The following is a 144,179-nucleotide window of genomic DNA, read 5'->3' on the forward strand; positions in this document are numbered from 1 at the left end:
TTCTCGTCTCGAGACTGTGTTTGGAGTCTCTGACACTGCCCTCAAATGGTTTAAGTCTTACCTCACTGATCGCTGTCACTTTGTCTCTCTCAATGGGTACAGGTCTGAAATTAGTCTTGTCAAGTCTGGTGTCCCCCAGGGCTCAATACTGGGCCCCTTGCTCTTCAGCATTTACATGTTCCCACTTGGTCAGCTTTTAAGATCACATGGCCTCAGCTTTCATTTTTACGCTGACGATACTCAAATATAAATCCATACCAAACCCTTCATGCTTATTGGTACCCACCATCAACTTCGTAAAGCCAGTCCTGTAACCCTGTCTGTAGATGGCTCTGTACTTGAGCTTCAATCAAAATTGAAAAACCTTGGGTTATATTCGATTCTGGCTTAACATTCGACCCACATGTACAGCATACTGTCAAAACATATTTTTTTCACCTTAGAAATATCGCAAGACTACGCCCTATGCTATCATTAACTGTGGCTGAAAAGCTGATCAACATATTTGTATTCTCTCTAATTGACTACTGCAATGCTCTACTCCCTGGGGTATCTAAATCTACTCTGAACAAACTGCAGTATGTCCAAAATTCAGCAGCCAGAATCCTGACCAGATCTAGTGCAAGTGTTCACATTACTCCTATCCTGGAGTCCTTGCACTGGCTTCCGGTCAAATTCCGCTTAGACTTTAAAATCCTCATGCTCACCTATAAGGCTTTACATGGCTTGGCACCTCAATACCTGTCTGAACTTTTATCACCCTACTCCCCACCTCGCAACCTCCGCTCTTCAAATTCTGCCCTCCTTACTGTCCCCCAAGCCCGTCTACATTGTATGGGCGACAGGGCCTTCTCCTGCTATGCCCCCAAGCTCTGGAACTCTTTGCCCAAGGATATTAAAGAGTCACCTTCTCTAAACTCCTTCAAATCTAGACTCAAAACCTTCTTCTTCAGAAAAGCCTTTACTTAACTGGTTCCATTCTTCACCCCTCTGCTCTTCTTAATACCACCTTCCACAGTCTCCTCTATTGTTATTGTTGTATTGTTGTAATTATAATTGTGTCCTATCTTGTGAAATCTTCTTATTTATTGTTGTAGTCTTCTTATTTATTGTTATTGTCATCCTGTAAAGCGCTTTGAGAAGCCACCTTTAAAGGCGCTATATAAAATAAAGTTTGTTATTATTATTATTATTATTATTATTATTATTATTATTATTATTGTTGTTGTTATTATTATTAAATCACCCCCTAAAGTCTTTTGCTCTTCCAACAGCTGATACAACACAAATTTCAGATATATTGATATTCCTCTACCACCATACTGGAGTAAAATAACCTGGTGATTGTCTGATTTCTACTAGATCTTATCTTGGTTATGTTGACTGATTCTGGTCTTGTGACTACTGTATGTGTGATTAGTACCCACATACTGTATATAATATACAGTATATGTTACAGGACTACAGCCCCACTGGGCAGCCTAGGTATCCACTTCACACTAGGGGACCAGATTTGGCTTCCTTTACTAGAACAAACTGTCTCTTCAGAGAAGCCTAAGAATCCACCTGGAGTTCCTGCGTCTGTTCTGTTTCAATTAGGAAGACAAAAGAACAAAGTACTTACCCTAACAGGAACCACAGAATTCACCCTTGCTTCACCACCACCAATTATAGTACTACACTTCATACAATAGAATCACTTTGGGGCCACCAAGAACGAAAGAAAACAAAACCATCTGGAAGGTGGAGTTATTAATTTATTTTTCATAGAGTATTATGAATTATAGAAAACACAATTAATTTAAGCCATAGTGTTATGTCTACCCCACTGTGAAGCTGCTGGGCATGTTCATCTATAATGGCCGAAAGCCATGCCCACCCTCTCCTGCCTGTCCTGCACTGGATGCTGAGGAGACAAAATACTTGCCTCACTGATTGTAATGAGAAATCTTTCTGTACTAGGTGTTATGAGTTACCTAAGCCTAGTTTGGTTTGTTCTCAGCAAACACTCCATTGTCAGTCTCTCTTTTGCCCTGATCTTTTGGACCAGACAGCAGTTTCTCAGCAGAGTTCTTCCTGCCTTCCAACTGTTTTTCATCCACTCGTGTTTCTCTGTCTGTACCTTCCCTGTTGCCTACTCATAGCTGCACCTGCCAGGACTCTGTCCTTTGCTGACCTCTTCTCCAGTGCTCCAGCCTGCTAAGTGTCAAGGGCAACTGACTCTTTGGCTGTTAGCAACGCCACATGGGGCTGTGGGTTCGGTGTGGTGGCTGCCTGCTGTCAACACACACACATTTCTGTTCCCCTCGCACTCACGTCATACTGGAATTGTTCAGTAGGTGCCTACATAACAATTCATTTCGTCACGACGTGGCAATTCACCTTTTGTTTGTGTGCCCTGGCGGTGAAGATGGCTTCATTCATCAGCCCACTTCCTAAAGCACCTCCCCAGTCCTCACTTGACCCAGTCTTGAGAGGAGTCCCCAGTGAAGAATTTGCTCTTGGCTCAGCTCAGTATCTGGCATGCCACACATGGTAGATCACCCCGAGGCCTTGTGCCCTGTTCTGCCCGGCTCCATATGCAGAATGACCAGCACTGCCTTTTCCCTCATTCCTTTGCTGCACATGTCTATATGGAGCAGAACGACCATGACTCCTGGACAGTGACACCCTTGCACTTGTGTCTAGAACACCTCCCAGCCTACCCCTGCCATCCTGGTGAGCGGTGTGGCGCAAACCATAGCATACAGGCTACAGCACCAGGAGATTTGTCTTAGCAAATCTCTAACATGCTTTCTTTTATTACTTTTTACATACAATTCCAACTAAGAATGCACAACAACATACCAGAACCAGGTTGGACAATTTATTCAGACCAAAAGAACATTTTAATCCTGTATATCTTGTACCAACTACATATCTTCACATTACATACTTTGTTTCTATTCCAAATAAACCTCAGCAGCTACGTTCCTAAGTTTTTCTGCATCTTCTTGAGAGACAAGAGGTGGTTTTTAAGATCCAACCATGGTGAAGCACAACACATTCACATGTTTATTTCATTACACAACTCCTGCTAAACTCTGAGGTCCAGAGTGATACACTGAGGTGAGGATGGAAAAGTAGAGAGTAAATAAATTGATCTTATGAAAATTCCTCCTCACATCTCAGGTCTGCTGGAAAGTGTCTAGTGAATGTACAGTAAGAGTCTTTCCATGTCTGGTGTCTCCATGGATATGGGCACTAACAGTACTTTGTTAGTGAATAAAACTTAAATATAAATATACAAAAACTAACACAAATCTATCACGGGAGCTGGTCCTGACTGCCGCAAAGTGCGTTGTTTAGGACCCTATGTGGACGCTATAATAGATATGACTGGAGAAAGACAACAGGGTAACACAGCAGGTACAGACAGGGGAGCGGTGATGGCAGTGGTCCGGTGCTCAGGGGGAATGGTCAAGGCAAACGAGTCCGAAACAGTCCAAAGGAGAAATCAGAACGCAGTCCAAAATCCAATACCGGGAGGTCCATCCAAGACAACACTCGGAACAGGGAACTTGGAACTCGGAACACAGAAGTTAAAATCATAACAGAGCCAGGCACTCTAAGTACCGGACTCAGATGGTCAGGACACCGTTCTGAAGCCTATGCCGTCGGCTCTCTCCTGGACCTGCTGGTAGGCGGGCTTCCAGGCATTCGTCTTCTAGTGCTGAGCCCTGAGCTTTGGAGGCATGGGGTTCAAATAATAAAGGGGAAACTAGGGGGAGGTGTAAGTAATAACGAAATTAAAATACAAAAGGTTCGGGGCGCCCTCTAGAAGAGGGATGACGATCGTGACAAAATCTATATTTAGATGTCTTTATTCTGACAGGAAATACAAGAAACTTTTTTCATTGTGTGATTCTACAAAACGATGTACATAGAATGAATGTATATAAGAAATATAACTCAATTTTCAGTGAATGCTGAATTTGATATAATAGAAAACAACAAAAAAATTGTAGCAAGATGTAAGGAAATCATTCCATATTTGTGTTTTCATTTAATAGAAAATAGTGTTTCTTTTAGATAGGTTTCAGTTTAAAAAAAATTGTAATGATGAGAAACCAAATCATATATTGCCAAAATGACAAATAGACTATTCATAGACTAGTAATGTTTTGTAAATTAAAAGTGCATCTAATGTGAAATAATGAAGCTTAAACTAATTTGGGATGATACAAACTCTAATACTCTATAACACCAAAATGAAAACCAATAGGTGGAGTTCTAGGGGAGAAACTGGGGGTGCTCTGCCCCTTCCTCTAACATTCAATTATCTTTCCTATTTAAACCCTAACCCTGCTAACACACACATCAAGAGTTTTTTCAACTTACTTGAATTCTGAGCACTAGACCTATGGCTCACAGGCCCAACTCTCCATCCTTTCCAAACAGCCTTCCTTTCCTCAAAGCACCTTGAAGATTCTCCACGCTGTTTGTGTTCCTCTGTTTCGCCACCTCGACCTTCTAATTTTCAACCTTATCCTCCTCTTCCCCATCGCCAATGCTCCTGCTTCTTCCATCCAGCCTCCCGCTTTACGCAGTCCAACCGATGCCACACCAAGCCTCTTCCAAGGCTTCACAAATCACTGTTTGACAGATGTATTCCTTTTCCTCCTCACTCTGACCGTTAAGCCCCTTTTTTTTACTTTTATGCGATTCCGTTTCAGCTCAACCAGTCCTTAACATTAACATGGTACAGTCTGCTGTATAGTGGAGAGAGATAAGCACACCTCCCTGAACCTGATGTGCATTATTATATGAAACTGAGCAACTCTTCTGGGTGCCTATTGCCTCACTGTGCTGTGCTGAGTTCCAGCATACATTTAAATTTGATGGGGAGCTTTTCAGTAACCCAGGAAGTCAAAAAACATAAAAACATTATGAAGTCCTATTAGACTCAGCAACTTGCATGTGTCATTGTTATCAAATGTGCCCAGTCCTTGGATAGTGCAGATGTAAAATGTGCTCCACAGGTTGTACAGTAATTCTGCCGGGTTGCTCTCCTTCTGTTCACAATGCCAGTGGAATGCAGGAAGAACCCTGAAGGGCAGTGCTTCAATAACAGCACCTTCTGGGAAAAGCCTAGGTTGCAACAGCTTCTAGGTCACCTTGAGCCTCTGCCTAATAGTGCCTTTTTCTCTCTACAGCAGTACCTGCAGCTCCGCCCTCTGCAAATCAGACAGCCTCTCCTCCTTCTCTCAACTCTCCACTTCTGCATTCTCACCCTCCACAGCTACTCAGCTCTCTGGCAGTTTCTCTTTCTGTGCAGATTTCCCAGCAACTTTCTCAAACTCAAACCACTTTCTCGCTATGTAAACAATATTAACTCCCATCTGCTCAAGCGTGAAATTTCCCTTCATTCAGCTCCGCCTCCCTTAGCCCCGCCCATCTTCAGTCCTTTTTTATCCCATCCTCAGTACAGCTATAGCCTCAGACTCTATGCTGCTCTCAGGCCACTCTCATTTTCACTGCTAGATCCTTGAAGGTAAATATGACAATTCGGTTTCTCTCATATTAGATGGCTCTGATCACAAGTAGTGGAATCTGGAGATCTCCAGTTGCTCTAAATCAGTGGTTCTCAAACTGTGGTACGCGTATCAGTTGTGGTACGCGGAGCGCCGCCAGGAACTTTGTTGTGTGCACTGAAAAATTGGGACGGGTTTTCATATTTTCTATTTTAATAAAATTAGTTTGTGTCAAATATGCAGCCTATGTACTATGATACATTGCGCGCTAATACTTGAGTGGACACAAGAGCTACAATGTAATTCTATACCATTGTATAAGAATGCATGATATGAACACAAGCGACCAATTATATTTTAAAAAAGTTATCTCCAGCAAATAGGGAGGTAGGAGAATGTGTGTGATTTTGGAACAATCCCAATGTTGTAAGCACAGGAAAGCATAGAAATGCGTACAACGAACGCTGGCAATCATGTGAGTACAGGAAAGCGTGATAGATAACAGAAAAATATTTAAGAACTGTTCTAGGTTAATTTCAGAAAAATACACAGAGCGTCTCCGTGTTTCGCTCCCATGCGCATGAAATAAAAACTTCTTTTAACTTCTGAGACAAACTCCTGAAATGGAAACAGAGTAAAATGCAAGCTTGCAGATTGCAAAAGCAGGTAAGCCCCACACTACTTGTGAAGAACTTTGTTTACCATTGGCAAAAGTGCTGACACTTTATGTGTGTATTATGTGTGGAGAAAAAGCTGCTGAACAGCTCGACCTGCTGCCCTCTCCGAAACATACAGTCACTCATAGAATTATTGATATGGGGGATGATGATGAGCAGATGCTTTTCACTGCAATTAGATGAGTCTATAAATGTAGTTGATTTGGCAAATTTGCACGTTTACGTTCTATACGAGTTTGAGGCCATGTCCCACAAGTACTTTCTGTTCTGTAAGCCGCTACCAACAAGAACGACAGAAGAGCACATATTTCACCTTCTGAATTAATTTATCGAATGAATGAGAATGGGATCGACTGGATAAAACGTGTCGGAGTTTGTACAGATGGTGCTAGAGCGATGACAAGCCGAAACAAAGGTGTAGTTGCAGGAATTAAAGAGGTTGCTCCAGATATGAACTGCAGCATCCACCGCGAGGCCTTGGCCATCAAGAAAATGCCTAATGATTTTAAATCTGTTAGACTCTGTTGTGAATTGTATCAAGGCTCGACCAATGAATTCACATCTGCTTTTCTCGACTAAACAGGTTCACCCCTCTCACTGACATGGTGCTTTTTTATTGTTTATTTTTAATTGTTGTTGTTCCTTTTGTCATTTTGAAAAAAGCTTTGAGAAGCCACTTTTAAAGGCGCTATATCAAATAAAGTTTATTATAATATTATATGTTTATGTGAGTGTTTGCATGCAATTTAAGATTTTCTGGGGTTCCTATGAGAAGATGACTTGTAGGTGGTACTTGGATGCTTTGGTTTGATCAGGGGTGGTGCTTAGTCAAAAAAGTTTGAGAACTACTGCTCTAAATCTTAGGACCCATGTCTTCTTAAGTTTCACTCTCAACTAATTTATTTTAAATTTCTCTATTTTCAGGGATGCTATCTGTTCTTTCCACCCTCTGCGGTGGCAGGAGTGGATTATTACTGCTTATTTTTGTTTGTTAAGGTTAAACAAGGTTTCTGAAATTTTCAGTTTGAACCGATTTATAATTTATCCACTCTTCTTGTTCTAAGGCACGTCCCAATTTGAATATTCATTACCTAGCTGTCTCACCCTCTCTAGACTGATCCGTCCCATTGATCCAAAATGATTCTCTTCTTTCTTCTAACAGCTGAGCTCCGAAAGGTTTTCTAGTTGGCTCCTTCCTAGAGTCTCCTCTTGGACATTTTGGATCACCCCCTTTTGGTATTGCTTTCTAGCAGAAAAGCCCTGTCACTTTAGATACGGTTACATTTGCAGCTCACCTTTCTCACAGCTGTCTCTATTTTCATTTCAGTTTTTGAAATTATTGCTAATGTGACTTGCTACTATCCTAGTCGGCATATTAAAATGATGATATCCGCATTATACCTCATGCCAAATTTTACTCCCATCTTCTCGCTTTCTACAACCATTGTCTCTCAATGCCCACGTTACTATATCAGCTGATGCTCGGAAGGATATCAGTCTGTGGATCTCTACTCCATCTTCAGACCTGCCTCTCTCTTCTACAAGAATTGGTGTTCTACTTTGCATGACCTCCTCCCTTCCTCTAATGCTTCCATCAGTCTTTCAGTAATATTCAATGCTCAGTGTTTTTCTCTCTCTCCTTGTATAATCATCAGCCCTTCTAGAGCTCTTCGCTATTGTTGCTGCTGTAGCGGCGAGGCTTATTAATAAGAAAGAATTAAGTGTTCTGAGCTTTCCCAAATGAGGCCTCATCTCTCTGTTCATCTCTGTGGTGCAGCCACAGAGAAACCATTCATGCAGGCTGATTTAAAGATGTTTTCTTTTGATAAGGGACAGCTCCCAAAGGGGGATGCACTTAGCTAAGCCTGGCTATCATGATCAATGGTCATCCATTGGCGCCTATCTGTCTAGGGAGTGCCAGATGGACATCTGGACTGCATTCCTAAGTGTCAGGAGTAAGTGACTCATATCTCACCTTGATCAACCAATCAGGGACTGGTAGGGCCGAGTAACCCACGTGGGACTCTGATGCCCATGGAACTTTCAGCCAATCAACGAGCTGAAGTTCCTCCAGGTAAAAACAGGCAACATAGAGGGCCTGGGAGAATTCTGTGGACTTTTCTAAAGGGAATTCAAAGGAGAATTCCAGGGCAGGACGGCCCAGGAGCAGAAGGCTCCCAAGGGCAGGACATTCTCGCAGCGCGCCTCCTGACCATCCTGAGACTCCGCCCGGACAACCACAGAACGGCCAGTGTGTCCGAGTGCCAGAATTTTCCTCTATTCTAAGAGTCTAGAGCGGAGGTTGCCAGAGAGTAACCAGAGGATCCACCCGAGGTTAGCACCAGCAGCAGGCCTCGTGAACAGGTCAGAACTGTGGAAAGCTGAATCACTATTCAGAACTAGCTCTTCATCAGGAACGAACCGGTCCTCTTCCTGACTTGCTGGGACCCACAGTCATCTTTTCTCCTGTGCGCAAACTTTGCTAGTTAAAGCCAACACTAACTAGCCGGTCAGTGAGCATCAGCAGCACACCGTCGCAAGCTGCAAGGCACAGCCTGGCACCGAGCCAGAGAGCACGGATTGGACAGCAACAGCCTGCAACTGTTTCTTTGAGTCCGCAGGAGATCTGAATCCCCAGAGATTGGATGAGTATTCAACTTCAATGCATTACTGCTCGAGAATTCAATTGTTATCCCAACCAGGTGATATCAATTTAATTCCTAAGAGTTATGTACTTGTTTTGAGTATCTAATGTAGAAGTTGTAACCAAGTTCATTTACGAAACGGTCTAAATGAATGATATACTGAACGTATGTCCTCTTGATATATGCAACTTTTCGTAACTGACTGAATATATACCTTTTGTATTCTGATAACCCTCTCGATAAGATCTGTTAGGTTTATATGCATAATCTATGTATTAATAAATGTATCCTCGTGTATTAGTACTTGTGTGTGTGCGTTGTTTGAGTTATATCGCATGGTTGGATTCTAAGGCCATCAAAAGAATCATTTTGTGATTTACTGCTACAATTAATAATTGTCCCAGTAAATGCACAAACCCTACAGAACTGGTGCCTTCAGAGAGCACACTACACTGCCATCTATGTCTGTGATACAGTACTTCATGACCAGTGATCAATCTTATTTCTGATATTGGGTGCTTCTATTACCAATAAAGGAAGATCCTCTCCCCCTAGTTTCAAGTTTCCTTCACCATCTCACCTGGATTTCCTTCAGCTCTAGCGAGGATCGCCCCCCTGACTTTTTCAATGCTCAATCAATGCTTTTTACCATTCACAGTTACCCAAATCCGGCAGTTTATTCTCCTTATTCCTTCACAATTGTAGCTGCCATCTCCACTGCCCAAGCTATCCTGGATATTCAACTTATTTAAACAACAGGCCAGTTGTCCACCTCTGCACTCCACCACTCTCTCAGGCATTTCAGCTACTCATTATCTATGGCTAATATGCCTGGAGTGGGGGTGTCTGTTCTGCCGGGGCCACCAGAGGTTTTCCCCTGAATTGGCATGTAGGGTTTTTTCCTCCCCACTTAGTTGTCAGGCTCACACATAGTCTCTTCACCTACCTCTTCTGTTCTTTTCTCGTTTGTTTTAATTATGCATTGGCACACACTTTGTTTGTCCTCAGGGGTGTTGGGAGGGAAAGTGTTGGTCCGGGGTCCATCTTTGGGGGGTAAGTGAAGCTCACTTCCCCAACCTCATAATGGCAGCCCAACCTTGACCCTTTCTGGAGAGGTTCTCAAGTGCAAGCCAGAGGGGACCCCCAGCCACATTGGGAACATAATTCTTGTTTCCTCGGTCCCCTGACGGTTTATCCCAGTTGCGAGGCCATGCCTCATAGTGACCATCAGAGAGTCAGAGGACTTCTTTCAGTTCCTTCTCGAGCAGTTTTCTCTTCATTCTCAACCCCTCGAGCAGCACCTCTTAATTGATTCCTCCATTCAGGGGTTCTTTCTCTTCCCCCTTGAGGGATTCATTCCCAGTCGTGAGGCAGCGCCTCTCATGCAACTCTCAGCGAGTCAAGGGTTGTTCATGCTTTCACGCCTGCTTCTCCCCTTGAAATTGAATGAAAGTGTTGGGGTTTTCTTACATGGAATTTAACACAACAAACTGAAATATCTTGATTTTATAAGGATTTACCCACCAACTTTTGCTATGACATTCCAAATTGAGCCCATCTACAGTAATTTCCGTGAGACATCACTTTAAAACTTGATTTCAACTGTATTTAGTTTAATTGGTTACAATTAATTCAGAATAAATACACTTTTCTTTAAAAAGTTCCTCATTTGACAGCACATGTCAGAGCAGAAATTCTATTATAAAGATCATGGAGCTGTCCATACAAACTCATCATAGAATTATGAGAATGCACAAATCTGAAAAGGGATATAAAATATATTTAGACTATTTAAAGTTCCAGGCACAGTCAGGTGCACCACAGAGACTCTAGACTGTCTTCCAAAACTCAGCAACTGGTCAAAATGGACCTTGGTTACAGAAGTGACTGATAACTAAATGACCACCCTGACAGAACTACAGAGTTCCATGACTGAGACTGGAGAACCAGTCCAAGGACATCAGTCTCTACAGCACTATACAGATTTAGCCTCTATGGGAGTATGGCTAGATGGAAGCTTATAGCTTGCTTAGAATTTTCATGAAGGCATGCTGCAGATACTTAGACCTTGTGACAAAGATTATCTGGTCTGATAAAACAAAAACGGAACTCTTTGGCATGAATGCAAAGCATTATGGCTGGCGCAAACCATACACATCTTATCACCCATGTACCTTTAACACCATCCCCACTGTAGTGGTTTTGTGAATTTACTTGCACAATGTTCAGGTGTAACAGTAAATTGTTTGAGTTTACATTGGCTACTAGGAATCAATTGGCAGAGCAACAAGGAGTCTTCACAAGGATTCACAACACATGGAATAAATTTAATGATACATCAAATAATGTGTACATAAAAGCACTTAAAATATCAAGCTTATAGAGAGTATACAGAAGAGATACATAAACACAAGGATAATACATTTAGTATACCCTTGGTTACACTAACTTCCTAATCAGCCTCATTAACCTAATCAACATTAAAGTGGTCACAAGTAACTACTAACAAGTGTGGCAGGCACGTGGTTCTGTTATTCTGTGTTCTGTCATTCAGCCATTTTGTTGGGTAAATGTATTAGTTAATGCTCTGCCCCTGTTTTACTCCTTATTTTCTTGCTTCCATGCAGTTTATCAATCAATAAAAAACTTTTTTTTTTTGGTAAATACTGTATCTAGTAGTATTTTTTACAAATTGTACTTTGCCTGCTGATTGACTTTCTTTGATCGAAATTTAAACCCATAATGTCTAAATGTCAGCTAACGTAGACTTCTAAAAGTTGTTTACATGGATTTGCCCTACTCTGCTCTACTTTGTTCTACTTACTACCCTGGTAGTGTTGAATTCATGGTAGAATCAATGGTGTCCGTGTTTTTAGGCAGCAAAGCAGGGCCAAGACATCACCCTCACCACTGTGCATGATGGTTGGTACGATGTTCGTCTGTTCAAAGGCAATATTTTGTTTTCACCAAACATGATATTGTTCATCATAGCCAAACAATTCCACTTATGATTCATTATTTCCATTTTAGTAGCTTTGTTTTCATTCAAGAGCTGGTTTTCAAATATCAGCCATACAACAGTGTTCTATTTGGGCAGCAAGGGCTTTCTCTTGGCTATCCTTCCATGAAAACCATTCTTATACAATCCTTTCCTTATTGGTTATTATTGTATTTTTATTGCATTACCCTTCCCACACCCATCAACAATTCTTTCTCAAAGACTGTCACATATTTTTTGTTTAATCTGGGCATGATGTGTTACCACACAACTGGGTGCACTTTTTCACCACACTGTGGTATTATGAAACCTCTGACATAACTCTCTAATAGGCAAATTATTGTAAAAATGCACAGTTCACATCACTGTTAAACATTTTTTTTTATTTTGAACTCATTTGTAAAAAGCGTCTTCCAGGAACATTTTTCTATAAACAACCATCTTCTTTTACTTGGATATTTTTTATCAACAAAGGTTTTCAGGATGAATATGCACAATTAACACCTCATTTGTAGTTACACTAGGTTGTTAGCAAGAATTCTACTGAATCATCTTCGGTAATATAGAGAACATAATAACACTTGTGGATAATTTGGGTTTTCTGCTTCATCTGGTACTGGATGTGCATGCTTTCCTTAGAATCATACATCATCTCTCTGTGTACATTATAAATGAATGACTATATTATTGTGTATTCTACACAATTTAACACAAGTGATGGAATTATGTTATGTGTAATCTGCATTTTTCTCTATTTCCAAATACTCAGTTGTTTATGAGATATACTGTTAAATGTCCAGTAAAAAAATGTTTCTGATGTCAAATGAATATGTAAATAATTATCTATGAAAATATCCTATGAGATTGATTTTAATAACCACAGCATATGTTCTAAATTATGCTTTCTCCATAATAGTCCATAATCTCTCCAAAATCACACTACATTACTAGCCATGGTAGCAGCTTTTAGAGAGAAAAAGGTTTCTGTCTCACATTGTAGTAGCTGCCAAATTTAAAATAATAATAATGAAATTAACAAGATATGTCTCATTTACAGTGATGACCTGACCAGTAGGGTTATCTTAATGTAACATATATATATATATTAAAAAAAAAAACAGGAAATGTCAGAGTTAACAATTGCAAATGTCAGGCAGAAAAGATTTAATCATTCCACAGAAAACACCCTTACAAAACAAAGATGTAACTTGCACATCATTATTTTATGCCATTTTTTTATCTGAGCAGCACATATTAAGCCCAAATAAGATATGAGTCAATGTGCATACAATTGAAAAAAAAGGGGGACTTGAATAATTGTTGTGAACAACAGATGCATGAAAAGATGCTTGTTTGTAGTTCTGACATAATATGAGTGTAGGCAACAGTTTCATGGATTTTCGTTAAAGAAACAGTTATCTTGTTAACCAGTCTAAGCTAAGGTTACCTATTATTTAAAATTTTATTCCAGGTAATGCTGCACAGAAAAACATTAACCATCATTAAACATCAACAAGAATTGCAAGCTTTGTAAGGCCACTACTATCTTTAGTTCAAGGTTAGCAGAATCCTTTTAAAACCTACATATTCCTTTTATACTACAGATAGCCAAGTGATCACTAATTAAGTCATCATGTATCAGGAAAAGTTAAACTCCTCTTGCAGACCACCAGTATGGGATACTGTACATATAGAGAGACTACTGTATTTTATTACTGTTTGTGAAAGGTTGTGAAAATTAAAAATTTATATGGAGGATCAAAATGCAAAATTAGTAATAATCACATTCTTAAAGACAAGAGATCAGGGTACAATTACGGTACTGTTATGTAATTTACCTTTCACCCTATCCCTTGGATGAACAGTTATCCCTTTCCATCTCTTTCCAGCCTGCATTCCCACTCGTTTTCCTCCCTTGCCCCCCAGTGGTGGGACCAGCTGTCAGTGTATATCAGACTTGCTCTGTATCAGTTAATATCTGAATAGCCCTTTTAAAGTGAAAATTATAACTGCCCTATTTTAGTGAACTCAAAATTGCTCTGTTTTAGTAAAAAAACATTGCCCTGTTTCATACCACAGTCAGAAGCATTCTCAAAACTCACCAGTTCACACTGCAATTCTAAAAATGTATTTCTACCTTGTGTCTGTTGAACCTGTGTACTGGTATCCGATTTTCTGCTCCTATGTATGCCATTATTTTCTATACAAAATAATAAAAAAAAACTTTTTATCACCATTATTATTATTTTTTTACCGATTTTTTGCTTGCATGTTCTGAAACATGTGCACCCTTTTGCTAAGGTTTGGCTTTAATGTCCCTCTTTATAAAATAAAATACTGTGGACATTCAGGGCAAGTGAAAATTGTTATTTTGTACCATCTTTTGTACCACTTTGTACCACTTTCATTGGCTCACCATTATTATTAGCAAACATGCCATAAGAGAACAGCTATGCAACCGTGTTCATAAACATTAGGGCACACTAAACACCTTAAGTGGCATTACCATTTGATCACTGAAGCTTCCTCTTACTGTACCTTTTCTGTTTCAGTGTGGTACACATATGTCCTTATCATGTGAATGGAGTTGTCTTTTTGAATGTTTATGTGCTGTATGTCAGAACTCATTTACATTCTACAGTACATATTGTTATAAACAGTGCTTACATAATATTGAAAAATGTAACTTTTTGAACATTTTTTCAATTTGTGTTAAATGCTTTGATTAAAGAATTATATTTCATTAAAATTATTATTTTCTGTATATTTTCAATATTCAATGAATGTTGACATAGTTTATAAAGCACATAGTATGAAAGCCTAGTATATGTAAAATATGTTTATATAAGTGTCTGAGTAATCTCATCGAATCCAATGCTGTCATGCATGCAGTTTTAGACGATTTGTGGCATTGCTTCCATCAATAGATTGACAGATAATCAAAATAAGCAAAGAAAATCTTAACGGTAATTTAAAGGTTAATTGCTTCCCAACGTAAATACAGTTTTCACCTTCTGTCATTCTAAAATGAATTCCATTTTGATGTGGTAGAGACGTTTTTGGACGTCTGATGCGTATTAAATGGTGCAAGTGTCTGTAATTGCGATATTCTCCTTATTCGAAATGAAATTCGACTGACCTTGAATTGTAGGTAAACAAATGGTGCTAGATACATTGAAATTACCGATAAACAATTGCTAAGTGTAACTTAAATACACGTGAAATGTGTAACCCATGATCAATGCATATTTGTGAACGATGATGAATTTTATTACTGACGGTCCAAAGATCGGATTTTTTTTGTGCTACGGAGGCAAAACCTAGTTTTAAAATAAAACAGAGCATATGCTTGTGTCACCTCCAGTCTGTTGATCATTCAAGTAATACGATCATGTGAAAAAGATGGTTATTTTTGGGTATTCGCCACCAACAGAGTTACGGGCTGGGGCACATTTGTCTGGCGACAACAAGCAAGATAACAGTAAGTAGGATCTTCAGCACAAGCGAGCTTTTTTTTCCTTTCCAAAAGAGATTGCGGGAAATGCAGGCGTTCGATTCATACAGTTCTGTTGATTTCTTCTCGGCTATAATCTTTCCTCGGGACAAGACATTTGGTGAGGGGAAATGTGAACAGGCTTAAAGTATGGCATGCAAAGATGGTTTCTGCCAAGAAGGAGATGGTGATTGCGATGTCCTCCAGTTACATTTCCACTCTGATTTACTTTCTCTGCGTGACAGCATGGTGAGTGCTGAAAAGCTATCTGATTCACTGGTCAATTTCACCTTTTATTTACTAGATCACTATGATTTATGCTTTAGTATATCAGATTACTACCTTGACTGTAAAAGTAGTAATAATAGTACTATTAGTAGAGATGATAACATGCTTAGTAATAATGTAGGAATCGTTTGTTGTCAACGGCTATATATTTATGGCACAATTTATATCTGTTTTGCAGTATAAAGAAAAGCTCTGGACAGATCAGAAAGGATGAGAAATTATATCCTGAAAATTTCACTCGCATATTAGATCGACTTCTGGATGGCTATGACAACAGGCTGCGACCTGGATTTGGGGGTATGTTCCGAAACCTTAATGAGTAGTTTCTTTTCCCAAGTCGATCCACTTTGTGTGAAGAAAGCACAGAGCTAAAAAAAAAAAGAGTAAATGATTTGTCAGACCAAAGTAAAAGACAACTTCTCGAGCTGGATTTGAGAGTAGGCATTTGGATAAAGTCGTATGCATCAATAATAATAATAATAATAATAATAATAATAATAATAATAATAATAATAATAATAAGGTAAGGGCGTTTAGCTTAGGAAGCTGCATCAAGAAGACTGAGATCTGTTTATATACAAAATTTGCAAATGGCATGGAAGGGTATAAACTTTCGGGGAGGCGACTTTGGATTTTGATACAAAGGCTGTTTTCTTTATTCGTATATTTATTTAAGAAGAATCTCTACAGTCAAAAATCGAAATATAAATGTTATATAATCGGAAATAAACCGCTTAATGCTCAATTTAAGTAGAGTGAGTGCAGATCTTCTTTTTTGTTTAAACCGTGCACGACGGCAGCAGTAGCGTGAAGTATTAGCCTCAGAAACGTGTTGTATTCGAGCACTATGTGATTATAGATGAATAATGTGATCATTTGAATAAAACAGCTACAAACAATTAATAATGAGGGATGTTTTTTCCTTCTGTATTGTCTTCAACTTCTAATAACAATTACACGTACACGTATCTCCTTTGGAAACTAAACATTGCATTATAGCTGGAAATCTGCTTATGTCCCGGAAGGTTTTACAGTTTAAACGGTTTTATCTGATTTTTTTTAATTCGGTTATATAAAGCGTAGTGGTACAGAAGTAATCTAGAATTCTTCGTGGAAATGTTGTCTATTTCGTGGACACATGCAGTTTGCATAACAATTCATCTTCCGTTACCAGTTAGTGTTAGAGATTGCTTGTCCTGTTGGTTGCCAAGATAAGCAATGTGGCAGTGCCTACCTGCAGCAATACCAGCTGCTGTTGTTTTTCTACATTTAGAAAAAAAAACTCATAAAGTGCTTATTGTCCTAGATATCATCATTATAGTAGCAGAAGCATTAAGCAGATGAAACCTGCGAATTGGCTGTAAAGAGTTAATGCTACTAATGATACAGTCGATTAACGTTTCATTTCCGAGCCCTTTTTCTAGTTTCATAGTTCAGCTGTTGCATCCCATCAAGGGAAGAAATAAATAAATTTGGTTGCCTAGGAAACTATAAGAAATTAAAAAGTCCCAAACTCAAAACTTGATAAAGATGTGTTTACCAATTTATCACAGTATGGACTCATCACACAGCACATTTTGAAATTGTCACAAGAATAAACAGAATCTGAAAGTGCAGAAGGTACAGTAATATAGCACTGTCACAATTCACAAGATTCTGTTTTGTCAAACAACAGCAAATGTTACTCTTTATAAGGCTGTCTAGTCATGGAGATGGATGAAAACTGATTACCATAATACTGGTAGCCTACTACATCAGTATGTGTATACTGAAAGAAGCAATAAATTGACTGTTGATGTTCAATTGCAGAAAGAAAAGGTAGTACAGTATGTATGTTTATGTGTATGCAGACATTTGATATAAAAATGTTAAGACTCAGAAAAAATATTCTAAATATTAGTAACAGTAGGGTTTGTAGTTTGTTTATAATTTGTGTTATCCAGGACTAAAAGATGTTTACACTTTGTGTGTACAAGATCAGTGATCCTAGTCAGCAGGGTGTCTTTCTGTTCCTGACACAGGGTCTCTTTAAGCTAGACTTGGGAAGCAAGTTTAAAGGGGTGCTTTTGTGGGATTCGACTGAAGATTACACAAACATGCTTGCCATTCAAGAGTTGTGTTTCATATGTAGTAAGAACCTGGACAACAACTTTCTTTAAAATCATTTCATATGCAAATTGCAGTTGATCCCCTTGAAAGACCTCTAATAAAGCCACTTAACAGGTATCCCATATACAGTAGGTTCTGTGACAGGGATGATCTACTGTATAATCCCCACGATAAAGTTGTTGAGCTTTTCCATTTTAAATAAGCATGGTGTTGTTTTGTATCAGCTGTTACAAAGTATTCAGTTTACTTAGCATTTGCCAGGAACAAACTAGAACAAACTGTGCTGTACAAACGTTGGTATATATTCATGGTTATCCATGTTTAATTTATCTCAATTTGATTTTAAGATATGCAATTGAATTGCAATTATACATATAAAATAATCTGTAATTTTCACTGATTAAACTATTTTAAAAGAATCTAGCTCATCACCATGTTAGTCAAGAGCCAAAGGTAGCCTCATGGATAAAGTATTTTATTTTGATAACTGCATTAAAGAGAACATTTTCTTGAGTTAAAATTTTAGTTTTTAACTTAAAAAAAAGAAATGTATCTAAGTTTATTTAAGATTTTGTTCCACAGTATATGGCAGGAGATGAAGGCTGTAGTCTTATTATTTGAGACAGTATCTTTGGAGAGGAATAAATTAGAACAATCAAACTAGTAATTATTTCAATTAATAAATTATGAATAACAAAAGTATGAATGGCCACAGTTAATGGCCACTGTATTTATTGGACTAAACTGTAAAGTGTTGATATTTAGCTTGAACCTGCTCCATTCCATAGTTTTGACAGACCCACCTCATTCCAATATTGATGCTGCTGATGATCAGTTAAAATATAAGGAGTTGATTATAGCAAAATTGTCAAATTAAGCAAACTGTAAGGACTAAAAGCTGTAAAGTATTGTTATAATGCTTTCAAAGCATGTACTTTGAGAAAACAGGAATATTCGTTTTTAATACTTTTCTGGCTGATTAATAAATCATTTTGTAGTCACTAAAGTTTTACATATACTCATCATGTTAACTTAAAGAAGTAAAACCAATTCAGGTTACATAGTAGAATAAGTTCAGTAAGGTTATACTGCTAAGTCTAGATCTAAAAATTTGAGAGATTTTTATTACTTAAATGTTTTTAAATGATAACAAGTGATTTGCAAAAGTATTTACCTTAATCCATTGACTACAAATTTTATATATGTATTTTTACAAAGTGAATTAATCAAAATGTTAATGTTCAATTTGACCAATTTTCTGGATGAAATAATTTGAATGTCCGCAGAAACTGCAAAGAAAAATCTAAAATTAAAATATGTTTATTGCATAAGTATTGACCTCTCTGAGTCAATACCTGGTAGAAGTAAGTATGGCAGAGATTAAAGTTGTGATCTTTTTGGCATCTACCAACTTTGCAACCTGGGATGGTGCAAGTTTCACCTATTCTCCTTTGCAAACTTGTACAAGTGCAGCCAAGTAGTTTAAGGAACTTTGATGTACAGTAAATTTAAAGTCTTGCTATAGACTTTCAATGGGATTCAAGTGAGGACTTTGATGGGACCACTGAAGGGCATTCATGTTATTTTTGTTATTACGCTTCAGTGTAGTTTGGCCTTGTACTTTGGTTCATTATCCTGCTGAAAGGTGAATTTTCAACCTCATTTTAGGTCTTTAGCAGGATCAACCAACAATTAAACTTTCCTCTAAAATTTTCCTGTACTTTTCTCCATCCATTTTCCCCTGTCTTGACAAGCTTTCCAGTCCCTCCTGATGAAAAGCAGTCCCATAACATGATACTTCAACACCATGACAGTAGGAATGGTGTTAATTGAGTGCTGTGCACTCTAATGAGTTTGCAGTAGATATGATGCTTTACATTTAGACCAAAAGGTTCCAGTTTTTGTCTTGACCACAAACATTTAGCCACATGTTTGCCTTACCTTATTACATTCTTTGTCTTACCTTCCTGAATGCCATACTGGAGCAACCAGGATATGATAGACTCATCTTTTCCCATTTTGTTCTGAAGCTCTTTTCAAGTTGCTGTTGACCTTACAATGGCATCCCTAAACTGTCTTTATGTTGTCTGTCTGCTCAGTTTGGAGGGACAGTCTCTAGGCTAAGCTCAGTGCTATGGTTTAATTTTCTTGAAATCAATTTCACTTTGCTCAAAATAACATTCAGTTTTTGAAATATTGTATCCCTTTCTCCTGATCTGTGTTTTTTCACAATCTTCAGTGAAAGCCTTTTGGTCTTCACTGCTGAACCTTTTCTTGAAATTCCCTATCTTATTGAGAGAGTATACAGACAGATGTATTCAGTAAAATCACATGACCCACTATTATTTGAGACAGACAAGACCCAATCAAAGGATTGTGTAACTTGCCAAAGCAATGTTGCACACCTGAAATCAGTTTTACATTAATCTGAAAACTATTTTTTTTCACAATGGCAAAACAGCCTATATGTATATGTTAAATATACATTATAATTCACAAATTTTTGTTTTATTTTTTTTAATTAATAGGCTTGAGGACATTTCCATTTTTAAAAGTAGCACAATAAAGTTTGTAAATGGCAAAACAGCTTATTACTGAACAACTGTTTTGCGATTTACAAAACAATGGCAACAGAACATACATGTACATTGATTCTAGTCAATCAAGTTTTGACTTTTGATTCAAGTAGTAGCTTCTACTTTCACTGATACTACACATTGTTTTTTTTCTCAAGATTTACATACATTATGTAATTAATGTTTTAGGTCCAGTTACAGAAGTTAAAACAGATATTTATGTAACAAGCTTTGGACCAGTTTCTGATGTTGAAATGGTAAGTTACTTTACATTTATTTTTCCAATACTAATTTGTTTGCAAATTTAAGTTATAAATTTGATAAAAATAGATGATTAGTAATGAGTCTGAAGATAATGCAAAGATCTTGCAGTTTAAAAATTGCATCATTATCTTCATGTTGTGCTGTCATGCTATTTAAAAATATTCTGTTTGTATGACATAATAGGGATTTATGAAAAATAAATTATTTACATTGTATTTCTTTTTTGTAAAATTTCATAGAAGCACTGAATTATATCATTGAAAAATTATGTTTATGTAATAAACTTTAAATTAATTTAAAATGATCTATTAATGTAACCAGAAAACAATTTCAGTTATTTTGTGAGCAGTCAAAACGGAAATAGTAAGAGTTTTATAATCAGTGTACTGTAAACATTTTATAATTTTTTTTCTGTTTTCCTAACGCAGGAATATACAATGGATGTTTTTTTTCGCCAAACATGGGTAGACAAAAGATTAAAATATGACGGCCCCATTGAAATCCTAAGGCTAAACAACTTAATGGTCACAAAAGTGTGGACACCTGATACTTTCTTTAGAAATGGAAAAAAATCTGTCTCTCATAACATGACAGCTCCAAACAAATTATTCAGAATCATGAGAAATGGTACTATTCTGTACACTATGAGGTATGTTTCTTTCTTATCATTTGTTCATTTTACAGATTAGAAAATAAGCTTTTTACCATTCAAGGCATTTATGTCAGCTGTGTCAAACAGATACATTAAAATCATGTTTTTGATTCCAGGCTTACAATAAGTGCAGAGTGCCCAATGAGACTTGTGGATTTCCCAATGGATGGACATGCTTGCCCTCTTAAGTTTGGAAGCTGTGAGTTGAATGTCAACATGATTTAAAAACACTGAAAAATATTGTGAATATTGTGAATTACTTCTTATGCTTTTTGGTTGATTGCAGTTGACAAGCATGCTGTCTGTAGGGATCTGCTTTACTGATAGCAAAGCAGTTTATTTGAAAATAAGTCACTATGAATAATAAAATAAAGGATAAAAAGTATAATGCTACTTAATATCCTAGCACTTATTTCTATATAGTTATCATGTTTTAGTTACTGGAACCAATAAAATTAAGACTTTCACCACAAGCATTTTAGCATACTCTTTCAGGCAATTACGTCAATGTGGGTAAAAAGGAAAATAGGCTGAATGTTCCCTGGGGATAGGGGGTGTAGAGATACACACACATTTGTTCTCTCTGTAGTGTCCATTGGTCAGATGTATACTGTATGCACCTCATTACAAAAACAATGAATGATTAAATTTTTTTTGATATGTTTGACATTTTTCTTAAGCATATTTGATTTAAGGACAGGAAAGGGAAAAAAGGATTGTCAACAAATGTTATAGTTGCACAACAAACAGAAATAAGGAAGTCAGAATGTTTTGAATTTTTGCTGATGTATCTTACTGTTTCTGTTTTTTATGTAGTAATTACAATTAAAATTCTCTTTGTGTTAAGCATCCTTCCTACAATTCTGCCAGTCCTTAGAATACAAATAAAGAAGCACAGAAGCTTATTGTGTTATTGTGTCTCAATAAGGTTAGAATTTAATGTGCTTCCCAGGGTTAATGTGGACCTATTGAGCTTTCAAGTATCACTGCATTACTTGTGATGAAAGTACAGTAGTAGCATTTTGAACATATATATTTCTGCTTTTATTAATCTTATCCAGAATTCCAGAGGAGGAATACTTAACAGAATTAACTTAATCTAGTATTGTTCCGCAAATCTAATTTAAAAATTAGAAATGTTTAGAACATATAAAATTAGTTTTCATACTTTATGCATCTACAGATGCAGCCATTCAAAATGCATGGTACAAACCCGTACCGCACGCAACTACCCACAAGCCACTGCAGTCTACCGCGGTAAGTGATTGGCTAGCCAAAATTACCGACAGGGGCACTCATGGTGCATTGGTCGGTAGTAAAAAAAAAAAATTAATCATTCAATCTCTTTACTGTGCACATTTTAATCCACTTAGTATTAAATATTTTTATGGATTTTACCACTAAAGGGACATTTTAGTAGCTGAGCATAAAAAGAAGAGGAGCATAATGCATCTGAAGGTCATAAACGATATTAATTTAGGAACATAAACATTACTGTATGTACGTAAACTGTACTGTGTATGGCTGGTCTTGGTAATTTAAAGAAAAAATACACACCAGTCTTCCATTTCTCCCTAAACATTTTAAGCATGAAAGTTTTATGAAACGGTACCCAAATATGCGATTGCTGTATAGAATGAATGTTAATTTTAAAAAATTATTTAACACGAAAATTAAGCTGTTTACATCTTCCGCCTGAGAACAGTCACCCATCGATTGTACAAGCACTTGGAAACTGTCCAATCCCTAGTTCATCAGGCATTTTCTTTTACGCTGCCGGCATTCTCCTGGTCTGTCGCCGGTCTGTGTCTTCTAGGATATAATGCCAGTGATTTTTTGTTCAATTTGTGTTTCCAATAACGCCGCAGCAAACTCTTGTTTTTATGTCCACTATAACAGACAATCTCCCTTGCTTTTAACCAAGCGTTTCATAATTTCCTAAAATGAAAATGATTGACTTTATTTCCCTCACGGGATCAATAAAGTATCTATCATCTATCTATCAAAACTATGGGACAGAATTCTGGTGTCTCCCTATACCAGAGATTACGGTAGGGCTTCAGAATGGTGATTGGCTGACACCATCTGACACCCCTCTGATTGGGGAAAAAAAACGTGCTGATCTGCTCTACACACCAGGAAGTCAACAACATATGTTGTTTCTATTCCAAAAGTGTATTTTAAAAGTTTAATTAAGTAAAAACCTTATAGCGTACACAGATTTCTAAGCTGAATAGGAGGAAGAAAAATCACCTGTGTTTCGTGCATAAAAAGTGGTTATTAACTATCGAAACCTGTTTTTTTTTATTTAGATTAAGAGTTCCCGTCACCCCCATTTCCATTTAAATCGCAAACCCATGTTTAATTAAATGTCTTTTAGCGTAAATCGTTATCTTTGTCTTCTGCATAATAATGTTCACCACTCTGTCCAGCAAATTAATAATAAACTTTATTTTATATAGCGTTTTAAACGAATAAGTAATTAGATTGCTCATAAACCTAATCACTTATTCTACATAAACACAGCGGAATTGCTCCCTGAAAATGCTTTTTTCCCAACTGAGCAATCTTGCTTTCATAAAATATACCAACTTTTTAATGACTGATGATTAACATGCTGTAATACACAGTTTAAATTTAAAAGCTCAAAGGCTGTACATGAGAGGTAAAGCTTTATAGGCTCCTCCTGGCAGTTTTACAAGGTGATTCCGGATACTTTCCGGTATGATGTCAAATGACGCGATACACCTCGTGATACTGCGTTTTGATGCGACATGGCCACCGCGGTTTATCGCGAAATACCCCACCCGTTTTGAATGGCTGCATCTGTATAGTGCATACCAAGATATTGTTTCCTTTTGTATAAGAACAACAAATGAGTTCTTAAGACTTACATTGATTTAAATTTTTCAGTGTTATTTAGCCATTCGTCAGTCTAGAGAAAAATATTTGTTCTAAAAGGGGTTACCTTTAAAACAGTTAAAAGTATTTGAAAAGTACTAGGGAGTTGGAGTGCATTTTTGTGGATTTATTTTCTTTAGTAAAGCATTGATCCATTAACTCATGTTTAAAAATGTACTGCAGATGCATATCCCAAAACTGAAATGATCTATACCTGGACCAAAGGACCACAAAATTCAGTGGAAGTTCCTGAAGAATCATCAAGCTTAGTACAATATGATCTGATTGGACAGACTGTTTCTAGTGAAACTGTGAAATCAATTACAGGTAATGTCTTATTTATGTGCTTTCAGGGAGTGCTACAGTATGCTAGAAATAATCAGGTTCTTGAAACATTTAATTAAAAATGATAAATTGTTTTAAAAAGGTACTAAACGTTTATTTTCTATAACAATTGAAAATATAATCAATGTTAATTTATTTCCTGTATTCTATGCAAAATATCCTTTCATTGTAACAGAAATGTTTGTATGATTAAAGAAAATGTAGTTTTGAAGTATTTGTTTATACTTGCAATTTAAGACATGTATCTGCTTAAGTGCTTGGCTATTGCTTTTTTATTTATGGAAGTAATCAAGCTTTTATCTTATAGGTGAATATATTGTGATGACAGTTTATTTTCATCTGAGACGGAAAATGGGCTACTTTATGATTCAGACATATATTCCATGCATTATGACAGTAATCCTTTCTCAAGTGTCATTTTGGATAAATAAAGAATCCGTCCCTGCAAGAACCGTATTTGGTATGTATTATTCATAAAGCTCTATACATTTTATTGAGGGCAATGTTGTCTATTATAATGCAAATTGTAAGTCTTCTGTGAAATTGAATTTAATATATTTTTTAAAGAATTTATATTGCCTCAGCATTTAGTTTTGTCTATAGAAATTTTGAACCTGATTAAACAAATATGAACAGTAACAAAACAATAATAGTGTATACACTATAAATGTCATAATGGAGAATGCTGTTAAAAGCAGTCCTGGAATAGTTGTTTATTTTAAATAATTAATTTGAAATGTCACCAAAGAATCTTGATATATTTGACTAATTCATCTTATTTAAAGAAACAAACTATTTATTCATATAACTTAAAACAGTATGTTGTAGTTACAAGTACACTACTATATCACCAAGAGTTTTGTAAAAAAAATCCTTGTCAGTAATAGCTTCCAACAGATATCATGTATGGCATTATAAATCCAGCTTTTCAAAGTCGCATTCTATCTCTGTTGCATGCTTCATTGTTGAACTGTAATTTGTGTCACTGATGTTGGTGGTGAGACCGAGGAGCTTTTACAGTTTTTCATGGCCTACTGTTGAAAATATTGTATAAACATGCATAGGAAGTGCCAGAGTAGAAACCAGAGCAAAAGCCCAAAAATATGATGGTCCAGGCAAGGCAAATAATGAAATGAGTCATAGTGGCAAACCAGATGATCATTAAGTATTAAGTGTACAGATGCAGCCATTCAAAGATCACGGTACAAACCCGTACCACACGCATCTACACACAAACCACCGCGGCGTACGTGGTTGACTGGCCAAAATGACAGACGGGCACTCGTGGTGCATTGGTCGGTAGTGAAAAGATTTAATCATTTAATGTCTTTACTGTGCACATTTTAATCCGCTTAGTTTTGAATATTTATATGGAATTTTACCACTAAAGGGAAATATTAGTAGCTAAGCATAAAAAGAATAGGAGGATAACGCATCTGAAGGTCATAAACTATATTAATTTAGGAACAGAAACATATTATGTAAACTGTATATTGCTGGTATTGGTATTTTAAAGAACAAATACACACCAATATTCTATTTCTGCCTAAACAATTTAAGCTCCAAAGTCTTACATGTGGTTATTTCGGGAACATTTTTATGTGATCCTTCTGCCCATGTTACTGAACGTTTATATACAGTACTTTGTGAGAAAATCTTTTCTGTGAATACGCTCGATATCAGAGTAAACAAAAGCATACTTTTAGAATTTTATTAATAGGGAATATAATAGGGAATCGCGTATCTAAAGAAATTAATAATTATAAAATTATATTCATGTACTGTAACACAAACAGTAGTATATACACATTTCTATTGATATGTATACGGCTGTTTCACTGTTTCTCATGTGCCTGCGTCAGTGGCGTGATGGTTTAAATGACTGACTTACAGATGCAGCCATTCAAAATGCGCGGTACAAACCCGCGGTATGGTAAACTACCCACAAGCCACCGCAGGACACCGTGGTAAGTGATTGGCTAGCCAAAATGACCGACAGGGGCACCCGTGGTGCATTGGTTGGTAGTGAAAAGATTTAATCATTTAATGTCATTACTGTGCACATTTTAATCCGCTTAGTTTTGAATATTTATATGGAATTTTACCACTAAAGGGAAATTTTAGTAGCTGAGCATAAAAAGAAGAGGAGCATAACGCATCTGAAGGTCATAAACGATATTAATTTAGGAACATAAACATTACTGTATGTACGTAAACTGTACTGTGTATGGCTGGTCTTGGTAGTTTAAAGAAAAAATACACACCAGTCTTCCATTTCTCCCTAAACATTTTAAGCATGAAAGTTTTATGAAACGGTACCCAAATATGTGATTGCTGTATAGAATGAATTTTAATTTAAAAAATTAACACGAAAATTAAGCTGTTTACATCTTCCGCCTGAGAACAGTCACCCGTTGCTACCCAACGCAGAAACACAGCCACTAACTAGCATAGAGAGGACATTAGCTACCCAATATGATAAAGAAATAAATGATTATTTTGTTTATTTCTTTTGCACATTTATTTGAACATTTCCATCGATTGTACAAGCACTTGGAAACTGTCCAATCCCTAGTTCATCAGGCATTTTCTTTTACGCTGCGGGCATTCTCCCGGTCTGGCGCCGGTCTGTGTCTTCTAGGATATAATGCCAGCGAACTCTTGTTTTTATGTCCACTATAACAGACAATCTCCTTTGCTTTTAACCGAGCGTCTAACCCCTCTGATTGGAGAAAAAAGACGTGCTGGTTTGCTATACATACTGTACCAGGAAGATGATTTCTTTCTATTCGAAACCTGTATTTTAAAAGTAAAAACCTTACAGCGTACAGAGATTTCTAAACTGATCAGGATCGTTATCTTTGTCTTATCCATAATAATGTTCACCGCTCTGTCCAGCAAATTAATAATAAACTTTATTTTATATAGCGTTTTAAACGAATAAGTAATTAGATTGCTCATAAACCTAATCACTTTTTCTACATAATCACAGCGTGATTGCTCTCTGAAAATGCTTTTTCTTTTTATTTAGGCTCAGATTTCGACTATAGATCGTATTATTATAAACTTTCTTGGAAAAATGTATTTTATGTAAACCATGTTTGCTATTAATTCATTTAGGGCTAGAATATGTTCATTGTCTTCCAATCGAGTCGAGTTGACATTAGAAACTTGCCACGCCCGGACTGTTACACCAACGCATTAGCATGTTAAAGCGATTTCATTGAGGAACCTAGCTTTCTTAACTAGTAAGTACTGTACTTCCTTGGCTTTGGAGGGGGGAGGTGTCTTTCGCTGGAAATCTCGCCCCCTTCTACTTTGAAAATACCTGTGAAACTGGTTTAATTCGTCACAGCCAGCACTCCCACAGAGAGGGGGGTTGTACTCGTTAATTTCTTAGCCGGAACACATCATTATATCTCATTTTGTATTTCTATAAAAAACTCGTTTGCCCAGCTTAACACTATTGCTTTTATTGTTTTTATCCTGTAAAGCGCTTTGAGGAGCACATCTTTCTCACCACTTAGATTACTTTTTGATACCATCCTTACACAAAGCAGAAACTTATTGTATTTTCCGATGACATACAAGTGGAAAGATTACAGATTTTAATCGTCTTTTTTCTGAACCAGGGAAAATCTGATCATGTTTCTCTATAACAATAATAAAAAACTTTATTTTACATATCACCTTTAAAATTGGCATCTCAAAGCAATACAGTAGATGTAAACCACAGATTACAAAGTAAATACCAAGACAAACGCAAACACGTTTTTAATAAAATGCTTTTATTCATTCAGCAGAGTGAGAGCGTAAAACCTGGGCGTAACAGCTGTTCCTTTTTCTGATCACCCGCTCTCTGGATAAACGTCTCACCTGTCCTGTTCTTTGTTTTCCTAATTTGCTGATTATGCCTTCTGCGATCCACTCCTGCCCTCACACCTAAAGAAGACTATTTTTAATTTCCTTGCGCGGTCCATTGTGCAATTAACCCTTGTATGTGCTGTCCTTAAGGTGATATCACATAAAGGTGATATGTAAAATAATGTTTTTTATTATTGTTATAGAGAAACATGATCAGATTTTCCCCGGTTCAGCAAAAAAGATCTAAAGTATACTAGTTTGTCACTAGTATACTTTTAATACAGTCTTTGCTGTGCTCTAGAGGATCCTTGTGATATTTCGAGCTCTGGTTGAATGATAAGTGTCGCAGTTTAAATAATTTTCGTAGTTGGAAATTATGAAACGCTCTGTTAAAAGCAAGGGAGTTTTTGTGTCCGTTACAGTAAAAGAAAATGCCTGACAGAGTAGGGCTTGGACAGATTCCAAGTGCATTTTTGCAATTTACGTTGCATTGTCCATTGTGCTGCTGTAATACAGTTTAAAATAATGAAATCTCTAAACAGTATCAGCTTTATTTATGGGTTGCAATTTAAAAAAAGTAAAAAAGTAAAAAAAAATGCAATTTAGAGCTTTCTGGCAAGAGGAGACACCCAAATTAATAGTATACCATGCCACTGTTTGTGCATGAACAAGGTTATACTGCTATTTCCTTAGATACGCGATAAAAAAAAATTGAATCCCCGGCGGAACACATTCCATAAGAATCAGCACTTTTATATATCGCCTTTAAAGGTGTCTTCTCAAAACGCCTTACAGGATAAAAGCAGCAATAACAGCAACAACAACAATATTGTATTTCATTGCACTTTGAAAACCAAGTAATAACTATATGTGCAAACGTTTTATGATATGTCGCTGTTGTGAATGTCTGTATCTTATTTGCCTGTCTGTCCTGGCTCTCTTGCTCGCCCTCCCCCCCTCTCTCCCTCAATTCAATTCAATTCAAGGTGCTTTATTAGCATGACAGATGGGTACAATCAGTGTTGGGTATTTACTTTGCTTTGAGATGCCACTTTTAAAGGTGATATATAAAATCAAGGCTTTAACTTGCTTTAACTCCGCAAGTCTGAGTTCTCGTGTCTGTCCTATCCAAACTCGAAAGTATTACAATATGTATCTTTATAGCAGGTGGTGTATAGATTACACTTTTCTAAAATTTATTTTAAAAATAAAAACGATTACAATCTAATCTTTACACGCTTGATCCCAAGATCCCAAGAAAAATAAATCTAAACGGGGAGAAAGCTATGCTGAAAGTTTATTAAGGTACTTAGAAGACAAAGATATCAATTTATGTTGCATTTGTCTGATTGTGAATAAAAAAACACATATATTTCAATCCGCGTTTGCGATTTAAATCAAAACGCGATTTAAATCAATATAAATGTTTATATTGTAACGTCTAGGTGACTATTCATTGTTATTAAAATGACTTAAATTCGATCATGTTGTGATATTTAGAAATATAAATTTGTTTGGTGCGAGTGAGGTTTTATTTAATCTCTGACTCAGGGAAACATTTCATTTTTTCAAAGAAATGTTTGTTAAAGGAAATTTATGGCTCCAGCAGGATTCAATCACAGACCTTGTGACGTGGGAGTTAGGAACCTAACCCACTGCGCCACCAGCAAGGTCACATACAGAGTGATGAAAAAGAACTACAGAAACATTATCAACAGACAATGTACAGCGTGTTCTATTCTTGTGTTGCAGTACATGAATATAATTATATCGTTATTAATTTCTTTAGATAATGCGATTCCATATTATATTCCCTTTTAATCAAATTCTAAAAGTATGCTTGTTGACTCCGGTATCACGTTAGTTAAAGACTTCGATGCTTAAAATGTTTAGGGAGCAATGGAATACTGGTGTGTATGTTTTCTTTAAAGTACCGAGACCAGCCATATACTGTATGTTTAAGTTCCAAAATTAATATCGTTTATGGCCTTCACACGCGTTACAGTATGCTCCTATTCTTTTTATGCTCAGGTACTAAGATTTCCCTTCAGTGGTAAAATTCCATATAAATATTCAATACTTAAACGGGCACGGTTAAGACATTAAATATACATATACATACTGTATACAGTACAGTTTGCATATGGTAATATGTTTATGTTCCTAAATCAATCTCTTTTATGAGCATGTGAAAGGCATGGTGAATTGATTCTCAAAAATTACTGTACTTTGCATGATTGGAAACAAATGCGTGATTGCGAAATGCTGTGGTGTTACTTTTACAAAGACGGTCAATGAAAAAAATAATGTGGACCAGGGCAATACTTTGAGTTTACAGCTTGGCCAAGGTCATTCATTATTAATACTATTAGTAATATCTTCGTTAAAGACTTTGATGGCGACAGCTCAAACATGAGAGGTTGAGCTTTATTAGCTCCACCTTGCGGAAATTCCGGATACTATTATTTTGCTTGCGGTATTATAGGAGAATTGACGGTAACTCATGGTAGACTGCGTAAAGTGCACCGCAAAATAATGCGGTATCGCCCGCGCATTTTGAATGGCTGCATCTGTATGCGGGTGAGGTCGGGTGTTCAAATTCAGCTATCACCACGAGTTTTCTTTTAACAAATAAACATTTCTTTGAAAACTAAAAAAGCAATAGCAAAATAGCAATATTATGGACACTCTGTTGATTTTTTTGTATTTCTAAATATCACAACATGTTTGAATCTAAGTCATTTATTAATAACAATTAATAGTTTCAAACTGCTACTGTTATCACTATCATCAATATGTGAAAAAAGTGAATCCTGTTTTTTTATGGTTTGTAGCTCAAATCCTGCTTAACTAAAAATTAGACACAAGAAGAGTATTATTGGACAATGTTGTGAGGCTAAAGAAGTCAATAACGATATTAATTCAAAGATCTAAATATATTTGACGCATACGCCTGACATTAGAGGGTGTGTCTGCATGCCTGCGTGGTGACATCACCGTTTTTCCCTCTGAATATCTAGCAGAAACCTGGTCCTTGTGGATCCCTTTAGATCTCTCTTCGGATTTAAAAGGTTATTAATAATATCTTCAGTGTCGCATTAACATTGGAATATTCTTCCAAGTGTAAAAAGAGGCGATACTCAACGGGTCTCCTTCATACATTTTCAGTTTACAGACCGTACAAGATCATTTTTTAGGAATAATGTCTTCCGTATCGCATTAAAATTGGAACACTTTTCACAGGTGTAAATCCACCTATTTTCTAACCACTTTATCCAGGACAGGTAACAGTTTCACAACTCACCCTCCCCCCGCCTGTCTGACTTTCTTTTTAACCCTTCTGTGCTCAAATCGAAGCGGGTAAGAAAGCCATTTTTCTAAGAAAGATCTGATAATGAGAAAGAAAAATCACCCGTTTTTCGTGCACAAAAACTGGTTATTAACTACTTAAACCTGTTTTTATCACTTTTAAAGTCATGCAATTTCTAAGTTAAGCAGGAACACATCATTACATCTCATTTTTTATTTTTTTTAAATTCGATTTCCCAGCCTAAGGGGCGTTTATAATATTGTGGCATTATTATATAGGATGGACACAGTGACTCAGGCACTTGTTGAAAAACAGTGCTTTATTTTTCAGTACAGCTGAGTACAGAGACACACACACACACTTTTTCATTGACAAAACGTAACACCACACTCTCTTGTTTAACACGCGCAAGCAGCTGAAGCACCACGTCTCTTCCCATAAAAAGTCATTGTCTCCATACTATATACTCGTGGATTTTTTTGTAATGTGAACTCAGCCCAATCCCTTGGTGTATTTATGTTAGATTCTCATGTACGAGTAGAATAGGTTTTCTTAGTCTTCCAATGAAAGACAGGTTCCTTTCAGCCAAGACAGTCAGGGGACAGTAGAAACTCGCCACATCCGGACTTTACAGTAACTCAGTTAACCTTAATAGCTTGCAAATGAGCTCGCACTGTTGAATATATACTTGACGTTCCAGAGATGTCACATTTTACTGTACATGTCAAACCGGTTGCTTTCTATTGCGGATGTTCTCCCACTGAGACTTTTTTTCCTCATAGCACTTAGCACTTAGTTTAAACTATTGAGTGAAGTAGGTTTAATACAGGTTGGTAGCCGCATGCGTAGGCTGCAAAGGAACAAGTAATAGGTTTATTCCATGCTGAAAAGAGAAGAAAGACAACACAACGTTTTGGCTGTTTCAGGCTGCGCTGTTCTGATTCCTATGGTTCCTACGGGTTTTTCACACGAAGCCGTATTGAGCAGTATTTCTCGCGTTGTGAACATGTGTACACAGCGGTCCCCCTGGGTTCCAGTTAGTGCATAATTACGCATCGATGAAAACCAAGAGGTTTAAAAAAAGAGAAATAGTTCAACGATAGTTTTATGTGGAGGCTGTGAAGATTTTCACATGTCGTGGTCTTTAAAATGCATTTGGTTTGAAGGCTTTCTGTGTTTCCCTTCCAAAGATATGGACAGAAGAATATTTGAGCGTGGTAAAAAAAATGGCTTAAAAATGACATAGTAAAGGCTGTGAAAACAGCCACATGTACTTTGTACACACAGCAAGTGTTTTCATAACTCTAGGAGGCTTCATGAAAAAGCTACAGTTGTGCCAATTGTAATCGTTTTTATTTTTAAATACATTTTAGAAAAGTGTCATCTATACAAAAAAGTTGCATTTAATACCCCTCGATATTAATATATTAATAGAGATAAGCTCTCTATTAAAGCTCAGATCAAAGATCAAGCACAGATCAAACAGCAAGATCTCACACACTGGGACTGATCTGTGATCTGTGATGTGGTTGAGTGTGAATTGTGGTGCTCTAGCAGGGCTGGCTTTGTTGAAAAAAAAAACGGTTTAACAACTCTTAAGCATACTGTAGTTTTTGTTAACACAAGTTTATCAGTTAAAAGACCACATGCATATTTCCTCCCCCCTACATTCTCAGAGTAGAATAGAATTTATTAATAGCACAATTTATTACAGTGCTAAATTTAATATTATTGAATACTGATAGTTTATGCTAACACCTAACTTTCTTAATAAGATGTATTTAAAACAGTGAACTAAGTGTAACATAGCATTCAGAAATATTATCGAGAATAGTTTTGTGGTGTATGTTTAGATTAAAATCTGTAAGCTTTCCACCTGTAACGTCATTAGAAAGTACAATAAGTTCCTGGTTTGTCTAACATTGGTATCAAAAAGTAGTCTGAGTGCTGAGAAACCTGTGCTTAATGATAATCAAGGGACTTAGGAGTCAAAGAAAATGATCTACGTTGTTTAATTTGAAACACTAAGTTATGAATGCAGATGCATTTGGTGCTTTACGGCCATTGTGCAATACTGAGTTTAGTGCTTCCTTCCTCTCTGCATATAAAACTATATACACAATACTGCTGACAGCAGGAGTATTCCTATTCTTTACTCAGCACCTTATTAAAAACAGCACCCATGGTGTTCATGGTGTTCAAACCGATTTTTTTTACACAGAAGACTGACACAGCTTTGCGTTCGGAATCTGTTTTTCCGTGTTTACAAAGAAAGTGGAATACAGTAATCTGGCAATGAAAGGTACTCAGTAAGCCAAAATGGTAACTGACAGCATAGTAATTGAGTAGAGCTGTCAGGATAATTAGAGACCAGCTTGGAATATAAGCTCACTTCAACAGAACAGGGTTGTCTTTCTTGGGAAGAGAATAGGACAAAGAGGGACAGAAAGGTAAAATATGACTCAAGTTAAAGTGGTATCCAAACCAAACCTGTATTTTCAGTTATTAGGAATTAGTCCTGCTTCAGTTGAGAAGTTAAAGTGAAGTTAAGACTCTGCCAAGGAGTTAGGTTTTTTAGGGGGGGTTGAGTGGTGCCTAAAGAATTCTTTGGCCTGTAAACAGTAAAACTATGATTGTGTTCTAAATAAGAGAGATTATTTGTTATTTGTTGGCTATCCAACACCCAATAATACATTTGCAAATTAAAGGTAGCCACATCACATCCTTGCGGACTTAAATCAATTACATGCTATGAATTCAATTTGGTCTCAATGTATTTTTGTGTTGCAATATTTAAATTAGCATCTCAACAGAAACACAAAATCACTAAATATATCACATACATATTATACAAAATATGACATAAAGATCATTACCAAGTGATCACAGCACATTTTAATGTACTCAACATTATTTATATAACATCAGATTATTTTAATGCAGTACTATATACATATTTATTGGAGCCTCTTAATATTTGTCATTTGAGTTATAAACACAAAATAAATGTTTAATTTCTACAGACATAATATTTTACCTTCAACTAATCCAAAACAAAAAAAAAATGGGCTTATTTCTTAAAGGTGTACATATAAAATTTCAATTTTTAATGTTATATTTAATCAAGAGCTGTTTTCCACTTCTGTTGTTCTACCTTGTTAAGATTTTCGACACCAAAAAGTCCCCCACATTGTACCAATTGTAGTCTTTCCCTGTTTATACTGATTTAAATAAATTTAAGAAAATTGTAAATTTGCTTTTTGGAAAATTTCCAGTATTTCTATTTACAAAGGCAACAAATGAAAACAACAAAAGCAATTGTATATTTTAGTTTCACCCAGCTGTAATGAGAAATGTATTGGTAACTCAGTTAAAATCATATACAGATGCAGCCATTCAAAATGGGTGAGGTATTTCGCGGCATACCCCGGTGGGCGTGTCACAGTATCACGCGGTATCACGCATTTCACGTGTGTCACGTGACTAACTATCCGGCGTCGCCTTGTAAAACCGCCAGGGGGAGCTTAACCTCTCATGTACAGCATTTGAGCCTTTAATTTTGAACTGTGTATTACAGCATGTTAATCATCAGTCATTAAAATGTTGGTATATATTATGAAAGCAAGATTGCTCAGTTGGACAGAAGTACACAACCTACCTTTATCAGAAATATTTATGCATCAAAGCCTTTACTGAAGATATTACTAATAGTATTAATAATGGATGACTTTGGACAAGCTGTATACTCAAAGTATAATTTCTTTAGCACATTTGTACAAGCACTTGGAATCTGTCCAAGCCATACTTTGTCAGGCATTTTGTTTTACTTCAACGGGGCATAAAAACTTCCTTGCTTTTAACAGGGCGTTTCATAATTTCTAGCTACGAAAATGATTTAAAATGCGACACCTATCATTCAACTAGAGCTTAAAATATCACAAGGAAAAATACACACCGGTATTCCATTTCTCCCTAAACATTGTAAGCTTCGAAGTCTTTAACTAACGTGATACCGGAGTCAACAAGCATACTTTTAGAATTTGATTAAAAGGGAATATAATATGGAATCGCGTATCTAAAGAATTTAATAACGGTATGATTATATCCGTGTACTGCGGCAGGACTGTGTAAGGCTGTTTCGCCTACCTGAACATGCGAGCTGTCTTGTAGCCTACTGGTCTAGGTGCGTGACTTCCAACTGGTAGGTTGTGTGTTCGAATCCAGCTGGTGCTGGACTTTTATTTTAACAAACATTTCTTCGAAAAAATAGGTAAGCGATATTATGGACAATCAATTGACTTTTATATTTCAAAATATCGCAACATGATCGATATTTGCGATATTTTGAATATATCTTCCCTTCTGACAGTGGTTCCTGCTTCTATTGTGTGTGTGTGTGCAACAGTAAATTTTTATAGAGAAATGGAGGCGGGACAGTATGCGTTACAATATAAACATTTATATTGATTTAAATCGTGTTCTGATTTAAATCGCAAACGCGTGTTTAATTATGTGTTTTTTAATCATGATCAGGCTAATGCATTTCTACATTTTCTGTATGAACCAGCTTAGAGGTTCATACAGAAAGACAGCTTGTGTTTAAATTGAGTGTAAGGTAATTTATGCTTCTAAAGTCATGGTCAGTATTGTTGTACTGTGCTGTACTGTGTCACATTATTTTATAGCGTTTTTATTGCGTTATTAAATCCGGTGGCGCTGTGTTAGTTTCCTGACTCACATTATTTAAACTGCGACACTGATCATTCATCTCTAAATAAACTTTATTTTATATAGCATTTTAAGCGAATAGGTAATTAGATTGCTCATAAACCTAATCACTTTTTCTTCATAAACACAGCGTGATTGCTCTCTGAAAATGCTTTTCCTTTATTTTTAAAGTAGGCTCAGATTTCAACTATAGATCGTATTATTATAAACTTTCTTGGAAAAATGTATTTTATGTAAACCATGTTTGCTATTAATTCATTTAGGGCTAAAATACGTTCATTGTCTTCTAATCGAGTCGAGTTGACATTGGAAGCCTGCCACACCCGGACCGTTAACGCATTAGCACGTCAAAGCCCATTGAGCCAGTATTGGCTTTAGTATCCCCCCCTTCTCCCCTCAATTCAATTCAATTCAAGGTGTTTTATTTACATGACAGATGGGTACAAGCAGTGTTGGGTACTGTATGTATATTGTAACGCTTACGGCAGACAGGCACTGTGTAGGAGCCGACGCACCAGAGCAGCGCCTGCAATTTTTATATTTATAACTTAGTTTTTAAAATTAGTCAAGCAATACGAAGCATCTCCTTTTACTTAGTGCCTGAGCATACTGCAACGCGTGTGAAGCCCATAAACGATATTAATTTTGGAACTTAAACATACAGTATATGGCTGGTCTCGGTACTTTAAAGAAAACATACACACCAGTATTCCATTTCTCCCTAAACATTTTAAGCATCGAAGTCTTTAACTAACGCGATACCGGAGTCAACAAGCATACTTTTAGAATTTGATTAAAAGGGAATATAATATGGAATCGCGTATCTACAGAATTTAAAGACCAGACAATCGCAAACTCGTTTTCAATAAAATTATTTTATTCATTCAGCAGTTTGTGAGAGGGACATCCAGCAGGGAGAGACACACACACCGGTTTTCATTGACAACATTGTTTTTTTTTCAATTCCTCTTGTCTAACAGGAATGTTTTGTTTGTGGACAGACTGTTAGACAAGAGGAAAAGACTGCCTCCTCCTACGAAGCATTTCGTTGATCCGATCACGAATTCTTTTCCAGTCGTACGCAGCAAGGGTTGAGAATCTCCGATTCACCATCGTACTAATGGTTTCCCGGAGATTGGGTTAAAAAAAAACAAAAAACATACTAACAACTGTGCCATCCTACTCCTTAGTTAATACATTTTATTATTCATAAACAGTTAACATTGTTAGCAAAATATTTTGAATTATATTTAACCCTATTTTTTCTTTAGTTTTGTATTTAACTTATTATATGATAGTCAGACTTAATGTATATTTGAACAATGAAAATATATTTTTACAAGATTTTACATTAAGCACTTAAAATTAATATGGTTAATAATAGTAAACTGTAACATGCTGTAACAAGATCGGTTACAAGAAGAAAATGCTTTCAGAGAAAATGTTTCAACCAAACTTATTCCCACACACCCCGCCCCCACTACCATTAGAATATACACAAACATTTTAGCGTTTCATTCTGAGCAGAAGACCCTCACACCTGAAGAGTGCTGGCTGTGACGAATTAAACCGGTTTTACAGGTTTCAATCACAGACCATGTGACATGGGACTCAGTAAACTACAGTAACACCGTATTTGATAACGCTTTAAAAACGCTATAAAATAATGTGACTTGGCACAGAACAAGTTTACAACACAGTACAAAGATAAATGCTGACCATGACTTTAGAAGCATAAATTGCCTTACACTCAATTTAAACACAAGCTGTCTTTAGCCCTCTAAGCTGGTTCATACAGAAATGTAGAGATCTAGGCTCAGAACACACAGCTTCATTAGCGAATACATATGCAGGACAACTAGAGAAGACGTTTTACAGAGGGTGGATTTTTAGAAACATCCCATCAGACATCCCATCATATTCACAACGTGAAATCTAGAAAATAATATTACGTAACCAAAATCCGCAATATGGAAACAGAACCTGTGTAATTGTTGATAGATGATGTACTCGTAACATTTTTTCAAGACGAACTACAACATTTAAAAAATGACTTGTATGTACTTGATATCTCTAATCAATCCACGGGTCCCAGCACAAAACGAAAGTAAAACGCATACCGTTTCTCGCTTCTTATTGCTCAAAAGTAATTTGACCGTATGAAATGCATAATATAAACCTAGAAACATATACGTGAGCAGTACTTAAGCACTGTAGTATCGGTGTTAAGACATACCTCTCAAATACTGTAAATCAAGTTAAAAATATCTCAAGACCGATTCTGGTCGTAATGAAACCATGCAAGGGAGTTTTTATGTCCGTTGCAGTTCTTTTGCAACATGAATATAATTATATCGTTATTAATTTCTTGAGATACGCGATTCCATATTATATTCCCTTTTAATCAAATTCTAAAAGTATGCTTGTTGACTCCGGTATCACGTTAGTTAAAGACTTCGAAGCTTACAATGTTTAGGGAGAAATGGAATACCGGTGTGTATTTTTTTCTTTAAAGTACCGAGACCAGCCATATACTGTATGTTTATGTTAAGATTTCCCTTCAGTGGTAAAATTAGATATGAATATTCAATACTTAAACGGGCACAGTTAAGACATTAAATATACATGTACATATTGTATACAGTACAGTTTGCATACGGTAATATGTTTATGTTACGCGATTAAAAAATAAATAAATAAAACTGGAAGGTCCAGCACCACCATTATGTTTATATGGTTGTTTTTTGTTGGTTGGTTGTTATTATGGTTATTAATAATTCGATCTATAGTTGTAATCTGAGCCTAAATAAAAAGAAAAAGCAAGTGATTAGGTTTATGAGCAATCTAATTACTTATTCGTTTAAAACGCTATATAAAATAAAGTTTATTATTAATTTGCTGGACAGAGCGGTGAACATTATTATGCATAAGACAAAGATAACGATCCTGATCAGTTTAGAAATCTGTGTACGCTGTAAGGTTTTTACTTCTTAAACTTTTAAAATACACGTTTAGAATTGAAAGAAATTCTCTTCCTGGTATAGCAAACCAGCACGTCTTTTTTCTCCAATCAGAGGGGTGTCAGATGGTGTCAATCAATCACCATTCTGCGTTGGGTAGCAACGGGTGACTGTTCTCAGGCGGAAGATGTAAACAGCTTAATGTTCGTGTTAAATATTTTTTTTTAATTAAAATTCATTCTATACAGCAATCGCATATTTGGGTACCGTTTCATAAAACTTTCATGCTTAAAATGTTTAGGGAGAAATGGAAGACTGGTGTGTATTTTTTCTTTAAACTACCAAGACCAGCCATACACAGTACAGTTTACATACATACAGTAATGTTTTAAATTAATATCGTTTATGACCTTCAGATGCGTTATGCTCCTCTTCTTTTTATGCTCAGCTACTAAAATTTCCCTTTAGTGGTAAAATCCATATAAATATTCAAAACTAAGCGGATTAAAATGTGCACAGTAAAGACATTAAATGATTCAATCTTTGCACTACCAACCAATGCACCACGAGTGCCCCTGTCGGTCATTTTGGCCAGCCAATCACTTGCCCTGCGGTATGCTCCGGTAGCCCGCGGTGGCTTGTGGGTAGGTTACCGTACCGCGGGTTTTTACCGCGCATTTTGAATGGCTGCATCTGTACAGGTTACAGTAGCACAAATCATCAGGTATGCCTTGGCAGTTGTGAATTACTCTTACGTTTTGTTGCCAAGTAATGTTGTGCAAAAACTAAGACTTATAGTAATTGCCTATGACTGCTGTTTGTAATTATTTTAAGTGTATTCATGTTGATGAAGCTGTAGCGAATAGTGATATTAAAATAAAGTTTTAACTGAGATGTATTACTATTACTCAACAATACAGTATATTAACCAATATATTGTTATGAACTACAGTGTTGCTTGAAAGTATGTGAACCCTTATCTTTCATACAGTATGTCTTAGACAAATAGTCTTAAAAAACCTTTATGTCAGCTCCAATATTTAATGAAGATGACCTGAATAATAGACACAAAAATATTTTGTTTCATTATTTAATAAAACATGTTAATTTAACAGAAATTAAATGATCCTTGTGTGCAAATGAAAAAGTGGTGGCACATTCTTTAGCAGCTATGACAGCACCTGACATTTTATAAAGCTGCTAATCAGTCTTTCAAAATCTGCTTTGAGAACCTTTTTGCCCATTTTTCCTTACAAAACTGCTTTGACTTCTCCAGATTTGTTGGTTGTCTTGCATGAATAGCCTACTTTAGGTCTTGCCACAACATTTTTATTGGGTTGAGATATGGAATTCGACTTGGCCGTTACAAAACATGACATTTCTTCCATTTAATCCATTATGTAGTAGATTTGCCGGAATTTCAAATTGTAGGATCTATTTTTGGCTTAATTTCAACTCACAACGCAAGATGTTCTCCTTATTCAATTTTGGTACAGTATGACTGAATTTATAGTCCCCTCAATATATTTCAGTCATCCAGGTCCATGGGCAGAAAAACAGCCAGAAACCATGATATGCCCACCACCATGTTTGACAGTAGGGATAAGATTACTTTGGTAATAGGTTTTAACTAAAAGTGGCTTTTTTTTTCTTATGGTCAAAAAGATTAATACAATTTTATACTCACCTCTCCAGAGAACTGTTAAAGATAAATTTAACAGAGAAATCAGTTAAAGTATATCCAAAACGCAGTCCAAAATCATAGCAAAGAAACCAAAGCCAAGAGTCCCAGTAACCACAGAACATATAAAGCCAAGTCCAAGCCGTAATCCAAGGATCGAAGTCAGTAAAGGAAATACAAAATGTGCCAGGAAAACAGTGGCGGATTAAGTTGATCAGAGGTCCCTAGGCTACACGTTGTCTACCCCCCCACAAATACTGTAATAATTCAGTGACGCGTTTGGAGTAAGAGCCTGCTGCCGCCTCAAATGGAATGTAACACCTCACACGCAGGGAACACACACGTACACAGGGAGCCCAAATACACACACTTCAATAGCCTGTAATATAAGTACAGCATTGCAACCAATAAATCAGACCAGCGAGCTGACAACAGAAATCATGCGGACACTTACTTTGAAACCGACAATGCACAACAAGATCAGCACAGCAGAGACCAGTGACCACCCTGTTTGAGCGCATTATTTCAAGAACAGCAGGACACTCCCCACTCGTGCAAGTCCAATGCAGTCAATAGACTCAAATCAGTCAATACACTGCATAGACGATTAGATATTTCTCTATATGGGCTTTCAAGAAGGGATCAAACTCGCTGATAACTTCGAGGACACCCATGAAGTTCCTGTTGTCGGGGTGCTCGAACATTTTGCTGCGCCCCTAAAAGGCAGCCCTCACTCTGCTAAAAACTTCAACACTGCAACCACCCTTTTTAAGACGTTACTCCAATACTCATTCATTGTCAAGCTGTCTTTTTAGTTTTTAATCTATTAGACCATTATCAGCACAGCGCATAACGTATGCAACCATACCCTTTGGCACTATAGCCTATGATCAGTCCGGACTGATAATCTCTGTCCCCAAATAATTTACATGGGAAACAAAACACTGCACCTTTCGAAGGGGAATACAGCAGCCATTCTCTTGACACACACTCGCCATTTCCGAGTTTTCTTTTGAAGAGGGTTTTACAGAAATACCTCTTTTGGCGTTTCTGTTGTCTTTCCAATGCCCCGATAACACTCTCCAGACTGATAAACACAGACCTCTTCCTTAGGTTATCTGAGGTCTCTTTTAATCACGGCATGTTGTAATTACAGATGCAGCCATTCAAAATGCGCGGTAAAAACCCGCGGTACAGTAACCTACCCACAAGCCACTGCGGGGCACCGGAGGGCACCGCAGGGCAAGTGATTGGCTGGCCAAAATGACCGACAGGGGCACTCGTGGTGCATTGGTTGGTAGTGCAAAGATTTAATCATTTAATGTCTTTACTGTGCACATTTTAATCCGCTTAGTTTTGAATATTTATATGGATTTTACCACTAAAGGGAAATTTTAGTAGCTGAGCATAAAAAGAAGAGGAGCATAACGCATCTGAAGGTCATAAACGATATTAATTTAGGAACATAAACATTACTGTATGTATGGCTGGTCTTGGTAGTTTAAAGAAAAAATACACACCAGTCTTCCATTTCTCCCTAAACATTTTAAGCATGAAAGTTTTATGAAACGGTACCCAAATATGTGATTGCTGTATAGAATGAATTTTAATTTAAAATAATTATTTAACACGAACATTAAGCTGTTTACATCTTCGGCCTGAGAACAGTCACCCGTTGCTACCCAACGCAGAAACACAGCCACTAACTAGCAAAGAGAGGACATTAGCTACCCAATATGATAAAGAAATAAATGATTATTTTGTTTATTTCTTTTGCACATTTATTTGAACATTTCCATCGATTGTACAAGCACTTGGAAACTGTCCAATCCCTAGTTCATCAGGCATTTTCTTTTACGCTGCGGGCATTCTCCCGGTCTGTGTCTTCTAGGATATAATGCCAGCGCTTTTTTATTAAATTTGTGTTTCCAATAACGCCACAGCAAACTCTTGTTTTTATGTCCACTATAACAGATCTCCTTTGCTTTTAACCGAGCATTTAATAATTTCCTAAAATGAAAATGATTTACTTTATTTCCCTCACGGGATCAATAAAAGTATCTATCATCTGTCTAAACTATGGGACAGAATTCTGGGGTCTCCCCATACCAGAGATTATGGTAGGGCTTCAGAATGGTGATTGGCTGACACCATCTGACACCCCTCTGATTGGAGAAAAAAGACGTGCTGGTTTGCTATACATACTGTACCAGGAAGAGGATTTCTTTCTATTCAAAACGTGTATTTTAAAAGTTTAAGAAGTAAAAACCTTACAGCGTACACAGATTTCTAAACTGATCAGGATCGTTATCTTTGTCTTATGCATAATAATGTTCACCGCTCTGTCCAGCAAATTAATAATAAACTTTATTTTATATAGCGTTTTAAACAAATAAGTAATTAGATTGCTCATAAACCTAATCACTTGCTTTTTCTTTTTATTTAGGCTCAGATTTCAACTATAGATCGTATTATTAATAACCATAATAACAACCAACCAACAAAAACAACCATATAAACATAATACCAACAAAAAACATAGATAACAACCACAATACAGAATCAAATAATCAAACCATTTTACTCTCGCAAAGTCCTCCAATTATCATAATCCCGCCCCTTATGCAAAACCAAACCTTCCTCCCATCCCAGTTTATCCTGTTTATCATAAACAAAATCCACCTCAATTTTCAACATAAAGCATTACACAAAATCAATACCTCAACACTCCATACTCAACAGCGATAATTCACAAACAGCCAGAACATGTAACTACAGATTCCCAAACAGACCTAATTTCCATAGCCCCGCCCCTTATGCAAAACCAACATCCCTCCCCTGTTCTCTCTCTCCCCTGGCGGTTGTAATTGTTTTTATTTTCAAATAAATTTTAGCAAAGTCATGTATTTTAAAAATCTTAAGATTTTTATATTTATGTCTTTATTTAGTGGTTTCATTAATGACAAAGGCTAAACGTTCTTGGAAAAATGTCTTTTATGTAAACCATGTTTGCTATTAATTCATTCAGGGCTAAATTATGTTCATTGTCTTCTAATGAAAGAAGGGTTCCTTTCGCCATAGTCGGGAGCCTAGCCTTTAACTAGTAAGTACTGTATTTACTGGGTTTTTGAGGGGGGGGGGTGTCTTTCGCTGGAAATATTGTCTCCTACTTTGAAAATACCCGTGAAACCGGTTCAGTTCGTCACAGCCAGCACTCCTGCAGAGAGGGGGGTTGTACTTGCAGTGTATACAGTACACGCGTTATGCTCTTCGTTAATGTCTGTGAAGTTTTATTTAATCTCTGAGCCATACTGATTCTTCTGGAAGCCAGTTTCCGCCAGGGAGTAAAAAAAAAAAACACACTATAGTATTCTCTCCAATGCAGTGCAGTTAAAAACATACCTCTGATGCTGCTCCTAAATGAATATCGTTAATGACCATCAGAAGCTTTATGCTCCTTTTCTTTTTTCCAGTGGATTGAACAGGGAGAGGCATTTCATGATGTACTTTTCACTGATGAAACAACAGTGGCTCTGGAACAGTTTTCAACCAAGTCGTTTTATAAAAAGGGGAGATATGTTACTGAAGCTAAAAGTTTAGCCTTTGTCACTAATGTAACCACTAAATAAAGACATATAGAAATCCCTACGTTACAGACTGTATATGGCTGGTATAGGTAGTTTAAAGAAAAAATACACACCAGTATTCCACTTTCTCCCTAAACATTTTAAGCATCAGAGTCTTACATGTGGTTATTTCGAAAACGTTTGTACGTGCTCCTTCTGACCATGTTACTGTTTACTGTTACTGACCATATTAAGTTTAAGTGCCTGTGGGCACTTTTCCTGTCCGTGGGGGGTGGACCGTCTTTCATTAGAAGGTTAGTCTGTTCTACTCTGAGAATGTAGAAGGGGTGGAAAGTGCCCGCGGTCATTTAATTAGTATTAAAATTCACACTGATTCCCTTGCGAAGATACGGACATAGGAATATTCGTGTGTGGTCAAAAAATGGCATAAAAACGACAAAGTGAAGGCTGTGAAAACATTCACAATGTACTTTATACACAAAGCAAATATACCCCCCCCCCCTCTCAATTCAATTCAAGCTGCTTTATTAGCATGACAGATGGGTACAATCAGTGTTGGGTATTTACTTTGCTTTGAGATGCCACTTTTAAAGGTGATATATAAAATCAAGGCTTTAACTTGCTTTAACTCCGCAAGTCTGAGTTCTTGTGTCTGTCCTATCCGAACCCGAAAGTATTACAATATGTATCTTTATAGCAGGTGGTGTACAGCTTTTTAGTATAGATTACACTTTTCTAAAATGTATTTAAAAAATAAAAACGATTACAATCTAATCTTTGCACGTTTGATCCCAAAATAAATCTAAACGAGGAGAAAGCTATGCTGAAAGTTTATTAAGATACTTAGAAGACAAAGATATCAATTTATGTTGCATTTGTCTGATTGTGAATCAAAAAACACATATATTTAAACCCGCATTTGCGATTTAAATCAAAATGTTATTTAAATCAATATAAATGTTTATAATGTAACGCCTAGGTGACTATTCATTGTTATTAAAATTACTTAAATTCGATCATGTTGTGATATTTAGAAATATAAATTTGTTTGGTGCGAGTGAGGTTTTATTTAATCTCTGACTCAGTGATGGCCTGGCATGGTGAGGTGCGCTGGCAGCTATGTGGTGTTACGCAGTGGTGGCCTGACACGGTGAGGTGCCCTGGCAGCTGTATGATGCAGTGGTGGCCTGGCACGGTGAGGTGCGCTTGCAGCTATGTGACGCAGTGGTGGCCTGGCACGGTGAGGTACGCTGGCAGCTGTGTGATGCAGTGGTGGTCGGGTATGTAGAGGTGCACTGGCAGCTGTGTGTTGTGACGCAGTGGTGGCCTTGCACGGTGAGGTGCGCTGGCAGCTGTGTGATGCAGTGGTGGCCTGGCACGGTGAGGTGTGCTGACAGCTGTGTGGTGTGGCGGAGTTGTGGCCTGGCACGGTGAAGTGCGCTGGCAGCTGTGTGATGCAGTGGTGGTCGGGTATGTAGAGGTGCACTGGCAGCTGTGTGTTGTGACGCAGTGGTGGCCTTGCACGGTGAGGTGCGCTGGCAGCTGTGTGATGCAGTGGTGGCCTGGCACGGTGAGGTGCGCTGACAGCTGTGTGGTGTGGCGGAGTTGTGGCCTGGCACGGTGAGGTGCGCTGGCAGGTGGGTGATGCAGTGGTGGCCTGGCACGGTGAGGTGCGCTGGCAGCTGTGTGATGCAGTGGTGGCCGGGCACGGTGAGTTGCGCTGGCAGCTGTGTGGTGTGACGCAGTGGTGGCCTGGCACGGTGAGGTGCGCTGGCAGCTGTGTGATGCAGTGGTGGTCGGGTATGTAGAGGTGCACTGGCAGCTGTGTGTTGTGACACAGTGGTGGCCTGGCACGGTGAGGTGCGCTGGGATATAATGAATATATTCATGTGCATCCAACACACAGTTCAACGCTAGCAACTACACAAAATCTAAAATATGAGGTCAACTTGCCACTTACAATACCAACAGTACCAGCTAACTTTAGTTGTGACATTTTCATGGATCTTTTTAACAATAAAATTTACAACATCAGACTTCAGACACAATTAAACAGGCCTCAAAAAAGTCTGGTACAAACATTTTCAGCATGGTGAAACATGGTGAACATTTCCACCACTGCGTCACACCACACAGCTGCCAGTGCACCTCACCGTGCCAGGCCACCACTGCATCACACAGATGCCAGCGCACCTCACCGTGCCATGCCACCAGCTGCGTCAAACCACACAGCTGCCAGCGCACCTCACCGTGCCAGGCCACCACAGCGTCACACCACACAGCTGCCAGCGCACCTCACCGTACCAGGCCACCACTGCGTCACACCACACAGCTGCCAGCGCACCTCACCGTGCCAGGCCACCACTGCATCACCCAGCTGCCAGCGCACCTCACCGTGCCAGGCCACCACTGCATCACACAGCTGCCAGCGCACCTCACCGTGCCAGGCCACCACTGCGTCACAACACACAGCTGCCAGTGCACCTCTACATACCCGACCACCACTGCATCACACAGCTGCCAGCGCACCTCACCGTGCCAGGCCGCCACTGCGTCACCCAGCTGCCAGCGCACCTCACCATGCCAGGCCACCACTGCATCACACAGCTGCCAGCGCACCTCACCGTGCCAGGCCACCACTGCATCACCCAGCTGCCAGCGCACCTCACCGTGCCAGGCCACCACTGCATCACACAGCTGCCAGCGCACCTCACCGTGCCAGGCCACCACTGCGTCACAACACACAGCTGCCAGTGCACCTCTACATACCCGACCACCACTGCATCACACAGCTGCCAGCGCACCTCACCGTGCCAGGCCACCACTGCGTCACATAGCTGCAAGCGCACCTCACCGTGCCAGGCCACCACTGCGTCACAACACACAGCTGCCAGTGCACCTCTACATACCCGACCACCACTGCATCACACAGCTGCCAGCGCACCTCTCCGTGCCAGGCCACCACTGCGTCACATAGCTGCAAGCGCACCTCACCGTGCCAGGCCACCACTGCATCATACAGCTGCCAGGGCACCTCACCGTGTCAGGCCACCACTGCGTCACACATATTTCAGCGCCATATATTTCATGGATATTATGGAATATAATGGATGGATATCTTAGTTATCTTTCTAGTTCACAGGTTTGCATGCATAATTTAATTTTGAAAGCCACTGAGACATCAGGTACTACTGTTGTATTTATGAAAAAGAAACAAAACAAAAAACATACTAACAACTGTGCCATCCTACTCCTTAGTTAATACATTTTATTATTCATAAACAGTTAACATTGTTAGCAAAATATTTTGAATTATATTTAACCCTATTTTTTCTTTAGTTTGGTATTTAACTTATTATATGATAGTCAGACTTAATGTATATTTGAACAATGAAAATATATTTTTACAAGATTTTACATTAAGCACTTAAAATGAATATGGTTAATAATAGTAAACTGTAACATGCTGTAACAAGATCGGTTAAACTGCGAAGAAAATGCTTTCAGAGAAAATAATTCAGGTGTGAAGAACATAGATCTCCAATGCAATTTCAACCAAACCTGTTCCCACACACCCTGCCCCCACTACCATTAGAATATACACAAACATTTTAGCGTTTCATTCTGAGCAGAAGACCCTCACACCTGAAGAGTGCTGGCTGTGACGAATTAAACCGGTTTTACAGGTTTCAATCACAGACCATGTGACATGGGAGTCAGGAAACTACAGTAACACCGTATTTGATAACGCTATAAAAACGCTATAAAATAATGTGACTTGGCACAGAACAAGTTTACAGCACAGTACAAAAATAAATGCTGACCATGACTTTAGCAGCATAAATTGCCTTACACTCAATTTAAACACAAGCTGTCTTTAGCCCTCTAAGCTGGTTCATACAGAAATGTAGAGATCCAGGCTCAGAACACACAGCTTCATTAGCGAATACATATGCAGGACAACTAGAGAAGACGTTTTACAGAGGATGGATTTTTAGAAACATCCCATCAGACATCCCATCATATTCACAACGTGAAATCTAGAAAATAATATTACGTAACCAAAATCCGCAATATGGAAACAGAACCTGTGTAATTGTTGATAGATGATGTACTCGTAACATTTTTTCAAGACGAACTACAACATTTAAAAAATGACTTGTATGTACTTGATATCTCTAATCAATCCACGGGTCCAAGCACAAAACGAAACTAAAACGCATACCGTTTCGCGCTTCTTATTAGTTGCTCAAAAGTAATTTGACCGTATGAAATGCATAATATAAACCTAGAAACATATACGTGAGCAGTACTTAAGCACTGTAGTATCGGTGTTAAGACATACCTCTCAAATACTGTAAATCAAGTTAAAAATATCTCAAGACCGATTCTGGTCATAATGAAACCATGTTTCGTGTATGTTTTCCTTAAAGTACCGAGACCAGCCATATACTGTATGTTTATTTTCCAAAATTAATATCGTTTATGGCCTTCACACGCGTTACAGTATGCTCCTATTTTTTTATGCTCAGCTACTAAGATTTCCCTTCAGTGGTAAAATTAGATATGAATATTCAATACTTAAACGGGCACAGTTAAGACATTAAATATACATATACATACTGTATACAGTACAGTTTGCATACGGTAATATGTTTATGTTATGCGATTAAAAAATAAATAAATAAAAATGAAAAGTCCAGCACCAGCTGGATTCGAACACACAACCTGCCAGTTGGTAGTCACGCACCTAGACCAGTAGGCTACAAGACAGCTCGCATGAACAGGCAGGCGAAACAGCCCTACACAGCCCTGCCGCAGTACACGGATATAATCATACCGTTATTAAATTCTTGAGATACGCGATTCCATATTATATTCCCTTTTAATCAAATTCTAAAAGTATGCTTGTTGAGCTTACAATGTTTAGGGAGAAATGGAATACTGGTGTGAAATTTTTTTCTTTAAAGTGCCGATTCCTGGAACACCCCTCTGAAGTGGTTCCATAAGAAAAGAAAGCGTTGATAAATACAAGTGTCTTTTAATACACTCTTTGCTGTGCTCTTGAGGATCCTTGTGATATTTTAAGCTCTAGTTGAATGATAGGTGTCGCATTTTAAATCATTTTCGTAGTTAGAAATTATGAAACGCCCTGTTAAAAGCAAGGAAGTTTTTATGCCCGTTGAAGTAAAACAAAATGCCTGACAAAGTATGGCTTGGACAGATTCCAAGTGCTTGTACAAATGTGCTAAAGAAATTATACTTTGAGTATACAGCTTGTCCAAAGTCATCCATTATTAATACTATTAGTAATATCTTCAGTAAAGGCTTTGATGCATAAATATTTCTGATAAAGGTAGGTTGTGTACTTTTGTCCAACTGAGCAATCTTGCTTTCATAAAATATACCAACATTTTAATGACTGATGATTAACATGCTGTAATACACAGTTCAAAATTAAAGGCTCAAATGCTGTACATGAGAGGTTAAGCTCCCCCTGGCGGTTTTACAAGGCGACGCCGGATAGTTAGTCACGTGACACACGTGAACCGCGTGATACCCCGGTGGGCGTGTCGCGGTATGCCGCGAAATACCTCACCCATTTTGAATGGCTGCATCTGTACACTAACCTAAATGGGTAAGACCAAATTGAACTAGGCTGTCCTTGTAATCAGAGTGGCTCTTGATTAGTTAACCCGGTACCCAATTATTTTAGCACTTAACCTTGTTGACTGAGCTATTGAATCTTGTGGTTTACTTAGTTGTGCACATGCACTAATTATTATGTACTATTTATTTTTCTATAGCATGCATCAGTTCCTCTAAACAAAAAATATAATGTGTGTATATGAATCCTTTCTTTTAGAAAAGTAAGGACTAGTTTTGATTAAGCAATGAAGTCATAGTAAACATTGAAACATTAACATTAACATTGAAAAAACTACAACCGAGGTTCACAAACTTTCAAGCAGCACTGTAATCATATTATTAATAAGAATAGTGAGTGATGAAGGGAAATAGACTTTTTTATAATTCTGACTTGTGTTTGATCATTTTTGCAATTCTGATCATGCAAGTGTTAAAATATAGTAATGTAATATACGAATATGACCAAATGAACAGATGGTTTAAGTAATATTTCCTAGAGTGACACAACTGACATGATTCTGCATATTTGATGTCATTAGGGCAAGTTAAAAAGGGAAAGAGCGATTAATTATTGTAAAATTTAGATTTGAGCGAAAATGGGATCTCATATGTAAAAGAATGAAAGATATGGGGAAATAGTTTTTGTTTTTACAAAATTTTTGAACTAAATAAAATTTCATGCATCTTTGAATAAATGCTAATATAACGTACTTTAAATACAAACTCATAAAAAAAGAACAATATATATCTTCTAAAGTAATAGTGCTGGTGCTTTAGGCTTAACTCTGGAACATATCTACTAAGATGTTCTCCCCATGTCCACACGAGTTTCCTCCGGATGCTCCAGTTTCCTCCCACAGTCCAAAGACATCCTGATAGTTTAATTGGCTTCTGGGAACATTGGCCCTGGTGTGAGTGTGTGCATGTTTGTGTCTGAGCGTACCCTGCAGTGGACTGGTATCCTGTCCTGGGTGCATCCCTTCTTGTTCACAAGCTTGGTGGGATAGGCTTTGACTCCCATATAGTACTATTTAGGATAAAGAAGTTAAAAAACAGATGGATGGCTAGATAGATCCATGATAAATATCTTAATTAATAGAGAAAATGATCTCTATTTCGACTGATTTTGATAGATGACTTTGCTAAAATGTATTTAAAAATAAAAAGGATTACAATTGGTACGCCTGTAGCTTTTACACGAAAATAATTATCTTTTTTTAAACCTCCGTTTTTTCATTGATGCGTAATCACGCACTAACTGGTACCCGGGGGGGCACCATGTGTTAAGAAAGTTAGGTGTTTGCATAAACTATTAGTGAGTGGCTCTGGTGAAATTTCGCTGTGAACTGAAGAGTTAAAGTGTAAAGTGTTTCCTCTTTTTAACGAGAAGAGACGTGGTGCTTGAAACACGAGAGTGTGTTTTTTTTTTAATCCCTGGCGGAACCGGGCTTCCATAAGAATCAAGTAATAGGTTTATTTCATGCTGAAAAAAAGAAGAAAGAAAACACATTCCATAAGAATCAGCACCTTTATATAGTGCTTTTATATAGTGCCTGTAAAGGTGGCTTCTCAAAGCGCTTTACAGGATAAAAACAACAATAACAACAACAATATTGTATTTCATTGCACTTTGACAGATCGTCTTTAAATCAATTGTTGATTAAAAGTTTTGACAGTTAATGTTTATATTGTAACGCATACAGCCTCTATTTCTTTATGAAAATTTTTTAAATTGTTTGCGCAGCCTTAGAAGGGGGGGTCTGCTCTCATTGACAGCTGACACTCCTCCATACACTCAAGTGAAAAATTAATAACGCCAATGTAAACGTCGTATTTACAATTTGTTGATAATAAAAATGTTAAGTTCTCTAAAGCTTTCTCAGTCAAGTATGATCGTTTACCCAGGGAGCTGTGTAAGCATGCGTAGGCAGCAAAAGATCAGCTAAACTGGGAAGATGCGACACCGAAGATATTATTAATAACCTTTTAAATCTGAAGGGAGATCTAAAGGGATTCCCACATGATACTGGTTCCTGCTTCTGGAGCGATTCAGAGGGAAAGACGGTGATAAGTATTCGTTGTTATTAAAAAATGAGTTAGATTCGAACATGTTGTGATATTTAGAAATATAAAAAGTCAATTAATTGTGCATAATATTGCTATTTTATTTTTTCAAAAAAATGTTAAGAAAATTCATGGCCCTAGCTGGATTTGAACAGCCAACCTCTCGCTTAGAAGTCAGGCACTTAGACCATCACACCACTCGCACGGTCACATGATGAGTGGTGAAACAGCTGTTTTGCAGTACATGAATGTAAGAAAAACTTAAAACTACCACTTTTTATACACGTTATTTCACATGTTAGTTAAAGACTTTGATGCTTAAAATGTTTAGGGACAAATGGAATACTGGTGTGTATTTTTTCTTTAAAGTACTGAGACCAGCCTTAGTTTACATAATACTGTATGTTTATGTTCCAAAATTAATATCATTTATGGCCTTCACACGTGTTATGCTCCTATTCTTTTTATACTCAGCTACTAAAATTTCCCTTCAATGGTAAAATTCCATATACATATTCAATACTAAAACATGCACAATAAGGCGCTATATAAAAAATAAAATATTTTCGTTTACAAAGATGGTTACAAAGAATGTGGACCAGGGCAATACTTTGAGTTTACAGCTTGTCCAAGGTCATTCATTATTAATACTATTAGTAATATCTTCGGTAAAGACTTTGATGGTGACAGCTCAAACATGAGAGGTTGAGCTTTATTAGCTCCACCTTGCGGAAATTCTGGATACTATTATTTTACTTGCGGTACCATGTGGTATTATGCGAGAATATACGGTATTAATACGGTCATCCATTGGCGCCTATCTGTCTAGGGAGTGCCAGATGGACATCTGGACTGCATTCCTAAGTGTCAGGAGTAAGTGACTCATATCTCACCTTGATCAACCAATCAGGGACTGGTAGGGCCGAGTAACCCACGTGGATTTCTGATGCCCATGAAACTTTCAGCCAATGAATGAGCTGAAGTTCCTCCAGGTAAAAACAGGCAACACAGAGCTCCAAGACTTTTTCGGACTTTTCTGGAAGGGAGAATCTCAAAGGAGAATTCCAGGGCAGGACGGCCCAGGAGCAGAAAGGCTCCCAAGGGCAGGACATTCTCGCAGCGCGCCTCCTGACCATCCCGAGACTCAGCCCGGACAACCACGGAACGTCCAGTGTGTCCGAGTGCCAGAACTTTCCTCTGTTCTAAGAGTCTAGAGCGGAGGTTGCCAGAGAGTAACCAGAGGATCCACCCGAGGTTAGCATCAGCAGCAAGCCTCATGAACAGGTCGGAACTGAGGACAGCTGAATCACTATTCAGAACTAGCGCTTCATCAGGAACGAACTGGTCCTCTTCCTGACCTGCTGGGACCCACAGTCATCTTTTCTCCTGTGCACAAACTCTTGCTAGTTTCAGCCAACACTAACTAGCGAGTCTTCACAGAGCATCAGCAGCGCACCGTCGCAAGCCACACAGCACAGCCTGGCACCGAGCCAGAGAGTGCGGATTGGACAGCAACAGCTTGCAACTGTTTCTTTGTGCCCGCAGGAGATCTGAATCCCCAGAGATTGGATGAGTATTCAACTTCACTGCATTACAGCTCGAGAATTCAATTGTTATCCCAACCAGTTGATATCAATTTAATTCCTAAGAGTTATGTACTTGTTTTGAGTATCTAATGTAGAAGTTGTAACCAAGTTCAATTACAAAATGGTCTAAATGAATGATATACTGAACGTATGTCCTCTTGATATATGTAACTCTTCGTAACTGATTGAATATATACCTTTTGTATTCTGATAACCCTCTCGATAAGATCTGTTAGGTTTACATGCATATTCTATATATTAATAAATGTATCCTCATGTATTAGTACCTGTGTGTGCGTTGTTTGAGTTATATTGCATGGTTGGATTCTAAAGCCATTAAAAGAATCATTTTGTGATTTACTGCTACAATTAATAATTGTCCCAGTAAATGCCCAAACCCTACAGAACTGGTGCCTCGTGAGAGCACACTACAGATGTATACAGCAAAAAATAGCAAGAGAGAAAAAGGAAAGCCTTGTATGAAATGACAGTGTATTTCCTCCTTTCAGACAGCTGTTCACCACCATTCACCAAAACCTTACTCGCAATGGACCTGTATAGTATAGCATACTCACTCTACTCAGAAATTCCAATTTCCCCAGTGTGAGACCACAGCATATGTTTTTTCTAAATCTAAATTTACTAATGCCAAACAGATACTTTTGTCTTTTGCAAAACAGATAGGATAGTTTACAAATATCTGTCTGTTGCCCTTCACTCTGGCACTGCACAAGTTTGATCTACAGATGCAATATTCCCCTAAAACTTTTTTTTTTAAACTTAAAGATAAGACTTTATTTAAAATGTGTTAAAATTAATCAATTTTTCCAATGTATCCTCTTCATTTTTCTTGTAAATTGGGGACACTGTTCCTAGTTGTAACCTATTGTGCTGGACACCTTCCTTGTCACTGTCCTTAAAAAGTCTGACTAGCTCTAACCCCACCAATGTCATGCTTTCTCCTGCTGGAGAGCTACAGTTAGCATTGCCATGGCAGTTAGACACATTTCAACTCACTTATCAGTCGGTGCCGGCTGCCGTGGATATGCAATACCCATACCCATACCTCCTTGGGTTTATTTAGGCCCACCTCAGGTGGTTCAGGCTACTCTGATTTGCCTTGATAAACAACATATAGTGCTTTGTTAGGAGCCTCTTAACAGGTCCTGTATTCCTGATTTTGTGCTGCTCGGATTTCTATCAGCACTATGTTTGCCTTTATGTATGCCTGCTATTGAGTTTATCTCTTGAACAATGGAGCCCTGCTTAGATCTACCACAAGGGACGGTTATGACAATTTAATCCCAAAATTTCCTCCACTGCAATTCTCCAGTGACAAACCATCACCTCCTAGAGTTTCCCCGCAAACTTAAAAGTTCTGGATGCTTTTTAGATTCACAACCCTTTTTTACCCTTGCTATCAATGTCCTCAGCTATTTTTCCATCAGAGTCTAAAAGCTTAGCATACAAATCTACATAAAAAGTCTCCTACTGCATAATTTCTTCCACTATATTCACTATCTGCTCACTTTTCCCTAAAATCTTAAAGAAGTGAGAGCAATGCCCCTTCCTGTTAGGGTTAATGTCTTTTCTCTTCTTAAAATGTTTATTCTTTTCTCTCTTGATATATTTTCCTTATGCTTTTTTCACTTCTCCAATTTTTGCAGAATCCCATTCCAAGTCTTGTAGTATACAATGTAATTCTTAACCTTCATTGCTCCTCTGCTTTCTGCTACTTTCCCATTTCTTGGAAAAACCCTGTTTGATTATTTTACCCATACACCATACACTGTGTGATGCAAAGAAAGTCTTTGTATTTCTTTCTAAAACAATCATTTATTTCAACCTGTAGAAATGCAGTATATAACTTCCAGCATCCACACCCAATCTTTAATTTAAGCCATGAATGATCTGAATCAAATTACTTCTAGTACATTCCAATAATCTGCTAAAGATGTAATTTATTCTTGTAGCTTATTTCCCAATATTCCTTATCCAGGTAAACATTGATTCTATCAGTCACACCATTCTAAAAGAATCCTCTTAACCTAAAATCCTCTCAAATATTTTTAAAAGTGCCATAGACTCATCTCATCTATTGTTCTCCAATGCATGTTTCTTTATCAGAAAGTTACAGGAGAATTAAAATCAACTCCTAAAATTACTATTTTCCTGCCATTCTTTCTTTTCTTTCTACTCCTCAAACATTTTACTTGTCTTTGTGATATTTATAGCACTGTAGAAAATTAAGAAAATTAATATCCTTACCAAAATAAGTCCCTTTCAGTTGTAATATTATTCCACATTTTATCACCATAGTTTGTTTCAATGCAGCTGTTGCACCAATCCGCTGGTCAATCCCTATACTCTCACTCAAGAACAAGGTCCCTAGCTACTGAAACTCCTCTACTTCAGATATCCGTTCCCTCCTCACTTGAAAAGAGCTATGGTATGCTGTGGCATAGTTTCAAATGTTTAATGGTGGACATAATTTGTATATGCAGATAGAGCATTATTAAAGGTATTTAAAACTAGCTTTTGCTACTCACTGATGAATATTGTAAAGTAATTTCTAAGGCTTTACTACTGTAAATATTATTCTACTGTGCAACCTGATGATATACGTGATATATAGAATGAGAGTATGCAGTAGTATATACAGTAGCAGTTTTGAAAAAAAAACTGTATAGCTAGATTGGAAATTAAAGTATGGATTAATACTGTAATATTTCATGCCCCTTCCATATTTTTATTAAAGAAGCGAGGCCTGCAGAAACAATGTATCTTAGACATAATGTAATTGTTAAATAAATTATTATTAAAATAACTTAATTCTAATTTTAATAACTTATACACAAGTGCTTACAGCAATAATTCATTAGCCTCCTGGGTGGCAAAAGTTACTTTCAATCAGCTTCACTACTTTCCATATTTTTACCTGGAAGTAACATTTGGTTTTTCTAAAAAAATAAGATATTCTAATGTTTGAAGATACGGATTTGTGTGTTAGAATGGATTTTCACAGTGCCTTGCTTTTTTGGTGGTAAGAGTAGTGCTTACCAATGTGGCTGATGATGCACACATGTCTGAGTGTGACAGATAAGATATGGGCCTCTCTTGTTTTTTAGCACATAAGCTTTGTTGTTTGTATTTGATATCAGGAGAATATAAAATGAATGACTTGGTAATCTGTATGACTCACAAGAGGCCTTTACTTTAAGCCACTGTTGTTATCTTCATTTCTTGCTAGCTGGGGTGAGGTGGCAGCAGTGAGTCATAGTGAATTTACCATTTTCAAAATTGAGGATTATACAAATGGCACTCTACAATCCTTTATGAAAAGAAGGAAACAAAAAAGGGATATGAATGCAAGTCTGAGGCAAAAATATCTAAGCCTATAATGTAAGTAAAGAAAGTGAGCTTTAAGATGTGAGTAAAGCAAATTCTTGTTCTTTATTAAATTAGTAGTTGCACTGAGCTTGGATATAATTTCTTTAACAGGTGTTGTGCTGTAGCTCAACTTCTTTCTCCCCATCTGTGTGCCTGTGTGTCTCATGGAGAGCTAGCTGGAGTATGCGAAAAGACAAATTCCTAATGCAAGAAATTGTATATGGCTAATAAAGAAACCTTATCTTGTCTAGCAGCATTAGAAAGAATAGCAATGAGGTTCATTTACAAAAGTATTAGAATTATAGTATGCCATTGTGGGAAATTCTTCATCAGAGGAGCAGGCCTTGTGCAGATTCAGTTTTATTGAGCTCAGCAATGCGCTCTGGGTCTGCCCCACAGAGCAGACTCATTGCAAGGGGTTCCTAGCGCTTATATAGAGTTAGGAAGAAGTTTGTTTCACAATCTGAGTGTGTCCTGTTCTTTGATATGTAATTACTTGTCCTGCTCTGTCGTGCTCTAGGTTCTATCCTTTGATATGCAGGAGACATTGATCTGCTTTATCCTGTATAAGTATGTTTGTGGGTGTTGGTCCTGTCTTGTTATGTAGTGTTAAGTCGCTGGGGCTGCTAAAGCAAGTCAGCTTTATTGCATCTTAGCATAACTTTTGATGAAGGCTAAATTAACAGACCCCAGCAACACCTTCCACAATGTGGTTAAGTGCAATTGCAATAATGTGGTTATTGCAATGCTGGATATGTGAGATATTTACATGTCCCACTTCAATGCAAATGCAAGTACATCCTTTTGTTTTATATTTATTATTTTTACTATACTTGAACACCCTGTTAAATTGTGAGTTAAGTAGTGTAACTTGGTTTGAGCTGCATAGTCAGTTCTCTAAAATGATCCATTCCATTCAGACACTGCAGGAGAGCAACTGCTGTTCAACATACAGCCAAAGTAAAAGGTGCAGAATGCCCAATATAATATGATAAAGGATAAAAATGCAATCTGCCAACCAAAATGAGAAGTGCAGTACATGTTCACAAAAATAGAAAAGAATGACTGTTGTCAAAACTGTCAAGAAACATGTAACTGTTTAAAATAACAATCTTTTACTTACTCTAACACTCTTTTACTTATTAATTCTAAATATTTCTAAATCAAAATGTATGAGGTGTGCATAATGAAAAGCAACACTGTATCATAATGTACAGTAACAATAAGTAACATTTTATATTTAATTACAGGATTTAAATACATTTATTAGTATTATTAGTAATTGTGTATAAATAGTAGTTAGAAGTCAGATAAATATATTTTAGATTTTGAATATTAAAAATATATTATACATAGTGCTTTCAAATAATATAGAATTTAAAAACAAATAAGCTGGAAAGCTGGCTAGTAGTGACTTGAATGACTTTCAAAGAATGACTTCCGATTGCGTACTGCAAGTTACATTGGAGCTGATACGAGCCAGAGTAAAGTGTATTTACTCTGGGAGTATGGCTGTGTTATGCAATATTAATATAATAAAGTAAAGTCTTCATTCTATACTTTATTTCCACAATAATATTCTTAGAATAACTTTTTAAGATCTCAGCAGTTATTTTTTTTCAAATTACAATGACAGTTTTATGTTGAATACAGGCATGTTGCATGATTACATTCAAAGCAATATTTCAATAGATGAAATGATATAAAGCATGTTAATATAATAGTTACATTAAAGGTCATAAATACAAGGAATATGTATTTGACAACTGGCTCCAGTGGTCTGAAAAATCTGCAAGAATGATTTCCTACTGCAAAGTAGGTTCTTTTTTCTATTAATCATTCACATACTGTATGTAAAAATAATTCTTGTTTTTGTTAATTGTTTTATTAAGTTCCAATAGCTATAATTCAGGATGTCTTTGCTTTTTGTTGCATAGAAAGACTTATACCAGACAGTTGTCCCATAATTCACAACGCTTTGTATCACAGAACTGAAAAACATGGACAGAATCTAACTACTGATACCAAAAACCTATAACCTGTGAAAAAAAGTAAATTTGCTGTTGTACTTTGTCTCAAAACTGCAGCTGTTGCTCTCCTTGATTCAGTGGTTTTCTTGCAGAATACTTACTGTCTTACATTATACTGTAAATGTGATTTGTTCTAAATAAATGTTAGTACTGTTAGGAATAAGTGGACTACACATACATTTTAACATATGCTTGTACCTGTCTTAACCTTTTGTTTGATATTAATTTCCAAAGGCCTCCACTCCATGGATGCTGGAAGCCACATCTCTCCTTGTTAATGTCATATTAATCTGATTTACCTTGTAAAATAATGTATATTTCTTAGTCTCCTGTATGTAAAATACATAAAATTGATTCCCTGTGCTTTCAATAGATAAGCTGTAATAGCAAAAACTTGTTAAATATACAGTAATAGATAAAAATACTACTTAATCTGCCCTGCTATATTTGCAACTATAAACTTTTAAAATTATATAAAAATAATTACATTTTGCTCTGGGGGAAAACCTACTTTTCCCCCAGAGCAAAATTATACTGTGCATAGCCATTTGAAAAAGAAAGTGTGAATGCCATGTGAAAGTTTGGGTAAACAGAACTAAAAATGCAATGTTTAAACAGTAAATCAAAACAACTTTCTTGTAGAATGAAAATCAAATGTTGACTATTCCAGAGCTATTAAGTTGTTATCACACACCACTCCCATTAATTCAAACCTACACAATATTTCACAAATGACCAATGCAAGAAACAAAAGGGACAGATAGATGTCATATAAGCAACACCTTTCAGGTTTATGGTGTGCTGTAAGAGCCTACAATTGTTCTGAATAAACAATGGGAATTAAAATAATTAGATATTATGGTTTCACACTTTGTACTGTATATGAAAGAGGTGGAATAAGAACTCTTTAAATGGTTCTGTCCTGATTACAACTGTGAAATTAAGAGTTAATCAATATTAATTTCCATTATAGATAGATGCTGGTACTAGAAATATTGAAAAGCTTTAGATACACTGACTTGCCAGGTATAACTTTGTTGATTTATTATAATAGATATATTGTAATAGGCCAATACAGAAGCTTTTATTACAATTTTACATTTTAAGTACAGTAACTTTTAAGATTTACCACAAAGAGATCTGCAGTTCTCTTTGTACTTTTCTGTGGAAAGAAGGCACCAAATATATCAACTTCAGTTTTATAAGGTCAATCATATTTTGTTGTACCACATATAGCACAATCACACACTGGTCACTGGGGCCCATTATGTGTTTGTGTCCCATGCAGGGTGCATCATGCCTTGCTCCCGTTGTCTGTCGAGATCTGTCATATCTATTCAACTTAACAATTAACGATGCAAAAAGCAAAATCACATGTTGATTTATAGATCTTACAGATTTACAGATCTTTTTACAGAATCACATGGGAGCCAGAGCCCATCTCAGCAACGAACAAACACAAGGCATCACGAACTCATCATTAACATCATCGCAGGGCACACAGAGACACAAACATGCACATGCTCATACTGTGGCCACTTTTTCCAAAAATTAGGTAATCTACAAGTATGTCTTTGGACTGTGGGAGGATACCAGAACACCCAGAGAAAACCCTCAAAACACAGGGAGAACATACAATCTCTATGCGGATAAGACTCCTGGTCCAGAATTGAACCCAGGACCCCAGGGTGGCTTGATGGCTCACCACTGTGCCACTGTGATGCCCCATTCAAACCGTTTTATACTCAACTGTATCTTAGTGCTCTTGAAGAAATTATAGTACCTTTATTAATGTCAAGCTTAACCTGAAGATCACAATTGGATCATTGGAATATTGCCTATCATGTAAATAATCACAGATGCGTAACTTGACAATAGTTTTTGATATATTTCCATGCTCATATTCTTTGGCATCTTAAAAGACCATTTGAAACATTTGAAGGTTTTGCAATTCTTTCCACTTCTTTCTTGATAACCAATGAAATACAGTATAATACTGCATTCAATTCCTGTTCAAAATCCCCTATATAATAGTATGCCATTTGTCCTGAGATTTCTGTTGAGAAATAAGATTCTGAAGTGGCCCTTTTAAGATCACTTTATTTGCAATATACAATTTCTTGCATTAGGAATTTGTCTTTTCATATGGGGAGAAACAAGCTTGTGGTCAGAGCACAGGGGTCAGCCATTTATATGGCACCCCTGGAGCAGCTGGGGTTGAGGGCCTTGCTCAGGGGCCCACCAGAGTAGGATTCTTCGGCTGGCTATGGGATTTGAACCGGCAACCTTCCAGTCAAAGGTGCAGATCCTTAGTGTCACTGCTCTACCCTAGTGTTAGCCTTTTTTCCAAATATCCAAAAAGTTTGTGTTTGATTTATAACATATCGCTATACACTTATAAGTGTAAAAAAATTATTAACAGTTTAAAAATGTACTCATTTATTTTGTTACAATTCATAACTTATTGATTATTATTTCATTGTGTAATGTTTAGATTACATGTGATTTAGATGGATCTTTCAGTGTTCCATATGGCCAATTACGATTCAGTTCTGATTTATTCTATCTGTGCTATTTAGATAGTACTGTATGTACAATTGAAAGAGTATAGTGATTAAATGCTGCTTAATTGCAGTCACACAGTGTATCAAGTATTAAATCAGAAATCTAATTATTTGGTTTTTACTAAATTATTTATTGGACTATAAAATGTCTTGTATTTGCTTCCATACAACACTGAATAAAAGTGGTTATCATCCACAGTAAAAAATATGCATATATTTTTTCATAAAATGTATTATCAGATAAATGACCAAATTTAACTTCCATCTTATGTGTGTTGCCTGCAAAGAAGCAAGTACAGGGTTAATCCAGGGTGAAATAAGGAAATATCTATTTTTTCCCCAAACTCACCTATCATCTCATGCTGTTGACCACTTAATTGCAACCCAATTTACCTCTCCCAGCTGACTTTTTGGCTTCATCATTTTATAAGTATTTCAGGACTTCTTTATTCCAGAAAAACATCAGTCACTTTATAATAAATAATTTCAAAATCTGTGTATGCATGCTCTTGGTGGCTCAGTGGTAGGATTCCACTACAGATGCAGCCATTCAAAATGGGTGAGGTATTTCGCGGCATACCGCGACACGCCCACCGGGGTATCACACGGTATCACGTGTGTCACGTGACTAACTATCCGGTGTCGCCTTGTAAAACTGCCAGGGGGAGCTTAACCTCTCATGTACAGCATTCGAGCCTTTAATTTTGAACTGTGTATTACAGCATGTTAATCATCAGTCATTCAAATGTATATTGGTATATTTTATGAAAGCAAGATTGCTCAGTTGGACAAAAGTACACAACCTACCTTTATCAGAAATATTTATGCATCAAAGCCTTTACTGAAGATATTACTAATAGTATTAATAATGGATGACTTTGGACAAGCTGTATACTCAAAGTATAATTTCTTTAGCACATTTGTACAAGCACTTGGAATCTGTCCAAGCCATACTTTGTCAGGCATTTTGTTTTACTTCAACGGGCATAAAAACTTCCTTGCTTTTAACAGGGCGTTTCATAATTTCTAACTACGAAACTGATTTAAAATGCGACACCTATCATGAAAAGAAAAAAATACACACCAGTATTCCATTTCTCCCTAAACATTGTAAGCTTCGAAGTCTTTAACTAACGTGATACCGGAGTCAACAAGCATACTTTTAGAATTTGATTAAAAGGGAATATAATATGGAATCGCGTATCTCAAGAATTTAATAACGGCATGATTATATCCGTGTACTGCGGCAGGGCTGTGTAGGGCTGTTTCGCCTGCCTGCTTATGCGAGCTGTCTTGTAGCCTACTGGTCTAGGTGCGTGACTACCACCTGGCAGGTTGTGTGTTCGAATCCAGCTGGTGCTGGACCTTTCAGTTTTATTTATTTATTTTTTAATCGCGTAACATAAACATATTACCGTATGCAAACTGTACTGTATACAATATGTATATGTATATTTAATGTCTTAACTGTGCCAGTTTAAGTATTGAATATTCATATCTAATTTTACCACTGAAGGGAAATCTTAACATAAACATACAGTATATGGCTGGTCTCGGTACTTTAAAGAAAAAAATACACACCAGTATTCCATTTCTCCCTAAACATTGTAAGCTTCGAATGAAACCACTAAATAAAGACATAAATATAGAAATCTTAAGATTTGTTTTATTTAATGTTGGTAGCAGGATGAACTGTCAGAGTGTATATTTTGTCGCAAAGCTGCTACAAGATGTTAACAGTGAAAAAGGTATTTAGAAATGAGTTATTTCAAGATGAAAAAGAAAACATACACGAAACATGGTTTCATTACGACCAGAATCGGTCTTGAGATATTTTTAACTTGATTTACAGTATTTGAGAGGTATGTCTTAACACCGATACTACAGTGCTTAAGTACTGCTCACGTATATGTTTCTAGGTTTATATTATGCATTTCATACGGTCAAATTACTTTTGAGCAACTAATAAGAAGCACGAAACGGTATGCGTTTTAGTTTCGTTTTGTGCTGGAACCCGTGGATTGATTAGAGATATCAAGTACATACAAGACATTTTTTAAATGTTGTAGTTCGTCTTGAAAAAATGTTACGAGTACATCATCTATCAACAATTACACAGGTTCTGTTTCCATATTGCGGATTTTGGTTAGGTACAGTATTATCAAATCCATTGGCGCTGTGTGTTACTTTACTGAGTCCCAATCTGTGATTGAAACCTGTAAAACCGGTTTAATTCGTCACAGCCAGCACTCTTCAGGTGTGAGGGTCTTCTGCTCAGAATGAAACGCTAAAATGTTCGTGTATATTCTAATGGTAGTGGGGGCAGGGTGTGTGGGAACAGGTTTGTTCTTCACACCTGAAACATTTTCTCTGAAAGGATTTTCTTCGCAGTTTAACCGATCTTGTTACAGCATGTTACAGTTTACTATTATTAACCATATTAATTTTAAGTGCTTAATGTAAAATCTTGTAAAAATATATTTTCATTGTTCAAATATACATTAATATACATTAAGTCTGACTATCATATAATAAGTTAAATACAAAACTAAAGAAAAAATAGGGTTAAATATAATTCAAAATATTTTGCTAACAATGTTAACTGTTTATGAATAATAAAATGTATTAACTAAGGAGTAGGATGGCACAGTTGTTAGTATGTTTTTTGTTTTGTTTCTTTTTCATAAATACAACAGTAGTACCTGATGTCTCAGTGGCTTTCAAAATTAAATTATGCATGCAAACCTGTGAACTAGAAAGATAACTAAGATTTTAATACTAATTAAATGACCGCGGGCACTTTCCACCCCCTCTACATTCTCAGAGTAGAACAGACTAACCTTCTAATGAAAGACGGTCCACCCCCCATGGACAGGAAAAGTGCCCACAGGCACTTAAACTTAATATGGTCAGTAACAGTAAACAGTAACATGGTAAGAAGGAGCACGTACAAACGTTTTCGAAATAACCACATGTAAGACTCTGATGCTTAAGATGTTTAGGGAGAAAGTGGAATACTGGTGTGTATTTTTTCTTTAAACTACCAATACCAGCCATTTACAGTCTGTAACGTAGGGATTTCTATATGTCTTTATTTAGTGTTTACATCAGTGACAAAGGCTAAACTTCTAGCTTCAGTAATGTGTACATATCTCCCCTTTTTATAAAACGACTTGGTTGAAAACTGTTCCAGAGCCACTGTTGTTTCATCAGTGAAAAGTACATCATGAAATGCCTCTCCCTGTTCAATCCACTGGAAAAAAGAAAAGGAGCATAAAGCTTCTGATGGTCATAAACGATATTCATTTAGGAGCAGCATCAGAGGTATGTTTTTAACTGCACTGCATTGGAGAGAATACCATAGTGTGTTTTTTTTTTTACTCCCTGGCGGAAACTGGCTTCCAGAAGAATCAGTATGGCTCAGAGATCAAATAAAACTTCACAGACATTAACGAAGAGCATAACGCGTGTACTGTATACACTGCAAGTACAACCCAACTCTCTGCAGGAGTGCTGGCTGTGACGAATTGAACCGGTTTCACGGGTATTTTCAAAGTAGGAGGCGAGATTTCCAGCGAAAGACACCCCCCCTCAAAAACCCAGTAAATACAGTACTTACTAGTTAAAGGCTAGGCTCCCGACTATGGCGAAAGGAACCCTTCTTTCATTAGAAGACAATGAACATATTTTAGCCCTGAATGAATTAATAGCAAACATGGTTTACATAGCGGGGCTATGGAAATTAGGTATGTTTGGGAATGTGTAGTTACATGTTTTGGCTGTTTGTGAATTATCGTTGTTGAGTATGGAGTGTTGAGGTATTGATTTTGTGTAATGCTTTATGTTGAAAATTGAGGTGGATTTTGTTTATGATAAACAGGATAAACTGGGATGGGAGGAAGGTTTGGTTTTGCATAAGGGGCGGGATTCTGATAATTGGAGGACTTTGCGAGTGTAAAATGGTTTGATTATTTGATTTTGTATTGTGGTTGTTATCTATGTTTTTGGTTGGTATTATGTTTATATGGTTGTTTTTGTTGGTTGGTTGTTATTATGGTTATTAATAATACGATCTATAGTTGAAATCTGAGCCTAAATAAAAAGAAAAAGCAAGTGATTAGGTTTATGAGCAATCTAATTACTTATTCGTTTAAAAAGCTATATAAAATAAAGTTTATTATTAATTTGCTGGACAGAGCGGTGAACATTATTATGCATAAGACAAAGATAACGATCCTGATCAGTTTAGAAATCTGTGTACGCTGTAAGGTTTTTACTTCTTAAACTTTTAAAATACACGTTTTGAATAGAAAGAAATCCTCTTCCTGGTATAGCAAACCAGCACGTCTTTTTTCTCCAATCAGAGGGGTGTCAGATGGTGTCAGCCAATCACCATTCTGCGTTGGGTAGCAACGGGTGACTGTTCTCAGGAGGAAGATGTAAACAGCTTAATGTTCGTGTTAAATAATTTTTTTAAATTAAAATTCATTCTATACAGCAATCGCATATTTGGGTACCGTTTCATAAAACTTTCATGCTTAAAATGTTTAGGGAGAAATGGAAGACTGGTGTGTATTTTTTCTTTAAACTACCAAGACCAGCCATACACAGTACAGTTTACATACATACAGTAATGTTTATGTTCCTAAATTAATATCATTTATGACCTTCAGATGCGTTATGCTCCTCTTCTTTTTATGCTCAGCTACTAAAATTTCCCTTTAGTGGTAAAATCCATATAAATATTCAAAACTAAGCGGATTAAAATGTGCACAGTAAAGACATTAAATGATTAAATCTTTGCACTACCAACCAATGCACCACGAGTGCCTCTGTCGGTCATTTTGGCCAGCCAATCACTTGCCCTGCGGTACCCTCCGGTGCCCCGCGGTGGCTTGTGGGTAGGTTACCGTACCGCGGGTTTTTACCGCGCATTTTGAATGGCTGCATCTGTATCATGCAAAAGGGTCTGGGTTCCGTTCCAGCTCTGACCTGAGTCTTTTAACAACCTGTTCTGTGGACATAATAAGCACTCTCTAACAATAAAATAATTTGTAAACTATATTCACAATATTATGAATATTAAGTAATAACATGAATGAACCCCCTGACCAACATACCAAAAATCTCGAGGTGCCTCAGAAACAAAGGTGCCTTTAAACAGAAATCACAATTGAGTGTGCATATAAAACATTTAATTTTAAATACAAATTTTATGGCCTTCTTGTATCTAATTTCCAGGGATTAGCTCTATAACATAAGAAAACAGCACATCAGTCCTTGATTATGGTTGTACAATACTTACGATGTCTGGTGGAGTTCCAGTGTTCACTTTTTTGTAATCTGTACATAACCATAATGTCCCATCAAGTTTTGGTATCAATAAACAAGGGGAACTCCACAGACTATTACTTCTTTGAACTAAACCTTGCTCCAGGAAATAATCTACAGTACCTCCTTCTGCAACACCACTAGTTCAGCAGGATTTACGCAATAAGCATATTGTTTAATTAGGGTGGCATTACCCACGTCTATATCTCTCTATGACACAAGTTTGAGTCGTAGTGTCTGATAATAAAACAGAGTGCCTTCCAATAAATTTAACTATGTCTTCTTTTTACATTTCAGCTAAATGAGGTGAATAGAAAGTTAAATCAGTCCAGACCTCGGAGTTAATAGTGAGCGCTTTGGTCTGAAAAATTTCACATAAGAACGTCAGCATCTAGACAGTGTACATTAATAATAAACAACAGAGTGAGTAACTGGCTCTCTTAAAAGTGTAACACATCTGTCTTCCCCATTATGGTACAGTTTCAACATATTGATAATCTGTTCTCTATTTACTGGTATTTGTAAAAATAACCCTTCTTCCCTCCATTGTTTACCTTCGATGAAGAAATCCTTAATCATAAAACCATCACTTATAATAATTAATCCCAAATTATTGTACATATTCACTCCAGAGCCACTTTTTTCAGAAACAACCTCCCAGTTAGTCTTTGGACTACACAGTATTGTACATTATATGGTACTGTGCAGTAATGAACTTCAGAATTATATAATCAGTATATAAATATATGGTAAACACAGTAAGTACAGTATGATACCATATGGTTTTAAAGCCACTACAGTACAGAATGTGTGAGATATATTTTTAGAATCAACATTTAAAATTAAATTGTTTCCTGATTATTCGTTGATTAAATTTGCATTAAGACAAAACAGATTTTCTCAATGCTTCCTCACGCCACATTAAGCATTCATTGTGCCACCTGGTGGTTGTACAAAATTGTGCAGTCTGACAACAGAATATTAAAAAAAACTGTGGTATGGTAATAATAATAATTGCTTACACTTATATAGCAGTTTTCTGGACACTCCACTCAAAGTGCTTTACAGGTAATGGGGACTCCCCTCCACCACCACCAATGTGCTGCATCCACCTGGATGATGCGACAGCAGCCATAGTGCGCCAGAACGCTCACCACACATCAGCTGTCAGTGGGGAGGAGAGCACTACATTGCACTGAGGCATATAGTACACCACAAATTGCTGCATTATCCTGAGTCCATTCTCAGTGGCTAGATCTGCAGCATCTTTCAATGACCAGACCTCCAGGGACATTACTATATGTTTAATCTAGGTTCCACTTTAGATAAAACAAACTTAAAATAAAAATGGATCAAGGGATAGTATGAAGTGCTGTACAGTATATCAATGAATTGTTGTTTTAGTGAACAAAACATTTCTAACTTGTGTGCTGTACAGTATGTCTGTAACAGAGTTGCAAAAAATGTTTTTAATCATAATAGTGGCAAATAACACAATTTGGTTTATCAATTAAGCTGCACTGAATGCTTTTTCTACAAATTTTAAATCATACTATTGTATATTATGATACTGCTTCTAACAGTATCACCACCAATGGGAATCTTCATAAGTCCATTACTCAATTAGTTACGGCAGCAACTTGTGGGGTGTCATAGAATTGTTTTTGAATTGTTGCATTCCTTTATTTTATCAAATTCATGGCTGTGCAAACCTACACAGAAATAAAATACTGTCAGTTTCTTCTTTCTTCACATCCAACGTTTATTGCCGTTTGCTGTGTAACACTAAATTCAAATGTTGGTATTAAGCATAGGCTGAAAGTTTTTTTTTGTATTTTTATGCTTAAATGTAGAATGATTATAAACCAACAGTAAAACCACATTTTACTGCTGCGATATTATAAATGTATTCTGTTCAATGTTTAAAGTTTAGGCAACAACCTATCTACATGTTTCTGCAGTTTCACATCAAAAATAAAATGCATTTGTGAAGCCATGTCTTTTCTGCTTTTAACAATGGTGAAAGTGGTTAACCAAGGAATGCATAATAACAAGGTGTTATACAAATATACAGAATACTTTTAGATTTTGTGTGTGGCATTTATTTTACAAAATAAAATATTTTTCTTTTATTTGTCAAGGGCCTTTTTAAAACAATACAGGAAGTAATTCCCTTACCAAACAAAACACATACTGCTGTTTTTAATTTGGTGCTTGAGCCAAATTAATTATTTTTTTAATATAATATGTTTTAAAGCCACAATGTATATTTTTATTATTCATATCTGAAACAAAAATATCTGTTTTCTAATTACTATGTATACAAAATATAAAATACTATATACTGCATGCAATTAAAAAATCCAATAATTCTCTTATCATTATACAATATTGTAACATATCTCATTTGGAGTTGTGGTAGCAATGTGTTAACAAATCCTGTCTCAACAAAGTAATTATTGCATTTAATGAAATTATTGGTAGAATGCGTACTGTACAGTATGATAAGTGCAGGAAACCACTAAACTGATTAATAGACATTTAAGACTGTACCAATTTATCTGACAACAGCACACAGCTGCAGTACTTCAATGTGCCAGCTGGTAATTATACAGTGTGGTGCAATCAATCATTAGCAGAACTCAGTGACATTGAATTCAGTGTTTCCTAAGTCGGAGTCTACTACTCCTTGGTATACGTCGTGCATTGTAGATGGCTGCATCAGTAAATACTCTTTTCGATATATAGTAATACACTGCCAGCTCTTCTATTTTTATTGTCTCTCCAGTACAGAGTCTCATTCACTTTAGGATTAGTAGGTTTCCATGAACCTAGGACTTCAGCGCTGCAGGGCAGCAATGCTAACCTTCATGGCACCATGCCGTGTGGTAGCTTTTATCTAATTTAATTTGTTTCAGATTCTCCTAGCATTTAGGTATAAACACTTAATTACCTGATCATTTGTTGTGTTTTTACCTTTGTTTCCCCTTGGTCTTTGTCCGCCATGTGACCTCCTTGTTGATTTTCTCTAGTTTCTCAAAGATGAGGCCTTCTTTTGTATACCATGTCCATCTCCATGTGTTGCATTGACCATTTATAATCTTACATGTTTACCTTGCTTCATTGCTGGTAAGATTCCTAAGTATAAGTAAACAATTTATTTAGTGCTGTTCTCCAGTTCATTGCCAGGTTGTATGAATTTATTCTGGATGTAAATTGTGCTGTTTATTCCAATTTCATTTGTGTCTAAATCGAGATCAACAACTGCGCCATTACTGTCACGATCTCAACCCCTCCTCTTAAGGGCGCTCCAGCCCTACCTTGTTAGTTTCATCTCCCGCACCTGTTCCCTGTTCCAGCCCCTTTTCAGTTCCCCCTTAAAAGCCAGACGCAGACGCTAATCCGGGCTCTGCATTGGTTTCCGCATCATGTGAGCCCGGGACCTGGATGCACCTGGCTCCGTTATGGTTTTAGCTTCTGTTCTTGTTCCCGTTCCCATTCCCCCTGCCGGTCCTGACCCGGTTCTGGATTTTTATCGTCGTTCTTGGATGGATCTCCTGCCCTTTTTGCGCCATTTTGGATTTCCCATTTGACTCATCCCTGGATCGTTTGCCTTGGCCACACCTCCCCCGACCACCAGCATTCCATGGACACGCTCCCCCTGTTCTCATTCCCGTATCCTGCATGCTTTTTTCCCAGTGTTTTCTCACTTTACCCCGGATTGTGTCGTCTGCATAGGGACCGGAAAGAACGCATCCTGACAATTACCTGCACAAGCTATAAAAGGAATCTGTTGACTTTATTAATCTTATTTGTCCATAAGATTCATAAAATTCATAAAGTTCCAGGGAGACAGCAAACTGTTCTCTCATAGATGTACTGGCTTTCATGTCCCTTCAGGACACCTCCTAGTCCTGGAGTGGGGAATTTGTTTTTGGCAATGTATTTTGACAATACTCTTTAGGATTTTTTGCAAAGATTATTTTCTTTGTCACCTGGGACCTATTTCTTTCACTTTGTCTCTAAATTGTTTCTCTGAGGGTGCACACAACATTGAGTGTTAGTTTTGTTAGTTCATTCATCTCTTGGAGTCCTGTGAGTGCCTTTTGTTTGTTCTCTATTGTATTAGCCTTTTCTTTAAGGATCTGGATTTTCTGACATTTAGCAGAGATAAAGCTTGACTGTTGTGATCCCATATGTCACACAAGATTATGCAGATTATAGGTTTAAACACCATTTTTGAAGGCCTGCATATGTTGTTTACTCAATTCAGAGAACTGTGTTTTGGAGACAAAGATTTGTTACACCAAAGTTCAATACAGTTCCTTACAAGAACTTACAGGTTTAAGCACCCTTATAAAGTCATTCTGCTTGTCTATATTATTTGCACACAATTGTTTCTAACATTAACCTAGATTTACATATTTACTTTAACATATACTGTAGTAGATTTTTTAAAATTTATAGTAACAAACATTTGGCTAAATAAAGATTTTTTTAGACTATCCATTTATGTAATGTGGTGCCATGGGGGTAGTTGACACCGCATTGGGCATGGTCAGGCTCCCATTCTCCCCTGTCACGCCCCTTATAAGCTCTTTTAGGTTCCTTTTCTTTATCTTACATGCACTCTCATCCAAGAGTGGTGATCACACTGACCCACTCATCGAGGTAACAAGGTACATGACTCCACATTCCATTACCCGTTACCTTCAGAGTCTCAAGTTCACCAAGTTCATCCTGTTGTCCTTACTGCTAGGAACCTCCTGCTCCCAGACACCAACACGGAGCCTCTTGCCCCCATTCCATTAGGCCACTGTTTCATACACAACCAGTGCCTCGGACTCCCAGGTCTGACTCCAGTCTTGACATCCTCTCCTGACGCCACCAGGTTAGGTTACACAAACACTCACACTACCTACATCAACAAGTCTCACACACTACCTACATCACCAAGTCTCTTCCGCACTACACATCGTGCATAGATAAACACACTGTCCCTCTCTAACACACACTCACAACCCCTCTGGCATTTCACTCTTAAGCCCTTAGGTTGTGAACTCACAGCTGCCAGCGCACCTCACATCGTGACCAGCCATCACTGTGTTATATCTACGCAGCTGCCAGCGCACCTCACTGTGCACCCTCTCGGAGGGTGCAGCTTGATAGACCCCACTTGCTTCCGTGATACCAATGTATTGCCAGGGGCAGGGTCCCTCTACCAAACAACCCACTCTTGTCCACACACACTAATTCACAACAGCCCTGCTCTCACGCCCTAGCAGGATGCTGTCCCTTTAAATATTTGGACGATCTCATAAAGCTCCATTTCTTCTGTCAGTCTCCTTGCAGACTGACGTTCACACTCTTTTCCTCACAGGCTACTCCTCTCACAATCCCCTCCGGAATTGTAGTGCTTCTCCACCCCCTCATGGGGTTTATACAGTGGCTAATCATTCTTTGTTCATTCATACATGGCGGCACGCTTCTAACATAGCCCTGACTAGTAGCATCTCACACCTGCTACTATCATACTTCAGCCTGGCTCTCTCACAGCAGAGCCTCCGCATTTCTCCTCTCACCACTGCAGTGACAGCAAGACCAAGGTCCTGCTGGTCTTTCCCCTTCTTTTCCAGGAAGTATTCAGGGTAGTTTTAAACCACTTCTACACCTCCTATTCATTCACTTATTCACGTCAGGTGTGATTTCCACAGCAACATGTCTCCCTTAATCTGGGGCTCCGCCCCCCACACCAGACACTCATTATTATCTTTGGCATTATAAATTGGTCAGAAAAAAGTATTTTGTGATTTTGTGAATCATTGTATTGCTTTTAAATGTGAAAATTTTAAATGAGTGCATTTAGAAATAACATAAATTTACAGGTTTAATTAATACACCTACTGTATATAGGTCACAGATGTTATTTCTGTAGTTCCCCTGGTTGTTCTTTGCCTGTCACTTTCATCCCATAAATGTTGTCACCAGATTCCAGCTAGTTTGCTGATATGTTTCCTGTAAAATATTTTTAGAGAGCCATAAGAGCCTGCAATATGTTTGAGTCTAGCAGCATACTGCAATATTTGTGTGATAGTCAGCTGATAATGATGCAATGTATACCTTACAATTTGATTTGTGTGTGATAAATGCCAATTCTGCACAACAAAAGGGACCCCAGTCTATTTAGTCTACAAAATCTGTATGATGAAACAACATAGTAGTCCTAGTATCCTAGTATTCTGTTTATGCCAGGTTTTCTCAAAGAACAGTTTTGTTCAATGTCATATGTTCTATTTACAGAACTAACGTCTCTTTCAGGTTTTCAGGTTTTCCAAATAAAGCACAAAATAATCTTCAACTGAATTTTAAAATGCTCTTTGTATTTTTCTTATGTTGACCTAGATCTGATCTGTCAGTTATATTGAAATTAATTTAATTAATAAGTCCTTTATTGTAAGAAAATGACATCTTTTTTCCCCTACTTTAGGGATAACAACTGTTCTGACAATGACAACATTAAGCATAAGTGCAAGGCATTCTTTACCAAAAGTTTCATATGCCACAGCAATGGATTGGTTCATAGCGGTATGCTTTGCCTTTGTGTTCTCTGCTCTCATTGAGTTTGCTGCTGTGAACTACTTCACAAATACACAAATGGAGAAAGCAAAAAAGAAGCAAATGAAATGTCCACCAGCGCCTAAAGTTACTCCAATAAAGAAGGCAAATGACAGTGAAGAAGTGCTACAGGTAAGCCTCTCTATCATGTGCTAGTTAACAGTAAACTGCTACTGCTAAGTTCAAGATTACTTACAGCATTTTATAAACATATAATTGTTATTGAAAATAACTTATCTAACTGGTTATGCAGACTGCTATCGACAAACTAGTAGTCACAGGCATTTAAAATGTGTATTTTAAAACGTTTCTGTCTGTTTATGATCTTATTTATTATAATATGCTCAAAAATTCTACCACATTTAAGGGTATATGTATACAACTGTAAATGTGTTTCTATTTTACCTCCACATTCGGTATTGGAAACTACAGATAACTACAGATAACAATATAGTACAAGATCACCATGTGATTAATTAAAACTGCTTGGCATGTGTGTACTTCACTGATATTTCCTACTTAACATGTTACTGTACAGATCCAGCCATTCAAAATGCACAATGTATGCTGTGCTAAAACGCGGTGGACGATCCGCAATGAACTGCAAAGTACCACAATACCTTGTAATACCACCTGGAGATGGGCTTAGCTGAGCTGAGCTTAATGTCTCATGTGCAGCATTTGTGCTGTAGGCAGAAAAAGCCCAGTTTTGAATCCTGGTCAATGCTGAGTCAATGCTGAGGGACAATCTTTTGCCAATTACAGAATTTAAATTGTATACTGTTCAGACCTTTAATAATTTTTAACTGTGTATTACAGCATGTTAATAATTAAACTGATTACAAAGTAGGTATATTTTATAAAACCAAGATTGCTTAGCTGAACAAAAGTACACAACCTTCCACCTTCCTCATACTGTAAATATTTAAATTAAGCATAAATATTTTATGCATCAAAGTCTTTAACTTGGTAACTTACATTGGATAAGTTATCTAACTTTATCTAACATGATAAAGCTGATATACTGTACTTAACAGTTATAATATTTTATCTTTTTCTAAGAATACATGATAAGAACACCACTTGTTATTGTAAAAAAAATAAAACCCCCGACCTCCAGCATGTGGGTCACACACCAAAGCCATTACACCAACGCACTGCTTGACAATTTAAGCTCTAGCTGAAAAAGGCAGGCAAAATGTTTCTAAGTAGTCGCAGGAGAATAGTTTTTACAGATGTTTAAGAAGGTTAAAACTTTTTTTTATAATATATAAACTTAATATAGTCAGAAGGAGCACATAAAATGAAAGACTTTGATACTTAAAATGTTTATGAAGATTGGAATACTGGTGTGTATTCATTATTTAAACTACCAATACCAGCCATATACAGCTTACATAATATGTTTATATTTCTAAATTAATATCGTTAATGACCTTCAGACACATTATGCTCCTTTTCTTTTTATGCTCAGCTACCAAAATTTCCCTTTAGTTGTAAAATTAGATATTAAATATTCAATATTAAGCGGAATTAAACATGCACAGTAAAGAGATTAAATGAAACAATTGTTTCACTAACAACCAATGCACGACAAGTGCCGCCTGTCGGTCTTTTTGGCCAGCCAATCACATACTGTGGTATTCTATGCTAATCTGCAGATAATTTCGCACAGTATGGGCTTTTAGTGTGCATTTTGAATGGCTGCATCTGTATGTCACAGCATTGCATTCATCCCTCTTGGTCTGAGTGAATGGTCATTGATTTCAGACACAAGTTTTCTAAAAAATGGATAACTTCAAAGCACAACTGTAAATCCTTTACTCTCTGACTGATACAGTCAGGATTTGATGATTTACGCATGAACACCATTCAAAACACTGAGCTGCTCCTGCAGCATAATTATCCATGCTGAGAACATTGATTTCAAAAGTGAAACATTTACATTTGCTCAATCTTGCTGAAGATCCAGTTGGTAGAGTGTTTTTAGAAGATATTCACTTTAAATATTAAATGTTGTATTAAAAGAAGTCAGGAATGAGAGCATTCATGTTGTTTTATCTAGTCTTTTTATTGTTTGAAAGCAAAACCAAAAAGTGTAGGTGCTTGCTCCCAGTTTCAATATTATTCTTTTCATAACTGATGTGTAGTTCTTAAAATTCTACATATGCAAGATATCTATATAACACACATACATAAAAAATAACATTTTGTTATATATCTGTGAAAGGGTATTAACATTTTGTTATATATCTGTGTTACAACAAAATAGTTTTGAGTACACATCAGTGACCAGAATCAGAAGTATGAGATTTGCATTACAGTAGATGCTTGATGGTGTCAAGTGCAGGACCATTAATGTCAAGTACAGTAAGAATTTAAAAAGAATTGACTGGCAGCCAATACAGGAATTACATTGTTGTAATGCAGTATTGTTATGTATTTCCAGTATTGTAATGTATTTCCAGTTAAAATCCAGACAGCTACATTTTGTAAACTCTGTAAGATGTTCAAGGGTTTTACTGAACAACATGCAAGTCAAACCTTACAATAATCTCTTCTTAAGAATCATATAAACTCAAGCTGCCAAAACCTTGTGCTAATTTCAGGTACATGGCAGTTTGTACAGATAAAAGTATTGATATCAAATTATACTAAAGCTTTTCATTTAAGAATGTAAAAATTAAGTGAAAAATGTTATTTACTGTTATTTTTAAATCGCTAAATGTTATATGACATGGTCTGTATTTTTAAGGTATTTGATATACAATTTATTAGATATTAAGGAGAAGTTAGTAACTTTTGGAAAGCTCTTAATATAATATATAGGTATAAAGTAAACACCACCAAAAAGTTCAAGTTATTGTGAAAACTTAAATTAGTATTAGTTTAATTTTATTGGACTGTAAAAAACTCCAGTCTCTGCTCTTTATATTGATTTTATTTAAGCAAAGATCTGTCTAAAGCAGTGGTTCTGCCAGCTGGTACGCCATATGATCCATAGAACTTTGTTGTGTGCGCTGAAAAATTGGGACAGTTTTCATATTTTCTATTTTAATACGTGTCGAATACGCAGCCTACGTACTGCAATACAGTGCGCGCTAATACTTCAGTGGACACAAGAGATACTCTGTAATTCTATACCACTCTATAGGAATGCGTGCTATGGACGAAGTGACATTGTATTTAAAAAAAAACTATCTCCAGCAAATAGGGAGGTAGGAGATGTTGTAAACACAGGAATGCATAGAAATACGTGCTACTAACGCTTGTAATCTTGTGAGCACAGGAAAGCGTAATAGATAACAAAAAAATATTTAAGAACTGTTCTAAGTTCATTTGAGAAAAATACACAGACCGTCTCTGCGTTTCGCTCCCATGCGCATGAAATAAAGAAAAACAGAAATAAAAACGGAAATGGGGAAAAATGCAAGATTGCGAATTGCTAAAGCAGGTAAGCTCCACACTATTTTTGAAGAACCTTATTTACCGTTGGCAAAAGAGCTGACACATATTATGTGTGGAGAAAAAGCTCCTAAACAGCTCGACCTGCTGCCCCCCTGAAAGACATGGTCATTCATAGAATTATTGAAATTATATCACAAGTACGCTGATAGAGTGCGTTAAGATGAGCAGATGTTTTTCACTGCAATTAGCTGAGTCTGTAGTCAATTTGGCCAATTCACTCGTTTACGTTAGATACGAGTTTGAGGGTACGTCCCATGAGGACTTTCTGTTATGTAAGCCGCTACCAACAGGAACTACAGGAGAGCACATATTTCAGCTTCTGAATTAATTTTTCGAAGAGAATGGCATCGACTGGATAAAATGTGTCGGAGTTTGTACAGATGGTGCTAGAGCGATGACAAGCCGACATAGCGGTGTAGTTGCACGAATTAAAGAGGTTGCTCCAGAAATTAATGGACGCATTGCAACATTCTTCGAGAGCTATCAAGAAAATGCCTGACGATTTAAAATCTGTTAGACTCTGTTGTGAATTGTATCAAAGCTCAAAAAATGAATTCACATCTGCTTTGCTCAACTAAACAGGCTCACCCCTCTCACTGAAATGGTGCTTTTTTATTATTTTTATTTGTTGTTGTTACTGTTTTTTTCTGTAAAACACTTTGAGAAGCCACATTTAAAGGCGCTATATCAAATTTTATTATTATAATATTTATTATATGTATGTGTGAGTGTGTGCACGCACACTCATGTTGGTCATTGAGAATTTCTGGGGTTCCTATGAGATGATGACTTGTAGGTGGTACTTGGATGCTTTGTTTGGATTAGGGTTGGTACTTGGTCCAAAAAGTTTGAGAACCACTGGTCTAAAGGATCCAGAGATTATATTACTCATATATTACTCAGCTTTCTGGCTGTGCAATCAGTGATTGAATGACTCCATTGATGTTCACTAATACTTGTGAACTTTATATAATATAGTTCAGGTGGGTAGCTGTGTCAGCATGCATAGTCTGCAAAGGAAAAAGTAATAGGTTTATTCCATGCTGAAAATAGAGCCTCAAATACCTGGATCAATTCTGGTGCTGGGCTCTTTCCCAATGGCATGTGAAACTATAGATACCGACACATGGTTGTTGCAAAATACAGTAAGAGAGCATGACTTCTCATCCACATCCCTCATACCTGAAGAAGGCTTCACAGCCGAAACATTGTGTTGTCTCTCTTCTCTTTTCCCTTATTTCTTACTACTTCGCACTAAATATTGTGTTTACAGTCCTTTGGAAAAATCGAATTCCCACTCCACACCACACCAGTTGTTACTATAAATGATGTAATTGGCACAGTTTTCTCTGGGTCAAAATGTCCAAGCCCAGACAACCACATCATTTGTATGAGATGCTAAATCAAAGTCCTGAACACTTGATCATCTAAAAGATCTCAAAAATCCCATGACACTGTTTGGAAGTGTAGGACAATTACTCCAGTGTCCTAAGTAGCACTTTGGTTTTGCTTAGTCAGGCCTATCAAAATGCGCTCTTTAATTCAATTGTGAAACAAGACACTTAGTGTACAAAACATTAGGGAAATGAAATAGACTGACAAGGTGAATACAGGTGAAAACCATAATCCTTAATTGATTTCACCTGTTAAATCCACTTCAATTGGTGTTGATAAAGGGTGGAGACAGGTTAAAGAAGGATTTTTAAGGCTTGAGACAACTTAGACATGGATTGTGTATGTGAGGGATAATAGGCAAGAAAAAAGATTTAAGTGAACATGGTATGGTAGTAGTTGTCAGGTGCACTGATTTGAATGTGTCATGAACTACACTGTTTCTGGGGTTTTTAAGCTCAACAGTGTCCCATGTGTATCTGTAATTATCCACCACCCAAAAGACATCTAGCCATTGGCAGGCCAGTGGTGGAAAACAGCTCATTGATGAAAGGGGCTGACACAAATCAACATATATTGTACAGTTAATCAACTGACAGTTAAGTACAACATTTGTGCAAAAAAGACCCGTAAAAGAATGCACAACACGCCTCACCTTGACGTGAATGGGGTATGGTAGCCAATGACCTTACAGAATTCCAATTTTTTCAGCAAAAAAACAAGAAACCACAGTTGCAGTGGATTAAGGATTGAAAACACTGGGCACTGGAGGATTGGAAAAACATTGCCTGGTCTAATGAATCCCAGTACCTGCTGTTTTACACTGATGGGAGGACAATGCTATGGTAAAAACCACATGCATCCATCATGCTGTGTGTTTACAGGCTGGTGGTGGTGGTGTGATGGTTTACGGTGTGTTTTCATGACACACACATTGAGCCCCGTGATAAAAGTGGAGCAAAGTTTGAATGCCACAGGATATCTGAACATCATTGCCAAATGGCTACATCCTTTCATGGTAGCAGTGTATCAATCTGCAAATTGATTTTTTTCAGCAGGATAATGTCCTGTACCATGAGGCTAAGATTGTCCTTGAACCGTACCACGGATATGACAGTGAATTCTGCTTAACGCAAAGGTCTGCCCAGTCACCAGATCTCAATCCAATTGAACATCTGTGGGATGAGATGGAATGAGATATTTGGAGTAGAGATCCACTTTTTCTGAACAAGAATAGCTCTCAGAACATTACTCTTTATTGCAATAATTATACATTCCGAGACAAACCAGGTTTTACCACTTAGTAAAAAATAGAACTTTTACTTAGTTAAAAATATAACTTTTCACATACTTTCCTCCCTCAATGACAATACTGTATTCTAGATCTTTTTAAAACTCATAAGACTGCTCTGAAGAGCTCCTTTATGTTCCACAGATGCATGTTTATGGAAAAGCACAAGTATTTTTATCAGCATGTATAAGTAGTTTCAAGTTGGTATCTATTCAATTAAGGACCCTCTTTATAATGACTCACAGACTCCTTTCAAACTATTTCAAATGAAGGTTCCACTCAAAGATAGCCAATATTTTAATTTTATTCACAATAAAAGGCAGACATTTTTAAAATTTCTGTACCAATCAATTTCTGTATCTACCAATACCAGTAAGTGAGAAGCTGCTATTGTATCCTGTATCACTTAAACTACTCCAGTGAATGTCCTGCTATATAAATATTTACGGTCCAGTTTACCGTTGTACAGAATTTGTTCTATATTGATTTTCTCTATTGCATAAAGAACCAACCACTGTGTCTCAATCTGCACATTTCAAAATATACAGTGCTAATTGACCACCTGTCTACACAGAGATAGATTATAATATGAAAAACAATTGCATTTGTCTTGTAAGCAATCACCAGCTAACCTTTACAAACATTTCACCCCTGATTTGAATGCCATCTAATGGTAGCTTTGTGGCACCTGGACTTTAGGTTCGCTGACAAACATGAGTATTTGACTGGCAAAAATTGTGATATGTCTATAAAAATGTTTATGGAATTCTAAGCATTATTCCAGGATTGGATTCCTACAGACCATAGTCTCCAAGGAATCTTGCCTTCCTTTCCTCTTCATTGTTTAGGTGGATTTGTAACCCAGTGAGGGTGCACAGCTGTGTTTGATAAAATACTGGGAGGGTTTGGGGGGCATGTGTTTTCTGTTATTTCTTATTTTTTGGGAAGGTGTCCATTTTGCATCTTTTGTCTTTCTATGAAGGGAATTAAGAGAATTTTGGGTAATTCAGGCATATCAGACAAGAAACATCCACTACTCCTTGCTTCTTGTGTCACCAGTGCTAATGCTTCATATTCTGTGGTGTTATTAAGATAAGCTGAACAGGAGAATGAAAAGTAAAGATAGAACTAAATGGGCAACAAATAAACTGTATAAATGACCAAATGCCAGTTGTGACTGTTAAGGAGTGGGAAATTTGATAAACTTCTGCCAATTCCTTAAAATATATGTATTTAAAATAAGGCTGTATCATATTTTGTATGACTGGAGATATTGGAGTGGAACTGTTGTTTATTAAAATTTAAATTATATGCCACAAATGTGCAGAGTGCAGAAAGGTATTTTACAGAAATTTATGGATGAAGAATAAAACTAAGCTTATATCTTGTAGACACAGAAAATATTTTTTTAAATAAAAATTTAATTTTACACAAATGTTTTGAGGATGGTTTTCAGTCTGAAAACTGGAAAAGGACATAGAATGGAGTAAACCATAGCCTATAAACAAGGCAGGCTATTTAAATACAGGAGTATTTTAATAGTGTTAGATGTCAGCAAATGAGATTCTTTTCATTTTTCTGTCCTAAAAATCAAATGTATTTTTATTGTGGATTCCACAGCAAGACTGAATCAACTACATTCTAGCTATGACAGTTTACTGAAACCCTTACATCTTTCTGAAGATTTCAAAGGTAGTAAATATTCAGGAATGAAGTCATGTAAGAAAAGAAACATAACTTCTTCTATATAGTATATACACATATGGTATGTAAAAGATATAGTATACAATACATATATACACATCATGTACTTTTTTGTGTTTTCGTTGGAGAACAACCAATTCAAAACAGAATTATAAAGGCACAGTCCGAAGGTAAAAATAAAAATAGTCAATGTATCCTTCACAGCTTTGAAAAATGCTTTGTGGAGTTCAGGTATCAGTTCAGGTATTACTGACACAAACTGATGTGGACATCCCTGTGAAATCCCTGTGAGGACACATTTTGATAGCACAGTCTGCCAGTGATGTGTTACTCATTGTAGAAAAAACAAAGATGTAGTAAAATTGTTTTAATTTCTGATAATTGATTTAAAGATCCAACTACAATATTCTGTGCAAAACTTTAAAATTCAGCTTTTTATGTAACAGCAAATTCAATTACAGTATTTTAGTGTTTCCTGTCAGAGTAATATAGCTTATGCTGCAGTAAGAATGTGAAACCTAAATATTTAACCAGGATGTTTTCATGATCTTACTGTAACCTATAGGATACAGACTTTGACCCCATGAACCATCTCCCACGAAAAAAATAACTAAATAATATACTCACAACAGTTTCTTGCTTTTAATCCTTCAGCAGCATACATACAATACAGAATTCATATCTGTTAAAATCAAACAAATATTGTAATTGGACGTACCACTCCTGCAACATCTCTCCTAAACTTGAACAACTGGTTTAACATAGTAAATTATGCATTAACTTGTCATATTTCTAATATTAACTATACATTTGATTGATAATAATATAAATGTGGACTTGTTATAAAAGTGCATTTATACATATTGCATGATAAGAAACCTGTGAAAACCAGGAAAATCACAGAAATACATTAACTTTAAAATATTTAAATTAAAAGAAAAGATAATTTGGTAGGGTACTGCAATTCTTAGCATTTCTGCCTCACAACGCTGGGGCCCTCAGTTCAGTTCCTCAGGTGCTATCTCCATAGAGTTTGTACAGTATGTTCTCAATGTGTTCACTTGGGTTTTCTCTGTAATTCAGTTTCATGAAAACATACAAGTAGGTTCATTTGCCTCTGGTAGAATTGTTCCTAGGTGTCAGTTTGTGTGTGACTGTGTTTGTGTCTGCGTGTCTGCCCTGCAATGGACTGCCATCCCATCTAGAGTGTATCCTGCCTAGCATCCGTTGCTTGCCAGAATAGGCATCAGCTTCCCTGCAACCCTGCATTGGAAGAAGCAGTTATAAAATGGATGGAAAAGATCAAAGTTAAAATTGACATTGCTGCTGTGGGCTAATGGCAAGTTGTTTTTCTTATCCTTTAGATTTTTATATCTCATGTTAGCAACACATTATTACTGATTATTAATTGGAAGTAAGTAGAATACAATGATAATTTACTGTCGTACCTAATCTGCCGATAAAAGGTAATAATTATTATTTATATTTCCTTGCATTTATCTAGTACTCTTCATTCTAAAGGATTCTACAGCATTATGCCAATATGAAATGAAACTACTACATGGGTGATGGAGTTAGACATGGTAATCAAGTTAGACCTTAGCGTCTCCCTTAGATAAATGTAAATATGTCAAACATATTTTTAAAATACAAATATAACCCATTTATTTCTTAATTAAAAATTAGGTTAAGCAGCAACCTGGATACAGCAATTATGTGCCCCGTCACTAGCATTTTCTAAAAATATTAACTGTGCCATGACCCTCTCGTCAAGTGGAGTGAAATGATTAAATCTTAATCTTTTACTTGAACTCAATTAAGGACATTTTAATGTTAAAGAACATTATTATTAATTATTATTATTATTATTATTATTATTATTATTATTATTATTTCCTTGTAACTTTAGGTGGGTGTTTGTAGTTAATAGAGTTTGAAGAGTTGATCAATATTAAGTCAGATATTATTAGTCTGTCCTGACACAAGCAATTTGGTGGTGGAGAAATAGACAGACAATATCTTATGAGATGAATAATTAACTCAAAGCTTTAGGATACAATTGGAGTCTTAGAGCCCAACATTTAGCCTACAACTTTCCTTACTAGGTCCCTACCATTATCTGCTCCAGTGCACCCCAGCAATGCTGGTAACCATTTATAAAATATTGTGTCATAGTTTCATCTTGTTGTTTCTCCTCTCCTGCTATATCCTGATTCATTCTCTTTTTACTTGTGATTTCCCTTTTAAAAGATGACAACATTATCACATGAGCTGCTGGTTATCTTCTAGAAAGTCCACTGTCATAAGTTGGGAAATTCCAACATGATAAGTTGTGAAGCCATCTGTGCACCACCCAGTTGGGGTTATCTAGTGTGATAAACCCTCAGATTTGCAAAATTATTAGGATTAACTATGTCCAGCATTTTCAGTGCCTGGGTGGGGTATCACCTTCTAAAATATGGAAGCTCTAATAAATGTAGGTATTTTAAGACACCCGACTCACTAAAAGTGATTTACAAATTAAAAAGTAATGCATGCATTGCAGTAAAATATTAACATATTGCTGTTAGTTTCTGCTTAAACCTGATGTAGAATAGTCATACATGAATGCAGCTCAGTCTAGGTGTAGTGGATTAACAGGATGCCATGGCAACAGTGCAGAGAAGCATCGGTATAGGTGCTAGATGACTCAGACCAGGATTATAAAACAACCACTTTCTTGCAATAAAGCAGCACTGTTCCTAATGAGATTATCTTTATTTCTTTTATTGATTTGCTGTGTGTGGACTGCTACTACTTTACTAACATACTTTGCATTATTGGTATTTGTTTATTTGATATATTAACTGCTGTAATACTGTATATAAGATGATTGTTTTCTACAATGACATTCCAAAAAGTCAATGATATCCATACATTAAATAAGCCATGCATCATTTTTGGACAATATTGCTTCTCTGTTTAGTCTCTGTGTTTTGTTTTCAGTTTAAATTACAATTGCACCATGTCTGGTCTCATGATTATTGGAAAATCTTTGACCCCCAGAGATCTTTTAGCATTCTGTGGACTCCCAGAGACCAGATTTTTTGTTACAAATGTCTTACATTTACACATTTCATAGAGACATTAATCACCATCTACATCACAATATAACAAACTACAACAGGCTAGAGAGCCACTAGGATTCACATTTTAAAACCATATTATTATTATTGTTTTTGTTGTTGTTGTTGTTAACTTCATGATATATGAATATTGGAACTGTGATGTTATCTTTCTGTAAAAATAACTTAATTCTTATTCTCAATTCTGTTAATAATAATTTTACTGAAATATCAAATGGAACTATATTGTTACAAATAGTGGTTATGAAAATAGTGAATATCAGAAATAGATATAGTAGGTTAATCAATAGTTGAAATAAATACTCATAAACCCCAAATCATCAAGATTTTGCCATGAATATAACTGAGATTGGTATAGTTAGTGACACCTGAGTTCTTTGTTCTCTGGCACAGATGTAATGAAAAGAGTAATGACTCGGGCAGACTTGGTTAAACAAATATTTATACATAATAACACAATATACAGCATGCAAGTTATACTATTTACAAACAAGGCATCTAAAAAGATCATGTCCTAACTAACCAGACAAACCCCAGCCTGCTACCAAATATTCAAATCCTATATACTGTAATTAACTGGCCCAAAAAGCCCCAAAACAGAGGAAACCTGCTTTCTGTGTCAAACAAAATACAACCTAGGCTTAAATCTCTCTCTATCAACCTTGATGCTACAAAATGAATGAACTCCCTATTCCAAAAATGCATCTACTAACCAGGAGAGTTTCCTAAAAACAAGAGAATAGCAAGCTCTCTTAGGTTCAAATACTGAACTCGAATCTGGTCTTAAAGGCTGTTCAGAACAAGGATCTTCCACCTAGCACTGTGTCTTTTTTCATCTTCCCTTGTGTCTTCGCTGTCCTTTCTCCCCATCCATCTCTCTCTGTCTCCTTCCCTTTTGTCCTTTTTTGTCATCTCTTTGTGTCCTCCCTACTCCTCCCTCTACCTGCCTACCTGTCTACCCTCTGTTCCTCAACTGTTGATAACTCTTAGTCATTTACTCAGAACTTAATTAGCCAAGGTGAATGATTCCTTAAATCCATGTCTCGGACACACGTAAAGACTTTAGCTCTTTTCTTGCTTTGAAGTTCCTGGGAACTGCAAATGTTGACACTAGCTAGATGTAGGTGTCCCTAGATTCTTTACACCCCAGGCACTTCCAATAAATGAAACAATATTATATTATGTTTTTTATACATAGGACATATGCTATGTTGCTCAGATGTTGCTGAAAACAATACCACCCCTTTATCACATGGGGTGAATACTTTTGCGATGCCCTCTAAGTTAAATTGGTAATACACACGTATTCCTGTTAAAACCATAAATACCAAGAAGCAAAATTTGTTTCCTTACTTTCTTTTGTCATTCTGTTCAATAGTTAATGTATTAACTGTATCTGAACCAGGGACTTAAATATATTTTCTTACCCTACTAATATCAATCCCTCTTCAATGTGCACTGCTTACGCCCCCTTTTGCACATAATGCTATGCCTGAACAACAGTACCAGTTTAACTGTTCTTTCTAGAAAAATCCCAGATATCTTACATTACACAGGATGGCCACATCAGTGGGATGGAAAAGATGTTAAAGATACTGATTGTTGTTACCCCAAAATAATATATACAGATGCAGCCATTCAAAATGCGCGGTAAAAACCCGCGGTACGGTAACCTACCCACAAGCCACCGCGGGGCACCGGAGCATACCGCAGGGCAAGTGATTGGCTGGCCAAAATGACCGACAGGGGCACTCGTGGTGCATTGGTTGGTAGTGCAAAGATTTAATCATTTAATGTCTTTACTGTGCACATTTTAATCCGCTTAGTTTTGAATATTTATATGGATTTTACCACTAAAGGGAAATTTTAGTAGCTGAGCATAAAAAGAAGAGGAGCATAACGCATCTGAAGGTCATAAACGATATTAATTTAAAACATTACTGTATGTATGTAAACTGTACTGTGTATGGCTGGTCTTGGTAGTTTAAAGAAAAAATACACACCAGTCTTCCATTTCTCCCTAAACATTTTAAGCATGAAAGTTTTATGAAACGGTACCCAAATATGCGATTGCTGTATAGAATGAATTTTAATTAAAAAAAAATATTTAACACGAACATTAAGCTGTTTACATCTTCCGCCTGAGAACAGTCACCCGTTGCTACCCAACGCAGAATGGTGATTGGCTGACACCATCTGACACCCCTCTGATTGGAGAAAAAAGACGTGCTGGTTTGCTATACCAGGAAGAGGATTTCTTTCAATTCTAAACGTGTATTTTAAAAGTTTAAGAAATAAAAACCTTACAGCGTACACAGATTTCTAAACTGATCAGGATCGTTATCTTTGTCTTATGCATAATAATGTTCACCGCTCTGTCCAGCAAATTAATAATAAACTTTATTTTATATAGCTTTTTAAACGAATAAGTAATTAGATTGCTCATAAACCTAATCACTTGCTTTTTCTTTTTATTTAGGCTCAGATTTCAACTATAGATCGTATTATTAATAACCATAATAACAACCAACCAACAAAAACAACCATATAAACATAATACCAACCAAAAACATAGATAACAACCACAATACAAAATCAAATAATCAAACCATTTTACACTCGCAAGTCCTCCAATTATCATAATCCCGCCCCTTATGCAAAACCAAACCTTCCTCCCATCCCAGTTTATCCTGTTTATCATAAACAAAATCCACCTCAATTTTCAACATAAAGCATTACACAAAATCAATACCTCAACACTCCATACTCAACAACGATAATTCACAAACAGCCAGAACATGTAACTACACATTCCCAAACATACCTACTTTCCATAGCCCCGCCCCTTATGCAAAACCAACATCCCTCCCCTGTTCTCTCTCTCCCCTGGCGGTTGTAATTGTTTTTATTTTCAAATAAATTTTAGCAAAGTCATGGTTTTTAAAAATCTTAAGATTTTTCTATATATGTCTTTATTTAGTGGTTTCATTAGTGACAAAGGCTAAACTTTCTTGGAAAAATGTCTTTTATGTAAACTATGTTTGCTATTAATTCATTCAGGGCTAAAATATGTTCATTGTCTTCTAATGAAAGAAGGGTTCCTTTCGCCGTAGTCGGGAGCCTAGCCTTTAACTAGTAAGTACTGTAGTACTTTTCGCTGGAAATCTCGCCTCCTACTTTGAAAATACCCATGAAACCGGTTCAATTCGTCACAGCCAGCACTCCTGCAGAGAGTTGTGTTGTACTTGCAGTGTATACAGTACACGCGTTATGCTCTTCGTTAATGTCTGTGAAGTTTTATTTAATCTCTGAGCCATACTGATTCTTCTGGAAGCCAGTTTCCGCCAGGGAGTAAAAAAAAAAACACACTATGGTATTCTCTCCAATGCAGTGCAGTTAAAAACATACCTCTGATGCTGCTCCTAAATGAATATCGTTTATGACCATCAGAAGCTTTATGCTCCTTTTCTTTTTCCAGTGGATTGAACAGGGAGAGGCATTTCATGATGTACTTTTCACTGATGAAACAACAGTGGCTCTGGAACAGTTTTCAACCAAGTCGTTTTATAAAAAGTGGAGATATGTACACGTTACTGAAGCTAAAAGTTTAGCCTTTGTCGCTAATGTAAACACTTAATAAAGACATATAGAAATCCCTACGTTACAGACTGTATATGGCTGGTATTGGTAGTTTAAAGAAAAAATACACACCAGTATTCCACTTTCTCCCTAAACATTTTTAGGATCAGAGTCTTACATGTGGTTATTTCGAAAACGTTTGTACGTGCTCCTTCTTACCATGTTACTGTTTACCGTTACTGACCATATTAAGTTTAAGTACGCTGGGCAAACGTTCCGAGGTCAAATTCTTCCAGCACGGGGGTACCTTTAAAGCGGAGACGAGGGCACCGAAATTTTTTGGCGCGCCTTCTCTTTAAAGCCCTGGCCAAATATGAAGACAGTACGTACAGTTATAATTCAAACTGAATTAAAAACTACACATCCCAGTTACCATGGTGGTGCTTGTGATCATTGCGTTTAACCAACGAAACAGGGCGAAAAATCAGTCACATGACTTTGGGGCAGAGTTTCGAAAGCTTAACCTATCAGCAACAAAGCGAAATTTACACGATAGGCTACCTCAAACTGTCAGTTACACGACTGTGTATGTCGCTTAAGCCACTCCTATTTGGCATTTTAGTTATGGAGGCGAGAAGACGCCCCCCCCCCCCCCCTCTGGGTGCCTGATTTGCCGCCATCTTTAACCGCTTCGTGTCCAAATCGCAGTAGCTACGCGTACGAAATAAAGTTCATCCCAGCTACAAAACATATATATTTTTGTGGTAAGAGGGAGCAAAACATCAGTATTTACTGCTATTAATTAGTGTATGATTTATAGTTGAAATCTGAGCCTAAAAATAAAGTTAAAATCTCGACAAAGCAATGTAGGAAATACAGAGAAAATAAATCCTTTCTGACATCTAAAATCAGTTTCGATCAAGGTCTCTAAAACGAACAAGAAAAAGAGGATTTTCGGAGGGCAATTACGCTGTATTTATATAGAATAAGTGATTTATGAGCAATCTAATTTCTTGTTCGTTTAAAACAGTGAAATGTCAGCTGCAAAAGATCGCACCAGAAACAGCACTCTCTCTGCCTGTCATAGACGTTCAGGAAAGGCTGAATGAAGTCATGGTGATCAATAATAACAGTTGTAGGACAAGAAACAAAAGATAGTGAAAACTTAAGATTTTTAAGGCTAAAACTCAAATTCATTCTACAAATTAAGGCAAATGAAAATTCAGGACGTTAAAGTGCTAGAGGTGTAAAAAAATACAAAAATGCACATGAGCAAAACGTTTTAGAAATGGAGCAAACAGAATAAAAGCCATGCCTATAGTGCAGAAGAGGGATGCAGGAACACTTGCTTAGATATACAAAAAAATCACAAAAAGGTCTATGTTACAAAAGAACATGTAAACATGTACATCAATTTCCCTTCGCGATCAATAGTCTTATCTATAAACATGAAACAGAGTGAGGAATCAGAAATTAGCATGCATAAAAAACAGCAATTCTGTCAGTGAGCCCTAAATGAATTAATAGCAACTATGGTTTCATGGAGGGCTTCTCAGATAGTTGGGCATTTAGGTAAACTGCCAGGTGAAAGGACTTGTAAACATATTTTGTTAAAGCAAGTCAGTTTTTTCCGCAACACATAAAAGACATTTTTCCAAGAAAGTTTAGCCTTTGTCACTAATGAAACCACTAAATAAAGACATAAATATAGAAATCTTAAGATTTGTTTTATTTAATGTTGGTAGCAGGATGAACTGTCAGGTTGAGCTAAGTGTATATTTTGTCGCAGGGTTGCTGCAAGATGTTAACAGTGAAAAGGGTATTTAGAAATGAGTTTTTTCAAGATGAAAATTTTCAGAATAATTGCAAATCTAGCAGGATAGAGAAAGCACAGAAAACTGGCAGTTAGATTGATCAGATTAGTATGAAAAGTCATTTAGCAAAGGGAATGAGAAGAGTGACAAACTAGTACACTTTAGATCTTTTTTTCTGAACCAGGGAAAATCTGATCATGTTTCCCTATAACAATAATAAAAAACTTTATTTTATATATTACCATTAAAGGTGGCATCTCAAAGCAATATGGTAGATGTAAAAACAGATAAAAGGACCACAGATTACAAAGTAAATACATATAAGAAAGACAAGCAGTTAGAGGTGCGACCAAAATTAGAAAATGAAGCAGATACAGACACTAAGTCTTCTGAAAAGAAAGGTTCTGAGGTTAGATTTAAATGCACTCAGGGTACGTGACTGATATCACTGGGAATACAAATTGAGAGCTCTGGGGTGCAGCTGGAGAAGACCCTGTCACCCACAGAATGTAGATGTTCTTGAGGACAGCTAGAAGACCAGAGTCAGACAGACAAAGGTGGGGGAGTAGACAGATAATAAGCCATATACTGTAGGTACAGAATGAGGATGAGGAATTTGAAGTTGACTCGAAACCTGATAGGTAACCAGTGCAAGGACTTGAAAACAGGTGTAATGCATCCCTGATAGGATTCTTGCTGTCATATTGTGAACATATTGAAGATTGCTCAGTGTGGATTTAATTTCCCCAGTGAACAGGATGTGCATTTATTAATTCTAGGAAAAAAAAGCCTTTCTTAATTTCTCTAGTTCTTAGTTTCTCTAGTTCCCTTTAAAATAAACTATTATCCCACAATGCAGAGTATTAAATGGCCAGTATTTACACATGATATTTGTGATTTAAAGAAATTAACACAAGCAGCTTTTGGGGATTTAAGTGTTGGCTGAGTTATTGCAGGATAAAAGACTAGAGATGTTGGTAAGAAGAAGATAATTTTGGGAAAGCTAAGGAATACACTGATAACAAGAACACTTCCTAATGGGGTTAGGCATACTTTTGATGAAGATGATGAAGTTAACAGACTATATGTTTACATAGATACTGAAATGAGGATTGTATTTTAGATTTTGTGCAGTTACTAGTATTGAACTTTGTGTTGGATGCACATGAATTGAAGGAATGGGCAAACATAGCTGATGCGGATCCACAGAGCCAGCATATTAAGATGTTTATAATTAGAGGTAATTTGTTTAAATAACTAGGTATGGATACTGATGTGCAAGAGAGGTGGAAAGGCCAGCACTATAAAATATTTTATTCTCAGTGAGATGCTGCCATTTCATAGTGGGTTTCTAACACTGTGTATAGTCCATCTATTTCTAATCTCTTTATCCAGTACTGAGGATTTGGAGCCTATCCCAGTAAGCAACGGACACAAGGCAGAATACACCCTGGACATAGCGCCAGTCCATCACAGGACAGACAGACACAAACACACACACACCAGGGCCAGTTTTCCCATAAACCAATTAACTTACCAGTATGTTTTGGAGTGCGAGAGGGAGTCATATCACACATACGGAGAAAAACCATGTAACCCAGAGAGAACATGCAAACCCCACACACACAGGATGGCAGGAATTGAATCTAGGACCCCAGTGCTCCAAGATAGCAATGCTAACCACTTTGCCACCATTATAAATGGATGTATATCTTAGTTATCTTTCTAGTTCACAGGTTTGCATGCATAATTTAATTTTGAAAGGCGCTGAGACATCAGGTACTACTGTTGTATTTATGAAAAAGAAACAAAACAAAAAACATGCTAACAACTGTGCCATCCTACTCCTTAGTTAATACATTTTATTATTCATAAACAGTTAACATTGTTAGCAAAATATTTTGAATTATATTTAACCCTATTTTTTCTTTAGTTTTGTATTTAACTTATTATATGATAGTCAGACTTAATGTATATTTGAACAATGAAAATATATTTTTACAAGATTTTACATTAAGCACTTAAAATTATTATGGTTAATAATAGTAAACTGTAACATGCTGTAACAAGATCGGTTAAACTGCTAAGAAAATCCTTTCAGAGAAAATGTTTCAGGTGTGAAGAACAAACCTGTTCCCACACACCCTGCCCCCACTACCATTAGAATATACACAAACATTTTAGCGTTTCATTCTGAGCAGAAGACCCTCACACCTGAAGAGTGCTGGCTGTGACGAATTAAACCGGTTTTACAGGTTTCAATCACAGATTGGGAATCAGTAAAGTAACACACAGCGCCACTGGATTTGATAATACTGTACCTAACCAAAATCCGCAATATGGAAACAGAACCTGTGTAATTGTTGATAGATGATGTACTCGTAGCATTTTTTCAAGACGAACTACAACATTTAAAAAATGACTTGTATGTACTTGATATCTCTAATCAATCCACGGGTTCCAGCACAAAACGAAACTAAAACGCATACCGTTTCGCGCTTCTTATTAGTTGCTCAAAAGTAATTTGACCGTATTGTAGTGATTCATAGCCGGTTCAGGGACGCCAAATATGTAATCATAGTGGCTCTCTGAAGGCACCAGTTCTGTAGGGTTTGGGCATTTACTGAGACAATTATTAATTGTAGCAGTAAATCACAAAGTTGATTCTTTTGATGGCTTTAGAATCCAACCATGCGACATAACTCAAACAACGCGCACACACAGGTACTAATACACGAGGATACATTTATTAATACATAGAATATGCATATAAACCTAACAGATCTTATCGAGAGGGTTATCAGAATACAAAAGATATATATTCAATCAGTTACAAAGTGTTACACATCAAGAGGACATACGTTCAGTATATCATTCATTAAGACCGTTTCGTAAAGTGAACTTGGTTACAACTTCTACATTAGATACTCAAACAAGTACATAACTCTTAGGAATTAAATTGATATCAACTGGTTGGGATAACAATTGAATTCTCGAGCTGTAATGCATTGAAGTTGAATACTCATCCAATCTTTGGGGATTCAGATCTCCTGCGGGCACAAAGAAACAGTTGCAGGCTGTTGCTGTCCAATCCGCGCTCTCTGGCTCCGTGCCAGGCTGTGCTGTGCGGCTTGCGACGGTGCGCTGCTGATGCTCACTGTTGGCATTAACTAGCAAAGTTTGTGCACAGGAGAAAAGATGACTGTGGGTCCCAGCAAGTCAGGAAGAGGACTGGTTCGTTCCTGATGAAGAGCTAGTTCTGAATAGTGATTCAGCTTTCCACAGTTCCGACCTGTTCAGGAGGCCTGCTGCTGGTTACTCTCTGGCAACCTCCACTCTAGACTCTTAGAACAAAGGAAAGTTCTGGCACTCGGACACACTGGCCGTTCCGTGGTTGTCCGGGCTGAGTCTCAGGATGGTCAGGAGGCGCGCTGCGAGAATGTCCTGCCCTTGGGAGCCTTCTGCTCCTGGGCCGTCCTGCCCTGGAATTCTCACAGAATCTTGTTGAATCTGAATCTGAATCTGAATCTTGTCTGAATCTCCCAGGCTCTCTGTGTTGCCTGTTTTTACCTGGAGGAACTTCAGCTCATTCATTGGCTGAAAGTTCCATGGGCATCAGAGTCCCACGTGGGTTACTCGGCCCTACCAGTCCCTGATTGGTTGATCAAGGTGAGATATGAGTCACTTAGTCCTGACACTTAGGAATGCAATCCAGATGTCCAACTCGCACTCCCTAGACAGATAGGCACCAATGGATGACCATTGATCATGATAGCCAGGCTTAGCTAAGTGCATCCCCCTTTGGGAGCTGTCCTTGGACCTTAAATCACCTTGCATGAATGGTTTCTCTGTGGCTGCACCACAGAGATGAACAGAGAAATGAGGCCTCATTTGGGAAGCTCAGAAACACTTAATTCTGCCTTATTATTAAGCCTCGCCGCTACATATCCCCCCTTTTTGAAGGTCACGAGGTCCCGAGGCATTGTTGCCTTCAAAACAAAACAGAGTTAAGTGATGTCCCTTGCCATTAGAACATTAATCTTAAATGTCTACATTACTCCTCGAGAATTCATACCGGAACCAGCATTGGATACAAACAGGATGAATAACATCTGGAGTATGTATAAACACGGTAGGAGACATTATCTCAGTCTAGGAATTACACATCAGGAAGTTCACTGTCAATATCTGATACCTCTGTGGTAGATATTTGGGGAGAAGTCACTTCCTTTCTTTTGACATGCTACCTTTGACTCATTCATGCTACCCAGAGTACATCTTGATGTGAGAGTACATCATTCAGAGTACACTGTCAGTCATGATCCAGCTACCTGGCAGTAGTGTTACAATAACAACAGTTCCTGTTCCCAGCCCCCGATAAACCACAACACCTGTGTTGGGTATCTGCTAGGGTGGTTTGGAGGTTTGTTCCATTAAAGCAAACTAACTACCTGTACCTCTTCAGGGCTTACTGTTTCTTGGATTTCTATCCAATTGAATAGTGTGGCACCTGAAGGCATCTTAGACCTCAAGTTTGGTCTTATATTGTCTGGTTCCAGACCGTACAGTGTTAAGTTACCATGCTGTACTATGGCCTCCTCGGGAACTTACAGGAAAACTATTGGTTAGGTAGCTGCATTGTGGTAGCTGTATCATGCCCGTCACAAGTCATAGTGTCAGTTAAATGTGGTGTGCTGACCAGCCATTTACTTCCCACCTGCTCTTCATGGGGTTCATTAACCTTCCTCTGCTCGTTAGTAGCTTTACACCCTTCATTGGTGAATCGTTTAGACACAGCCAATGGATAGCTTTGGTAGCCATACCCATCTCAAGATTTGGAACCGAATTCAATCTTGGATTGCCTTCTGGGTGAGCTATGAGCGATGGGGTTAATGTCACACACTCCTCTACTGAGAAGAGTGGAATCAAGTGGGTTGGGATTTGTGCCGTGGTTAGACTGGCTACAGTGGCACTAAACTCCCTTAACAGGTCTTGTGTCAACATTCTGGCCTGTTGCACACAAGCATAAACCCACTGTATAACACCGGCAATCATGTCCACTGTTTGGGGAATAAGGTTTAACCCTGTTGCATAGGAAGTTGCCTGTAGGGTTTTCCCTAAGCTTTCCAACTTTTGCTGCTGTTGATACAGTCTGTCACTACCCTCTGGCATCTCTGACACCTGCCTTCTTGGGGCAGTCAGGGTGGTAGTGCCAGTAGCACACAAACCTACCAGAAATAGCAAATGCACAACAGTGGTGGCAGCAATCAGTCCTCCCAAAAGTCTTTTCGGGTGGCTGATCCCAGTCATCTCCTTCTGAGTGACTGTTGCCTTTCTAAGCTGGCGCAGCGTGTACATGGTGTCTTTCTCAGTATGCCATGTGGCATCTTGGGCACCAACATCCTGGGAATCTGGGGAGATCTGACGCAGCGGCTGATGCTGCTCCTCCGTTTCCAGGGCATCTGCTTTTTCGATTTGTTCATGCCAGTGCTCTAGGAACCCTGCAGGGGGCGGTGCAGCGGTGGAGCATGCCTGACCCTCGGCTGAGTGGTCATCTGGAGCACCTGAGTGATCTGGGATTGTTACCCCGTTCTCACTGTTCAGTTCCACCCTGCACACTTCCTGATTGAGGAATCCCTCTATCGGCATGTTTACAATCGTTCGCTGGGGGTAGGTGTAGGACACCTGCTCGCTCCCCCCCTCCCTCGCTAGGGGTTCAGGGAGCTGCCCCAGCACTGGGATAGCTAGTTCACTGTCTTTGAACTTACTATCACTCACCAGGCCCATGTCAGTGCAGGCTGGGGTTCTGACACCCCTCTTTGCGATGTCCTGCACTGGCAGGCGGGTGACTTTACCATCCAGCTCCAGTCTGGCTGAACCACTGTTGGTCAGACTCAGACTGACAGACTGAGCTGGTGGCTGTAAGAAAACCGGCTCGGCTTTCATTCCCTGTCCCTTCTGGGGGACTGGGTGTGTTGGAAACCCTGCCGTTGAGGCAGGAACAATCAGGTCAGTCTCACTCACTACCTGGTAGTCGTGAGAAATAATGTTACCTGACTGCAGGTTCCCTGGGTCAAAGCAGAGGGAATCGGCATCTGGGATCAGGTGTGTCCACAGCGCAGTAGTCTCAGCGTCGAGCTGGACCTCCTGTCTAACCTGTGAATGTTGCACCAGGGGCACCTGGCGGTGGCCCTGCGACAGCTGCTCAAGCAGATCCTCACTAATAGAGGACCTCTCAGGGCTAAGGGTGAGGGCTTCATCACCAACCTGCTCTCCTGCCATCTGGATCCCTTCCACCACTGCAGGGTGGTGGTCCTGACCCCTCTTAGGTGCCAGGGTGCACAGGGAAAGCTCCTTTTCATCGCCAGGTGGGGAGATCTGCTCCTCTTTAGGGATGTAAAAGGTGTGTGCTTTACCTGGTGGATCAGGCGGATGCTTGGAGCACTGCTCCTGTGGCATGGAGGCTGTTGGGACCTCAGCCGGGACACGACTTCCCTGTATATCCGGGGAACAAGGAAATATTTTTATTTCTTGTCCAGAGGGAACAGAAGGAATCTCCGCATGGGCTTCTGTGTTCGGTGGGCACTGTGTGAGCACAGTCTGCCTCTTGGCCCCCCTTTCCTTCTGTACAGAAGGCTTAGGAGCCTTGACCTGTTTCCACACCTTGCCTTTCTGGTGATCCACCAAAGGTTCCTCTCTGAGTCGCATGCCCTTTTCTTTTTCTACCCGTTTGAGCTTGCCGTGTGACATCAAACACCTTTCAACCTCAGTGTCAATCAGTGTCTCACTGGGTAAGACATCTCCCATGGCAGCCTTGAGGTAAAAGCTTCTTGCTTTTCCTCTGCGTTTTACTGCCTGCTCTGTGACTTCAGGGGTGGAGTCAGCACTCACTTGGGAGTGGCTGACCTTATCCAGGCAGGAACCCTTCCGCTCAATCAGATAGACTGAGGGAGGGAGAGGGGGCGGGTCTCCGCCTCCTCCAGTGGAGAGTATCAGCTCATTCACGCTTCCGGCAGCCTTGGGGAGCGGTTGTCCCTGTCCTAATAAAGCTTGTTCAAGCCTGGCTAGGCGGGCGGCTACTGAATCCTTTTGTTCAGCCTTTTCTAGCCCTTTCCCTCCCCCGGTGTTCTCATGGCACTTAGGACGCTGGGTGCGGTCCTGTGTGAGTGCTTTGGAACGGGGCTTAGCCAGCTCAGGAGCCTGTGCTCCTTCGAGCAGGAGGGAATTAACCCTGCTGGCTCTGACGGCGGACACAGTCGCTTTAACAGCTTTTTTCTCAGAGCGACTTTGGACATCATACTCCCAGGCTTTCTGCACGAATCTCTTAATATCAGTCATTTTCATGGTGTGTGCATCTGTATGCATTAAGATCATATTTCTGACTGATGGGTGGAGATTCGCAATGAATAAACCCTTGAAATGTGTGTTCTCTTCGCAACCCTCATCATTTCGCCCTGCAAAATAAGTTCGTCTAAGTCTCTCGTAATATTCGCGAGGGGACTCTGCTCTCTCGTGCTTAATGTTAAGTGCGGCGGCTATCGCGGCAGTCGGGTCAATAAACGCACTGTATTCTTCGATAAGTGCTTGACATAGCTGCTCAAAGTCATTACAGACTTCTTTCATCTGCCTAGCCATCCACTCATGTACAGCTCTGCTGGTAGTTTTCCTGACCAGAAACACTTTCTCCTGTTCTGTGGCGTTTGGCAGGTACTGCAGGGTATACCTGAGGTCTTGAATATAACTCTTGATATTATTCTCTGACACTGCGGGGTCAAATCTCTCTATGTCCTTCGCTAGCTCTCTCAGAGAATGGAGATTTATTCTAGCTTCTCCGCTGACGGAGATATGGAAGAGATCGTGGTCAGACCTGTCGCTGCTAGAGAGAGTGCTTAATAGCGACTCGAATTCAGACCTTTTAGCAACCATCGTTAAACTTAAAGAGTATTACTTTTAAGTACGAAATTACAGTTTTACCACAGAAAACCACAAGATCAAGTATGCAATCAACCCGGTAGATCGCAAAAGATCACAAAACAATCAAGCACTGCTTAAAGAGCAAGGGGAACTTTTTTTCCTTTCGGCTTTCAGCACACTGTATTGTCGTGTATGAAACCCGCGGCGTTTTATATGAATTATTCGCTTGGTTGACTCATTTCAGTCTTGCCACGCCCACCCAGGGACGCCAAATAAATGTAGTGATTCATAGCCGGTTCAGGGACGCCAAATATGTAATCATAGTGGCTCTCTGAAGGCACCAGTTCTGTAGGGTTTGGGCATTTACTGAGACAATTATTAATTGTAGCAGTAAATCACAAAGTTGATTCTTTTGATGGCTTTAGAATCCAACCATGCGACATAACTCAAACAACGCGCACACACAGGTACTAATACACGAGGATACATTTATTAATACATAGAATATGCATATAAACCTAACAGATCTTATCGAGAGGGTTATCAGAATACAAAAGATATATATTCAATCAGTTACAAAGTGTTACACATCAAGAGGACATACGTTCAGTATATCATTCATTAAGACCGTTTCGTAAAGTGAACTTGGTTACAACTTCTACATTAGATACTCAAACAAGTACATAACTCTTAGGAATTAAATTGATATCAACTGGTTGGGATAACAATTGAATTCTCGAGCTGTAATGCATTGAAGTTGAATACTCATCCAATCTTTGGGGATTCAGATCTCCTGCGGGCACAAAGAAACAGTTGCAGGCTGTTGCTGTCCAATCCGCGCTCTCTGGCTCCGTGCCAGGCTGTGCTGTGCGGCTTGCGACGGTGCGCTGCTGATGCTCACTGTTGGCATTAACTAGCAAAGTTTGTGCACAGGAGAAAAGATGACTGTGGGTCCCAGCAAGTCAGGAAGAGGACTGGTTCGTTCCTGATGAAGAGCTAGTTCTGAATAGTGATTCAGCTTTCCACAGTTCCGACCTGTTCAGGAGGCCTGCTGCTGGTTACTCTCTGGCAACCTCCACTCTAGACTCTTAGAACAAAGGAAAGTTCTGGCACTCGGACACACTGGCCGTTCCGTGGTTGTCCGGGCTGAGTCTCAGGATGGTCAGGAGGCGCGCTGCGAGAATGTCCTGCCCTTGGGAGCCTTCTGCTCCTGGGCCGTCCTGCCCTGGAATTCTCACAGAATCTTGTTGAATCTGAATCTGAATCTGAATCTTGTCTGAATCTCCCAGGCTCTCTGTGTTGCCTGTTTTTACCTGGAGGAACTTCAGCTCATTCATTGGCTGAAAGTTCCATGGGCATCAGAGTCCCACGTGGGTTACTCGGCCCTACCAGTCCCTGATTGGTTGATCAAGGTGAGATATGAGTCACTTAGTCCTGACACTTAGGAATGCAATCCAGATGTCCAACTCGCACTCCCTAGACAGATAGGCACCAATGGATGACCATTGATCATGATAGCCAGGCTTAGCTAAGTGCATCCCCCTTTGGGAGCTGTCCTTGGACCTTAAATCACCTTGCATGAATGGTTTCTCTGTGGCTGCACCACAGAGATGAACAGAGAAATGAGGCCTCATTTGGGAAGCTCAGAAACACTTAATTCTGCCTTATTATTAAGCCTCGCCGCTACAGTATGAAATGCATAATATAAACCTAGAAACATATACGTGAGCAGTACTTAAGCACTGTAGTATCGGTGTTAAGACATACCTCTCAAATACTGTAAATCAAGTTAAAAATATCTCAAGACCGATTCTGGTCGTAATGAAACCATGTTTCGTGTATGTTTTCTTTTTCATCTTGAAATAACTCATTTCTAAATACCTTTTTCACTGTTAACATCTTGTAGCAACTTTGCGACAAAATATACACTCTGACAGTTCATCCTGCTACCAACATTAAATAAAACAAATCTTAAGATTTCTATATTTATGTCTTTATTTAGTGGTTTCATTCGAAGCTTACAATGTTTAGGGAGAAATGGAATACTGGTGTGTATTTTTTTCTTTAAAGTACCGAGACCAGCCATATACTGTATGTTTATGTTAAGATTTCCCTTCAGTGGTAAAATTAGATATGAATATTCAATACTTAAACGGGCACAGTTAAGACATTAAATATACATATACATATTGTATACAGTACAGTTTGCATACGGTAATATGTTTATGTTACGCGATTAAAAAATAAATAAATAAAACTGAAAGGTCCAGCACCAGCTGGATTCGAACACACAACCTGCCAGTTGGTAGTCACGCAACTAGACCAGTAGGCTACAAGACAGCTCGCATAAGCAGGCAGGCGAAACAGCCCTCCCGCAGTACACGGATATAATCATACCGTTATTAAATTCTTGAGATACGCGATTCCATATTATATTCCCTTTAAATCAAATTCTAAAAGTATGCTTGTTGACTCCGGTATCACGTTAGTTAAAGACTTCGAAGCTTACAATGTTTAGGGAGAAATGGAATACTGGTGTGTATTTTTTTCTTTTCATGATAGGTGTCGCATTTTAAATCATTTTCGTAGTTAGAAATTATGAAACGCCCTGTTAAAAGCAAGGAAGTTTTTATGCCCGTTGAAGTAAAACGAAATGCCTGACAAAGTATGGCTTGGACAGATTCCAAGTGCTTGTACAAATGTGCTAAAGAAATTATACTTTGAGTATACAGCTTGTCCAAAGTCATCCATTATTAATACAATTAGTAATATCTTCAGTAAAGGCTTTGATGCATAAATATTTCTGATAAAGTTAGGTTGTGTACTTTTGTCCAACTGAGCAATCTTGCTTTCATAAAATATACCAACATTTTAATGACTGATGATTAACATGCTGTAATACACAGTTCAAAATTAAAGGCTCAAATGCTGTACATGAGAGGTTAAGCTCCCCCTGGCGGTTTTACAAGGCGACGCCGGATAGTTAGTCACGTGACACACGTGAACCGCGTGATACCCCGGTGGGCGTGTCGCGGTATGCCGCGAAATACCTCACCCATTTTGAATGGCTGCATCTGTATATATATATATTATATTGTGCGTAACATATTCATATTACTTGAATGACAACAAATATAAGTTGCCAACAGTTTTGCCTTTGTTGTCCCTATGCTTTTGAGGGCACTATTGAGGTACAGTATGTGCCAATTCCTCATTAATGTCTATAAAACTATTCACTTGGGCTTAGATAATGGTGAACCAGAGACAATTACCTGTTCAGGACTATAAATGAACAATATTAATTTATGGATTAAAGTATAGAAGAGTAATATATATATATATGTCCTCATTCTTTGTCACAGTCATTTTCCGTATCAGTATCTGAACATATGAACTTCAGAAATCGTTCTGGACATGAATCAGATTTTGTACACATTGCTCATGGAAAAGATAAAAAGTCAAACTTTTATTCAAATTTGATTTGAATGTCTAATTTCAAATTTGATTAAACCATCCAATAAATATTCATCATTTGAAATTGTTGTCCAGCTCTGTAAACATAGTCAAGTAGGTTTTAATGCTGTAATAGCATAGAATAGAATGCCCTAATCAACAATACTTTCATTGAAAGTAGTGAAAACTATTTGTATTTTGAAGTCTTCTTTATCCATAAACAAAAAAAATAATATATCACTAAGAGTGAAAGCAGTTTCAACTTTTAGATTATTCATGGTAGTTCCTGGTATGACCATAATTAAAATATTTAATAAATGACTTTTTTTCATGTATTTTTTATTCATTTCTTAACATACAGATGCAGCCATTAAAAGTGTGCAGTACAAACCTGTACCGCGAGCAAATCATTACGTCATAGCGCGTCAAAATGCGTCATACCGCGGTATGTGATTGGCTGGCCAAAATGACAGACAGGGGCACTCGTGGTGCGTTGGTCGGTCGTGGAAAGATTTAATTATTTAATGTCTTTACTGTGCACGTTTTAATCCGCTTAGTATTGAATAGTTATATTTAATTTTACCACTAAAGGGAAATTCTAGTAGCCGAGCATAAAAAGAATAGGAGCATAACGCATCTGATAAACATATTATGTAAACTGTATATTGCTGGTCTTGGTATTTTAAAGAAAAAATACACACCAGTATTAAATTTCTCCCTAAACATTTTAAGCATCAAAGTCTTACATGTGGTTATTTCGGAAATGTTTTACGTGCTCCTTGCTTCTTCTGACCATGTTATTGTACGTTTATACAGTATACAGTACTTTGTGAGACAAGTAATAGTTTTAAGCTTTTCTGCGAATACGCTCGATACCGGAGTAAACGAACATACTTTTAGAATTTGATTAATAGGGAATATAATATGGAATCGCGTATCAAAAGAAATTAATAACGATATAATTATATTCATGTACTGTAACACAAACAGTAGTACAGATGCAGCCATTCAAAATGCGTGGGGTACGCCACGGTACAATGCGGTGGGCGAGTCGCACCAAAACGCAGTATCAGGCAGTATCACGCGGTGTAACACGTCATTTGACGTCATACCGGAAAGTATCTGGAACCGCCAGGAGGAGCCAATAAAGCTTAACCTCTCATGTACAGCCTCATTAAAATTAAACTGTGTATTACAGCATGTTAATCATCAGTCATTAAAAAGTTGGTATATTTTATGAAAGCAAGATTGCTCAGTTGGGCAGAAGTACACAACCTACCTTTATCATAAATATCTTAATTATGCAGAAATATTTTATGCATCAAAGCCTTTACCGAAGATATTACTAATAGTATTTATAATGAATGACTTTGGACAAGCTGTAAACTCAATGTATTACTCTGGTCCACATTCTTGGTAACCGTCATTTTAAATGAAAATACTTTATTTTTTTAATTGACAAACATTACAGCATTTCGTTGATCTAACTAACGAGGACAGGACATTAGCCAGCCAATATGATAAAGGAATAAATGACTTTTTTTGTTCATCTCTTTAGCACATTTGTACAAGCACTTGGAAACTGTCCAATCCCTACTTTATCAGGCATTTTCTTTTACAATAACAGACATAAAAACTCCCTTGCTTTTAACATAGCGTTTAATAATTTCTAACAACGAAAATTATTGAAACTGCGACACTTATCAGTCAACCAGAGCTCAAAATATCACAAGGATCCTCAATAGCACAACAAAGACTGCAGAGAAAAAGATATGTGTATCAGACACATGAGAATGCAAGCTTTTTTATCTACGCTTTCTTATCTACGCTAAGAAGCAGTCTTTAAAATTTATCACACAGTAAAAAGTCAAATTTTAGGGGTGTGCCTATACCCCTGAATGGCTTCAGAATGGTGATTGACTGACCCCTCTGACTGGGGAAAAAAGATATACCAGGAAGACAACAGCATATATTAAAAAACAGCATATGTATTTAAAAAGTTTAATTAAGAAGTAAAAACCTTACAGCATACACAGATTTCTAAGCTGATCAGGAGGAAGAAATATCACCCGTGTTTCGCGCATAAAAAGTAGTTATTAACTATTGAAACCTGTTTTATTTTATTTTTATTTAGATTAAGAGTTCCCTTCACCCCCATTTCCATTTAAATCGCAAACCCATGTTTAATTAAATGTCTTTATTGATTCACAATCTGGCAATGCAACGTAAATCTATATCTTTGTCTTCTGCATAATAATGTTCACCTCTCTGTCCAGCAAATTAATAATAAACTTTATTTTATATAGCACCTTTAAAGGTGGCTTCTTAAAGCGCTTTACAGGAGAAAAACAACAATAACAACAATACTGTTAGGCTGGGCAAACAATTTTTAATTTTTTTTAAAAAGAAATAAAAAATTAGATATAATGATGTGTTCCGGTTTAGACACGACTTTAAAACCCATAAAAACAGATTTCAAGAGTTAATAACCACTTTTTATGCGCGAAAAACAGGTGATCTTTTGCAGCTGACATTTCACTGTTTTAAACGAATAAGAAATTAGATTGCTCATAAATCTAATCACCTATTCTACATAAACACAGCGTAATTGCTCTCTGAAAATGCTCTTTTTCTTGTTCGTTTTGGAGACCTTGATCGAAACTGATTTGAGATGTCAGAACGGATTTATTTTCTGTGTATTTCTGTGTGCGCATTTCCTACATTGCTTTGTTTGTCAAGATTTTAACTTTATATTTAGGCTCAGATTTCAACTATAAATCATACACTTATTACTAGCAGTAAATACTGATGTTTTGCTCCCTCTTACCACAAAAATATATATGTATTGTAGCTGGGATTAACTTTTTTTCGAACGTGTCTCTACCTACTGCGACTCGGACACGGAACGGTTAAAGATGGCGACAAGTCAGGCACCCAGAGGTGGGGGGGCTTCTTTCCGCCTCCATAACTAAAATGCCAAATGGGAGTGGCTTAAGCGACGTACACAGTCGTGTAACTGACAATTTGAGGTAGCCTATCGTGTAAATTTCGCTTTGTTGCTGATAGGTTAAGCTTTACAAACTCAGCCCCAAAGTCATGTGAATGATTTTTCGCCCTGTTTCATTGGTTAAACGCAATGATCACAAGCACCACCATGGTAACTGGGATGTGTAGCTTTTAATTCAGTTTGAATTATAACTGTACGTACTGTCTTCGTATTTGGCCAGGGCTTTAAAGAGAGGGCATGCCAAAATTTTTTGGTGCTGTCGTCTACGCTTTAAAGGTACCCCCGTCGCGGAAGAATTTGACCTCAGAACATTTACCCAGCGTAATATTGTATTTCATTGCACTTTGACAGATTGTCTTTAAATCAATTGTTGTAAGAATATCCCCACCTCCTAAAAGTAACAAAATTCCAACGATTTTATTAACTGGCTGTTTCAGTAACTTAAGTATATATTTAACGTAATAATTTAACAATATATGTAAATGTTTTAAGATATGTCTTTGTTGTGAATGTCTGTAGATTATGTCTTATTTTTAGTTTTTTTGTTTCACGTTAATTTTATAAGGGAGAGTGTCATAGGGACGACTCCCTTACCCCCCATCTTGATTAAAATACTTTTATTTTTTCACAATCTTGCAATGCCAAACAAAATTCACATTCGCTGCAGCCAAATGGCCTTGCAGATCAGAAAATCAAGGAACAAAGCAATTATTGCGCACGGCTCCTCAATGGAATTGCTTTAACTTGCTAATGCGTTGGTGTAACAGTCCGGGTGTGGCAAGCTTCTAATGTCTCCCGACTTCTGCGAAAGGAACCCGTCTTTCATTTGAAAGACAATGAACATATTCTACCTGTACATGAGCGTTTACAGCGTTTACATTGGCATTATTAATTTTTCACTTGAGTGTATGGAGGGGTGTCAGCTGTCAATGAGAGCAGACCCCCCCTCTTAGGCTGGGCAAACGATTTTTTTTATTTTTAAAAAAGAAATAAAAAATTAGATATAATTATATAAACATTTACTGCAATACAGTACTGAAACATTTCAGCTGTGAATCCTTCTTCACGTGTGAGGGTCTTCAGCTCAAAATGAAATGCTTGGAGTTTGTAATGTAGGGTGCTCTGGACGGGTTAAACTTTAATGCAGGAAAAATGTATTTCCCAGAAGCTACAGTATACTGATTCTGATGGAAGCCCGTTTCCGCCAGGGAGTAAAAAAAACACACACACTTTTTCATTGACAAAAAGCAACACCACACTCTTGTTTAAAGCACCACGTCTCTTCCCGTTAAAAGGAGGAGATACTTTACACTTTAACTCTTCAGTTTACAGAGAAATTTCACCAGAGCCTCTTCTCTTCTTGTGTCTAATTTTTAGTTTAGCAGGATTCAAGCAGGATTTCAGATGAAAGGCAGTGACCTCAATCAAGCCCAAATCATAGTTGAACCCGTTCAGAGCCTACATTACATTTTAGCGTTTCATTTTGAGCAGAAGACTCTCACACCTGAAGAAGACTCTTTTAAGCACATACGATGCTGTAATACAGTTTAAAATAATTTAAAGTCTAAATAGTATCAATTTGAATTCTTATCTCTATTAATATAACTATCAAGTGGTATTAAATAAATACAACTTTTTAGTATAGATTTCACTTTTTTATAAAATGTATTTAGCGGGTTTTTGTTGACAGCTGGTACAGCACCCCACCGCTGTCAGAATATCCCCCCTCCAAAAATCTTTTTTTTTTTGTTTTGCTTACAGTAGTACTTCTCGCATTTAGAAAGTTAGGTGTTAGCATAAACTATTATTAATCAATAATATTAAATTAAGAACTGTAATAAATTGTGCTAATAATACATTCTAAAAACTACAGTATGCTTAAGAGTTGTTCAACCAGTTTTTTTCAGCACAGCCAGCGGACTGATTACAGATCAGTCCCAGTGTGTGAGATCTTGCTGTTTGATCTGTGCTTGATCTTTGATCTGAACTTTAATAGAGAGCTTATCTCTGTAAATATATTAATATCGAGTGGTATTAAATGCAACTTTTTTGTATAGATGACACTTTTCTAAAATGTATTTAAAAATAAAAATGATTACAATTGGCAAGACTGTAGCTTTTTCACGATACCTCCTAGAGTTATGAAAACACTTGCTGTGTGTACAAAGTAAATGTGTCTGTTTTCACAGCCTACACTATGTCGTTTTTAAGCCATTTTTTTTAAACAAATGCGTGATTCGATCAACGAAATGCTGTGGTGTTACTTTTTGTCAATGAAAAAATAAAGTATTTTCGTTTACAAAGACGGTTACAAAGAATGTGGACCAGGGTAATACTTTGAGTTTACAGCTTGTCCAACGTCATTCATTATTAATACTATTAGTAATATCTTCGGTAAAGACTTTGATGGCGACAGCTCAAACACTGTACATGAGAGGTTGAGCTTTATAAGCTCCACCTGGCGGTTATTCCGCAAACTATTATCTTACTTGCGGTATTATACGGTATAATACGGTAATTTTGTAACATATCCTTGCAGATATTATTTTCAAAATAACTGATCAAGTAAAAAAAAGTAGCAATATGTCCCATGTGTATTAGCATGTCAGAAACCTTTTTTCTCATTTCCTTTTATGAAAGAAATAAATAGGCTAGAAGAAATTATTTTCCCCCTTTTTATTAAGGAGAGCAACTGGAGAAGCTGTTTGCCTGTTAAAGCATTGTATCTATACTTGGATTGATCACTTTCCAAACTGTTATGTGAATAATAAAAAGTTATATAATAAAATAAAATATTTTCACTGACAGTCCTGGAGCCCAAGCTCGCATTGATACTGAATAAAGTTCATGTTGATTCATGGGTTTTGATAAATGCAATATGGATTTTGTACTAGAACTTGACACTTAATTGGATTATGTGTTTATGGATTCTCAGAAAATATATTACTTTTGTCATGCTCTTCAAAGCAATATTGACATAATTATTAATAAAACAGAAGCACAATTTTGCTTTTTTGTATCACAAAAAATGTTTTTGTTTGACCTATTTTTCACTAAATTTGGCATTTAGTTTTCCAAATTAAATTAAAAGGTCTACTTTTAAAAATAATTTTATATTTTCATTAGGTTTAATTTGTAGTTTTCTGATGTATGAGATGTATTTAAAGCACTGACCAGTAGGTACTTATATAGCGCTGTACTATCTAAAAGTTTGGGACTGGCAAGGTAGCACAGGGCAGATTATTGAGAAAGGGATTCAACTCCTGCTTATATAAGGGCAATTTAGCATGGCTAATCAAACTATCAATATCTCATTGTTACATCAGTGGTAAGCAGAGCACCCAGGGGAACTTACAAGAACATGGAAAGAACATGCAACCAGTACACCTGTGGAAACGTCAGTTGAATATTGGAAGGCTGAAATATGTACAGTAGCATTAAATATGTACTGAAATATATACCAGGAACATGGTACCACTTGACATATCCACTGCTTCTTTCTTGAGCATTACAGAGTCCTATTATGAATGCTCAAAAGCATGTCTGTTGACATACAGATAAATTACCCCCTTTCTCTACGGGGAGATGCAGAAACAGTGCTGAGGCTGGACCAACCCCAGTAAAATCAATCTTTGCAACCCTAGTATGGTCTGTAATTTACAGATCTTTCCATTTCTCTTTTTAAGACTTACAGTTGTACGCAAACGTTTGGACACCCCTGGCCAAATTACATTTTGTTGGTTTTCTAAGTGAAAAGAAGTTAACAACCTCTGCAGTGAACAAATTAAATTTTGACATATTTGTGCAAATTTTAATGCACAGTTACTGTTTATTTGCTGAATTTAACAGATGGAAAAAATAGGGCACCCTATAAGTCAGTACTTAGTAATACCCCCTTTGGCAGAAATCACAGCCTCCAAACATTTCTTGTAGCCAGCTAACAGTCTTTCTATTTTTGCTTTAGGAAATTTTGAAACCCTCTTTCTTTCAGAACGCTTCTAGTTCAGAAATATTCTTAGGTCGTCTTGCATGCACTGCATGTTTGAGATCTACCCACAGATTTTCAATAATATTCAAGTCTGGGGACTGTGAAGGCCATTCCAAAACCTTAATTTTTCGTTTCTTGAAGTACAGATGCAGCCATTCAAAATGGGTGAGGTATTTCGCGGCATACCCCGGTGGGCATGTCGCAGTATCACGCAGTTCACGTGTGTCACATGGCTAACTATCCGGCGTCGCCTTGTAAAACCACCAGGGGGAGCTTAACCTCTCATGTACAGCATCTGAGCCTTTAATTTTGAACTGTGTATTACAGCATGTTAATCATCAGTCATTAAAATGTTGGTATATTTTATGAAAGCAAGATTGCTCAGTTGGACAAAAGTACACAACCTACCTTTATCAGAAATATTTATGCATCAGAGCCTTTACTGAAGATATTACTAATAGTATTAATAATGGATGACTTTGGACAAGCTGTATACTCAAAGTATAATTTCTTTAGCACATTTGTACAAGCACTTGGAATCTGTCCAAGCCATACTTTGTCAGGCATTTTGTTTTACTTCAACGGGCATAAAAACTTCCTTGCTTTTAACAGAGCGTTTCATAATTTCTAACTACGAAAATGATTTAAAATGCGACACCTATCATTCAACTAGAGCTTAAAATATCACAAGGATCCTCAAGAGCACAGCAAAGAGTGTATTAAAAGACACTTGTATTTATCAACGCTTTCTTTTCCGTATACCAGATTTTATGGAACCACTTCAGAGGGGTGTCAGCCAGTCAGATTCCAGGAATCGGCACTTTAAAGGAAAAATACACACCGGTATTCCATTTCTCCCTAATGATTTTAAGCATCGAAGTATTTAACTAGCATGTGAAATAGCGTGTGAAAAAGTGGTAGTTTTAAGCTTTTCTGCTAATATAATATGGAATCGCGTATCTAAAGAAGTTGTGTGCTGCGACAGGGCTGTGTAGGGCTGTTTCGCCTGCCTGCCTGTTCATGTGAGCTGTCTTGTAGCCTACTGGTCTAGGTGCGTGACTACCAACTGGCAGGTTGTGTGTTCGAATCCAGCTGGTGCTGGACTTTTCATTTTTATTTATTTATTTTTTAATCGCGTAACATAAACATATTACCGTATGCAAACTGTACTGTATACAGTATTTATATGTATATTTAATGTCTTAACTGTGCCCATTTAAGTATTGAATATTCATATCTAATTTTACCACTGAAGGGAAATCTTAGTAGCTGAGCATAAAAAGAATAGGAGCATACTGCAACGCGTGTGAAGGCCATAAACGATATTAATTTTGGAACATAAACATACAGTATATGGCTGGTCTCGGTACTTTAAAGAAAACATACACGAAACATGGTTTCATTATGACCAGAATCGGTCTTGAGATATTTTTAACTTGATTTACAGTATTTGAGAGGTATGTCTTAACACCGATACTACAGTGCTTAAGTACTGCTCACGTATATGTTTCTAGGTTTATATTATGCATTTCATACGGTCAAATTACTTTTGAGCAACTAATAAGAAGCGCGAAACGGTATGCGTTTTAGTTTCGTTTTTGTGCTGGGACCCGTGGATTGATTAGAGATATCAGGTACATACAAGTCATTTTTTAAATGTTGTAGTTCGTCTTGAAAAAATGTTACGAGTACATCATCTATCAACAATTACACAGGTTCTGTTTCCATATTTGCGGATTTTGGTTACATAATATTATTTTCTAGATTTCACGTTGTGAATATATGATTTGGGCAAACAGAGCCGCAAAGAAGTACATTATGGGTTGTTGTTTTTTTTTTGCAGTTTTATCTAGAACAAGCGATGCTTAAACCTTTGTCTGATTCTTGTGAAACTATCCACACGACAGTTACAGTACCTAGGAGTTGACTTCAGTGATGTCACTGATGGGATGTTTCTAAAAATCCATCCTCTGTAAAACGTCTTCTCTAGTTGTCCTGCATATGTATTCGCTAATGAAGCTGTGTGTTCTGAGCCTGGATCTCTACATTTCTGTATGAACCAGCTTAGAGGGCTAAAGACAGGTTGTGTTTAAATTGAGTGTAAGGCAATTTATGCTTCTAAAGTCATGATCAGCATTTATTATTGTACTGTGCTGTAAACTTGTTCTGTGCCAAGTCACATTATTTTATAGCGTTTTTATAGCGTTATCAAATCCGGTGGCGCTGTGTGTTAGTTTCCTGACTCCCATGTCACATGGTCTGTGATTGAAACCTTTGAAACCGGTTTAATTCGTCAGAGCCAGCACTCCGGTTGTAAAGTAGAAGCAGGCGAGATTTCCAGCGAAAGACACCCCCCCTTCTTCAGGTGTGAAGGTCTTCTGCTCAGAATGAAACGCTAAAATGTAATGTAGGCTCTGAATGGGTTCAATTATGATTTGGGCTCCATCCAGTTGCTAGCGTTGAACTGTGTGTTGGATGCACATGAATTGAAGGAATGGGCAAACATAGCTGATGCGGATCCACAGAGCCAGCATATTAAGATGTTTATAATTAGAGGCAATTTGTTTAAATAACTAGGTATGGATACTGATGTGCAAGAGAGGTGGAAAGGCTGTTTCCTTAAGCCAGCACTATAAAATGTTTTATTCTCAGTGAGATGCTACCATTTCATAGTGGGTTTCTAACACTGTGTATAGTTCCATCCACACAGTGCCTTTACTTCCATCCATTTCTAATCTCTTTATCCAGTACAGAGGATTTGGAGCCTATCCCAGTAAGTGACGGACACAAGGCAGAATACACCCTGGACATAGCGCCAGTCCATCACAGGACAGACAGACACAAACACACGCACACCAGGGCCAGTTTAAATCTAAACTCAGAACCTTTCTTTTCAGAAGACTTAGTGTCTGTATCTGCTTCATTTTCTAATTTTGGTAGCACCTCTAACTGCTTGTCTTTCTTATATGCATTTACTTTGTAATCTGTGGTCCTTTTATCTGTTTTTACATCTACTGTATTGCTTTGAGATGCCACCTTTAATGGTGATATATCAAATAAAGTTTTTTATTATTGTTATGGGGAAACATGATCAGATTTTCCCTGGTTCAGAAAAAAAGATCTAAAGTATACTAGTTTGTCACTTTTCTCATTCCCTTTGCTAAATGACTTTTCATACTAATCTGATCAATCTAACTGCCAGTTTTCTGTGCTTTCTCTATCCTGCTAGATTTGCAATTATTCTGAAAATTTTCATCTTGAAATAACTCATTTCTAAATACCCTTTTCACTGTTAACATCTTGCAGGAACTCTGCGACAAAATATACACTCTGACAGTTCATCCTGCTACCAACATTAAATAAAACAAATCTTAAGATTTCTATATTTATGTCTTTATTTAGTGGTTTCATTAGTGACAAAGGCTAAACTTTCTTGGAAAAATGTCTTTTATGTGTTGCGGAAAAAACTGACTTGCTTTAACAAAATATGTTTACAAATCCTTTCACCTGGCATTTTCGTAGTTAGAAATTATGGAACGCTCTGTTAAAAGCAAGGGAGTTTTTATGTCCGTTGCAGTTCTTTTGCAACATGAATATAATTATATCGTTATTAATTTCTTGAGATACGCGATTCCATATTATATTACCTTTTAATCAAATTCTAAAAGTATGCTTGTTGACTCCGGTATCGCGTTAGTTAAAGACTTCGATGCTTAAAATGTTTAGGGAGAAATGGAATACTGGTGTGTATGTTTTCTTTAAAGTACCGAGACCAGCCATATACTGTATGTTTAAGTTCCAAAATGAATATCGTTTATGGACTTCACACGCGTTGCAGTATGCTCCTATTCTTTTTATGCTCAGGCACTAAGTAAAAGGAGATGCTTCATATTGCTTGACTACTTTTAAAAACTAAGTTATAAATGCAGACGCTCCCTCGGTGCGCTGCTCTGGTGCGCCGGCTCTTACACAGTGCCTGTCTGCCGTAAGCGTTACAATATACATACCCAACACTGCTTGTACCCATCTGTCATGCAAATAAAACACCTTGAATTGAATTGAATTGAGGGGAGAGGGGGGGAATACTAAAGCCAATACTGGCTCAATGGGCTTTGACGTGCTAATGCGTTGGTTTAACAGTCCGGGTGTGGCAGGCTTCCAATGTCAACTCGACTCGATTGGAAGACAATGAACGTATTTTAGCCCTAAATGAATTAATAGCAAACATGGTTTACATAAAATACATTTTTCCAAGAAAGTTTATAATAATATGATCTATAGTTGAAATCTGAGCCTACTTTAAAAATAAAGGAAAAGCATTTTCAGAGAGCAATCACGCTGTGTTTATGTAGAAAAAGCGATTAGGTTTATGAGCAATCTAATTACCTATTCGCTTAAAACGCTATATAAAATAAAGTTTATTTAGAGATGAATGATCAGTGTCGCAGTTTAAATAATGGGAGTCAGGAAACTAACACACAGCGCCACCGGATTTAATAACGCAATAAAAACGCTATAAAATAATGTGACTAGGCACAGAAAAAGTTTACAGCACAGTACAATAATAAATGCTGACCATGACTTTAGAAGCATAAATTACCTTACACTCAATTTAAACACAAGCTGTCTTTCTGTATGAACCTCTAAGCTGGTTCATACAGAAAATGTAGAAATGCATTAGCCTGATTATGATTAAAAAACACATAATTAAACACGCGTTTGGGATTTAAATCAGAACACGATTTAAATCAATATAAATGTTTATATTGTAACGCATACTGTCCAGCCTCCATTTCTCTATAAAAATTTACTCTGTTGCACACACACACACAATAGAAGCAGGAACCGCTGTCAGAAGGGAAGATATGTTCAAAATATCGCAAATATCGATCATGTTGTGATATTTTGAAATATAAAAGTCAATTGATTGTCCATAATATCGCTTACCTATTTTTTCGAAGAAATGTTTGTTAAAAGAAAAGTCCAGCACCAGCTGGATTCAAACACACAAGCTGCCAGTTGGTAGTCACACACCTAGACCAGTAGGCTACAAGACAACTCGCATGAACAGGCAGGCGAAACAGCCCTACACAGCCCTGTCGCAGTACACGGATATAATCATACCGTTATTAAATTCTTTAGATACGCGATTCCATATTATATTCCCTTTTAATCAAATTCTAAAAGTATGCTTGTTGACTCCGGTATCACGTTAGTTAAAGACTTCGAAGCTTACAATGTTTAGGGAGAAATGGAATACCGGTGTGTATTTTTCCTTTAAAGTACCAAGACCAGCTATATACTATATGTTTATGTTCCAAAATTAATATCGTTTATGGCCTTCACACACGTTACAGTATGCTCCTATTCTTTTTATGCTCAGCTACTAAGATTTCCCTTCAGTGGTAAAATTCAATATCTACAACGGGCACAGTAAAGACGTTTACAGTAAGTCTTTCTACGACAGACCAACGGACCACGAGTGCCCCTGTCGGTCAACCAATCACGCACCGCGTCATGATACGCGATACCGCAGCCAATTACTTGCGGTACGTGTCTGTACCGCGCACTTTGAATGGCTGCATCTGTAGTTCGTGGTTAATTTTGAGGTACTGTATGTTTTGGATCATTGTCTTTTTGTAATATATAAACTCTTTTCAGTTTCTTCACTGACTGTGGGACACTTAGTAGAATCCATTCTTCCCTCTACCCACACAATATTTCCAGTGCCACGGGCTGCCACACAACCCCAAGGCATAATGGATCCACCCCCATTCTTAACAGTTGGCAAGGTGTTCTTTTCTTCAAATGCTTCTCTTTTTCTCTCCAAATATACCTTCGGTGATTGTAGCCAAATAGTTCTTATTTTGCTTCATCAAACCACAGATAAGCCTCTGGTATATCTAAGTGTGTTGCATACTTCAGACGTTGACTTTTGTGATGAGATTGCAGGTAAGGTTTCCTTCTGATGATTCTTCCATGCAGATCATGTTTGTGCAAGCAACGCTGCACAGTAGACCAGTGCTCCACTACTCCTATGCCAGCTAAACCTTCCTGCAGTCCTTTGCAGTGATATGGGGGTTATGCTTTGCATTCCTGACCGGTTGAGCAGTTCTGATTTTTCTTGGTTTTTCAAATCTTGTCTTGACTTCAACAGTTCCCCTTAACTTCCATTTCTTAATGACTTAACAGACAGTGGAAATTGCAAGTAGGAAGCCTTCCCCTGCTTTGTAATAGTCAATCATCTTTATTTTCTGATCCTCAGTCAGCTGCTTAGAGGAGCCCATGGTTGTTGAGTGTAAGCACAACACCCTGTGAGGTTCGAAGAGTCAGAGAATTTATAAAGCTCTGGAATTGTCACTTGACGGCCTAACAAGTTAATTAAGAGACCTGAGACCTTACAAAAAAATAACACTAGTGGATTAACTGGAAGGGTGCCCAAACCTTTGCGCATACTACATTTAATGTTTTATTTTTTTCACGAATATGCCAGCTCTGAAACTATCCTTGCTGCTCAAAGTTTAAGTTTCAAGTTCAAGTTCACGTTTATTTGACATGCCAGCCATATACAAGTATATAGTGGAATGAAATATCGTTTCTCCTGGCCCACGGTGAAAATAAAGACAGGACAGACATGACACTGACATAGACATTGTAGACAGGATACACATAGTGCAAAGTGCAGATAGTGCAAATTACAAGGCAAATACATAATACAATATACACAACACACTGGGAGGATTTAAACCCTGTTTCTGGAGTTGGAGGAATTGGACTCCAGGGTGTTGAGGAGCCTGAGGGAAGAAGCTGTTAAAGTGTCTGGTGGAGCTAGCCCTTACACTGCGATATCTTTTCCCAGATGGTAGGAGGGAAAAGAGTTTATGGGAGGGCTTGGAGGGGTCATCTACTATACTGGAGGCCCTGTGTAGACAGCATGTGTGATAGGTGACAGAAATGGAAGGGATTTGTTGCAGGGTCTTGCGGTCTGAAGCATTGCAATTCCCAAACCAAACAGTGATATAGCTGGTCAAGGTGCTCTCAGTGGTGCTTCTGTAGAAAGTGGTAAGAATGGGCAGGGGAAGGTTTGCCCTCCTCAGTCGCCGCAGGAAATAGAGTAAACAGCTGCTCTGGTTTCTTGGCTGGGGAGTTGGAATTGAGGGACCAAGTGAGGTCATCTGTAATGTGTGCACAAAAAAACCTGGTGCTTTTAACTGTCTCCACAGGGGAGCCATTGATGTACAGTGGGGAGTGATGAGCATGGGCCCTCTTGAAGTCAATGGTTATCTCTTTTATTTTGTTTACATTAAGAGATAGGTTGTTGTTTGTGCACCAGTCTACTAGCTGCTCCACCTCCTCTCTGTATAGTGACTCATCATTGTTTCTGATGAGGCCCACCACTGTCTTGTCATCAGCAAACTCGATGACGCAGTTTGAATAGTGCTTGGTAGCACTGTCAAGAGTCATCAATGTGAACAGCAGTGGGCTGAGCACACATCCCTGGGGGTTCTGGTGCTAATTGTGATGGGGCTGGAGATGTTATTACCAATCCAGACTCTGAGGTCTCTCAGTCAGAAAGTCCAGAATCCACTTACAGAGGGAGGTGTTAATGTTCAGCAAGCTCAATCTTTTCTGTTAGCTTCTGGGGAATGATTGTATTAAATGCTGAACTGAAGTCAATGAAAAGGATTCTTAAATAAGAGTCTTTCTTATTCAGGTGGGACAGGGCCAGGTGAAGGGCATACAGGGCCAGGTGAAGATACAGCATCATCATTAGACCGGTTGGGGTGGTATGCAAACTGAACGGGGTCCAGAGGGGTAGGGAGTCTGGACTTTATGTGGTTCATGACTAGCCTCTCGAAGCTCTTCATGGTAAGTGGTGTGAGTGCCATGGTGCGATAGTCATTTAGGCAGGACATGGCTGACTTCTTCAGCACTGGTGTAATAGTGGTGGATTTGAAGCATATGGGGATGACTGCCTGACACAAGGAGATATTAAAAATATCTGGGAGGACATCAGCTAGCTGTTCTGCACAGTACTTGAGCATGCGACCAGGTATATTATTGGGTCCAGCAGCCTTACGTGGAATAACTTTGGCTAGTGTCCTCCTTACATCAGCAGGGGACAGGTAAAGCACCTGATCATTGGGAGGAAGTGTGGTTTTCCTCGCAGAAACTGGGAGTCATCTGGCATCTGGGAGTGAGGCATCACCGTCACTGACACGTGGGGTAGTCCTGTAATCAGTAATGGCCTGGATGCCCTGCCACGTGCTCCGCATGTCTCTGGTGTCCAGGAAGTGGCCATGGATTTTTGGTGCATAGGTGCGCTTTGCTTCCCTGATGGCTTTGGACAGGTTGGCCCTCACAGTCTTGAGGGCTGTCTTGTCACCTGATCTGAATGCAGCATCACGGGTTCTTAGCAGTGCGTGGACCTCAGCAGTCAGCCATGGTTTCTAGTTTGCCCGTGTGATGGTGGATTTGTGATGTCATCTATACACTTACTGTTGTAGCCAGTCACAGATGCTGCATACTCCTCTAAGTTGATGAGATTTCCATAGGTAGCAGCCCCCTAAACATATTCCAGTCTGTGTATGCTGGGATAAGCATTACAGAGATGTGGTCAGAGTATCCCAGGCGGGGCCGGGAAATAGCCTTGCATGCATCGCAGATGTTTGTGTAAACTAAGTCTAGTGTGTTCACCCCTCTGGTTGTAAAGTTATCAACAAGTGGCAGAGTTTTAAAAGAAAATTGTCAGTGAAGTTTTCGGAACTGTGAATTGTGTAATGTGAACACAAGTGTAGTGATTTGTAGGGTAAAAAAGACCTGTTACAGGGTGTTATTTATATTAATATGTGCATTGTATATACATTTTGATTTCTATATTTTGTATTCTTACTGTATACAGTATCATTAAACTAAAACAAAATGTGTCTTTTTATTTTATTTAATGTAATATCCTAAGAACAAAAAAATATTTGTAACTACAATCTGTAAATTAATTTCTTTATCCTAGCACATTACATGTAATTACCATTCAAGCTTAAAAATGTCTGTGTATAGCAGTAATTATTGGCCAAATATTAAATGATAACCTCTTATATGTGAGTATGTGATGCATAGATTTATTAATAGAATGGCAGATCACAACATCCTTAGATAGTAGGCCATGCCACTTGGTTTCAAGGATTGTCCGTGACTAAACCATCTGCTTTTCTCAGTGGTCCCTTTCATTAGCACTGGTCTTCATTTTTGAGTGTATTCATTTGTCGAGCTCAAGTTTCAAACATGAAGCAAATGCTCTAAAGCCACATATAAGCACATTATACTACTGAATAAAGTCTGAGAACAACAAAATATAATAATTTTATTATTGCTGAGCAGAGAGTATATGAAGGTAAGTTAAATTTCTAAAGTTAATTTCTAATTCATCCACCAAATGCAGTATGCATGAAAGTGTGAAGGACTAGATTTCAAGACAAAATTAGTTTGTATTCATGTATCTTGACAAATTTTATGCTCATTCTTATCTGTTAATGTGATAATCAGCTTGAAAATATTTTAAATAAAACTGACTTCTTTTTACAGAATCCTGATACAAATGGCAACTTGAGAAAAAGAATGAACTACATGACTCAACCAGATTCTAACAGTGACCAAAGAACTGATGCTGGCAGCAATAACAAAGGGGGAGTTTCGAAACAATCCTTAGTGGGCCAAGTACCTTCAGCAGCATTGTCCTCTATGTGTCATTCAAGTCCCAATCCTTTCAGTCACTCAAATATAACCTCAGCTACACTGTTATCGAGAAGCACTCCACCGGCACCACCCTCAACTCCAACTGCATCAACTCGTATCCCAACTAATGTTTTTGTGGGATCTGCCTCTATACAGCAATTGCTTGGGCCCAAACTTGAGCACATTCAAATGGCTGGAGACAAAATGGAGTTTAATCTAAAACAGGCATCACCAAGCCCCGCAGCTCCTGCTTCTACTCCTACTGCATCTGGAACAAGTAAAATCGACAAGTATGCACGTATTCTTTTCCCAGTTTCCTTTGGGGCTTTTAACATGGTTTACTGGGTAGTCTACTTATCAAAAGACACCATGGAGTCAACAGATGGATCAGCCTAATCTGGTGTTTGTCTTTTTCTATCATTGCAAAAAAGTAACAGTACTAACTGTAGGGGCTTATTTATCTAGTTTTTAAAAGATGTCATCATTTTTCAACATTGATAGTACAGAAAAAGCTAAAAAATGAAAATTAAAACAATGACCTCAGGCACTGTATACAGAGAGTAAACATATAAAAAACATTCATGTGTTGTCAAAAAAGCTATTTCATAATGAGCATGTATAGAACAAAAGCATTCCAAATATATTAAATTGCATTAATTAAGCTTTGTGTTTTTGGTGGATGTATTTGGATGTTAGTGATAAATTATTTAATCCAGCAATATCAATTTGTTATTTTTATGTTACAAAGCATACATCCATTATTAAAAGACAAACTCATTGACTCTAATGTCTTATTAGCTGGAACAAAAGAATGATTTGCTCATCTTTCCTATCATTTTTGTGACAAATATGTGCTCTCAAAACACATTAGAAATCTGTCATTTTCATGTTTTAACCATGTGCAATGCTTCCCCTTGGGTCTATAATAGGAATAGTATCAGTAAATGATAACTTGGTTCAGATGTTTGGTTTTTATTGGTCTTATGAGTCCCCTCCAAATATATATAAAAAATGTATACTGTAGATGTGTACTTTATAGCTCAGTTTCTGCATTTGCTTTTGTATCCAGCATTACCTGTAAATTAATTTTGTAATATATCTTAGAATGATTCACACCATACCTTTGCTTTACACTGTAGTGTTAAACTATTGTAAAATAGCTCAGTGGTATAATGACACTTTTGATCATCCATGCAGTAGTATACCCTGAACCTTCAAGGTCTTGTTGACCTTTCTACTAGAGTGGGCTACTTGATGTTCCTCTTGTGATAAATTCAATTGTGTATCTTTCACACAAGCAACTCAGGACATGAAAGCAAACAAAGAAACTGAGATGACAGCTGTGAAATGTATTGGTTTGTGGGGATAAACCATAAGACCTTATATTTGACCATAATAACAATTTTTTGGGGAATGGCTTCAATGTTTCTTAACTCGCAGTTGCATTCCATTTGCTCTTCCTTCTAATAAAGGTTTTCCACATTAATTGTTTTTTTCCAGTTTCGTTAGGTAAGCTAGGAATTTCAGGTGGAATTAAATGATTAGGCACCTCAAAATACTATCACTGCATACTATTGCTGAGTTTTAGACAAAAATAAACATTTTGCCATTATGCATAAATTATTGCCTACGGTATGACTGGTATGAATGTTCAGTTTTAGTTTTTACCAAAACAGCATATAAAGCATGTGTATGATGGATTTTGTCAGCATTAGCATATTTATAAAATTTGATATATGTAATTAGATAAAATTGTAAATGCTTTAACAATGAACATAACAGTGACCACAGAATACTTTAAATCAAGACTGATGATATGATGTTCCAGAAGAGCTTTGACCATCTTAACTCCATCAGCCTAACTTCAGGATCAAGAAAAATTAGGAGCAAGTGATAGCATGATTCCAGGTTACCTCACTGAAGAATCCATAGTTTGCCTTGATTAACCTAACAGTTATATCAGGGTCTACACACAGCAAAATGCTATTGATTAGCGATTATAATAATAATAATAATAATAATAATAATAATTGCTTACACTTATATAGCGCTTTTCTGGACACTCCACTCAAAGCGCTTTACAGGTAATGGGGACTCCCCTCCACCACCACCAATGTGCAGCATCCACCTGGATGTTGCGACGGCAGCCATAGAGCGCCAGAACACTCACCAAACATCAGCTATCAGTGGGGAGGAGAGCAGAGTAATGTAGCCAATTCATAGAGGGGGATTATTAAGAGGCCATGATTGGTGAGGGCCAATGGGAAATTTGACCAGGACACCGGGGTTACACCCCTACTCTTTTCGAGAAATGCCCTGGGATATTTAATGACCACAGAGGGTCAGGACCTCGGTTTTACATCTCATCCGAAGGACGGCGCCTGTTTACAGTATAGTGTCCCCATCACTATACTGGGGCATTAGGACCCACATGGAACACAGGATGAGCGCCCCCTGCTGGCCCCACTAACACCTCTTGGCAAGATCACTCAAGGGAGGGGATTAAGTCAAAATACTAGGAAGGTCAAGCTTCAGTGTCATGTACAACAGAACCCACACTTGTTTTTTGTGATCCTTCCATTTAAATTCAGACATTTAAATTCATTTTGTTACTGCCATTTCAAGCAATCTTCATGGTGATTGAATGGGATACCTGCATCAAGAATTGTTAGTTCCTAAAGATGCAGCCATTCAAAATGCGCGGGCGATACCGCATTATTTTGCGGTGCGCTTTACGCAGTCTACCGTGAGTTACCGGTAAATACTGCTAGTTACCGTAAATTATCCTATAATACCGCAAGTAAAATAATAGTATCTGGAATTTCCGCAAGGTGGAACTAATAAAGCTCAACCTGTCGCCATCAAAGTCTTTAACGAAGATATTACTAATAGTATTAATAATGAATGACCTTGGACAAGCTGTAAACTCAAAGTATTGCCCTGGTCCATAATTATTTTTTTCATTGACCGTCTTTGTAAAAGTAACACCACAGCATTTCGCAATCACGCATTTGTTTCCAATCATGCAAAGTACAGTAATTTTTGAGAATCGATTCGCCATGCCTTTCACATGCTCATAAAAGAGATTGATTTAGGAACATAAACATATTACCATATGCAAACTGTACTGTATACAGTATGTATATGTATATTTAATGTCTTAACTGTGCCCGTTTAAGTATTGAATATTTATATGGAATTTTACCACTGAAGGGAAATCTTAATACCTGAGCATAAAAAGAATAGGAGCATACTGTAACACGTGTGAAGGCCATAAACGATATTAATTTTGGAACTTAAACATACACAGTATATGGCTGGTCTCAGTACTTTAAAGAAAACATACACACCAGTATTCCATTTCTCCCTAAACATTTTAAGCATCGAAGTCTTTAACTAACGTGATACCGGAGTCAACAAGCATACTTTTAGAATTTGATTAAAAGGGAATATAATATGGAATCGCGTATCTAATGAAATTAATAACGATATAATTATATTCATGTTGCAAAAAAACTGCAACGGACATAAAAACTCCCTTGCTTTTAACAGAGCGTTCCATAATTTCTAACTACGAAAATTATTTAAACTGCGACACTTATCATTCAACCAGAGCTCGAAATATCACAAGGATCCTCTAGAGCACAGCAAAGACTGTATTAAAAGTATACTAGTGACAAACTAGTATACTTTAGATCTTTTTTTCTGAACCGGGGAAAATCTGATCATGTTTCTCTATAACAATAATAAAAAACATTATTTTACATATCACCTTTATGTGATATCACCTTAAGGACAGCACATACAAGGGTTAATTGCACAATGGACCGTGCAAAGAAATTTAAAATAGTCTTCTTTAGGTGTGAGGGCAGGAGTGGATCGCAGAAGGCATAATCAGCAAATTAGGAAAACAAAAAACGGGACAGGTGAGACGTTTATCCAGAGAGTGAGTGATCAGAAAAAGGAAAAGCTGTTAGCCAGGTTTTACGCTCTCTCTGCTGAATGAATAAAAGCATTTTATTAAAAACACATTTGCGTTTGTCTGGGTATTTACTTTGTAATCTGTGGTTTACATCTACTGTATTGCTTTGAGATGCCACTTTTAAAGGTGATATGTAAAATAAAGTTTTTTATTATTGTTATAGAGAAACATTATCAGATTTTCCCTGGTTCAGAAAAAAGACGATTAAAATCTGTAATCTTTCCACTTGTATGTCATCGGAAAATACAAGAAGTTTCTGCTTTGTGTAAGGATGGTATCAAAAAGTAATCTAAGTGGTAAGAAAGCTGTGCTCCTCAAAGCGCTTTACAGGATAAAAACAATAACAATAGTGTTAAGCTGGGTAAACGATTTTTTTATAGAAATACAAAATGAGATATAATGATGTGTTCCGGCTAAGACATTAACGAGTACAACCCCCCTCTCTGCGGGAGTGCTGGCTGTGACGAATTAAACCGGTTTCACAGGTATTTTCAAAGTAGAAGAGGGCGAGATTTTCAGCGAAAGACACCTCCCCCCTCCAAAGCGAAGGAAGTACAGTACTTACTAGTTAAGAAAGCTAGGCTCCTCAATGAAATCGCTTTAACATGCTAATGCGTTGGTGTAACAGTCCGGGCGTGGCAAGCTTCTAATGTCAACTCGACTCGATTGGAAGACAATGAACATATTCTAGCCCTAAATGAATTAATAGCAAACATGGTTTACATAAAATACTTTTTTCCAACAAAGTTTATAATAATACAATCTATTGTTGAAATCTGAGCCTAAATATAAAGAAAAAGCATTTTCAGAGAGCAATCACGCTGTGTTTATGTAGAAAAAGTGATTAGGTTTATGAGCAATCTAATTACTTATTCGTTTAAAACGCTATATAAAATAAAGTTTATTATTAATTTGCTGGACAGAGCGGTGAACATTATTATGGATAAGCAAAGATAACGATCCTGATCAGTTTAGAAATCTGTGTACGCTGTAAGGTTTTTACTTCTTAAACTTTTAAAATACACGTTTCGAATAGAAATAAATCATCTTCCTGGTACAGTATGTATAGCGAACCAGCACATCTTTTTTCTCCAATCAGGGGGGTTAGACGCTCGGTTAAGGGAGTTTTTATGTCCGTTGCAGTAAAAGAAAATGCCTGACAAAGTAGGGCTTGGACAGATTCCAAGTGTATTTTTGCAATTTACGTTGCATTGTCCATTGTGCTGCTGTAATACAGTTTAAAATAATTCAAAGTCTAAACTGTATCAGCTTTATTTATGGGTTGCAATTTAGAAAAAGTCAAAAACCGCACTCAAATGTAACATGCCACTGTTTGTGCATGAACAAAGTTATACTGCTATTTCCTTAGATACGCGATAAAAAAAAATTAAAAAAAATTGAATCCCCGGCGGAACACATTCCATAAGAATCAGCGCTTTTATATATCGCCTTTAAAGGTGGCTTCTCAAAACGCTTTACAAGATAAAAACAACAATAACAGCAACAACAACAATATTGTATTTCATTGCACTTTGAAAACCAAGTAATAACTTCTCTCGCTTGCCCTCCCCCCTCTCTCCCTCAATTCAATCCAATTCAAGGTGCTTTATTAGCATGACAGATGGGTACAATCAGTGTTGGGTATTTACTTTGCTTTGAGATTCCACTTTTAAAGGTGATGTATAAAATCAAGGCTTTAACTTGCTTTAACTCCGCAAGTCTGAGTTCTCGTGTCTGTCCTATCCAAACCCGAAAGTATACAATATGTATCTTTATAGCAGGTGGTGTACAACTTTTTAGCATAGATTACACTTTTATAAAATGTATTTAAAAAATAAAAACGATTACAATCTAATCTTTCCACGTTTGATCCCAAGATCCCAAGAAAAATAAATCTAAACGGGGAGAAAGTTATGCTGAAAGTTTATTAAGATACTTAGAAGACAAAGATATCAATTTATGTTGCATTTGTGTGATTGTGAATAAAAAAAACACATATATTTAAACACGCGTATACGATTTAAATCAAAATGCGATTTAAATCAATATAAATGTTTATATTGTAACGCATAGGTGACTATTCATTGTTATTAAAATGACTTAAATTCGATCATGTTGTGATATTTAGAAATATAAATTTGTTTGGTGCGAGTGAGGTTTTATTTAATCTCTGACCAAGGGAAACGTTTCATTTTTTCAAAGAAATGTTTGTTAAAAAAAAAGTCATGGTTCCAGTGGGATTCAATCACAGAACATGTGACGTGGGAGTCAGGAACCTAACCCACAGCGCCACCGGCAAGGTCACATGCAGAGTGCTGAAAAAGCACTACAGAAACATTATCAACAGACAATGTACAGCGTGTACTATTCTTGTGTTGCGGTACATGAATATAATTATATCGTTATTAATTTCTTTAGATACGCGATTCCATATTATATTCCCTTTTAATCAAATTCTAAAAGTATGCTTGTTGACTCCAGTATCTCGTTAGTTAAAGACTTCGATGCTTAAAATGTTTAGGGAGAAATGGAACATTGGTGTGTATTTTTTCTTTCAAGTACCAAGACCAGCCACATACTGTATGTTTATGTTCCAAAATTAATATCGTTTATGGCCTTCACACGCGTTACAGTATGCTCCTATTCTTTTTATGCTCAGCTACTAAGATTTCCCTTCAGTGGTAAAATTCCATATAAATATTCAATACTAAAACGGGCACAGTAAAGACGCTTACTGTAAATCTTTCTACGACAGACCAACGGACCACGAGTGCCCCTGTCGGTCAACCAATCACATACTGTGGTACCGCGCGTCATCGTGCTTCACAGTGCGCGACGCCGTAGCCAATTACCTCCGGTACGTGTCTGTACCACGCACTTTGAATGGCTGCATCTGTACATTCATCAGAAGTGATCAAAAGAAGTATGACAAGCCTCCTGACCTTGTTGACAAGATTTTAGAGAATGTGACAGCAAGACTTTAAAGAATAACCACAGTTTATGCCATACAAATGCTATCTGATTCATGTATTGCACAAGGCATCATCACAGTTTTGTTTTGTGGAACTATGCAAATTTTAAATTATTTCAAGCCTTGACTTTTTGCAACATTAACTTTATGTGGTTAAGAAATGTGGTTCTTTTGTCAATAGACATAAATTAATATCATGATATTCTTTATACAGTACCATGTCACTTTAAAGGTGATAAAGGACATACTGTATTAATAGCACATTAAACTTTCAAAGGAAATTTCTTATTCTCCAAAGCTGAGTAGTATATTTTCCTAATAATTAAATTATTTGAATCCACTCTAATGCTATATGTCTCAGTATCAAAGTTCAAAATGAACAATTAAAAAATAAGAATTTTCTTAATGAAGCTTAATAATAGACTTCAGCAGAAAAATATAGTATACATGTTATTAGACACATTTTATAAGTACATCTAAGTACATTATTTTGGCCTTTTTTAGACATTCAGAAGAATTACTGAATTGTTTTCAATATGTTTTGGGATGGAATTACAGAGTTCAATCATTCTTACAATTAAATTAAAAAAAATATTCATATCAGCCTTAGGCTAAGATTAAATCAAACTTTGGCTATGCAGTGAGTGCAAAATACAAACACTGATCTTGAGGTAATATTTTGATGGTACACATGAGATTTCTTGTTTTTGGTAAACTGGCATTAAATTTTGGATTTACTTTGTTTTTAATTGAATTTGAACTATGAAATTATATATATATATTTGCATTATTTTGTTTAAAAGAAATAATTACACAAAATCTCTTGTCAGGTAACTCTGCATTAAATATATATTGGCTAAAACATTTTGTAAATTTTAATTGCATTCAATTGAAGGGGCATAAAACACAGGGTTATGTAGATATTAACTTATCACAATTTGTACAGCAGCAAGCTGTAACATCAATAAAATGATGTGCAAGAAAGTGATTAATGCCTTTCATTGCCCTTTTCTCAGTTTACTTTATTGTGAACTAACAGAGTTTTTACTGCAGGTGGAGTGCAGAGGATGGGAGGTACAGTAGGCCTTGGGGCAAATCAAGAACTATACTGTTGGAAAATGCAGTTATGCGTGAAATTGCTTCTTTTTTCAAAGGCCCTTGTTAAATTTGAGCATAATGTCTTTTTCGTTGTTACTCTGTTTTAGAAGTTCGAAATACCCAATAAATAATTGATCACAATGTCACAATCAGGCTTCTTGATTGCTTAAATCATCACTAGTTCCCATGCTCTAGAAAGGTTACATGAAAAGCTCTGATGCCTTCCAGTCATGTACGCTAGTATTAAGCACAAAGGTTGAATTAGTTCAGCATATAAGAAAAACTGAATTAATGTAGTTCCTTGACAATGTTAAAAGATGTTTTTCCACTAGCCTTACATGATATTGGAAAATGTATTTCCCATTCCTTTAATCTTGTAAATCTTCTTAGGGGAACATTTTACTATAATTTGGTCAAATGTGCTGAAATTAGACATGTAATCCTGTATTCAACTCTGAGTGTGCCTTCTATTGGTTTAAAAACAAACAAATTAAGTTGTATAGACTCACAGTGTGATTGCAAATGATCCAATGTTCTTACATTAAACTTGAAAAGCAATGTTATTTGTGGGTTTTTGATGATGTATGTATGTTTTTACCCAATTCATTTCAACAAGAGTTCAGATTCCATAGACCAGTCCATGAAATTGATTCCAAATTAGCACAGCAAGCTTTAAGTTTATATTAAAAGATAAAACATAGGTCTTTGGAGTGAAATTATCACTGAAAACAACAAGATGAATCCTAGAGGTAGCATTTAAAGCCCTTCTATACAATATTATCCCCAGCAAATCTAACTTACTGTATCATCTTTTTCCTATATGCACAATTTCTACCTACAGGAAATTAGACAATGACTGAGGATCTTTTGCCAGGATCCCTGTACTGTATTAACCTAATTACACAGAGTTATTGAGTGATGACATTACCATTATTGTAGTGCTTAATGACTGTAACCAGGTTGACATACATTTCATAAGTCCCTGGACTTCTGCAGTATTTCTAGCATTTGGATTCAAGAGTTCCTATGTAGATTTCCTTACTTTCTCTATTGGGTACAACATAATAGATTTGCTGCCCACTTCTCTGTTCTGCCTTTGATGTGGACAAGTTTACATTCTTAACTTCCCTTTGTTACAAAGTAACCAAATTAGACCATTTCTTTAATTTTTTTATAGTTCCAATATTTATGCAGCTGCTAGGGTTAGTGATGCACTTGTAGTCTTTGTACTATTACAGTACATTCATGAGAGCAGTGGTTATTACTGTCACAGTGGGAGCTTTTTATTAGCCGTCCAAGTGGCATTTCTGGTTTCCTGCAACACTCCCTTACCACAGAGCAAGAGCAGTTGCTGTGTGGAAGCTATGCCTGCAGGTTTTCAAACACACCTTCACCCAGATTTGATCTTGGTACATTTGGTTGATGAGATATAGGCAGATAATAGGTGCTTACTGTTAGTCAATAGTACTATTTGAGTCCAGTAATTCACAGACCTATGCACTTCATGTTGTTACTTTCCAAATAGTGGAAATCTTAGAGCTCATTCTATCTGTGTTTTACTTAGCTGTGATGTTATTGCATTCTGAAACTTAAATCTGGCTAATGTGTACTTTCAATGCATGCACACATCATCATTGCATACAGTATGCACCTCACAAGTTTACATTTCATGTCACACATACATAGAAATTGTACCTAATGGATCACTGACCAATAAATAAGCATTTGCATGAAGCACCAAATCACCAAATCTAGACACCACCGGTAATTACTAAATAAATGTACAGGTGGAAGGTTGAGCATTAACAGACTAACAGACTAACTAAGAGCATTAACTTCATCTAGTGTTCCACACAAGGCCTGAAACAGACAGGTACAGTATAGAGAAGACTGGTATTTTCTCTATGCCATGAGGGTAGATGGACCACTGTTTTAAGAGATACTTATTTCCATAACACAGGAAACAGGATATAAGGATTATATTTGTTCTCAAATTATATATTGTTTTCTGTATTTTGCTAAATTGACATTGTGCTTCTAGTTATCCATTTGCCCCCTTTGTGGCCATTGGGAAAATACAAAAATATTTGTTCTTATTGTTCAACCTGTTTTCAAGCTACATCAACATGGTTTTGTTGTTGTACTTTTTTGTAAAAAGCATTCATTAATCTGTTATATTTTTAATTGATTTATAAATATTTAAACAAGAGTAATTAAAAAATGATCTGAAATGGATTGTTAAGTGTCTAACAGCTTATACCATTGACACATTTATCCATCTGTATATACATGCTGCTCAAGTTGTGTTGAGCCTGTGAGGGAAGGACTGTCATTTTGGGCTACATGGTTCTTTTTTCAAGGTATGCTGTCTTATGTGGTGTGACTATGCCAAATACTAATCACATGTTACAATTTTCATGCTTCAACACAATGCTTCTGTTGAAACTACATGAGGTCATATAGTTCTGAACAATTGTTGCTCTTATAATGGCTTTGAATTACTGAACGTGTTTCTCTTTCCACAGCTCAAGGATAATTTAAGACTATGTCATTCTGAAACTAATGAAAACATTTCAGCAGACCAGAAACTGTGCTTCTTGGCATGACATGTTGAAATATAAGCACTGATGGAAGAAACACTTTAGTATTGTAGTATCATTATGTTGAAAAATAAACAGTTTGCAAATGGGATTTAAAAACCATATAACTTTCTCTTCTAGATCAGGCTTCGTACATTTTGAATGCCCATCATATACACAAAACTAACAGAATGTGTTTGTATAAAATAATAATTTTCTCTGTTTTCTAGTTTTAAAAATACAAATTGTCCTATGCAAAATAATACCATAGAATTGTGAAATAGTGCAGGTGCCTCAAACTTGTTTTCTAAATTTATGGTGAAAACAGCATATAACAAAATAAAAGTAGAAAATGCTTCTATTTTATCCTTTTTTAATGGATGGAACTTATAAGAATCTAGGAACAAGTAATAAGTTTATTCCATGCTGAAAAGTGAAGAAAGAAAACACAACGTTTTGGCTGTGGAGCCTTCTTCGGGTGTCCCACATTAACACAATGACAATTACCTTAACAGTACTTAACTAACTTTTATTCACAACCTATTACTTGTTCCTTTGGAGCCTATGCATGCTGACGCAGCTACGCACCTGAACTACTTAGAAGAATCAAAACATTTTCTTATTACCCTGACTGGACTATTTTTACATTTTTAGCTCTTCATAGATAGTTTTACTCTTCATAATGAATCGTTTTACAAGGTGTACTGTTCTATAAAATCCCTTTTAACAAAAAAATTATGTATTAAAGGATTTGAAAAAAAAAATGTATTAAGAATATTTAGAAAGATAACTGCATACACAAGTAAGACTCAACATCGTCATGCCAGATTATTTCACATGATAAAATCCAACCATTCAGGTCTGAAGACACAGCAGTTAAAAAGGTTAAATTAAATTAGAGTCATAATTTAACCTACCATCATTCGGATGAGACATTAAACTGAGGTCCTGACTCACAGTGGTCATTAAAGATTCCCAGGCATTTCTCGTTACCTCCCTGTCCGGGCCAAATTTCACTTCTCGGCCTTTACCATGGCCTCTAAATTATCCCTTGTATGATTGGCTTGCACTTGCCCTGCGATGGACTGGCGCCCTGTCCAGGGTGTACACTGTCTCATGCTTGTTACTTTCCGGTTAGGCTCCGGCTTCCCATGACACTGTATGGTATAAAGTGGTTTGGCAAATGACATGACGTGACATTTCACCCATACCTATAATTTCATTAGCCTGTAATTTTCACAATAGAACTGACTATTTGAAACTGGATTCAACACAAATACAATCCAAGTTACAAGGTGACAAAATATCTAGCAAACTCAAGAATGGTTGAATCAAGCGTAGCATGGCAGTTTTTATTGAATGCCATCATATAGACACAAAGATGAATAAAATCTATAACAAGAATACTATGAAAAATGGTGTGAAAGGAGAAAACACCTACAGTGCTAGTAGGTGTATTTAGTAGTGAGTACGACCTGCATATGCTAAGAAGTTTCTTGATGTGCATTTATCAGAGGCATGATACAATTTAAAATTGTCAAGGCTAAGAAAATGTTGTCTATCAGAAAGGTAAGACTAAAATCATTTCAGTATGTTACGTCTAGATCTACATAACAGCTCCATCACTTAATCAAAATATAAGTTACAGTATAAAAAACTGCCAATAGGTCAGATAAAATTATAATGGATGGAAAACCAGCATCTGAAGAGATAATAAGGTCATCAATAACTGTCACCAAAGCATTTCAGTACTATAGGCAGCCCGAAAACCTAGTGTTGCAAAATCAGTTCCACTAGATGTTCTAAGGTGTCCATGGACATGTACAGTAAAAAGCACAGGTATTGGGAGAGTAAAGTTAAATTTGACATTTTTTCTGTGAACAAATTAAATCTGTATTTTAGTTTAAAGGACTAATACTAGGCAAAAGAACAGAATGTCAGCTATTGTTCCTGGGTAATATTTTGCATACAGATAGTCCTCATTATAACTTGCCCCGCAACATATTCATTATGTCATCAATAAATTTCGGAACTTGTTGGAAAAAATCACCCTATTTACAGTACATTGTTTTTCAAGACATCAAAAGTTAGCAACAGAGGTGGTTCATGGATTATTTTGTTCTGGAAATGAAAAAAAAAATATTGTAAAGATAAGATCAAAATTCTACACTAACATTATGTAGGCATCCTCTCAGGAGGCACCAGTAAATGTAGGGGTTTTGTGCATTTACTGGGACAATTATTAATTGTAGCAGTAAGTCACAAAATGATTCTTTGATGGCTATTAGAATCAACCTTGCAGGATAACTCAAACAACACACACATATGGATACTAATACACGAGAATACATTTATTAATACATAAGGTGCATATAAACATAACAGATCTTATCATGAGGGTTAGCAGAATACAAAAGGTATATATTCAATCACAAAGAGTTACATACGTTCAGTATATCATTCATTTAGACTGTTTCGTAAATGAACTTGGATACAACTTCTACACTAGATACTCAAAAGCAAGTACATCACTCTTAGGAATTAAATTGATATCAACTCAGGTTGAGGTAACAATTGAATTCTCTAGCTGTAATGCAGAATGTTGGATAGTCATCCAATCTGTGGGGATTCCGAATTCCCGTGGACAAAAAGAAACAGAGGCAGGCTGTTGCTGTGTCCAATCGGCGCTCTCTGGCTCGGTGCCAGGCAGTGCTGTTGCGGCTTGCAACGTGGTGGAAGGAGGAAGAGATTTCTGCTGCAATGCGCTGCTGATGCTCTCTGAAGACCGGCTAGTTAGTGTTGGCTGAAACTAGCAAAGTTTGTGCACAGGAGAAAAGTGACTGCGGGTCCAAGCAGGTCACACTCTTTAGGTAGGAAGAAGACTGGTTCGTTCCTGATGTAGCGCTAGTTCTGAATACTTAGATTCAGCTGTCCACAGTTCCGACCGTAGTTCACTTGTTGATCAGGCGAGCTTTCACGGTGGGCTAACCTCGGGTGGATCCTCTGGTTACGTGATGGCAACCTCCGTTCTCGACTCTTAGAACAAAGTAAAGTCCTGCTACTCGGACCCACAAGCCGTTACGTGGTGATCCGAGCAGAGTCGGAGTATGTTCAGGAGGAGCTCTGAGTCTGGAGGACCTCTGTGTTGCCTTTTTTACTTAGAGTAACTGCGGTTGTTCATTGGTTGAAAGTTCCATGGGCATTCGAGACCCACGTGGGGTTAACATGCCCTACCAGTTCCTGATTGGCTGAGGATGAGTAACAATGTACTCTGACCTTAGGGTTGTAAACAAACTTGGGATGAGACTCTCCCAGAATCTCTCAGACATTAAGGTGCCAGAGATTACCATTTATTAGGGTGGCTGATGTGTCTCAGCTTTGGGAGTTGTTCCTTATCAGGACACTCTATCAGATAGAAAAACACCTTAAATATGAACCAATGGAATGGCCTCTCTGTATCAAGCACCACTGAGATTTATGAGTGAGGGACTGGCAAGGGAGCAGCAAACTTAATTCCTGTACTTTAATAAGCCTTGCCGCTACAACTATAAATTCTACTTGTAGACAGTGTTGTTGAATGTGACGTAGATTATCTTAAGAATGCTTCAAAATACCTACTGTACTATAATACCAGTAACCTAAGATGGTGTCTCAACAACTATAGACCAGTAGCCTTGACATATGTTTTATGAAAGTTTTTGAGTAACTCAATTTCATATCTAATGTGCACTTGTACCCATGCCTACAGATCAAACAGATTAGTGGGTAACATAGTCTCCCGGTGGCTCCATGCTATAGTTTAACATACTGTATACAATAGATGCACCCAGCATATATAATCTTTATTGACTATAGTTCTACATTTAACACAATAGCTCCTCTCAAGCGTTTTGATAAGCCAGCAGAGATGTGAAATAATCAGACTATGTTATTGGTTACTGGAATTCATTTCTGATAGGAAGCAGGTAGTGAAGCTGCAGGATAGCAGCACAGAAGCTCCTCAGGGTTGTGTCCTGTTAGCTTTCCTGTATTCTCTGTACACAAAACACTGTATTTCTGATTCAGATTCAGTACAAAGGTTCACATTTACTGATGGCACTAATCTCTCTTGTTATCTATACTAGTCACAACTTGTTATCTATACAGTCATACTGGTCAGGGTGGTAGAGAATTTTAAGTTCCTAAGCACCATCATCTCCAGCACTCTAAAAAGGGAGGTCAACACATCCATTATGGTAAAGAAAGCTCACCAGAAACAGTTCATTTTGAGACTGGTAAAGATATTTGTAGTGTCATAGGAAGAAATGGAAGCTTCTACAGTTCCGTCATTGAGAGTGTTTTGCCCTTCTCCATTATTGTGTGGTATGGCAAAACTTCTGACCAGGACAAGAAGTAGCTAGAGAGAGTAGTATGTATAGCCTCCCAAAATGTAGGATGCCACCTTCCCTCTGTGGACTCACTCTTCTTCTCTAGACTGATACACAAAGCACAATCAAAACACAATCCTCACTGACCCTTCCCACCCCACCCAACCTCTGTTTACTTTCCTCCCCTCTGGTAAGCAGCTTAGGTCTAGCTAGGGAAGGACTACTAGGTTTCATAACAGCACCTAACCGGAGGCTATGAGATATATATAATCTGCACTTAAAGTTTGATATTTTACATGGCTCATTGTTATTTTCTTAGGCCTCACTGTTATTTATCTAACTGTTACTATATATGTTTTATTACTGGTATGTGTTTAGGATGATTTGTGAATGTGTTGGGTGTATGCATTATATAATCAGCTTTATGTTATACTGTATATTTGTATTGCATGTCTTTAATTATATAATCAAACCAAATTCAATGCAACTAGTTGTTATTGCAATTAAGTATTGTTCTTAAATTTATGAATCTCTAAGCCCCAACATTAAATTGGAGTTCATACCACCTCACAACAAGTTACTGATACAATCAATGGAGCAAGGAGTGATCGCTAACCTTAAATGCATGAACAATGGAAAAATTGTACCCTGAAAAAATGAATGACTTTGTTTGTTTTGAAAAATATGTCGGTTCACTATACATTGCAAACTTCTGGTTCCAAAACCGATGTATATTGGGGGACTGCCTGTACATACTAAACCATGTTACAATAATGTCATTTGTTGTGTTCAATTCCCCCCATTTCATGCAAGTATAAGTATTGGAACAAAAGTGTTTGTAAATGATCAGATATTCTGTTATATGTTGTATTACTTGTGAAACATAAAACTTCTATGTATATATAGCCTTGTTTCCAGCCTTTGGAGTTTAAGTTCAAGTTCAAGTTTATTGTCATTATACTCATACACAGGTATATTGTACAACTAAATGCTATTTTGCTAGCTCTCAGATGGTATTCAGTACAAAAAAAAACAAACAACAACACAATTGTATAAGAAAAGAAAAACAGAGACAACAGGCAATGTGCAAACCAACAACAGGCAATGTGCAAAATAACATCAGTTGTGCAAAATCATACATCAACAGAATGAAATAAAGGATAGAAAATTATGGGGAGTGAACTTCTTTACATATGAGGTAGAGGTTGATTTCAATGTGTGAGTTTTGATAAAGAGAGAAGGCACTGTGAGGGCTCAGATAGTAGGTGAGAGAGGCTGGGAGTTTAATAGTTTGATAGTGCATGGGTAAAAACTGTCTCTGAGTCTGGTAGTATGGGCCCGAATGCTCTGGTACCGTTTTCCAGATGGTAGAGGATCAAACAGTCTGTAATTGGGGTGTGTGTGGTCTTTGATGATGCTTAGAGCTTTCCTCAAGCACCGTCTGTCATAAATTTCCTGGATGGATGGGAGAGCAACCCCAGTGATGGACTGGCCAGTTTTCACCACCCGCTGTAGGGCTTTGCAGTCAGCAATACTGCAGTTGCCATACCACACTGTGATGCAACCTGTCAATGTGCTTTCTGTAGTGCATCTGTAAAAGTTAGTGAGGATCTGGGGACATATCTTAACCTTCTTCAACCATCTTAGGAAGTACAGGCGCTGTTGCACTTTCTTAATCAGACAAGTGGCATTGAGAGACCATGTGAGGTCTTTGGTGATATGGATGCCAAGCAATTTAAAGTTACTGACCCTTTCCACTTCAGTCCCGTTGATATGGATAGAGGCATGACCATTTTGCAGTTTTCTGAAATCAACGATTTGCTCCTTGGTTTTGCTGACATTGAGGTTGAGGTTGTTGTCTTCACACCTCGTTGTAAGGAGATTGACCTCCTCCCTGTAGGTCCTCTCATCATTGTCCGTGATCAGACCTACAACTGTGGTGTCATCGGCAAACTTAATGATGGAGTTGGTTTTATGTTTGGCCTTATAGTTGTGGGTGTAGAAGAATGGACTATGCACACACCTCTGGGAGACCCCAGTGTTTAGAGTCAGAGTGCCGGAGGTGTGATTTCCAAGCCTGACAGCCTGAGGTCTGCCTGTCAGAAAGTTCATCTGCAGACAGCAAGATCACCTGGTCAGCTGTGGAGGATGCAGCTCTGTTGACTGGTTCTGTATTGCTTGCTTCAAACTGAGCATAGAAGGTGTTGAGCTCGTTAGGCAGAGTAGCATCATGGGCAGGTGCACAGATGTTCTTCCTTTTGTAGTCTGTGAGGGCCTGTATACCATGCCACATTTGCCATGGGTCATTAGTGGTGAAGTGTTCCTGTAATTCCTGTTTGTGTGTGTTTTTGCATGGTTAATACCATTCTTTAGATTGATCCTGGCTGACTTCAATTCTGATTTATTGTCCAATTTGAATACTACATCCCTTGTGTAACCAAGATAAAAAAATATATAAACCTTCACCAAATCCTGACTCACTCTATGTAAATAGTTTTACTTGTGTTGCATTGTTCATGTATGTTATGTAAGTTATACAGCCACACTGGAGAACTTTGTTGATGGCTGTTCTGTCACTCTAAGAGTCTTCGGTAGTTGGTGATGTCACCATTGCAAACCTCTCAGTCCATACTTCGTGAACTGTAGAGGTAAGCGATATTTTAGTTGCTCTAAAAAAATGTTGATTTATAACCAATAGATCTTATCAACATTGTACTGTGCAGTTGTATATGTTCAATTGAGTACTGTAAGCATAAAGTGACTCTGTTACACTGGTATATTGCAAGGAAATACCATCTTTGAGTTTTGAGCTTCCTACAGGTCTTCCCATATGTAATCTTTTTACTAGACTGATGACCTGTATTTAAGAAGCAGCTTTCTACATGTCTACAGCTTCATGTTTATTTTTCTTATTATACAAGTATGTTGTATTTCCTGATTGTATTTCATGTGTTTTATGTAGAGTCACAGTGCGGAGTGTTGAGTGGAAATTTGTTTTGGTTGTAAAATGTTATTTTGTTTTTATGTTCCTTGCTTCTAATAATACCGTTCAATAAGTATTGGTAAATACTTTGTCAATATTAGGTCATTTCATCACGAACCATGGAGTCCATACTTTGTGAGCTGTAGAGGGGACTGATGACCTGTATTTAAGAAGCAGCTTTCTACATGTCTACAGTAGAAAGGCTTCAGTCTACAGGCTTCATGTTTATTTTTGTTATTATACAGACGGATTCATTAAAGAACTGCCAGATTCAGATTATCGTCCGGTTGTTCATTTTTCAAGTTGGTCTAACGGATGTCTAAATAAGAACACAACACAGAAGACTAACGTCCAGTTAACCATGCACAGAAGAAGTCCATTACAATGGTACTGTGACCCAGATGCAAGTGAAGATCGACGCCAGTTCGTTCGTCGTGGGAAGTTGCAGGCAACCGTCTAGTATATATATATATTTTTGGTCTATATACAAGTAGTAATTCAGTTTTTTCCCTTCTTTTTACAGTATTTCTTTGAGAAATAATTGTGAACCATTTTATATACTGTTTTACTTGAGGAGCACAGTGATTGATACAATGGATGACTGTAGAACATATCATGTGGGTAATGATGCCAGCAAGGATGTTAATCATGAATTTTTCAAAGGCCGGTTGAGTATAGGGAGGATTGTGTAGCGGCGAGGCTTATTAAAATACAGGAATTAAGTTTTCTTCTCCCTTGCCATTGAGGCCCCATTTCTCTTTTCATCTCTGTGGTGCAGCCACAGAGACGCTATTCATGCAGGCTGATTAAAGATGTTTTCTTTTGATAAGGGACAGCTCCCAAATGGGGATGCACTTAGCTAAGCCTGGCTATCATGATCAATGGTCATCCGTTGGCGCCTAAAAGTCTGCAAGATTCCAAGGGAGAGCCTTATCCAAGTGGTTTACAACCCTAAGGTCAGAGGGCATGGTTACTCATCATCAGCCAATCACGAACTGGTAGGGCCGAGTAACCCACGTGGGTCTCTGATGCCCATGAAACTTTCAGCCAATGAATGAGCTAAAAATGAATGAGGTAAAAACAGGAAACACAGAGCTCCCAGGGAACTATTCTAAGAAGAATTCCAGGGGTGCAAGACAATTCCAGGGCAGGACGGCCCGCAGGCCAGAACAGTTGGGAAGCACAGGACATTCTCGCAGCGCGCCTCCTGACCATCCTCAGACTCAGCCCGGACCAACACGTAACGGCCAGTGTGTCCGAGTGCAGAACTTTGCTTTGTTCTAAGAGTCGAGAGCGGAGGTTGCCAGAGAGTAACCAAAAGATCCACCCAAGGTTAGCATCAGCAGCAAGCCTCGTGAACAGGTTGGAACTGTGGACAATTGAATCACTATTCAGAATTAACGCTTCATCAGGAATGAACCGGTCCTCTTCCTGACACGCTGGGACCCACAGTACCTTTTCTCCTGAGCACAACTTTGCTAGTTAAAGCCAACACTAACTAGCTGGTCTTCAGAGAGCAGCGCACCATCGCAAGCCGCACAGCACAGCCTGGCACGGAGCCAGAGAGCGCGAATTGGACAGCAACAAGCCTGCAACTGCTTCTTTGTGCCCGCAGGAGATCTGAATCCCCAGAGATTGGATGAGTATTCAACTTCACTGCATTACTGCTCGAGAATTCAATTGTTATCCCAACCAGTTGATATCAATTTAATTCCTAGGAGTTATGTACTTGTTTTAAGTATCTAGTGTAGAAGTTATAATCCAAGTTCATTTACGAAACGGTCTAAATGAATGATATACCTAACGTATCTCCTCTTGGTATGTGTAACTCTTTATGATTGACTGAATATATATCTTTTGTATTCTGCTAACCCTCACGATAAGATCTATTATGTTTACATGCATATTTTATGTATTAATAAATGTATTATTGTGTATTAGTACCTGTGTGTGTGCGTTGTTTGAGTTATACCGCATGGTTGGATTCTAAGGCCATTAAAAGAATCATTTTGTGACTTACTGCTACAATTAATAATTGTCCAAGTAAATCCCCAAACCCCTACAGAACTGGTGCCTCGTGAGAGCACACTACAATTGTTTTAAACAAAACTTACACCTGTGCTAATTTCCACACGTTATGAAGATCACAGCATGCCACGATTGAACAGTGCTCAGACCTAGGTGTTCTCAGTGCACAGTTAGCTGAGAAACTAGGTGAATCCACAACCACTCACCTTCAGTCAGATAATCAGAATAGGAGCATACCTAACAGTGCAGGCCCTGAGGGACCAATAGAGATGACATTGTCTAATATGAGGCTTGTCATGCAGTCAGATGCAAAAGAACCTCCAGTGTTTAAGGGTGACAACTCAGACAAATATACGGTTCACGAGTGTGAAGATGTCATGACTCTGTATGTGAGAAAGAGGGCCATTCCAGTACAGGAGCAGGCACAAGAAGTTCTGGATAGACTTATGGGGAAGGCAGGTGATATTGTAAAGATAAAGCTGTGCAACAATCCATCCATAGATAGCCCTTTGTGATTTTTTATATATTAAAGCAGAACTTCAGTGATTTGGGCTATTCAAACATGCCTTTGTCTGACTTTTCTAAATCTCTCCCAAAGCCAGGCGAAGATGCTATGGATTATTAGATTCGACTGAATAAAGCTGTAGATGTGGCAGATGAGTGCAACATCGATAACCCACACCATGAGGTCAGTATGATGTTTGTCAAACACTGGCCAGACCAGTGTCTTTTCAGCATCTTCAAATTAAAATCTGCTGGCAAAATGGTCTGCTGATAAAATTCAGGAGAGACTCAATGAGTATGTACAGGAGAAGAGAACTCGTACTGCTGTGAAACCACAAAAGCATACTTTAGTGGGAAACATTGTCCATGCTCAGTCTACTCTAACACTAGCAGAAGATGAGCCCCTACACACTTCATCATCTGTATCTGTCCCAACGCCTTCACCTTCTGCTACAGTTGATAATGACTGTATGAAAAGTTTAGTGAGTTTGTTAGATTGGCTTGTCACACAGCAGAGGAAAGTGCCAGTCAATCATGACACTCCATATAATGCTTCACAGCCTACCTTTCACAGAGCATCCAAAGTGTGTGGTGTCTTCAACCATTCAACAATGTCCCATTGCAGACATGAAAATCGGTGCTTAAGGTGCCTCATGCCAGGTCACTGTAAAAAAAACTGCCCTCGTCAAGGACCACGTCATATCAAGTTCAGTGACAGCGCTGTTGAACAGGGCACAAAGTTAAACTTGAACAGCCCACACTTGTGGGAGGGGTGAAGGCAACAAAACCCTCATTAAAGTCAGTGATGATTTTGAAGTGTTGTATGAGGAGAGTTTAACAAAGGCACCAGAAGGGTGCAGAATAATTGTTCTGGGCAACCAAAAAGTTTGTGCATTCAGCAATTTGTTTTATGTTCCTGTTCTTGTCAATTGATTTGTGGAGCTCAGAGGAATGCTGGATTCAGGTTTTATGGATTGTACTATTAGTACCGTTGCGGAGCAGAAACTTAGTGCTGCAGGTGTTTTGCCTGAAAAGAGATGCCCAGAAGAAAATATTGTCCTGGTTGGCTGTGGTGGTTTACAGACCCGGCCTGAAGGCATTTATGACTTGGAGTTTCAGCTCTATGGCACAAGCTGTGTTGCTCCCACTCTAGTTGTTCCAGGTCAACATGGCGATCTTGTTATGGGCTCAAATGTCATCAAGCATCTACTCCATTACATGAAGACAAGCAGCAAATTCTGGGATCTTACAGCAAGATTTAAAAAGTTGTCACACTTTTGCCCAGACAGGAGCACCTAATTTGGGGCAGACTCCCATTTCTCATCCCTATGTCCCCAGGCAGTACTGTCATAATCGAACCTACCGCATCTGAGGTTATGCCGCATAATGTGCTGGTAGGTCATGTTATCAGTCCTATGTGGGGGAGCAGGTGGGTTCCCATGACTGTTGTGAGTCCATCTGACAAGGTAATCAATTTGAAGCGCAATAGCAAGTTGGCTGATGTGTTTCCATGTTTGGCAGTTGAGGATCTGGACGTTTTTCAAGGCCTTCAGGTTAGAGAAGAGGAACAGCTGTCAAGCAGCTCCCCTAGTCTTTCCAGTGCTACTTCCATACCAGCTAGAAGTCTGGAAGATTTAGGGTTAAGTGACATTGACATTGGCTTATCTCAGGTCAGTGAATCCTGCAAGCAGGAACTGTTGCAGATGTTTAATGAGTACCAGGACATCTTTTCCAGACACCTGCTGGACTGTGGAGAGGCCAAAGGGTATACGCATCAAATTCGCCTCACTGATGATCACCCATTTCGCTTACCATACAGAAGGGTGCCTCCAGCTCACTATCAGAAATTGAGACAAGTTCTTACCAAGATGGAATAATGGGGGATAATAAGAAAATCTATGACCGAATATGCATCACCTTTAGTGATGGTGTGGAAGAAAGATGGTGGGGTGCGCATCTCTACCAATTTCAGGTGGTTAAATGCGAGAACCATAAAGGATGCCAGTCAGATAGCTTGGCTGCTTTAGGTGCCAACTGTCCATTCAGCACAATGGACCTTACTTCGGGCTTCTATAACATTACTATGCATGAAGAGGACAAGAAGTACACAGCTTTCACTACCCCTCTAGGATTGCATGAGTATGCTCACATGCCTCAGGGATTGTGGAACAGCCCTGCGTTCTTCATGAGAATGATGATTGGCATTTTTGGGGATTTGAATTTGCACCTTCAGAGGATGAGGCCTTGTGCAGACTTTGCATACTGTTTCAGAGGATGCAAGAGAACAACTTGAAGCTGGCCCCTAAGAAGTGTCATCTGATGCGAAGACAAGTCATATTCCTGGGACATATCATTGATAGTTCTGGTGTGTTTGCTGATCCTGCTAAGGTGGAAATAATCAACAACATGAAGGTAGAAGATCTTATAGAGGGTGATGGGTGTACACCCTGTGTCCAGAGAATTAAGTCTTTCTTGGGGATGGTATTCTAGTACCAACATTTCATTCCCAACTGTTCTTCTATTGCCAACCAGTTATTCACACTGACTGCAGGGCAGAAGAGGAGGGGATATGGGGCTAAGGATAGGAAGAGTCAGGGTGTGTTCCGGAAGCTCACTCCTGCAGACTGGACAACGGAGTGTGAGGATGCTTTTAACAAGCTGAAGTCCATGCTGTTACAGTGTGTTGTGCTTGCACACCCAGACTTTGATGAGCCCTTCATCTTGTCTGTTGATTTACAACCTATTGTCATTGCAAGTAAAACCTTCAGTGCAGCACAGCGTAAATATCCAGCCCACAGGCTCAAGTTTTTGGCTATTAAGTGGAGCGTGCGTGAGAAATTCAGCCATTGGCTCAATGGCCATAATTTTTTGGTTTGGACAGATAACAACCCAATTTAGCTTAGCTGCTGACAAGACCAAAACCCTATGTATGGGAGCTCCGCTGGATGGCTAAGCTTGCATCCTATTCTTTTGACCTGAAATACCTTCCTGGAAGTCAAAATGTTATTGTGGACACTTTGAGTCATGATCCATTTGTTAAGCCCATTAGTCAGCGACTTTTCAAAGAGCCATATGGAACTCTAGTTCATGAAGCCAACAGAGTAAACAAAAGATCTGGTGCAGGATGTTTTTAGGATCAGCTGTAATTCTCAAGTGCACAGTCTGTCCAGTACAATCCAGAATTCATTGTCAAAGGTTGCTTATGAAGCAGCAGAGATTGGAGCTCTTTGCCAGGTTCATTGTGATAGGGGCCACAGATGTATAGTTTAGGGCCATCTGCCTAGTCCAGCAAGTCCAGCAGTTAGCAGGTGGTCAGGATCCTTTACTGGTACTCTCATCTCATGTCCCCAAATAGGTCAACAGCAAGACATGCACATTTCTTAAGTGTTGCCTTTTGTAAATGAGGGAAGACAGCCATCGAGAAGAGACAAGCACATCGCCGATTTTAAAGTACAGAGGTTTCTGAGACAGCAGGACAAGTTGGAGATTCGTGATGGTATTCTGTACTGGGTAACAAGAGATCCTGTTACCAAGCAGAAGAGATTTCAATATGTGTTACCACAGTCCTTGAGGAATAAAGCTTTGTCTGGGGTCCATGATCTAGCAAGTCATCAACATGAGGACCAGACTTTGGTCCTTGCTAGACAGCGTTTTTACTGGCAGGATATGGAGAGAGACATTAGGGATTATGTAAGATGTTGCCCAAGGTGTGTTATTTCGGAAAATCCCCAGAACCTGCTGCTCGCGCACCATTGGAGAGCATTAAAACTTCAAGACCAATGGAATTAGTATGTATCGATTCTTGGACAATGGAAGACAGAAAACAGCAGTCGGTGGATGTCCTTGATGTCACTGATCACTTCACCAAATTGGCTAAGAAACTATGGGATAACATCTTCTGTGTTTATGGGTTTCCAGAGAGAATTCATTCAAATCAAGGCACAAATTTTGAAAGGAAATTAATAGCAGAACTCCTTCGTCTGTCTGGTGTAGCAAAATCCCACACGACAGCCTATCATCCCATGGGCAATGGAGGCACAGAGAGGTTCAATCGCACCTTGGGTAACATACTCCACACCCTTCCGCTTAAAGCGAAGCACCAATGGCCACAGCAGATCTAAACCCTAACATTTGCTTACAATGCCACAGTCCATGAGACTACAGGTAATGCACCCCTTTTGCTTATATTTGGGCGTGTCCCTAGGCTACAAGTAGATGTACTTGTCAAACAAGTACTGAATTTTAATTTGATTTTAATTTGACTGACTATGATTTGTATGCTAAAACTCTGCTGTCTACAGAATGCTATATAAAGTGCTAAGAAACACTCTTCAGTCAAACAGCGACATCTGGCAAGGCAATACAATACAAATGAGTCAAGGGCACTTACTTGTGGCAAATAAAACAGAACAGAGAAAAAGGAAATTAGCAGACAAATGATGAGGTTTACACAATTGTTGAAGTGAATCCAGGCATTCACGTTTACAAAATAAAGGACATAGCTGGGCGCCCTAGAGTTGTGCACAAAAATTTGTTATTAGAGGTCAATTTTTTGCCTCTTCGTCCTGAAGTAAATGTCGAGGATGCTCCCGACTTTTTAGGTGGTGAAGGGGAGACCAGTTATGTTGATCGTGATGGGAATGACAAGACAACTTCAGTGTGGGAAGATTCTGATTTGGGGATTGACATGTCTGCATTGGCCAGGTTCAGAAGAGACGAGCCATTTATGAACTCCTCTGAAGAGTCACCCATGTCAGAAGGAGAAAAACAAATGCATGTGCCAATGTCCAGCTCTGGATGCATTACTGCTGTTCCCTTGCCCACTTCAGACATCACATCTGTCACTGCACGACACCCCAACACTACATCACCAGTCGACAGTTCAGATTATACTAATTTAACTCCATCTGTAACTAGAAAGATAGACAGTTCCATAAGAACAAGTGCAGGTAGAATATATGGTTCAAAAGCCTTTCAGGAAGGGTGTTGCCACTTCATCTGGTCATTCTTAAGTTTTTTTTTCCACCTTTGTAATGAGTTTAAGTTTTTGTATATAACTCTTCTAATTGAGATTGTGTGTATGACAGATTGTACTGGAGCCAAATAATGCTGTGTAGTGTACAAGGCATCAAATTGACCGAGGTGGATTTTGAGAATGGTGTAGTTTATCTTCTCCAGACACGTATGCAAGATAACTGTTAAGGGCCAGCTTTTCATTTGTGCTAGATTGTATGGAATTTTTGTTTTTGTTTTAAGTTTTGGAAGCTAAATTTGTCATCAGGATGTTGGTGATGTTCAGAATGGGTGAATGTAACCAAGTTAAAAATAAAAAAATGAACCTTCACCATTTACTCTATGTAAATAGTTTTATTTGTGTTGC

At 37.7% G+C, this 144,179-nt stretch overlaps 1 protein-coding gene across 2 annotated transcripts; it reads left to right on the plus strand.

Annotated features, from left to right (window-relative positions):
• Positions 1–14,855: 14,855 nt before the first annotated feature.
• On the plus strand, positions 14,856–119,773 carry gabra4 (gamma-aminobutyric acid type A receptor subunit alpha4). 2 transcript variants are annotated; one of them, XM_088627381.1, is made up of 10 exons: positions 14,856–15,314; positions 15,441–15,575; positions 15,793–15,911; positions 20,489–20,556; positions 20,992–21,212; positions 21,332–21,414; positions 24,300–24,443; positions 24,769–24,921; positions 73,693–73,952; positions 118,138–119,773. In XM_088627381.1, exons 2-10 carry the CDS (start codon positions 15,490–15,492, stop codon positions 118,681–118,683), a joined length of 1,680 nt encoding a protein of 559 aa, XP_088483507.1. In that variant the 5' UTR covers positions 14,856–15,314; positions 15,441–15,489; the 3' UTR covers positions 118,684–119,773. The 2 variants fall into 2 exon arrangements, with proteins under 2 accessions (XP_088483507.1, XP_088483499.1); XM_088627373.1 differs by having other exon boundaries at positions 14,856–15,575.
• The last annotated feature ends 24,406 nt before the right edge of the window (positions 119,774–144,179 follow it).

The sequence above is a fragment of the Lepisosteus platostomus genome, chromosome 1 (genome assembly GCF_059453375.1).
Source record: "Lepisosteus platostomus isolate fLepPlt1 chromosome 1, fLepPlt1.hap1, whole genome shotgun sequence".
Taxonomy (NCBI): domain Eukaryota; kingdom Metazoa; phylum Chordata; class Actinopteri; order Semionotiformes; family Lepisosteidae; genus Lepisosteus; species Lepisosteus platostomus.

What these genes read in the sequence shown, in the direction of transcription:
- gabra4 (XM_088627373.1), top strand. Translation starts at nt 15,490, where the DNA reads ATGGTTTCTGCCAAGAAGGAGATGGTGATTGCGATGTCCTCCAGTTAC. An exon ending in CAGTTTCTGATGTTGAAATG is followed by an intron (nt 20,557 to 20,991) that starts GTAAGTTACTTT and finishes TTCCTAACGCAG; the next exon opens with GAATATACAATGGATGTTTT. An exon ending in ACAGTGAAGAAGTGCTACAG is followed by an intron (nt 73,953 to 118,137) that starts GTAAGCCTCTCT and finishes TTCTTTTTACAG; the next exon opens with AATCCTGATACAAATGGCAA.